Source organism: Oncorhynchus mykiss, chromosome 8, assembly GCF_013265735.2.
Source record: "Oncorhynchus mykiss isolate Arlee chromosome 8, USDA_OmykA_1.1, whole genome shotgun sequence".
In the NCBI taxonomy this organism is placed as follows: Eukaryota; Metazoa; Chordata; class Actinopteri; order Salmoniformes; family Salmonidae; genus Oncorhynchus; species Oncorhynchus mykiss.
The window spans coordinates 62486452-62616337 of NC_048572.1; the positions used below are offsets into that span (position 1 = coordinate 62486452).

The window sequence follows — 129886 nt, forward strand, 5'->3', positions numbered from 1 at the left end:
GTAATCAAGCCCACTATTGTTGTGTCATCTGCAAACTTCATGATTGAGTTGGAGGCAGGCATGGCCACGTAGTCATGGGTGAACAGGGATTACAGGAGGGAGCTGAGCACGCATCCTCCCCAGTGTTGAGGATCAGCAAAGTGGATGTGTTGCTTCCTACCTTCACTACTAGGGACGGCCCGTCAGGAAGTCCAGCACCCAATTGCACAGGGTGGGGTTGAGATGGTTACATCATCTGTGGACCTATTGGGAAGGTAAACAAATTTAAGTGGGTCTAGGGTGACAGGTAAAGTGGAGGTTATAAAGGTTATAAAGTACTTTGACTAGTCTCTCAAAGTACTCATGATGAGAATTTAGGCAGCCTTGTTCTCAAATTTGCTTTGTTAAAATCCCCAGCTACAATAAATGCAGCCTCAGGATATATGGTTTCCAGTTTGCTTAAAGTCCAGTGAAGTTTCTTGAGGGCCGTCGTGGTATCGGCTTGAGGGGGGATATACACGGCTGTGATAATAACCGAGGAGAATCCCATTGGGAGATGATTCAGTCTGCATTTGATTATGAGGTCAGGTGAGCAAAAAGACTTGAGTTCCTGTATGTTGTTACAATTACACCATGAGACGTTAATCATGAAAGATATATCCCTGCCCTTATTCCTGTTGGTGTGACTCACAAAGAATCCAGGTGGCTGTACCGACTCTGACAGCATATCCCGAAAGAGGTATTTAGAGTTATTTTAATTATTCAATTACATTCTATACTTCTCAGTAGTTATCATATCAGTGGCCAATACGTAATGCATTTCACCATATCCGATATGAAATCACAAACATTTAACAAATAAAGATATTAGGAAAACACCCCTCACCATAGAAGATTTTAATTAGTGAGCATGTGCACCTGCTGCATAACTATTTGGACGTGATCGGCGCTCACTGTCCTAATAAGTCCGAAAACCAGCTGAGTTGGTGAATAGCCAACAGGTAAGCAATAAAATGACAGATATTAATAATGATACAAGTTCTTCTCTTGTTCTTGCGTTTGATCTTTGACATCCAAATGTGGGATGTGTCTAGCAATAGGAATGTGCTTGAAATCGCTACCAACATGAACAAACATTAGCAAACATTTGAAAAGTGTGTTTGGCGCCAAATTTGTGGATTTGAATGCAGTGGAATGATCATCCTAGTACGTGACGAGTAGCCTATTCTGCTGAGTGATTGCTATCCGGGGTCCTTGAGAAGTCCTTACCTTAACTTTAACCCAACTTCAATGGGGTGATGTCAGAGTTGGGATTCAAATGATATCATACCAATTGCAAAATTCATTACATATCACACAAATGAATGACGTAGTAAACAAAACAAAAAACAGGGACCTGTATTGGTTGGTGAGCACCAATTTCAAAACTACGGTCTGAAATTATACAAAAGTTTGAGAGTGCATCTTTATTGCAAAGTGTGTCCCAAATGAATAGCAGCCTACCTAAAGAATGGATCATATTGTCATTAAATCACAAACATAATCTGGCAAACGCTTGTATTTTGTCCATGAAAATATCAAGATGAAAATTCACTCAATCAATTAGAGAGAGAGAGGCTAGTTCAATTGCAATGGTGTGAGTTCTGGTAACTGGGGTTAGATTAATACCAAGGCTTTGCTGGGGCTTATCGCAAGGCAAGCTAGCAGTGTCCAAATAATGAGACTTGTAGTCTGAGCCAGTAATAGGCTTACATCAAAGGGGGTGAATGTCGACTGGATGAGGCTAAGAGAGTCTAGGGGTGGGTGGTAGGTTTGGGAGGGGTTGGAGTGGGGGTTAGGCAGTGGTATTGGTTGGCGCTCTCCCTTGCCCTTTTCATCCTTTCAGCAGCTATCATTTCCCCCATGGGGCTTGTCAAATTCTCCTAAGACTCATAATTGCTTTCCTCGATAGTGTATAATGGAATCATGCTGTCTTACTTTATTGATTTCCATGTCTTTTTTACCTTTTCCACCACCTCTGATTCCCTGGTCAGTTAGCAAACCAAGTGGATCTGCACTTATCCAGTATAATTGTCTTCGGGTTGTGCTGTTGAGAGATGCCATGTAGTATACTCTGCTATTTTAATCAAATCAAATCTAAGGTGGACTAACTCAATATGATACTCATACATTTTTTGACATGAAGTGAACCATGTTTTTTTGAATCTGAAACCACAAAAGGCATCAATGTAGGTGGTTGAAAGGCTAGATATGAAAATGCATTAGAAACACATCACACAGATCATGTATCCATTTCATTTTTCTGGAATAGCCTTTGTATATGTATATGCATTATATATTGCTGAAGAGAGAAATGGCTACTTGATATTCACCAGGGTGAGTGTGATCATTACAGAATAGAGGATCATTGACATAGACCATGTCAACACTGTGTGGCTCATGGGTGTATTGGCCACTTCTGCTTTTTAGAGAGATCCTGGATGCTACAGTTAGCACAGCCATCTTACTATGAACTGAACTATGTACTATAGAAAGCAAATGCTCACTTCAACCTAGTTCTATAGGAGATTGAAATATGCACCATGCAGAAATTGCTTATGTTTGTGACAAAACAAGCATCTTTGTACAATCTGAACCGGTGTAAAATATATTCTCCATAACCAAAAATATTGTATGTTCAGCTGTTTGAAGCTGTTGTACAAAACTGAAGTAAAAGACACAAAATCAAAACTTAGACTTCCTTTCAATGAGGTACAGATCTATAACACCCAAAACGTTAAATATTGCAGATTTAAGGTAATGTGCTTCGTTTGTCACAGATTATCTATCCTTCTGTACATGGAGGTCGCCTTCCAAATTATGGTGTAATACAATACTTTACATCATTGTTACTGTATTCCAACAGACAGTTTTTAGATGAATTAATTACTAAAATGCATCACATTCAAAATGGTCTCAAGCAGGATACAAAACATTCACCAGAAGACAAGGAACAGGCAGTTTACTAGCATCTCTATCATTTAGAATGTTTTGGTGCAATTGTTGGTGTCGGTAGAATTGTTTCCCTCCCATTCTCTCGCTCCCAAGTTCTGTTACCTTGACAGCCACAACGATGGGCCTGCAAAAGACTGAGCTATTTGAGTGTGATCCAATTAAGGTATATGTCTTCACCCGTTGCACTTCAGCTATCTCACGGGCCAGTGGTAATTACCCTGGGGGTCTGCAATTCCAATAACCCCCTTCAATCCTCACTAGGCAGGCAGCGGCTTCCCCTCAGCTACTTTCTGTCAATTTGAGTCTCGGGGGGTCAAAGAGCAGTTGTCTCAGCTGAAAGCATGCTGGGGGAAAGCTTATTGATGAAACTGGGAGATATGCAGCGGGAGTTGGATTGTTTTGGGTTGTTGTACAATATTTGTATGTAGTACAGGATTTTTCAAATAAAGTGTATGTTGTACTTTTTTTTTTTAGAAGGCATAGAAGGCAGCCAATGTTTCGAAAGAGAGAAAGACTGAAAAAAATTGTCCAATCGTTTTTTTTCTCAATTGGCAGTGTTTTGTGTATCTTCCATTCAGGTCCTGCTGTGTGTGCTTGTGTTTTCAGGGAACCGTAAAGCAATGATACAGTTGAAGTTGGAAATTTACATACACTAGGTTGGAGTCCATTAAACTTGTTTCTCAACCACTCCACAAATTTCTTGTTAGTCAGTTAGGACATCTACTCATTTTTCCAACAATTGTTACAGGCAGATTATTTCACTTATAATTAATTGTTTCACAATTCCAGTAGGTCAGAAGTTTACATACACTAAGTTGACTGTGCCTTTAAACAGCTTGGAAAATTCCATAAAATGATGTCATGGCTTTAGAAAATTCTGATAGGCTAATTGACATAATTTGAGTCAATTGGAGGTGTACCTGTAGATGCATTTCAAGGCCTATCTTCAAACTCAGTGCCTCTTTACTTGACATCATGGGAAAATCAAAATAACTCAGCCAAGACCTCAGATATTTTTTTTTTGACCTCCAAATGTCTGGTTCATCCTTGTGAGCAATTTCCAAACACCTGAAAGTACCACATTCATCTGTACAAACAATAATCCGCAAGTATAAACACCATGGGATCACGCAGTCTTCATACCGCTCAGGAAGGAGATGCGTTCTGTCTACTAGAGATGAACGTATTTTGGTGCAAAAAGTGCAAATCAATCCCAGAACAACAGCAAAGGACCTTGTGAAGATGGAGGAAACAGGTACAAAGTATCTATATCCACAGTAAAATTAGTTCTATTTCGACATAACCTGAAAGGCTACTCAGCAAGGAAGAAGCCACTGTTCCAAAACCTCCATTAAAAAAGCCAGACTACGGTTTGCAACTGCACATGAGGACAAATATCGTACTTTTTGGAGAAATGTCCTCTGGTCTGATGAAACACAAATAGAACTGTTTGGCCATAATGACCATCATTATGTTTGGAGGAAAAAGGGGGGGGGGGGGGGGGGGGGGGGGGGGGGGGTGCAAGCCGAAGAACACCATCCCAACCATGAAGCAGGGGTAGCAGCATCATGTTGTGGGGTTTTTTTTCTGCAGGAGGGACTGGCGCATTTCACAAAATAGTTGGCATCATGAGGATGGAAATTATGTGGATATATTGAAGCAACATCTCAAGACATCAGTCGGGAAGTTAAAGCTTGGTTGCAAATGGGTCTTCCAAATGGACAATGACCCCAAGCATACTTCCAAAGGTGTTGCAAAAAGGCTTAAGGACAACAACTTCAAGGTATTGGAGTGGCCATCACAAAGCCCTGAGCTCAATCCCATAGAAAATGTGTGGGCAGAACTGAAAAAGCGTGTGAGAGCAAGGAGGCCTACAAACCTGATGTCACGGTTTTCCTCCTCTTCTGATGTGGACTATGAAGGATCGGACCAATGCGCAGCGTGGTAAGTGTTCATGTTATATTTATTAAACTGAACACAAAAATAACAAAGGAGACAACACGACAAAAACAAAAACAGTCCTATTAGGTCACAAAACAGGAAACAACTACCCACCACCGATAGTGGGAAAACAGGCAGCCTAAGAACGGTCCTCAATCAGAGACAACAATTGACAGCGGCCTCGGATTGGGAACCATACCAGGCCAAAACCAGAAATACAAAACATAGAACAAAAACATAGAATGCCCACCCCAACTCATGCCCTGACCAAACTAAAATAGAGACATAAAAAATGAAATAAGGTCAGGATGTGACACCTGACTCAGTTACACCAGCTCTGTCAGGAGGAATGGGCCAAAATTCACCCAACTTATTGTGGGAAGCTTGTGGAAGGCTACCCGAAACGTTTGACCCAAGTTAAACAATTTAAAGGCAATGCTACCAAATACTAATTGAGTGAATGTAAACTTCTGACCCACTGGGAATGTGATTAAATTAATAAAAGCTGAAATAAATAATTCTCTCTATTATTCTGACATTTCACATTCTTAAATTTAAGTGGTGATCCTAACTGACCTAAGACAGGGAATTTTTACTAGGAATTAATTGTCAGGAATTGTGAAAAACTGAGTTTAAATGTATTTGGCTAAGGTGTATGTAAACTTCCGACTTCAACTGTAGCTCAATAATAGTCATGTGGAATTGCCAGAAAAAAAAACAGAAGGGCATTAGTTTGCTTTTTCCCATCAACTAAGAGAAAGAGTGTTCACAAGGGTTCTTTCTGGTGTTCAATGCTGAATATCCAATATATATACAGGGCTGAATGTACAGTACATGTATTACCTTTTTATTTTATATATAACCTTTATTTTTTTTAACTAGGCAAGTCAGTTAAGAGCAAATTCTTATTTACAATGACGGCAAAAAGCAAAAGGCTCAAGACCTCCTGCGGGGACAGGGGCTGTGATTAAAAATATAAATATATTCAATATTGGGGGCTCCCGAGTGGCACAGCGGTCTAAGGCACTGCATCTCAGTGCTTGAGGTGTCACTACTGACACCCTGACGCCCAGCGTAGTCCGGGTTTGGCCGGTGTAGGCCATCATTGTAAATAAGAATGTGTTTTTAACTGACTTGCTTAGTTATATAAAGGTTAAATAAATAAAACATGTATTAATTAAAATATACGACAAAACACACATCACGACAAGAGAGACAACACTACATAAATAGAGACCTAAGAAAACAACAGCATGGCAGCAACATGTGACAACAGCATGGTAGGAGCACAAAACATTGTACAAACATTATTGGGCACAGACAACAGCACAAAGGGCAAGAAGGTAGAGACAACAATACATCATGCAAAGCAACCACAACTGTCAGTAAGAGTGTCCATGATTGAGTCTTTGAATGAAGAGATTGAGATAAAACTGTCCAGTTTGAGTGTTTGTTGCAGCTCATTCCAGTCGCTAGCTGCAGCGAACGGAAATGACGAGAGACCCAGGGATGTGTGTTCTTTGGGGACCTTTAACAGAATGTGACTGGCAGAACGGGTGTTGTATATGGATGATGATGGCTGCAGTAGATATCTCAGATAGGGGGGAGTGAGGCCTAAGAGGGTTTAAATAAACATCACCCAGTGGGTCTTGCAAAGGGCATACATAGATAACCTACATAGAGTATAGAGTGCAGTGATGTGTCCTGTAAGGAGCATTGGTGGCAAATCTGATGGCCGAATGGTAAAGAACTTTTGGCCGCTCGAGAGCACCTTTACCTGCCGATCTATGAATTACATCTCCGTAATCTAGCATGAGAAGGATGGTCATCTGAATCCGGGTTGGTTTGGCAGCTGGGGTGAAAGAGGAGCGATTACGATAGAGGAAACCAAGTCTAGATTTAACTTTAGTCTGCGGCTTTGATATGTGCTGAGAGATGGACAATGTACCGTCTAGCCATATACAGTGCCTTGCGAAAGTATTCGGCCCCCTTGAACTTTGCGACCTTTTGCCACATTTCAGGCTTCAAACATAAAGATATAAAACTGTATTTTTTTGTGAAGAATCAACAACAAGTGGGACACAATCATGAAGTGCAACGACATTTATTGGATATTTCAAACTTTTTTAACAAATCAAAAACTGAAAAATTGGGCGTGCAAAATTATTCAGCCCCTTTACTTTCAGTGCAGCAAACTCTCTCCAGAAGTTCAGTGAGGATCTCTGAATGATCCAATGTTGACCTAAATGACTGATGATAAATACAATCCACCTGTGTGTAATCAACTCTCCGTATAAATGCACCTGCACTGTGATAGTCTCAGAGGTCCGTTAAAAGCGCAGAGAGCATCATGAAGAACAAGGAACACACCAGGCAGGTCCGAGATACTGTTGTGAAGAAGTTTAAAGCCGGATTTGGATACAAAAATATTTCCCAAGCTTTAAACATCCCAAGGAGCACTGTGCAAGCGATAATATTGAAATGGAAGGAGTATCAGACCACTGCAAATCTACCAAGACCTGGCCGTCCCTCTAAACTTTCAGCTCATACAAGGAGAAGACTGATCAGAGATGCAGCCAAGAGGCCCATGATCACTCTGGATGAACTGCAGAGATCTACAGCTGAGGTGGGAGACTCTGTCCATAGGACAACAATCAGTCGTATATTGCACAAATCTGGCCTTTATGGAAGAGTGGCAAGAAGAAAGCCATTTCTTAAAGATATCCATAAAAAGTGTTGTTTAAAGTTTGCCACAAGCCACCTGGGAGACACACCAAACATGTGGAAGAAGGTGCTCTGGTCAGATGAAACCAAAATTGAACTTTTTGGCAACAATGCAAAACGTTATGTTTGGCGTAAAAGCAACACAGCTGAACACACCATCCCCACTGTCAAACATGGTGGTGGCAGCATCATGGTTTGGACCTGCTTTTCTTCAGCAGGGACAGGGAAGATGGTTAAAATTGATGGGAAGATGGATGGAGCCAAATATAGGACCATTCTGGAAGAAAACCTGATGGAGTCTGCAAAAGACCTGAGACTGGGACGGAGATTTGTCTTCCAACAAGACAATGATCCAAAACATAAAGCAAAATCTACAATGGAATGGTTCAAAAATAAGCATATCCAGGTGTTAGAATGGCCAAGTCAAAGTCCAGACCTGAATCCAATCGAGAATCTGTGGAAAGAACTGAAAACTGCTGTTCACAAATGCTCTCCATCCAACCTCACTGAGCTCGAGCTGTTTTGCAAGGAGGAATGGGAAAAAAATTCAGTCTCTCGATGTGCAAAACTGATAGAGACATACCCCAAGCGACTTACAGCTGTAATCGCAGCAAAGGGTGGCGCTACAAAGTATTAACTTAAGGGGGCTGAATAATTTTGCACGCCCAATATTTCAGTTTTTGATTTGTTAAAAAAGTTTGAAATATCCAATAAATGTCGTTCCACTTCATGATTGTGTTCCACTTGTTGTTGATTCTTCACAAAAAAATACAGTTTTATATCTTTATGTTTGAAGCCTGAAATGTGGCAAAAGGTCGCAAAGTTCAAGGGGGCCCAATACTTTCGCAAGGCACTGTACCCAAGTACTTGTATGAGGTGACTACCTCATGCTCTAAACCCTCAGAGGTAGTAATTACACTTGTGGGCATAGGGGCATTCTTCTTACCAAACCACATGACCTTTGTTTTGGAGGTGTTCAGAACAAGGTTAAGGGCAGAGAAAACTTGTTGGACACCAGGAAAGCTTTGTTGTAGAGCGTTTAATACAACATCCGGGGAGGGACCAGCTGAGTATAAGACTCTATCATCTGGATATAAATGGATGAGAGAGCTTCCTATTGCCTGAGGACAATACACTTTAATGCAGGGATTATGCGGGCCAATGTTTTTCTTGAGCGGATGGTCAGGGGGCCGGAACATAAGTAAAAATTATTTGTACAGACTGGTTGAATCAACATTGTTTACATGTCATTTGAATTAAATTATATTGAACCAACGTGGCATAGTCTATGCCCGGCAGGTAAACTGCAAATTGACCACAAGATGCCCAAACAGATATAATATTTGACTAAAACATTCAAACATTGCTTACATTTTTGTACGATCACCTGTACTTTAGCTCTCTATTATGCGTGGGAATACTTTGGAACAGATATCCAAAATTAAATTCACTTAGAGCTGATTTGCTGGTGGGCAAATAACAACACTCAGGGACCAGATTTGGCCCTCGGGCAGCCAGTTTGGAAACCCAGCTTTAATGGATTCCTTTACATTTTTGATTTAGTTAGGTGGCCTGATAACCACTCCACAGTCATTGCAGTTGTCTAAAGGTGTATATAGAACACCAGCCACCCCAGCCACCTGTTCAAAAACCAACTAACCAGCCTAGGATTAAAGGATGTGGTTGTGTCGTGCACTGTCTTGCTATGGTCTCAGCACTAACTACCTCCAACATCCCCCAGACATAGATAGATATCATTCCCAGTAACATGTCGTGTGTTTATATCACAGCACCTTAGATCCTCAGTCTTGGTTTATCTCCTGCCCCTACATCCCCCCTTTGAACTGTACTGAGAATGACAGCTCCGTTATCACAATAGTACAACAGCAGATGTCAGCACCTCTTGTTGTTGTCTGTCCTGCTCGTACTAACGTACAGGGAATACCAAGCCCTTTCTGAGTGAATGATACTCTACAATGATAGACTGAGAGTAATCCGTTTATGTCCTAAAATGTTTTGGGTTTACTCAGTCTATCTAAAATACATATTGAAATCCCAAAGTTGAACGTTGTGGCTTGTGATCTCTTGAGCGTGCAGATTGCTTGATGTCCATCTACTTATCAAAGAGATGTAAAAGATTAACAATGCTGATGTGAAGCCATACTAGGGTAGGAAAGAAAACGTTTGCCATTGTCTCAGAAATTATTGGATGTATAAGACAATCACAATGTGTCCTACCAGCTCACATTTTAACAAGACAGCCTTTGGGATTGTGCTATTCTCCACTGGAGAGGTGATAGTGTGTAGGTTGACAGGAAGGACAGTTTGTGTGAGTGATAATTGCCCAAACACCCACATGAAAGTATCTGTTTATCTGAACATTGCTGTGTCATCGCCTATGCGGTACTTGTTTTCCGTCTTTTTGTTGGAATAGGTGACCTTTGCTCTCTTTCGCTTGTTAATGTTGTCTGATGGATAATAAAATAAACTAGGTGAGTGTTAAGTTTAGTTGACAAGTATATCTCCCAAAAACTATATACAGTGCATTAAGAAAGTTTTCAGACCCCTTCCCTTTTTCCACATTTTGTTACATTACAGCCTTATTCTAAAATTGATTAAATAAATTTTTGTCCTCATCAATCTAGACACAATACCCCATAATGACGAAGTTAAAATAGATTTGAAAAATTCTCTATCTTATCTTATGTATTCGGACCCTTTGTAATGATACTCGAAATTGAGCTTGGGTGCATCCTGTTTAAAACTGATCATCCTTGAGATGTTTCCTCAACTTGATTGGAGTCCACCTTTGGTAAATTCAATTGATTGGACATGATTTGGAAAGGCACACAGCTGTCTATATAAGGTCAAACACTTGACAGTGGAAGGAATTGTCCATAGAGCTCCGAGACAGGATTGTGTCAAGTCACAGATCTGGGGAAGGGTAACAAAACATTTCTGGAGCATTGGAGGTCCCCAAGAACTCAATGGCCTCCATCATTCTTAAATAAAATAAGTTTGTAACCACCAAGACTTCCTAGAGCTGGCCACCTGGCCAAACTGAGCAATCGAGGGAGAAGGGCCTTGGTCAGGGAGGTGACCAAGAACTCGATGTTCATTCTGACAAAGCTCCAGAGTTACGCTGTGGAGATGGGAGAACCTTCCAGAAAGACAACCATCTCTGCAGCACTCCACCAATCAGGCCTGTATGGTAGAGTGGCCAGACAGAAGCCAATCCTCAGTAAAAGGCACATGACAGCCCTCTTGGAGTTTGTCAAAAGGCACCTAAAAGACTCTCAGACCATGAGAAACAAGATTCTCTGGTCTGATGAAAAACGTCACGTCTAGAGGAAACCTGGCACCATCCCTACGGTGAAGCATGGTGGTGGCAGCATCATGCTGTGGGGATGTTTTTCAGCATCAGGGAATGGGAGACTAGTCAAGATCGAGACAAAGATGAACAGAGCAAAGTACAGAGAGATCCTTGATGAAAATGCAGAATGCTCAGGACCTCAGACTGGGGCGAAGGTTCACCTTTCAACAGGACAACGACCCTAAGCACACAACCCAATCGAACATCTCTGGAGAGACCTGAAAATAGCTGTGCAGCGACATTCCCATCCAACCTGACAGAGCTTGAGAGGATCTACAGAGAAGAATGGGAGAAACTCCCCAAATACGAGCTTGGCACACCTGTAGTGTCATACCCAAGAAGACTTGAGGCTGTAATCGCTGCCAAAGGTGCTTCAACAAAGTACTGAGTAAAGGGTCTGAATACTAATGTAAATGTGAAATCTTCGTTTTTTCTTTGTCATTATCGTTATTGTGTGTAGATTGGTGATTTGTAATTTAATTTGTGTAAAATGTGGAAAAAGTGAAGGGGTCTGACTACTTCCCGAATGCACTGTACAAGGATGATGTATGGTGTATTTTCATAGTAGAGGTTTAAAAACTTCTTAAGCTTAGGCGTGCCACTAGCGAGACAACTTCCAGTGAAACTGGAGGGCACGTAATTCAAATAAATAATCATAAAAATTATGGATATTACACATGTAGGTACATACAAGAGTCTTATATCGGTCGAAAGCTTAAATTCTTGTTAATCTAACTGCACTGTCCAATTTACAGTAGCTATTACAGTGAAAACATGCCATGCGATTATTTGAGGACGGCGGGCGCCCCACATCAAAATATTTTTCCACAGGCACAGGTTTCATAAATTCACAATTAGCGATTAAAAATGAACTTTTTGAAAATCTTCCTCTGATTTGTCATCCAAAGAGTCCCAGCTATAACATGTAGTGTTGTTTTGTTAGATAAAATTCTTTATATCCCAAAAAGTCAGTTTAGTTGGCACCATCGATTTGAGTAATCCACTCGTTCAACATGCAAAGAAAGGAGTCCGAAAATCTACCCCTAAACTTTGTTTCAACAAGTCAAAATACATTTCTATATACTCCTCAGATACCCTAAAATGTAATCAAACTATAATATTTCTTACAGAAAGAAGTATGTTTTTAGCAGGTGTGTCTTGTCTTTTTGTCACGCACAAACCCGGATTTACAAGCCAGTGTCCTCGTACTAAAACTGTTATTTCTTATTCGTTATTCAAGTTACAAGCCTGACAACTTGAACATAGACTTCTGACACCCAATGGAAGCCATGGGAATTGCATCATGGGAGGTAGAATTGTGTATGCCCTTATACTGGCCATTGGAAGAGCATGGTCTCTCAAAATAAAATAATTCTGGTAGGTTTTTATTTGGATTTTCTCCTACCATATCTATTGTTTTACTCTCGTACATTATTTTAAAATTTCTACAAACGTCAAAGTGTTTTCTTTCCAATGGTACCAATTATATGCATATCCTGGCTTCAGGGCCTTAGTAACAGGCAGTTTACTTTGGGCACGTCATTCAGACAGGAAGTGGAGAAAAAATGGGCCTAGTCTGATTAAGCAACACAAAAGGTACTGTACCTATTTTACAAATGAGCTAAGAATATTGGTTGTGGGCAATTTATAATTACCGTAACAAGTACCATATGATGCTATGAATATATTTGTGGACAGTAAAATAGTAATTGAATGTTATTGGGAAAACTCACGCAGGTGAGTGAATTAGCTAGTATGCTAAACAGAACGTTTTTATTTGCATTAAAAGTGATATGAGCCACCAAGCCGATACCACGTTATTGTAGGAGACATTGTATGTATTTGTTTATTAATTTCCCCTACCTACCTCCCTTTAAAATTATATACTGTCTGTCACTGTCTGCCATACAGTCAGGGATAGCTGTGAAGAGACAGTTGGGTACCTTATGAGACATTTGTGACATACTCATCCCAGGCCCCCCATTATGCTACCAAGCAGCCACAATGCACTGCAAGTTTGGCTCCGAGCTAACTTTATCTGATCTATCTATCTATCTAGCTATCTGATCTCCAGGGGAAAAATTGCACACAGGCACTGATGTGCTGCCATTCCAACCATCTCTTGTTCACAAAGAGAAAGCTTGCTTTCATATCAATTCAATGGAGCATTCCGTGTAATATTCACTCTAGCAGAGCACCCCCACCACATTAATTAAGTATTTATTACTAATATACTAGAAAAAGATTATTGAAGCATATAGGATATCACAAAATATGTATTGAACAAAAATATAAATGCAACATGTAAAGTGTCGGTCCCATGTTTCATGAGCTGAAATAAAAGATCCCAGAAATGTTCCATACGGACAAAACTTTAATTTCTCTCAAATTATGTGCACAAATTTGTTTACACACCTGATAGTGAGCATTTCTCATTTGCAAAGATAATCCATCCACCTGAAAGTTGTGGCATATGAATAAGTTTATTAAGAAACATTATCATTACACAGGTGCACCTTATGCTGGGGACAATAAAAGGCCACTCTAGAATGTGCAGTTTTGTCACACAACACAATGTCACAGATGTCTCAAGTTTTGAGGGAGCGTGCAATTGGCATGCTGACTGCAGGAATGTTCACTAGAGCTGTTGCCAGAGTATTGAATGTTCATGTTAATTTATCTATCATAAGCCGAATCCAACACTGTTTAAGGGAATTTGTCAGTATGTCCAACCGAGAACACAACCGCATACCATGTGTAACCATGCCAACCCAGGACCTCCACATCCGGCTTCTTCACCTGCGGGATCATTTAAGACATGTCTGTTTGCACAATCCACTTTAGACTTTCTCTGTTGTATTATTGACTGTGTGTTTGTTTATTCCATGTGCAACTCTGTGTTGTTGTTTGTGTTGTACTTTGCTTTATCTTCCCCAGGTTGCAGTTGTAAATGAGAACTTGTTCTCAACTTGCCTAACTGGTTAAATAAAGGTGAAATAAAACAAAACATATTTTTTTTTATTTCCGCAAACTGTCAGAAGCCGTCTAAGAGAAGCTCAGACGGTGACAACGTAGACAATAAGACTTCGTTTGGGTTTTGGTTGTAAAAAGAATGGAGATTAAATTATTTGGACAGCGAGTTCGTGTTCAACTACCATTCTTGGGCCAGCCATCGATTCATCCCTCACAACTGAGTGAGTAGTGTGTGTCCTGATGCCATTTTAAAAGAAAAAAAAAAGAAAGTACAATTATATAGTTTACTTTCTGGGGACTGAATGCTGGTTTGCTAGGACAGACCAGATACAACTTCAATTAGCACTGATGTGTGAAGTGAAATGTGTCGAGACCTTTGGACCCAACAAATGGCAGGAGTCTTTGAAGCCCCCTCCTGCTGATCAAAGACCATCCACTGGAATTTTCTACAAGAAACCTGCCTCCAGAAATAAAGCTTCTCCCAAGTGGGTGTGACACCTACGCCCGTTGCCTGCTGCACTGCTGCTTGGATTCCACCTGGCGATACTCTTGCTTGCCCCAATTCTGACTTGTGCTCTGATATTTGCTTCACCGATTTCTGCTCTTGTAAAAGCCTTGGTTTTCTGCACGTTAACACTAGAAGCTTATTACCTACAACGGATCAATTGTAAGTGTGGGGTCACAGCTCCAATCCAGATGTGTTGATCGTTACTGAGACGTGGTTAAGGAAGAGTGTTTGAATACTTATGTTAACCTTTCTGGTTATAAAGTTTTTCGGCTAGACAGATCTTCCAAAGGTGGGGGAGTGGCAGTCTTTGCCAAGGATCTCCTTCAGTGCTCAGTTGTCTCCACCAAGTCTGTCCCCAAGCAATTTGATTTGCTGGTTTTAAGCATTAAACTTTGAAATAGCTCTTTGTTGACTGTTTCTGGGTGCTATCATCCTCCAACAGCACCGGCCTGTACCCTACCTGCCCTAAGCTCTCTCCTGGCCCCTTACACTAAGTCTGAATTTGTCGTGCTAGGTGACCTAAACTGGGACATGCTTAAACCACCTGACCAAGTCCTAAAGCAATGGAACTCCCTAAATCTTTCTCAGATTATTACCAATCGCACAAGGTATGACTCCAAACACCCAGAAAAGGCTACTCGCCTCTGTTATCCTCACAAATAATCCTGATAGGTTTACAGCCTGTGTTCATAAAGGCTGCTCAGTGAAACGACCTGTCCTGATTTGTCATAGACGCTTGCTAAAAAACTTTAATGAGCAAGCCTTCCTTCACGAACTGGCCTTTGATATTTTCAGTGGTATTGTTTACAAACACACCCCCATAAAGACAATGATAATTAAAAACAGGTTCAGCCCCTGGATCGACCGTGATCTTGCGGAGTTACTCCACCTCAAGAATTGCATTTGGCGAAAGGCTCGGCACATGCATACTCAGGCTGACTGACTCTTGTTTATGCAAATTAGAAATAGGTGCACTCAGGCTATCCGGAAGGTCAACATTAGTTACTTTAAGGAGCATTTTTCTCTCTGTGGGTCTAACCCCAAGAAGTTCAGAAAACGGTTTAAGACCTGGAGAATAAACCCTCCTCCTCACAGCTGCCCATGTCCCTTAATGTTGATGATGTGGTTGTTACTGACAAGAAGCACATGGCTGAGCTCTTTAATCACCACTTCATTAAGTCAGGATTCCTATTTGACTCAGCCATGCCTCCATGCCCGTCCAACATTTCCTAATTTCCCATCCCTTTTAATGTGACTATCCCCAATGCTTCTCCCTCTTTTTCTCCTGCCCCGCTACGAACTTTCTCCCTGCAGGGAGTCACTGAGTCTGAGGTGCTAAATGAGCTCCTGAAACTTGATCTCCAAAAAACATCTGGGTCAGATGGTTTAGACCCTTTCTTCTTTAGGGTTGCTGCCCCTATCATCACCAAGCCTATCTCCAACCTTTTCAACCTGTTTCTCCTTTCGGGGGAGGTTCCCATTGCTTGGAAGGCAGCCATGGTTCATCCTTTATTTAAAGGGGAGATCAAGCTGATCCTAACTGGTATAGGCCTATTTCTATTTTGCCCTGTTTATCAAAAGTGTTGGAAAAACTTGTCAATAATCAACTGACTGGCTTTCTTGATGTCTATAGTATTCTCTCTGGTATGCAATCTGGTTTCTGCTCAGGTTATGGATGTGTCACTGCAACCTTAAAGGTCCTCAATGATGTCAGAATTGCCCATGATTCTAAACAATGTTGTGCTGCTATTGTTATTGACTTGGCCAAAGCTTTTGATACGGTAGACCATTCCATTCTTCTGGACCATTCCATTCTAAGGAGTATTGGTGTGTCTGAGGGGTCTTTGGCCTGGTTTGCTAACTAAATCTGCTGTCCCAGCCACTGCCTGTTACCAAGAGCGTACCGCAAGGCTTAATCCTAGGCCCCACCCTCTTCTGAATTTACATCAACAAAATATCTCGGTTAGTAGGAAGTTCTCTCATCCATTTATATGCAGATGATACAGTCTTATACTCAGCTGGCCCCTCCTCGGATTTTGTGTTAAATGCTCTACAACAAAGCTTTCTTAGTGTCCAACAAGCTTTCTCTGCCTGATAAATGCCCCTCTCCCCACAGGTGTGATTAATACCTCTGAGGGTTTAGAGTTTGAGGTAGTCACCTCATACAAGTACTTGGGAATATTGCTAGACGGTACACTGTCCTTCTCTCAGCACATATCAAAGCTGCAGGCTAAAGTTAAATCTAGACTTGGTTTCCTCTATCGTAATCGCTCCTCTTTCACCCCAGCTGCCAAACTAACCCTGATTCAGATGACCATCCTACCCATGCTAGATTACGGATATGTAATTTATAGATTGACAGGTAAGGGTGCTCTCGAGCGGCTAGATGTTCGTTACCATTTGGCCATCAGATTTGCCACCAATGTTCCTTATAGGACACATCACTGCACTCTATACTCCTCTGTAAACTGGTCATCTCTGTATACCCGTCGCAAGACCCACTGGTTGATGCTTATTTATAAAACCCTCTTAGGTCTCACTCCCCCCTATCTGAGATATCTACTCTTCCCTCATCCTCCAACTGACAGTTGTGGTTGTTTGCATGATTGTTGTCTCTACCTTCTTGCCATTTGTGCTGTTGTCTGTGCCCAATAATGTTTGTACTATGTTTTGTGCTGCTACCATGTTGTGTTGCTGCCATGTTATTGTCATGTTGTGTTGCTACCATGCTGTGTTGTCATGTGTTGCTGTCTTGCTATGTTGTCGTCTTAGGTCTCTCTTTTGTAGTGTTGTCTCTCTTGTCATGATGTGCGTTTTGTCCTATATTTTTTTTATTTATTTTTAATCCCCATCCCCGCAGGAGACCTTTTGACTTTTGGTAGGCCGTCATTGTAAATAAGATATTTTTCTTTACTGACTTGCCTAGTTAAATAAAGGTTCAATAAAAATAAAATAAAAACACAGTGCCCCATAAAGACAAAGAAAACAATTGCATTTTATCGATGGCAATTTGACTGCACAGGCATACTGTGACAAGAACCTGAGGCCCATTGTCGTGCTATTCATTCACCGCCATCACCATGTTTCTGCCTGATAATGCACAGCCCCATGTCACAAAGATTTGTACACAATTCCTGGAAGCTGAAAATGTCCCAGTTCTTCCATGGCCTGCATACTCATCAGACATGTCACCCATTGAGCATGTTTGGGATGCTCTGGATTTACATGTACGACAGCGTGTTCCAGTTCCTGCCAATATCCATCAGATTTGCTTAGCCATTAAAGAGGGGTGGGACAACATTCCACAGGCTACAATCAACAGCATGCGAAGGAGATGTGCCACCCTGTGTGAGGCAAATGGTGGTCACATCAGATCCGGACTGTTTTTCTAATACACACTCCTACTTTTTTTTTAGGTATCTGTGACCAACAGATGCATATCTGCATTCCGAGTCATGTGAAATCCATAAATCAGGGCCTAATTTATTTATTTTGTAGACTGATTTCCTTGACTGATTAAGTATTAGCAATGCATTGCATCACCTTATCATACACAGAACAGTTTTAACTGTGCGATCAAGGGAGATAATAAACAATAGAGATCATTCTTATCTGAGCATATAAGCTATAGCCACACTAATTGCAGTGTAAATGTTTTTATTTAATTTTTTACATCAAGTATATATTCTGCCTGTGCTTTTGGCTTTCAAAATATTATTTCTTTACACTTGGAAGGCTATGAAAGCTTGAGAGTGTTGGAGACTGATAAGACAGTAGAAAATAGGAAGGAAGATGTGGCAAACACACTATTTAAACACAGGGTTGGTGTGGAGGAGAACTATACAAACCCATCAGTCACACACAGCTAAATGTCAAGCAAATACCATGCATCTACCATAATTATAAGTAAATGAAACTTTTAGAGTTTTTCAGGATTCACCAATATGCCCATTGTGCTGCAAAACATTTTAAAGGAATATAATACAAAATGTTATAGATCAAACTGAAAACTTCTAACAATCAACACGTGGCAATACAATTCTCCTCGTTCTCTTGGTACCTGTTCTTTCTTTTCGGGAAGTCTAGTCCCATAATCTGTCATATAGCTCAACTCTAACTCACTCCTTATCCAACTTTCTCTTCAACTTTCTGTCGCTGGAAACATGTTTTATGATGTGTGGATGGTCCACAACTTTGAACAAGGCTGTCTGACTTCCTTCCTAGGTTTGTCCCTCATTTCGTCCTAGATTCCCCTGTGTTCAAGGAGACAACAATGGTTCCTTCTGTCCCTGTGGGATTGTTATTTGCATTTTCCCTGTCTTGCTCTTCTGGTGTCTCTCTCTGAACATAGTGCTGGCATATATATCTGCTGATATTTTCTAGAGTGTCCAGGTCCCCTGGGCGACTTCTTGGATTAAATGGACCTCTTGTCACCACTTGAAGAGAATAACCCTTTGATGGCATCACAGACTCTTCAAACATCCATATAGGACGTCTGACCTTGATAACTCCTCAAAGCTTCTCCCTTTCAAAACCACTGACTCACAAACCCCCGGACCCCACAAGTGGCATATGCTTTCACACATCACTGATCTCCCTCAAACTCATCTTTCACTCCCCCTGATGATTCAGATAACTTCTTTGTCCCCTCCCCTCTCTGCCCCCTCTCCCTCCTGGCTGGTTTCCAATGTTTACCCAAGAGGACCTGGTGGATGTTTTGCATATTCAAGGATATTAGATTTCTTTACAAGATACAGTGTCTGCATTTTTTCTGCACTTGTTTTTCTGCCCCCATATTGCTGTAGACTTGAGTAAGACGAGAGGTCCCACGATCTCATTCTCATTCACATTAGACATTGTTATAACATCATATCAGTCCAAAATACACGTATCAAATGGTGGTACACGAGAGCTGTATCATTGAATTAATTAATTAGATAAATAAAACTAAACTAAATAAATGAAACCATTTATTTCCGCTCAGATCAAACATGAATGTCTACCTACCTAAACCTTTTATTGAAGATTAAAAGCTAAGTATATGTGACAACTTAATGTACTGGCCATTGTAGATTGTTAAAGAAAAAACAATCTTGTAGCAAACAGCCCCTTTGAAGTACATCCCACTTGAGAAAGACTGAAGACTCTCCCCTCCCCTCTACACTCTTCAAGGTATTCATTGAGCCTTTAGTATTGCTATTGATTGTTTGCCAAGTTCAATACCATTATACTACAGTAGTTGGCCACTCACACTCCATCAATGGGGCTGCAGCAACATGATTTTACAAGCAGTCATGTAGCAGCCTTATATTGTATCTAACCCCTTGCTACGACTTAATGAAGTGGTTGTATCCCTCATCATCTTCAAATGTGGTGAACCCCCCAAAAATTGACTTTTTTAAGGCCAAAGACATAGAGAGGTTTTCTGAACTTCTTTTCCTTGCCAACCATCAACCAGCCAGTTCAGCTTCAGATGAGTCACAGCCATTAAGAAGCCCTCTTCTGTCCTCTTATTGTTTCATCGCCTAGAGCATCAAGAGGAGATCAAGAAAGCCAGTCCTTTTTTATTTATTTATATTTGGACAGCTTTCACAATCCCGCTCACAGTGTCTCTGCCCTGAGGACACAGTGAGTTAATTCTAACTTTCCATAATAGTCTGGGTCTCAAAATGAAACTTCACTTGTAGGTCTTGAAGATTGAGCGCACTGAGTGGTGAGAAAACTCGTGTCATTTATAAATCATTAAAAATAAATGATTTATTGTGAAGTACTTTGTTGTTGTGTCTCATCATGAAGTTAATTTGCAGTCAGACATCATTAATTGTCACCTAATTTACTATTTTTCTTCCTAATTTTCACCCCATTTCACTTCATCATGTGACCTCAGCATTAAGTGGATGAAATAATCTCTTCTCCTCACACAGTTCACCCTTACTACCTGGACATGATGCGGAATAACTTTAAGCTATTGAGAACTTCTCATTATAAATGCCTTTCTTCAAAACCTGTTCACACAAAAGGCAATAGAGTTTCGGCATCGGCATCATGCCATGATTCGATGTAGGGCAGCAAGTAGTACATCTACATTGTATACAATCACAGCCTCTAACAGTCATGACATATAGGAAGATGTGAAACAGATGTGTTGACTGCTTAGTGTGTTTTTCCACCCAATGCTGCACAGACACACTTCTACTTGGGAAATAATTACTATTCATTAAAGCTAGCTGCTAGATTCTCTGTATCCCTCTTCCTCCCCGGATGTCCTTCAGCAATCCTAGCACCTGTCATTCTGTCAGCCCTCAGTCAGCCTATCGATTCACAGATCTTTACCCGAGCATAGAATGCTTGCATGCCAATTTCTCTCTCCCTCTTTTTCTGGGCTGACCTTTATTTCTCTAAGAGGTTTTGGCAGGGATAAATAAACCACCATGAACTTTATTCAATTTGAATATTAGTCTTCGTCCAGATCATACATTTGTCAGCTACTAATACATACATATTGATTTGTGGTTGTATCCACGACAACAGTCCAAGGTAAAGTTTGTCCCTCCCTGCAGAGTAACATTGCAATAGCAACACATCAATACTACTCTGATTTTAATATAATTATCAGAACACTTAAGCAACTGCCAAAAGGTTAACACCCCCACCCCCCTGAATGCATATTTGAAATACTGTGCATTCAAGTTTTTGTTTTTATATCGACAGAATACAAATCAATGCAAACTTAGTGGGTCTTCTTTTTACTATTTAATATAAGAACATTTACATCCTGTTAAACATTGAGAGAAACAAATCTTTTTGATCAAACAATAAGAATAAAAAGTTACAGTGCCTTCAAAAAGTATTCACATCCCTTGACTTTTTCAACACTGTGTTCTGTTACAGAATTTAAAATAGATTACATTTAGATTTTGTGTCACAATATTCCATAACGTCAAAGTGGAATTATGATTTTAGATTTTTTTTTACAAATTATTAAAAAATGAAAAGCTGAAATGTATTGAGTCAATAAGTATTCAACCCCTTTGTTATGGCAAGCCTAAATCATTTCAGGAGTACAAGTATATTTAACAAGTCACATAATACGTTGTATGGACTCACTGTGTGTAATAATAGTGTTTAACATGATTTTTTAATTAGCTCAAGTATCTGTAAGGTCCCTCAGTCGAGTAGTGTATTTCAAATACAGAGTCAACCACAAAGATCAGGGAGGTTTTCCAATACCTCACAAAGAAGGGCACCTATTGGTAGATGGGTAAATATCCATTTGAGCATGGTGAAGTTATTAATTACACTTTGCATATTGTATCAATACACCCAATTACTACATAGATACAGGTGTCCTTCCTAGCTCAGTTGCTGGAGAGGAAGAAAACCGCTCAGGGATTTCACCATGAGGTCAATGGTGACTTTAAAACAGTTACATGGCTGGAAAAAACTGAGGATGCATCAAAAACATTGTAGTTACTCCACAATACTAACCTAGATGACAGAGTGAAAAGAAGGAAACCAGTACAGAATATGCATCCTAAGGCACTAAACTGCAAAAAATCTGGCAAAGAAATGAACTTTATATCCTGAATACAAAGAGTTATGTTTGGGGGAAATCCTACTCAACACATCACTGAGTACCCCTCTTCATGTTTTCAAGCATGGTGATGGCTGCATCGTGGTATGGGTATGCTTGTCATCGACAAGGACCAGGGTAAAAACAAATGGAATAGAGCTAAGAACAGGAACAATTCTGGAGGAAAACCTGGTTGTCTACACTGGAGTTGCTTACCAAGATGACATTGAATGGTCCTGAGTGGCATAGTTATAGTTTTACTTAAATTGGCTTGAACATCTATTGCAAGACATGAACGTGGCAGTCTTGATCAACAACCAACTTGACAGAGCTTGAATAATTTAAAAAATAAAAATGTGCAAATATTGTACAATCCAGGAGTGCAAAGCTCTTAGAGACTTACCCAGAAAGACTCACAGCTCCTAGAGACTTACCCAGAAAGACTCACAGCTGTAATCAATGCCAAAAGTGATTCTAACATGTATTGACTCAGGGGTATGAATACTTATGTAAATGAGCTATTTCTATATTTCATTTTCAATACATTTTTTCAATACATTTGATTAAAATGTCTAAAAACACGTCTTCAATTTGTCATAACGGGGTATCGTGTGTAGATGGGTCAGAAATCAGGCTGTAACAGAACATAAAGTGGAATAACTCGAGGTGTGAATGAAAGGACTGTAAACGGTTCTTAACAGAGCCAACCAGTAGACATATCAGTATGTTTGTGTATGTAACATGTCATATGTACAGATACAAATACATAAAACATTGTCATATCATCAAATATAATTATTTCATCCAGATACTGATTAGATATTTAATATTCTTGATTGAGCTGTGTGAAGTAGTGTGATAAAAGTGGATGTAGTCAACCCAAGAATATTTACATTCAGCACTTTGGTTCTGGACATTTGTAGCTTTTAGGGGCAAAACCACATCTCATTCTATAAATGTACAGAAGTTGAAGGCATTTAGGAGATATTTGTTCATTTTCCCAAAGACAATTACTTTTCATACTGTACAGAAAAACTGCTTGAGTTAATTCTGTCTGAAACAGTAAGCTCTTAATTTAGTTTTGACATACAGAGAGTTTGTTGCTTATTTCTTGAATGGCTCTCGGAAAGCTTTTGGCATCAACCCCATAAGTAATGTACTTTACAGCACAATAGAAAGGAGTAGGTAGTAGTAACATGGTAGAATATAGGAACAAGTTATAACTCAAGTTGTATCAGAGATACAGTATATCTTTGATAATTGTAAGTAAATGTACAACTTGTTCAAATATTTTAACCATGTAACTATTACCTTTTAATCTGTGTGTATGTCTTCTGAAAGGTATTTTAGTTTGATTTTGATAAAACCAATACGGACAACATACAAAATTGAATTAAATAAATTCAGCTAAAGATATTAAAATCAAACTGTAATGATTACACTTCTTATAGTGGTGCCATTCTCTCATATCATTACCCATTGAAAAGCTAAGGTCGGTCTATATGTAGATAGAAAGATGTCCCCCACATATCAAATAACCAGAGTAATAAACTATAATAGTGAGGTCATGCCTCTCTGAGGCCTAAGGACGTTGGCACCAGTCCCAAGACTTGCACACCAGGCAAACAGGCCACTGCTAAGTGATAGTGTTGGCACTACAGAAGGCCATTTATTTCCACAGGGATATTTACATACCAGGCATCCTATCACCAATGAAAACTAGATAGAGCACACATGAAAAGGGCTTTCCAGCCAGGTACATGGTGGCCATAAAAAGCTCAAGGACGACCGCCACTAACAATGAAGTGCAGCAAATGTAAAAATAAGTGCAATTTGGCCGAATGGGAAGAAATTGAAGAAATGCACACCACTGATTGACATTAAATAATACAAAGTCAGGAAGAAGAACATCTGGGTAGTATGATAAGTGCCGCGTGCTGCCAGCCATGCTTAACTGTCAGTTACTGTCTTACGGACTGAGGCAGTCAGAGGCAACAAACAGGAATAAACAAAATAGCAAATAAATGCTCTTTGAAATCCTCTGCTGTACTCAGTGAATACTATTTATAATGTAATGAGAGGCTAGCCAATCAAGTCAAGGAGAGTTTATGCATTCCTTTGCATGCTTAGATTTCAGACTGATATGCAAGTGGATGTGCAGTGGAGTGGAAAGTTGAATGTCTCCATTATATGATAATGTCCATAGTAATGAAATTGCGATAGTACATTTATTTGTTGTTGATAATGTTCCTAGTCTCTCTCTCTTTCCCTGCTATCAATAATCTATTCTCCAGACAATTTGTATTTCTAACAATTCCCCAAACTCATCATTCAAATGGTAATTGATGACTTTACTACATGACCTACACATGTACAGGCAAAAAATAATCCAAGCACAACACCTCATTTTATTTCAGCAATTCCACAACATTAATGCAGTTATTGGACTCTCAAAACATCATAAATCATTGGAGAAAAATAGCCAACTCCCTTTCTTGTGGGAATGTTTGAATAGTTTACAAAGCATAATAGACCCTCCTTGATTGATTGGGTTTCCTCCACTGTCCTGGCGATTAGCTGAAGGGCGAGTGCTGATTTCTTGATGACACCAAGATAAATCACTTTTATTTATAAACTCTGTGTTTGTGACTCCCATCTTATTAAAATAGTCTGAGGTTTTTCCCAGGTTGTTCAGAGGCACAGTGAGCTTTATCTGATGTGACAATGTGTGTTTGGTTCCCGTGCTCTGTGACAACCTTGTAAATGTTTGTTTTTTTACCTTGCAAATGCTGCACTTTATATATTAGCGACACAGAGGATTCGTACTGTGAAGAGGGACATTTAAATATGTCTTCTTTGTCAAGACCAAAGGTTCCTTGCTCACTCTTGTCAAATGGCACAATTGATAATCCAAGAAACACAGCTATTCCAGTAGTAGATTTATGACAGTAAGTTTTCACTCAAGGTGTAGGTTTTGTAGATAATGAAAGACCAAATAGTACTTTAACATATGAAATGGAGATACCATAGCAGTACGGCAAATTGTTGAACCATCACAATCAGTGTAAAATATTTCAAACATATCCAGATGTAATATTATACCAACAAAAATGTATGTCCTCCAGCACATATTCATTTGAATTTCAACGTGTAGGCCTATCGTGAAAAAAATGAATAAAGGTTTGAGCTAAAAAAAACACCTTTGAACTGGAATTGTGACTGACATTTACAGGTAAGATCTAAAAATACGGTGTACTCATTAGAATGCAAATACAGTTGGCCAATTCCAAAAATGTGGTGTTATGGTTGCAAAATACAGTTGAATTCAGAAGTTTACATACACCTTAGTCAACTACATTTAAACTCAGTTTTCACAATACCTGTAAAAATTCCCTGTCTTAGGTCAGTTAGGATCACCACTTTATTTTAAGAATGTGAAATGTCAGAATAATAGAGAGAATGATTTTTTTCAGCTTTTATTTATTTCATCACATTCCCAGTGGGTCAGAAGTTTACATACACTCAATTAGTATTTGGTAACATTGCCTTTAAATTGTTTAACTTGGGTCAAACATTTTGGGTAGCCTTCCACAAGCTTCCCACAATAAGTTGGATGAATTTTGGCCCAGTCCTCCTGACAGAGCTGGTGTAACTGAGTCAGATTCGTAGGCCTCCTTGCTCACACACGCTTTTTCAGTTCTGCCACAACTTTTCTATAGGATTGAGGTCAGTGCTTTGTGATGGCCGCTCCAATACCTTGACTTTGTTGTCATTAAGCCATTTTGCCACAACTTTGGAAGCATGCTTGGGGTCATTATCCATTTGGAAGACCCATTTGCGACCAAGATATTACTTCCTGACTGATGTCTTGATGTTGCTTCAATCTATCCACTTAATTTCCATCCTCATGATGCCATCTATTTTGTGAAGTGCACCAGTCCCTCCGGCAGCAAAGCACCCCCACAACATGATGCTGCCACCCCCGTGCTTCACAGTTGGGATGATGTTCTTCAGCTTGCAAGCCTACCCCTTTTCCCTCCAAACATAACGATGGTCATTATGGCCAAACAGTTCTATTTTTGTTTCATCAGACCAGAGGACATTTCTCCAAAAAGTCTGACCTTTGTCACCATGTGAGTTGCAAACCGTCTGGCTTTTTTATGGCGGTTTTGGAACAGTGGCTTCTTCCTTGCTGAGCAGCCTTTCAGGTTATGTCGATATAGGACTTGTTTTACTGTGGATATAGACACTTTTGTGCCTGTTTCCTCCAGCATCTTCATAGGGTCAATTGCTGTTGTTCTGGGATTGATTCGCACTTTTCACACCAAAGTATGTTCATTTCTAGGAGACAGAATTTGTCTCCTTCCTGAGTGGTATGACGACTGCGTGGTCCCATGGTGTTTATACTTGCGTACTATTGTTTGTACAGATGAACGTGGTACCTTCAGGCATTTGGAAATTGCTCACAAGGATGAACCAGACTTGTGGAGGTCTACAATTGTTTTTCTGACATCTTGGCTGAGTTATTTTGATTTTCTGATGATGTCAAGCAAAGAGGCACTGAGTTTGAAGGTAGGCCTTGAAATAGATATACACAGGTATACCTCCAATTGACTCAAATTATGTCAATTAGCCTGTCAGAAGCCTCTAAAGCCATGACATAATTTTCTGGAATTTCCAAGCTGTTTAAAGGCACAGCCAACTTAGTGTATGTTAACTTCTGACCCACTGGAATTGTGATACAGTGAATTATGTACTTGTGTCATGCACAAAGTAGATGTCCTATAGTTTGTTAACAATAAATTTGTGGAGTGGTTAAAAAATGAGTTTTAATTGCTCCAACCTAAGTGTATGTAAACTTCTGACTTCAATTGTATATTCAAAAGGTCTAGCCTGAAAATGAAACATTCAGCTGAATGTGCTTTTTATCTGAACATTGATTCTCCATCATAAGGCATGATTTTATTTTGTTACAAATATTTTTTTGGTCTTTGCACTTCGTTATCTAAAAAGCAATGTGTACTTTCCACATCTAGATTTAGATGGAGCAATATGTACACAGCTGTATCCACAGACCTTTTGAAATCCTCTCAAAAGGATATTTCAACATTTAAAACATTTTAACCATTCATTTTGCCACTATGTTCAGCTTCTTTTGGTAAAGTAATGTTGCTGAATAAATAAATAGAAATATTTACTATTGGGCTTCCCAACCAAATTTTAAGCACAAATACATATTTTACAGGATTTTGAATGCCAGATAAAATGGAAAGGCAAGGATAAAATTTTTGGGGATGATTATCATAATAAACCGTTGAAGGGATAGTTCACCCAAATTACAAAATGACACATTGGTTTCCTTACACTGTAAGCAGTCTATGGACAAGGTATGACAGCAATCCATGTTTTGGTTTAGTTTCCCTGGCACAGTTTCCACATGCTAATGTTTTAGCATTTGTGGCACAAAGTCATGAACGATATTAGAATTTTCTGGGCATCATGTTAAACTCATAAGTGACTTTGTTGGGCTTTACATTCAACTTTAGATACTTTAAGAAATGTGGACATGATTTGGATGTGAAAAATGCTAATATCGGTCCCATGACTTGAATGGGATTTCTGCCACAAATTCCAAAACATTAGCATGTGGAAACAGTGCCAGGGAAACTAAACCAAAACATGGATTGCTGTCAAACCTTGTCCATAGACTGCTTACAGGGTAAGGAAACCAATGTGTCATTTTGTAAGCATAATCAACTCATTCAGCCCATCAGACTCTTTTAAATGAAATCATTCTGTAACCAAAGAAAAAAGCGTTAGAAAGGGAAATCCTCTTCTGTTTCCTCAACTTACTGCCAACAGATGAACAATCCAGAGCAATTATTTTCCAAACTCAGTTCCTTGCTCTTTATATTAAAAACTCTATCTGTGGAAAGCAAAATCTGTTGTCATGACATCACTCCACATCCAACAGAGCCAACACACTCTGAGCTCTGTCAACCAGTGTATAGGAATGCTCTAGACATCTCAGAGAAATGTATGTGCATGTTTTCCAAACCAGATGGATAAATTGGCAACTGACTGAAGAGTAACCAGCAGCGCAGCACAGCACTCTCTGGACTCTAATTTAGACTGAGCTAGCTGCACAATTGGCCCAGCTCTGCCTCCGAGGAATTCGGCAGCTTGGAGTTGAAAATCTGGAGGGAGTCTCGGATGCGCACCACCTCACTAGTGGAGAGCTTGAGCCTGTGGCGGAGCAGACATGAAAAGAGGTCCAATGCCTGCAATCCAGGCGGGGAGAGCCGGTTGATGCGGTCTCTCATCTCCAGCAGCATATGAAAGGCTGCGTCCTGGGTGCCTTGCGTGTAAGGGTAGTCCAGCTGCAGAATCAGGTCTTTGATGCCCTCGGGGTCAAAGTGCATGCTGTAGCCGAACACCTTGAGATTGTTGATCTTCATGTAGCCCAGGTTGGACGTGTGGTCATCTAGGTCCAGGGGTTCGTAGAAAAGGGTCTCGTTGACGGTGGGGTCATCGGTCAGGATGCGGCTGCGCAGGTAAATGTGCACCGTCTCGAAGAAGGACTTCCACTTGGTGCCCAGCATCAGTGTCCAGTTGTAGCACTGCAGAGAGGCATCCACCTTAGTTCTTTCCCAGTCTGGGAAGTCCTGCTGGTTGACAGGCATGAACCAACTCTCTGAGTGGCTACCCCCAAATGGGTTGACATAGATGGCAGGCACAGGCTCCAGGGTACTGTTTTTAGTAGAGCAGATCTGGAATGAGATACCCATTAGCATATGAATGAGGTTGGATTTGTTTTTGTTGCTCTTTAGAGTGAGGAGCATGCGTTTCCTCCAGGCTGGGTTGAACCAGCTGCCTAGACGCACGTCATTGCTGATGTAGATGGCATGGACTTCCATGCGACTGTCCAGCCGCTGGAGCAGGTACTTGAACTCTGCATCCGGCATGTCAAAGTCAATGTTCAGGTAGTGGTCCAGAGAGTTTGCTATGTTGGGCCGACATGAGCCCAGGTGCAGGATGTTGCCAAGGTGGCAGGAGCCACAGCGTGTGATGTTGTCTGGGGCACATGAGAGGCAGGATGACCCTTCTCCGACCTCACAGGGCACTGTCCCCTGGCAGGCACTACTGTGCTCTGCAGTGCAGGTGCAGCTCTGCACCTCCTCTGAAAACGTGCCCAGGACTCCATGCTCATTGCAGTACAGGAGTGACTGGGCCCTGTTCAGCCAAAATCCTGGTGTCCTAAAGAGAAAAGAGCACAATATTAGGTAAATAAAATAAGCTAATTCGTGAAACAAGAAGAGAGACATTTGTGTAATGTGTTCTCCGCAAACATCAGTAGTCACATTCGTTATTAAGATTAACATAATTATTTTCAATAACATAATTTGACTTTGGAATCATCTTTACTTAAAATGCTTTATAAGTGCTCTTCATCAATAAATGTATTCATTCATTAATCCAATTACTTTCTTTTGATTAACACTATTGTAGCCTTTAGAAAGGACAGAGGAAGAGTGCATAAAAGACATAAGTGAAGACGATGTTTTAACTTTCACTTAACATCATCCCATTTAGTGAGTGCCAAATAATGATTGATGTGGGCATCCGTCTTAGGGATTCAGAAGAATACCAAGAACCCTACGCAGAAGATCCTTCTTCCACCTGTTCAGTTTACTCTGGAGGATAGGTGTCTTCCAGAGTTATGCATAGCATGTTCCAGAACTGGCACAACATACTTATGAAGGATTGTTCTTTGAAGTACTAATATGTCATAGCTAATGTGTTCTTTGATTTTATTAGATTTTACGTGCTATACTTAATGTTCACTGTAAAGTGAATTTGAGCTTAAGTCTGTGTTCATGAATTATGTACAAGCATTGTTAGGATGAGATATTTTTGGTGCAACCACATTTGAGGGAAAAAAACTCAAATATTGTAAATAAATTAACAATTGAGTACTTTGCTGTAACTTTCTACAAAGCTCTATGCTGGAGTTGCTTCTGCAAAGACGAATTTTCTTCAACCGGTTCTGTATTGGGAATTGCACTACGTAAAGCTGAAATATGCAACTTATTCCTTTCCGCATTCCAAAATGGGGGATTATATAGCACAGGATGATGATGATGATGATGTAGAAATCTTCTGGCTCAGCTGAGCTGAATAGATTGTTGTTATTTGTTTGAACAGAGTTTAATGAGTGAATGACAGCCAGAGGTAGTGCTTGTCACAGAAATGTGGGTGTTCAGTGAGCAAGTGGTTCACACCAACCTGTTGTCTCTAAGAGCACTTGATTACAGACATGCCACCGCAGACCTCACATCACCCAGACCCCTTCAATCAGGGTGGAGACACTAAACAGCTCTGTCTCTATTTCATTTCAGATGCTTGGCCTGGTTTTCACACAGCATCAGATACCAAATTGCCTCTAAATTGACAGACAACTCAGCCATGTATATGTGATTAAGGGTGTACTGTTTTAACTATAGGGAATAGTATTAAGACCTGACCCAAATAAAATAACTTTGCTTGGTCAAATGACTTGATATAAAAGAGGACACAAAGTGGTGATAAAATGCCATGAAGTGGTTGTAAGTGGTTCTATGTAATAATTCACGTAATTTAAAGTAGGTGTAAGATGTTCAAAAGCCAATATAAAGACGTTTTCATCTCTGATGTGGCAGATATTGTAATCTATTTGTGGAATGATTTGAGAGCATGCAATGTTCCCATTATTATACCTTTCTCTTGGGAGGCTGATCCTTGGCAGTTTGGGACATCGCTTGCTCAGAGAGAAGAGTTTCCTCACAATCTTCTGGGCTTTCCCAAGAATGAAATTGGTGCTGCTCTCCAATTGGATGTAGCGCCTCTGGAGAGCTGCATCTGCTGCCCAAAACTTGAATACCGAGGATGTGTTTAAAAAATGGTCTGTTGGTAGTTTTTTCATGAAGGCCTTGAATTCGTCTAAGAAATTGAGAAACAATCACAAGAAAATAAGATTAGCGTTTTATTTAACACAAAGTCAATCATTTCACATATCCATCAATACACTACGTAATCTTTTTAAATACAAGGTATTTTAATCATGGCTGGTACCTTTTATTGTGCAATTATGGTCCATATCCCTAAATCTACCATGGACAGCTCCTGGTATTTATATTCTTGGGACACTGTGCTAATTTAAACTATGCAGAGACTTCCTACTTATGCTGTAGGAAAGTTGTCTACCCATGCAGCTGACATGAGGTATCCTATCAAATCACTGCAATGAAGACACTTTTTTTTACAAAGCCCAACTGGGTGAGACCTGCAATTGTTATGGGGGCTGGAGCTTCTATTATCACATGTGCTACTTTTGGCATAATGCAAGTGAGTAAATTGCAGTGCACTGGCGGGCTCAGGACATTACAGTGCTCAATGATCCTGAGTGAACTACCTTGGGCTCCCAGAGCCAACACCAAATTAGTTTGATAACATTAGCTTTGGCATTACAGTGTTAGTTTAGCACATTCAACGGCTCAATTGTTTTACACACCAGGCTCACGGTGTCACATCTATTCATACTATCAATTTGAAATGCATGTGATGTAGCAATAGGTATTTGGATTGATGGATCCCTTAGTGTGTTCAGTGTTAAATGCTTTGTTTGTTAATGGTAGTAGTCAATTATTTAATTGCTTTCTATCTCGATAGATATCCTGCGTAATTATTTATTGACATGGGCATTACACCAGAGGAACTGCTAGTGAAAAAACCTTACCAGATGACTCGGTTGTCGGCATATTATCACATGCAGTTATGGTGCACTTTGGTGCTCTGACAAACACTACGTCCCTTTTTTTGGAAAACAGAATAAGCAGTGATCAGTATATAACTGCCTTACTTACATATCAGGTACAAGGCAATCAGAGATGTTATGCCCTTATGGTTACCTACTTTCATCTGACACAAGGAGGCACTGTACTTGCTGATTTCATATGTGGTTAGACACTACATTATACCCACATCAAATAACACATCTTCTTAGCATGTACTTATGCATTCTAACCAACCACCGGACAAGCCAAGGCTATCCAGTGGTAATATCATAGAATAAAAACCGCATCTTTCACTTTGCTACCCTATAGCCTGCTGCTTGTCAGGCTCACCCACATACAGAAGTGAAACATTGGATGCATCCCAAATGGCACCCTATTCCCTTTATACAGTAGTGTACTACTTTTTAACAGGGAGCATGAGGATGGGAATAGGTTGCCATGTGGGATGCAGCCATTGAGTCTCTGCCTGACCAATAACTGGAGTGATCAATTCCTCTGCTTCCCTCCACATGCACTGTATAACCCAGGCCGTTTGAATGATCATTAGGATTCACAGCACACAAAATGAATTTGTCAGTCTATTCCCCTTTTTCTGGCATTTATGACTTTATGTTCAAATTGATGGACAATATCGGCCTTTCGAAATGTGTCAGATAAAGGGATGAGGTTATATTCCATAATGGACACTGCCCATTCTCATTCTGTTGGGCGTATTAGTGATTCATATGACCATAAAGAGAATGGACAGGAAACTGATGGCTGCCTCAGCTTGTTCATTTAGCTCAAAAACAAGTATTTTGAATCATGGTTTTGCATGGCAGTGCTGCAACTATCATTTTATATTAGGGAGGGTGAAGCCATTATTTTAATAGAGGACATTGCTCTGCCATAAAGCTTGTGTCTTTGAGTTGTATGTTGCAATACATGTCAGAATTACAGAGCAGATGTCGTCTGCCTGGAGTACAGTGAGATATCTTCCCATTTCTCAATGGATTAAGCTTAGTAAATAAAACAAATAACGTTGTTTCTGAATACTGCACCTGTCAGGGTTGAATCTTTAAGGAATCCCCCTTGGCTTCCCCACAACTCTTCAATTTCTTTGATTGAAGAAGTTATAAACATATTGCTAAAGAGATCTAAGTTTACCATCCTTCCTTCAAACACATGTCTTCTTTTTTCTTTCCATGTGTATTCTACTCCTACTGGAATACTTCAAGTGGAAAACACAGTGAGACATGGCTGTCAAGCCATCATCGCAAAGACATCAAATGGTTGCTTGTGGCACTTTGACGGCAACTACTATACAGTGCTTCCACCATATTTGACATTATAGTTAGAATGCACTCACTATATGGTACAATGACATAAAGTCTGCACTTGTCACAAGGTAAAACTTGTCGGGAATGGTAAACTATCTGTAGGAACTACTGCAATTGATGTTAGCTCTTTATGAACAAGGTTCCAATTCTTCTATGGCATTTTTCAACACTTTATATTCCAGAGATAGGACTAAGAAAAACCTTTTCCCTTTCCCCCCGAATCAGATTCTGAAATATCAGATTCTGAAATATTACATATTTAGGGGGATCTTGTTGCGCTCAGACTGAGCATGGAAAATGCAATCTGTATCGGATTGGAAAGACATCATCATGTGCATAGTTGATGGACACTTGGCTTTCTAGTGGCATATAATGTGATATGCAACTGGACTAATTAACGTTAAGTTAATATCTTAATAGATGCTTTTGTTTAGAGATTACTCTAATCCCTTAAAGACTCCAATTTTCTAAACATTAATTAAGAAATCCCTTCAGAATGAGATCGTACCACTTGAGATAAACTGTAAAATGTGTAAGCTAAGACACTATACTGTCACACACTGATCTGTTTCACCTGTCTTGTGCTTGTCTCCACCCCACTCCAGGTGTCGCCCATCTTCCCCCTGTGTATTTATACCTGTGTTCTCTGTTTGTCTGTTGCCATTTCGTTGTGTTCGTAAAACCTACAAGCGTTTGTTTCCCTGCTCCTGCCTGTTTCTTGCTCCTGTTTTCTAGTCCTTCCTGTTTTGACTGTTCTGCCTGCCCTGACCCTGTGACTGCCTGACGTTTTTGTATCTTACCCCACTATTCTGGATTATTGACCCCTGCCTGCCCTGATAGATCAAAAATGTATTACTCCCAGGCCACAGCCAAATAATGATGAGCAGAAGCACTGTGTTTGATTTGACAGTCGGAGAAAGCAACACATACTGTATAGTCTTACCCAATGACAGGTTCTGGTATGCATTGATAGTTGAGCTCTATTGCCTTGTAAATGGCTTATAATTCTCTCTCTGTTGGGTAACTCACAACGTAACATAATGCTGTCTAAACAGCCATTCACTTTCTTAATGTGAGGCTTGCAGCTTTTCCATCAGATAAACAAGTATTTCACCTAGGCTCAAGGAATACTGTGGTTTAACTATATTTTCAAGAGCCTTTCTTCAAGAAATCAATATTTTGTCTTGAACATATGTATGAACATTGTTCATATGAGAAATGCACCTCACTTTCTGTCAGTGCTGATAAAGCCTGAACAATAAATATATTTGGCCTTTGCACACACAGTTGGGAAAGCAATGCTATCAGATTTCTGCTTATTGAACTCTGGTGGGTGATTTTAGTATGGACAAACACCACTGCCGTGCTCTAAGGTTTCACAAACTCTTAAAGAAGATCAATCTCCACTACTACAACGATTCCTCTTTCCAAGGTTGGTGTTTGTGACGATCGTCCTATGATATTAGTCACAGAATCTAAAGATGTGCTTTTATCAATAATCCAAAATTGCAAACGGTTAATGGTTCATGATAAACACATGCATTTATGAATTGTTTGTGTTTAATGTGGGGCTAGCGATGTCCTTTTGGTAAATGGTTACCTTGTTGTTCGTAGAGGGTTATCTGTTCATTCCCAGAGAATTGACAGGCGATGGGGTGCGTTCAAGTGTGCATGGTTTATTCAGTGTATGGGTATAGCGGAAATGTCTTATCCCGGGTGGACGTACATGTTCTTATCCCAGATTGTATTCATGCTAAAAGAATGGTTGCACTGTAATTGATATGTGTGCTCAAGGTTATTCGTGAGTGTATCATCTGAAGACGTTTAGATGTTATTTTATGCTGCTGAATGTTAATTGATCATAATGTTAATTGGCTTGTTCTCATTGGTTGCATCATAGGTATTGGTATTTAAACCCTGTCATTCCTTCATTTGCGGGACAGGGAACAGGTTGGCATGCTGCTGAGGTTTCAGGTGTTATTGTAGCCTGGGTTTGGTTTGAAAAGCTCTATTTGAGACAGTTTATTATGTTTGTAAATAGTTGTACATTTTGCTGACTATATCCTCACTTTTGCTAATAAAAGCCTCACGGTGGAAAAGAAAAATCAGTTCTGCTTTGTTGCCTCCTCACAGTAAACTCCGAACGCTGGGTCTTTCTCACAGTGCTGAAACATAAAAACCTGACACCAACACCAGCTCTTGATCTAAAAAGCTCAGATAATTCAGTATTTAAGGTGGGGAGTGTCACGCATCAAGGTAAAAAAGAAGTGCAGTACATATGCTGCTGTGTTTGTTGTTTACGGAAACATCTTTGTTGTGATACGGCAAAAAGATGTGGCAGTTTCACCATTTAAGAATTCCAGCTTAAAAGCTACCGTGTGTAGCAAGATGGAATGTCACATCCTCTAGATGGCCTTATGATTTCTAAGGAAATATCTACAGATGATTGATAACTGTTTCCTTTGATATTGATATACTGTACACGTGAGTTTAGAAACCTATACATTTGGCCATGTTCGGAAACTGTCTTTTTGTTGTTGCCAAGAAAAATATCAAACTCCTTTTGTGTATTATGCATAGGCATGAAAAGGTATTAAATTACTCTTGCCAGGTCAAATTTGACAACAGAGAAGGTAACACTAGAAGCTTTAGTAAGCCCACCAGTTATTTAGCATGGCTGTTTGAAGATGTAATATTTTCCCCAGTCATGAGGTGAGATCAGACCTGAATAATAGATTGAGTGAACATGAGGGGTTCAATCATTCAGGGTTTGCCAAGCAGCTGCAGTGAGCTCCAAAAGCACAAATATCATACCCCCCAAAATGCTAACCTCCCCTGTTAATGTAATGGTGAGAGATTTGCATGTCCTGGGGATATGATATTTGTGTGTGTAACTTTCTCACTCATTATTATTCACGCTTAATTCAGGATTATCCAGAACCATGGTAGCATCCACATTAATGTAGAAGTCTTTAGAAGCATATTCCATTCTTATTTACAATCAAATTGACTCCAAAATGACACAATACATGATTTCCCATTTGTTTCCACTGGGCACAAAATTATCTGAAACGCAACAAAAACAAACAGCAAATGCATTCAACAAATGTGTAGATTAACAAGCTTGATGTAGTAGTTGCGTGCTATGAATATGGGACCAAATAGTTCAATACACACTCATGTGAATTTGTCCCAATACTTTTGGTCCCCTAAATTGGAGGGAATATGTACAAAAAGTGATGTAATTTCAAAACGGTTCACCTGATATGGATGAAAATATCCTCAAATTAAAGCTGACAGTCTGCGCTTTAACCTCATAGTCATTGTATTATTTCAAATCCAAAGTGCTGGAGCACATACCTAAAACAATAAAACATGTGTCCCAATACTTTTGGAACTCACTGTATTTCTCAGAATACTTGCCTGAAAATAATGATTTTTATACTTTGTGAGCAATACATTGTGAGAGAGATAATTCCCACAAAATATGTACTTTAAGTGCCATAGATATTGCCTGCTGTCCATCTACCAAAGCCGATGCTTTGGGTACATTTCTGAGGAGATTTTGTTGAGCTGAGTCATATATTGGATCTACAGTAGCCCAGTTCTTGTAGCTGGGCACCAGTTTCTCTAACCTGACCAAGGGAGCGTATCAAGAATATACTGTTTCATTGCTCCTACAGCATGAAAGCAGTACGCTCCGGTATGTTACACCAACAGGACGCAGTTGGAATGAAACAGTGTACAGTCAATCTGGTCTCAGAGTAGCTTGTACTATTCTGTATGTACATCTGTGACCCTCCATTTAGTGTGTTATGTTATGGTATGTATTCATTGGAATTCTCATACATTACAAAAAAAATGTTTTGTATTTGATGGTTCTGGATAATAAAACGTATTAACCTTGGGCATTATCAAGGTTGTTTGTATAAAGGAACTCAGATGGCCTAGTTAGATGAAGACAGATTGGATTTAACTATGCTCCCAATTACAGTTAGTGCATCATTTAAACGGATCTATTTTATATACCAAACATTACCCTTAAATTCCCTTTATGGCAGAAGGATTATTTGTAAGGCGGACATGCAATATTGTCAATAATTTCAATAGTCTTAGAGTTGTGAATGACAAAGCTAGCCTACATGTGACTCAGCATCTCCCTATTTGTCACGTTCTGTTCTGACCTTAGTTCCTTTTTTGTCTTTGTGTTAGGTTGGTCAGGGTGTGAGTTGGGATGGGTAGTCTATGTTCTTTTTTCTATGTTGTTCTATTTCTATGTGTTTGGCATAGTATGGTTCTCAATCAGAGGCAGGTGTCGTTCGTTGTCTCTGATTGAGAATCATACTTAGGTAGCCTGTTTTCCCCATTTTGGTTGTGGGTGTTTAATTTCTGTTTAGTGTCTGTTCACCTGGCAGAACTGTTTCGGTTGCTCTTCGTTGTTATTTTGTGTAGTGTTCAGTTCTTCAATTAAAATATGACGAACACTTACCACGCTTGCATTTTGGTCCTCCTCTCCTTCTACCAACGAGAATCGTTACACTATTTTAATCATTGTTCATTGATTCCACTGCTTTCCTTCCGTGGGAGACCAGAGGAAACTCACAGCATGTTATTTCCCTCTTCTCCATCAAACATCTTTTAGGTGTGCACTTGCTTTGTTTCTTTCCACAGAACGTTCACCTTGTATTACTTTACAAGTTGATTTTCTGGTGCTTTTAAATTGCTGCCATAGAAGGCGGCTGACCCCCCCATGACCCACATCTTATCTTGTGATTTGTATTAAGTTGTATCTGGGTTTTGATTTATGTTTCAAAAATAGTATTACTTCTTAATTTATGCTGTACCACTGAGTTTGAACTACATTGAACTCACACTTTTAAACTAGATTGTGATAAGACTTACTGGGCAGGTTGAAAGGCCTATGAAAATTAACAGTGGAGACTAGGCCTGCATCCCAAATGGCACCCTATTCCCTTTTTAGTGCAACACTTTTGATCAGTGCACATAGAGCTCTGGTTAGAAGTAGTGTACTATACAGGGAATAGGGTGTAATTTGGGATGCAGTTAGAAAATCCAAGTCACTGCTCTAATCTGGAGACTGCCTCTGACTGACATGCCGTTCACGATTCATTTTCTAATAGTAAATCTTTATTTTTTCTTCATACAGGAATAAGAGGAAGCAGTGACCTTGCTCCTCAGTCCTCACATATGAACCATACGTGGTCCACAAATGCACATTTTTGTCTTTATAAATCGATCACAGTACATTTACTTGTATTTCAGCAGTGCAGGAATATGAGAGTACCTTGCTCCGAGACAGTGTCCTATGGCGATGTAGTAGCAATTATAGGTAAAACTTCACTGACAATGAAGAGCTTGTGGCAAGCTATAAATCGTTGCTCTCACGGTAGGGAATTTAAGGAAGTTTCGTCTCTCCTCACACTATAATATTTTTTGGCCTTGGGCAAAGTAAAGATAGAAATGTTTGCAAGGCTTATGTCGCACATTACATTTAGCAATGGGCTTAGGGCTTAGTAGCTCAAGAGGGAAGAACCAACCTGGGAGAGACTTGCTGTACCGTGGCTGGCACTGTGAACATTTGAGCCATTGGGAAAGGTTTCCAAAGTGCTATATGTACTGAGTTGACTTTTTATTTTTGCTTAACCTTTAAAACATAGAAAAATAATGAAAAGCTTAGTGTCGTTAATAGGGTATTGTGAATATATGAATACCACATTTTGTTTCAATTAAATTCAGAGTAATGAAGGACTCTTAATACCTCTTCAACTTCAGTGTATGAAGGGCATTTTCTATTGTCCTGATGGGTAGCTGTCCCACTGAACTTACACAACTCTACTACACTTACATTCACATTCAACGTTATCTTCTGATAGACATGCACAGACAGCTGTCTTGCTATTTACTTGCAATAAAAATATAAATTACATAGATTTTTTCTTAATTACATATTTGGACTAATAAGTAACATTTTGCCATTGTAATCTTGTGGTGGACCAGCCCACATATTACTCACACACAATAGCTAGTGTTTATAAAACTGCCTTTATAAAGACCTGAAAATGAACTGCTTAATACTGTTAATGAGATCCTCACTTTAGTACTATGACATTTGATGAGCTGGACTCGACAGTGTGAGTCCGAATCTAATTGAGCCAGTGGAGACTACCCTTGGCATCACAAACTGTCCATGTTGAATACATATGGTCGCAAACAGACAGAAGGAAGTTCATTGTTATTCGCTACTGAGCTGATCTGTACTCACAATTTTTCCCTGACATCAGTTTAATGTTTTTCAATTACATTGTTTCGGTAAAAACATTTAAGTTTACAACTAGCTCAATTTGCTACAACAAACCACCAATATAGTCCAAAAAAGTATAAGTTATACACGTAAGTGAAACCCGTAAGTGTTTGGCAGAAAACATTATAAACTTATTTTCCCAGAGAGGTAGTTGTATGTAAGCTATACCTTCACCTAGGCAGTGATTCTATCTCTTAAGGCAGAAAGGAAGGATTAATACTATCCCCATAACTACATTCTCAGAAAAGGTCCCTTGGGAGAGCAAAGATTCTAGGAAACGAGAAAGTAAGAAGGGAGAGTATACATTACATTAGCCACCCCCCAGAGACATGTAATGCACCTCCAGCTGCCTTTGTACAGTGGGCATGTGGTCCTTTCCCCTGAACAATTTATGTGTGCGTCCCAAATCGCATCATTTTTCCTATAGTGCACTACTGTTGACAATGGTCCATAAGGCTCTGGTGAAAAGTAGTGCACTATATAGGGAAAACGGTGCCATTTGTTACAAAGGATCTCTGCAGGCGATCCTGGTGAGAAATGGAGTCTGAGCTGAAGGATCCCAAAACCACACTAGATTACCCCATGTGGATTTGACGCACCTATATGAACAGGCACACAGAGTGAACAATAGTAGAAGATGAACTGCCATGGTCTCTCCTATCTTTCAGCAGAAGAGAGAGGAGAGGCCTCGGTCTGCTATTCTATTTATACCTCAATGTCTTTGTGGCAAGAAGTCAGATATTGAACAGAGTTGATTAAGTTTTTCTCCCCCCAAAAAACCCTGTTAATTTCAGCATACAACACCTCCTCACACATCTGTTCTACTTTGCTGAGCTTACCGGTCAAGTTTGACGATGGATTAATTTCATGCCAAAAATAGAGACGGGGAAAGTTTAACTCACAATGTTTATGTATTCAATTGAACAAGAAAGTATGGTGCCTGACATAAAGTTGTTCAAGAGAGTAGCAACGTTCAACTGGTGTTTGAAATAGGCTTAGAGAGCAGGTGTCTGCTGCTGTTTTAAAACCGTCCTGCAATTTTAAACCCGTCCTGAGACTCCTGCCATGTCTCCAGACATCCCCAAAATAAACAAAAACTGGCTCTCGGAGAATGAGTGCACAACTGGTAAATAGTCGCTTATAAATACAGTAGATCAATCAGTCAGGGGGCTAGCTGCCGGCAGAGACTTACAGTTGAAGTCGGAAGTTTACATACACTTAGGTTGGAATCCTTAAAACTTGTTTTTCCAACCACTCCACAAATGTCTTGTTAACAAACTATAGTGTTGGCAAGTCGGTTAGGACATCTACTTTGTGCATGACACAAGTAATTTTTCCAACAATTGTTTACAGATAGATTATTTCATTTAAAACTCACTGTATCACAATTACAGTGGGTCAGACATTTACATACAGTGGGGCAAAAAAGTATTTAGTTAGCCACCAAATGTGCAAGTTCTCCCACTTAAAAAGATGAGAGAGGCCTGGAATGGGTCAAAATACCAGCAACAGTGTGTGAAAACCTTGTGAAGACTTACAGAAAACGTTTGACCTCTGTCATTGCCAACAAAGGGTATATAACAAAGTATTGAGATCAACTTTTGTTATTGACCAAATTATTATTTTCCACCATAATTTGCAAATAAATTCATAAAAAATCCTACAATGTGATTTTCTGTAGTTTTTTTTCTCATTTTGTCTGTCATTTTGTCTGTCATAGTTGAAGTGTACCTATGATGAAAATTACAGGCCTCTCTCATCTTTTTAAGTGGGAGAACTTGCACAATTGGTGGCTGACTAAATACTTTTTTTGCCCCACTGTACACTAAGTTGACTGTGCCTTTAAACAGCTTGGAAAATTCCAGAAAATTATGTCATGGCATTAGAAGCTTCTGATAGGCTAATTGACATCGTTTGAGTCAATTGGAGGTGTACCTGTGGATGTATTTCAAGACCTACCTTCAAACTCATTGCCCCTTTGCTTGACATCATGGGGAAATCAAAAGAAATTAGCCAAGACCTTAGAAAAATAATTGTAAACCTAGGACCATGCAGCCACCGTACCACTCAGGAAGGAGACGCGTTCTGTCTCTTAGAGATGAATGTATTTTTGTGTGAAAAGTGCATATCAATCCCAGAACAACAGCAAAGGACCCTGTGAAGATGCTGGAGGAAACAGGTACAAAAGTATCTATAGCCACAGTAAAAGGATTCCTATATCGACATAACCTGAAAGGCTGCTCAGCAAGGAAGAAGCCACTCCTCCAAAACCGCCATAAAAAAAGCCAGACTACGGTTTGCAATTGCACATGGGACAAAGATCAGACTTTTTGGAGAAATGTCCTCTGGTCTGATGAAACAAAAATAGAACTGTTTGGCCATAATTATATGTTTGGGGAAAAGGGGGAGGCTTGCAAGTCGAAGAACACCATCCCAACCGTGAAGTACAGGGGTGGCAGCATCATGTTGTGGGGGTGCTTTGCTGCAGGAGGGACTGGTGCACTTCACAAAATAGATGGCATCATGAGGTAAGAAAATGATGTGGATATATTGACTCAACATCTCAAGACATCAGTCAGGAAGCTTGGTCGCAAATGGGTCTTCCAAATGGACAATGACCCCAAGCATACTTCCAAAGTACCTTTTGTGAGGGGGCATTATTTTCATTTTGGGAAAAATAACGTTCCCGTAGTTAACGGGATATTTTGTCAGGACAGGATGCTAGAATATGCATATAATTGACAGTTTAGGATAGAAAACACTCTAAAGTTTCCAAAACTGTAAAAATATTGTCTGTGAGTATAACAGAACTGATATTGCAGGCGAAAGCCTGAGAAAAATCCAATCCGGAAGTGCCTCATGTTTTGAAAGCGCTGGGTTCCAATGCGTCCCTATTGAGCAGTGAATGGGCTATCAACCAGATTACTTTTTCTCCGTATTCCCCAAGGTGTCTAGAGCATTGTGACGTAGTTTTACGCATTTATGTTGAAGAATACCCGTAAGCGGCTACATTGTGCAACTGCTCACCTGATGGCTCCCAGAGTGATTCTCGCGTAAAATACAGAGGTAGCCATTATTCCAATCGGTCCTACTGAAAAACCAATTGTCCCGGTGGATATATTATCGAATAGATATTTGAAAAACACCTTGAGGATTGATTATAAACGTTTGCCATTTTTCTGTCGATATTATGGAGCTAATATTGGAATATTTTTCAGCGTTTTCGTGACTGCAATTTCCGGACGATTTCTCAGCCAAACGTGAAGTATAAACGGAGCTATTTCGCCTACAAAAATAATATTTTTTGAAAAAAGGAACATTGGCTATCTAACTGGGAGTCTCGTGAGTGAAAACATCCAAAGCTCATCAAAGGTAAACAATTTAATTTGATTGCTTTTCTTATTTCCGTGACCAAGTTACCTGCTGCTAGCTGGACAAAATGCTACGCTAGGCTATCGATAAACTTACACAAATGCTTGTCTAGCTTTGGCTGTAAAGCATATTTTGAAAATCTGAGATGACAGGGTGATTAACAAAAGGCTAAGCTGTGTCTCAATATATGTTACTTGTGATTTTCATGAATATGAATATTTTCTAGGAATATTAATGTCTGTTGCGTTATGCTAATTAGTGTCAGTCGATGATTACGCTCCCTCATGTGGGATGGGGAGTCATTAGAGGTTAAGGACAACAAAGTCAAGGTATTGGAGTGGCCATCATAAAGACCTGAACTGAAAATTTGAGGCCTAACTGAAAAAGTGTGTGTGAGCAAGGAGGCCTACAAACCTGACTCAGTTACACCATCTCTGTCAGGAGGAATGGACCAAAATTCACCCAACTTATTGTGGGAAGCTTGTGGAATGCTACCCAAAACATTTGACCCAAGTTAAACAATTGAAAGGCAATGCTACCAAATACTAATTGCGTGTATGTAAACTTCTGACCCACTGGGAATGTGATGAAAGAAATAAAAGCTGAAACATATTATTCTCTCTCCCATTATTCTGACATTTCACATTCTGAAAATAAAGTGGCGATCCTAACTGACCTAAGACAGGGCATTGTTACTTGCATTAAATGTCAGGAATTGTGAAAAACTGAGTTTAAATGTATTTGGCTAAGGTGTATGTAAACTTCTGACTTCAACTGTATATTGCAGTAATGTTGAACGTGTCTGGCTAGTATTATTTAGCCAGCTAGAAGGATGAAGTAAGAAGCTAACGTTAAACGCAGCCTACCTTAGAAGGAGCAAAAAATATTCTACTAAATTCTCATAATAACTTCACAGAGACTAGGCTACGGAGACAGACAGTGATGTGGCGCTCAGTGGTAAGGCTGAGGCAGGCTGCAGTGCTTGCAGAAGGAAGCAGAGGAGACAGAGAGAGAGAGAGGAAGCAAGCAGAGAGAGAGGTTAGTACCGTGTGGGGTCACCTGAGAAAATCTGTACTAATCTTATCAAACAATTTAGGAACTTAAATAAAATAAGACACATGGCTTATCTTCCTTATAGGCCTATATTAAAATTATATATCATATCATTTCTCATATTTCCTCCCTTTCAGGGGTATAACATTACAATTGTATAGCTAATAGGCTATGTGTTTGTAGATCGACTGAGGTGAATGAACCTACAGCAGCCAAGGTGATAATGGCAAGGGTAATTTTAGCTTGTTTTTGCTGTTGTCTAAATAGCATTTAAAAGCTTGTATAGAATTTCAGTAGCCTAAATGATCTTCAACTTAATTCTGGACTCGTTTGAAATATAGCAAAACTGGTTTGCTGCCACTGCTGCATGATTTAAGGTAGACGTGTGCTGCATGGTCTCCGATCATGTAAGCGAACTCACGTGCCTCCGGCATCAACATGTGAAGTCTGCACAGAATACAAAATCACAGAGATCGTAGCATCCCAAAGGGAACTATTCCCAAAGCCCTGCTTTATTCAACTCACGATTCCTCAATGTATCGAGAAAACTATTAATACAATGGGTGCATATTTCCAAATCTTTGTGGCACACTCAGAACTTCAACCTTTGGCAAACATCATCTTTGACCTGAAGATTTATTCAATCCAGTGCCTTGTGTGTAGTGCTTGTGTGAAGCTTGACCCAATTTCTTAGTCTGTATACTAACGATTACAAAGTGTTTATCCGTGTGGCACTGCATCAGCATACGTTCATGGTAGAATTATAGCTCCAATCATATTACTGGCATGTGCAACATGCAACGTCTACCAGTACATAGGCTAAGTATCTTGCGAATTAATATTTTTTACATGGCAGATTATAGCCAAATTCTGTGGCTATATGCATTCCATTAGTTTGGCTGCTGGTCAAGCACTATTGAGCTATGGATGAAGTATCTACCTGCATGTGTCAACATAATGCTTGATCCTTGTTATGACAGTGTTATCATCCAATCAGTGTGTGTGATACGCATATCACATTCTAATCCAATTCAGTCGAAATGTAGGGATAAAAAAGCAATACAAATCAGTCAAACAGTAAGACATGTACAAAATGCTAAATATTGAAGATGCATGGATGTCCTTGGTGATATATAGTGATGTTTTGTTCACCCGACAAATGTAATCCCCTGAAATAATCCCCTGAATAAATACCACGATGTTAGGAAATGTTGCCAGCTATTGAACCAAAGAAATCAATTTCTGGAGAAGTATTTTTGTTGTTATTACAAATCTGTCACATTCAAAATGTGTATGTGACACATCTAACTGCTTCCAGTGCATGCTTTATTTAGGTAATAAAAGCAGAAATGGGCAAGCCATCAGTGAAATTTCAATTGGCAGGTCTTGATGGGGAAGCAGTGCCAAGACTATTTGTAGGTGGTACCATGTATCAAATAACTCTCTGTTACTTGAAGGCATGTTTTTAATTAACATAATGGAACCATTGTGGTAATTAAGCGATTTGCACTGTATCATGAAGGGATAGTGAATCTAACACTAAGATAATTTTTGACTTTTACAGGCTGAATTTACAGCTCTGCACATCATCTTTCACAGTAGTTAAAAGGAGGTGTTGACAGGTCGTTTTTGTCGGATAAAAAAATAGATCCAAGAAGGTAAATTTGTTAAGATTTACATAATGCTTGTATGTTGCAGATTTACATACAGTCAAGTGTAACTCATTTGACTATATAACTATACAACTAATATTAGATTAGCCTGGGTGCTAGCGTGAGAGACTGATTTTGCTTTGTCAGTCATAGAAATCTGTGTAGAAATTGCTTTACTAATGAGAGCCGTTATGAAACATTGGGCGGAGCCTTTCAATTATTTAATTCCTTTTGCCCAAGGAGGTCATGAGCTGCGTCCCAAATGGCACCCTATTCCCATAGGACTATGATCAAAAGTAGTGCACTGCATAGGGAATAGAGTACCGTTTGGGATATACTCATTAACCCTTCTTGCAAAGGCCTTCAGTACAATAAACTGTTTTTTTAGGGGTTCAAGCAGCAAAGCTGGGTGAAACCCTATTGTATTTGTTGCCATTGGTTGTTCTTCTTCTTTTTCCAAAATGGCACATTCCCATGCAAATTCCTGTGAGATGGTAAGGCTTAGGATGTTTAACCTTGAAGGATAGTAAAGTGTGCACACATTCATGCAATGCCATGTCATTTGGCCACATGGTGGCACTATAACAATCAGTTTAAAATGCAACATTTAAAAAGGTCACACCCCTCACCCTGTCGGACCTAGAGTCATGACATTCAGTACATAGGTCCCTCTCCTCTCAAGGAACAAATTTGCCTCAAGGACACATAAGGTTCACCATGATGGATTTTCCACAATTTAGAATTTTCGGAAAAACACTAGGGGAAAACGAGTGGCGAGACAGCATTTGCCGCAGTACTTTCAAAGCAGCAGCACCGAATGCGTTTACCAGACATATTCATTAGTTCCCGTCATAGAAAAACTTTTCGCTACGGAAACGAACCTCTGGTGGGCTAGATGGAGACCAGGACAGCAACAGAAGGTTAGTGTTTTTTTTTTATACATACACATAAAACATTTCTTTGTTACAAAGTCTACTGTGTATAGTGTTAAATATAACCCTGCCTTACATGAACCTTACAGAATTAATAATTGCAGAAGATCACTGCAACCAGATGAACAAATCTGATACTTTTTTACATTGAAACCTACCTGTCTTTTTTATTTTTCAAAGTCCACTGCTTAACATTGTGTGTGTGTGTGTGTGTGTATGGAGTGAAATTAATATTTAAATATATTGTAACCATTCTTTGCATAACGCTTAACCCCAGTGCACTATACTACAGAGTATGTTGTCCATCGAAGTTGTTCTCTGGCTCTTTTGATATCAGATTCCAGGAGTGTTTCCAAATCACATGACCAGACAAGAAAAACAAAAGGCCTTATAGTCATTGCACAGAGGAAAAGGGAAGCTCTCTATAATACTAATCTTTTGTCATAGCCCACAAATAGGACCCAGATTTTTACCTGACCAAGTCCTGAGATCAGGAAAAACTCCAGGCCCAAGAAAAGACACAAACATTTTGCCACACCATTTTTCATCCTGTGGTGCCACCTCTGGATCTCACAATATGATATTATCACGATACTTAAGTACCAACACGATATGTATTGCAAATAACACGATTCCCACGATTCTATATGTATTGCAATTCGATATTGCGATTTGATGTTCCAAACATATTCCTCTCTATATGTTTGATGCAGAGAGACAAGAGAGAGCTTGAGGAAATGAGTTTTGATCCGTCATGTAAATAAGTGGTATAAACCAACTATTTAAAAAGTCGACGAATAACAAGCTATAGGATGAGTTTTGGCGCAGGGACTTCCGACTAGCGCTAGTTAACGCTAAATAGCAATAACAACAACAAATATTGTCCACTGTATCGATTTTTACCCCATCACTACTTAAAACACTACTCCTCTGGCACCGAATGACGGATCTGCACGAAATTTGACATGTGGCATCTATGGAACAAGGTCTCTCAATACAATATTTTTCAATCTAGGATCTCAAGCAACAGAGCAATATTTTCCTGGTTAGCATCTCTTGGGTGTGGTCTGGCACATAAATGCATATTATTCAGACATGGATATTTGTATTGTAACAGAACTGGACTCAACATATGCATGCACTTTCAGATTGACCACACGTTGACGCAATAGCGGACACATATGTATATCTTTGATCTGTGTGACTCAGAGTCATGGAATTTTGCATGCATGCTCAGGGAGGTGAGTTTAGTTAACGTGTAGGGTATGGCTCTGTTTTGCCGCATGGGCAGGAAAAACAATCCATACAAGCTTATTGGCTTATAGTGGACATTAGTGGAGGCGCCTCAGAGGAGGAAGGAGAGGACCCTCCTCAGTGAATTTCATAAAAGTAACAATTGTGAAACATTTAAAAAAGTATACATTTTCAGTTAAAACTGTACCAAATATATTCACATCACCAAATAAAACACACTGTTTTGCAATGATAGCAGCACGTCAGTACTGTCCGAGTGGAACTGAAAGCAGAGAGATAAGAGATATCAAGTTGGCGCCGACAGAGAGGGCTACCTCGCTTCCAGTGTTTAGTTTTTTTATGTATTATTTCTTACATTGTTAGCCCAGAAAATCTTAAGTCTTATTACATACAACAGGGAAGAACTATTGGATATCAGAGCTATGTCAACTTACCAGCACTACAACCAGGAATATGACTTTCCCAAAGCGGATCCTTTGTGCGAACGACCAGGGCATTTGAACTGATTCCAGAGGCTGACCCAAAACAACGCCTCCGGAGGAGAGGTTCTTTGAGAGGCTAGTCAATGATCATAACACATGCACCTTGCCTGTCACCCTAGACCCACTTCAATTTGCTTACCGCACCAATAGGTCCACAGACGATGCAATAGCCATCATACTGCACACTGCCCTATCCCATCTGGACAAGAGGAATACCTATGTAAGAATGCTGTTCATTGACTACAGCTCAGCATTCAACACCATAGTACCCTCCAAGCTCATCCTTAAGCTTGAGGCCCTGGGTCTCAGCCCCTCACTGTGAAATTGGGTTCGGGACTTCCTGACGGGCCGCCCCAAGGTGGTGAAGGTAGGAAATAACATTTACACTTCGTTGATCCTCAACACTGGTGCCCACAAGGGTGTGTGCTCAGCCCCCTCCTGTACTCCTTGTTCACCCATGACTGCGTGGTCATGCACACCTCCCACTCAATCATCAAGTTTGCAGACGACACAACAGTAGTAGGCTTTATTACCAACAATGACAAGACAGCCTACAGGGAGGAGATGAGGGCACTCAGAGTGTGGTGTCAGGAAAGCAACCTCTCACTCAACATCAACAAAACTAAGGAGATGATCGTGGACTTCAGGAAACAGCAGAGGGGGCACCCCCCTATCCACATCTACGGGACAGTAGTGGAGAAGGTGGAAAGTTTTAAGTTCCTCGGCGTACATATCACGGACAAACTGAAATGGTCCACATTACAACATTGCCTCTTCAACCTAAAAAGGCTAAAGAAATTTGACTTGTCACCTAAAACCCTCACAAACTTTTACAGTTGCACAATTGATGGCATACTGTCGGACTGTATCACCGACCGGTGGTGTGGTCTGCACAACGCATTACCGGGGGCAAACTACCTGCCCTCCAGGACACATTCAGCACCCGAAATCACAGGAAGGCAAAAAAGATCATCAAGTACAGCATCCAACCGAGGCACTGCTACCATCCAGAAGGTGAGATCAGTACAACAAAACAAAGGAGATCGAGAGACTGTAAAACAGCTTCTTTCTCCAGGCTTCTTTCTCCAGGCCATCAGACTGTAAAAAAGCCATCACTAACACAGAGAGGCTGCTGCCTACATACAGACTTGAAATCATTGGCCACTTTAATAAATCAATCACTAGTCACTTTAATAATGCCACATTTAATAATGTTTATATATCTTGCATTACTCATCTCACATGTACAGTGTATACTGTATTTTATACCATCAATTGCATCTTGCCTATGCCACTCTGTTATTGCTCATCCATATATATGTACATTCCTTTCCTTTAGATGTGTGTGTATTAAGTAGTTGTTGTGGAATTGTTAGATTACATGTTAGATATTGCTGCACTGTTGGAACTATTTCGCTACACTCGCAATAACATCTGCTAACCATGTGTATGTGACTAATAAAATTTGATGTTCTACTAAAGCCTCAGCAGTACTCTGTAGGTTAGCACCATGGTGTAGCCAGAGGACAGATAGCTTCTGTCCTCCTCTGGGAACACTGACTTCAAAACTAAACCTAGGAGGCTCATGGTTCTCACCCCCTTCCGTAGACATACACATTAATTATGACAACTTCCGGAGGACATCCTCCAACCTATCAGTGCTCTTGCAGCATGAACTGACATGTTGTCCACCCAATAACAATATCAGAGATTGAATCTAGTACTGAATGCATAAGCTACAGCTAGCTAGCACTGCAGTGCATAAAATGTGATGATTAGTTGACTCAAAGAGAGAGAAAGACAATAGTTGAACAGTTCAGAACTAATTAATTTATTTCAAGGTTTGGCTTGTAAAGTTTTTTTCCTGGTCACAGACAGCTGATGTGTAGTGCACTGAAGTCCACAAGCGAAGGGAAAAGTTGAGAGGAGGAGAGCGCATAGATAGTTGCGAGAAGGAATTATATATACAACAAGCAAAGTGATGAAGCTGTTTTTATGTGGCTGCTATGAAAGTGAATTGAAAAATGTTTCTTAAACGGAAGCAAACATAACAAAACAGGGATAAAAATACCTGTATTTGGCCAATAGAAATTTACATTAGCAAATGTTGGACTAATGATTACTCCCTAGATCAGCTAGATACAGGCAAGAATGTGCAAGGCGGTATTGAATGTGTCACTGTCTCACCTTGATTACTCAAAATTCTCTCTATGTTGTAAACTTTAATTCATAGGTTGTAGCAACCTCATGATGGGTAAAGTGGAAATTCAAGTATCATGTAGTAGCCTAAACCTATCGATGTTACATTGAGCTGGGTGAATGGAATATGAATGACAGTCATCCAATATTCTGTAATAGAAATAAGGCCATGTTCATATAAAAAAAATCGTCCTCCCTAATTTTAAACGGCACCAACCACCACTGGTAGACATATTGTTTGTGCTCTAGTCTTGGAAAATATTGCGTTTCAAGATGTCCACCCATAGAGGTTATATATCATATTTCATTCCAGTCTGTTTAGCAATTCTGGAGAAGATGTTTAAAGTAGTCAAAATCATTTAAAAAAATCTAAATATTTCAAAAGCATATTGCATGATTTTGAGTTCTGATATTTGACAAGCGTGGTAAGGAGTACAGAAGTAGCTCATCCTAGGGCGGTGTCCAATTTCTCCTGGCAATACAAAGGAAACAAATACAATAGGGTTTTCCGGCCTCGCTGCTGAACCACTAATCAAAGTCCTCTTATTAATATTGCCAGACTCCCAACCCATCTAGCCTTCTGACAATGAGAACAAATTAATGACTGGAGTAAATATACATCTAGCCAGGCTTTGCCTTGGCTGGACTAGTCCTCTCGAGCCAGCCACTTCACCTGCTGAAAGCAGATATGCATTTTGATGAGTGAAGTGCTACAGTTAAAGGGATTTGGGGGGGATTTCATTGAAGCACCAACGTGGGGCAGGAGAGGCTTTGGAGACGGAGGCAGGATTTATCTCTCTGATTGGATCATTCCTTGGCTGGGGGAAATACTTGGTCCAAGGGTGCATGATGTGCCAGCACTCTCCACCAATTTCTAGTTTTCCCCCGCTACAATATTTATCAACTAATCTCAGCAGAACTGCAGCTCAACCTCACATTCAGACTGTAAGCATACTCTTGCCAGCAGCACTGAGTCTTGGATGCTTTGCTCAGTGGCAAGTGAAGAGACATAATAAGACAAACTCTGCCCCATTAAAAATGCTTAGTGCTTAGGTCACTCCCTTCTTCTGTATTGTACATAATGCATTTTCAGGCTTGCTTTTAGGTGTGTGTGTGTGTGTGTGTGTGTGTGTGCGTGTGTGCGTGTGTGCGTGCGTGCGTGCGTCCGTGTGTGTGTACCTTTTAAGATATGTCTTGCATATTGCTTGCTTTGACACTCAACCATCCCCCCAAAAATTAAGAGGTAATTTGCTCATTATCATGACAAATTGCTCAAGTTAGGCTTCAGACAAAAACAACATCAGCAGTAAAAGAATATGTTGTAATTATGAGGAAACATATTTCTCCTTTTCTGTAGCTTGTCAACAACGCAGCATTTTACAAAGATTTAATGTGAGAGCTGCTCTGCTATTGCTGTCAAAATGATGTTTAGTGAATTCAAGGAGCATGTCTATGCCTTCAAAACGTCACTCAGAATGCACTTTCCATATTATACAGAATCCAACAGATGGATAGAAGCCCTCTCTTGCAGATAGATGGTAGAGAAACAAAAGCAATGGAGAAAACGACCTGCCTCCGATCTCAAACCACGTATTCAGGGCATGAGCTAGATGTTTGTTGATTTTGAGCTAAATAGTTCTAGCCATTTTGGGATTTAAAAAATATTTTTTCCTTGCCCATTTTATCGTACACCTGTGTCCTGCTCCTCCCAATAGCTTTCAAATGCAGCTTGACAGAAATGAATAACAAACAACTGAAACAAATAGCCCACCTGATTCCATGAATTCGGTGTTGAAGTTGGTCCAGGATTCCTTGCTTTTGTGCAGATTTTCCTCTATGACTTTAATATCAGCAAAGGGGCAGTTACAATCTGGGAACTTGGCAGAGCAGCGGCACCAGCAGTCATTGTTACGACACAAAAGCTCCCCCTCAGAGTTGCATGCCACGTAGCTGAGAGCAGCCTCCACGAAACGGTTCCGGAGGAATTCTGGAAGGACATCCTGTAAACCTGAATACAGAGGAGAATATTATAGCATCTTGTCATTGATGAAATATTATATTTTAGTGCCTTCAAGTTACATGAAGTTCATGTTCAAAACAAAGCAATATGTCCCCTTTATCCCTCCATAGTGAGAGCAAAAGTCTAAAAATGAGATGGGAATTACTATAATTGGGTTGTTTATTGTAGCCACTGCAAGACAAAGGAACTTAGTTGCTAGTAATTGAGAATTAGGTATAAAGACCACACATCTCAGAGATATGGCAGAGAATGCCAAACAAAATCCAGAGTGTAGATGGTCAAGGTTATGAAATGATGCGCCTACGATGTTAGAATAAGGGGAGGCATGGGCCCTGGTCAAAAGATGTGCAATACATAGGTAATCGGATGCTATTTGAGACTAATGTTCTGATGGAACACTTCTATTAAACAATGCCACCCCTCAGAACATGCTCTGTATATATGCCTGGACAAATGTCCTTTACTGCATGAGACAGGCTTACACTTGATATACAGTGCATTCGGAAAGAATTCAGACCCCTTGACTCATTCCAAATTTTGTTTAGTTGCAGCCTTATTCTAAAATTAATTCAATTAAATGTTTTCCTCATCGATCTACACACAATACCCCATAATGACAAGTGAAAACAAGTTTTTAGAAATGTTTACAAATGTATTAAAAATGTCAAACTTAAATACCTTATTTACATAAGTATCAGACCCTTTGCTATGAGACTCGAAATTGAGATCAGGTGCATCCTGTTTCCATTGATCATCCTTGAGATGTTTATACAACTTGATTGGAGTCCGCGTGGTAAATTCAATTGATTGGACATGATTTGGAAAAGCACACACCTGTCAATATAACGTCCCATAGTTGACAGTGCATTTCAGAGTAAAAACCAAGCCATCATGTCAAAGGACTTGTTCATAGAGCTCCAAGACAGTTGTGTCAAGGCACAGATCTGGTGAACGGTACTGAAAATTGTCTGCAGCATTGAAGGTCCCCAAGAACCCAGTGGCCTCAATTATTCTTAAATGGAAGAAGTTTGGAACCACCAAGACTCTTCCCAGTGGTGTAAAATACTTAAGTCTTTTTTTGGGGTATCTGTAGTTTACTTTACTATTTATATTTTTGACAACTTTTACTTCACTACATTCCTAAATAATATGACGTACTTTTTACTCCATACATTCTCCCTGACACCCAAAAGTACTCTTACATTTTGAATGCTTAGCAGGACAGAAAAATGGTCCAATTCATGCACTTATCAAGTCAACATCCCTGGTCATCCCTTCTGCGACTGATCTGGTAGACTCACTAAACATGCTTAATGCTTTGTTTGTAAATTATGTCTGAGTTTTGGAGAGTGCCCTTGGATATCAAGAACATTATGCCATCTGGTTTGCTTAATATAAGGAATTTTAAATTATTTATACTTTTACTTTGATACTTATGTATATTTTTGCAATTACATTTATTTTTGATACTTAATATATTTTAAACCAAATACTATTAGACTTTTACTCAAGTATTAGACTTTTACTCAAGTAGTATTTTACTGGATGACTTTTACTTTTACTTGAGTCATTTTCTACTTTTACTCAAGTATGACAATTGGGTACTTTTTCCACCATTGCCTCTTCCAAGATCTGGCCGCCCGGCCAAACTGAGAAATTGGGGGAGAAGGGCCTTGGTCAGGGAGGTGACCAAGAACCCATTGGTCACTCTCTGTGGTGATGGGATAATCTTCCAGAAGGACAACTATCTCTGCAGCACTCCACCAATCAGGCCTTTATTGTAGAGTGGCCAGACAGAAGCCATTTCTCAGTAAAAGGCACATGAAAGCCAGCATGGAGTTAGCCAAATGGCACCTAAAGGACTCTCAGACCATGAGAAACAAGATGCTCTGGTCTGATGAAACCAAGATTAAACTCTTTGGCCTGAATGCCAAGCATCACATCTGGAGGAAACCTGGCACCATCCCTCCGGTGAAGCATGGTGGTGGCAGCATCATGCTGTGGGGATGTTTTTCAGCGTCAGGGACTGATAGAGTAGTTAGGATCGAGGGAAAGATGAACAGCGGAAAGTACAGAGATCCTTGATGAAAATCTGCTCCAGTGTGCTCAGGACCTCAGACTGGGAGCGAAGGTTTACCGTCCAAAAGGACAACGACCCTAAGCACACAGTAAAGACAATTTAGGAGTGGCTTTGTATGTCTCTGAATGTGCTTGAGTGGCCCTGCCAGAGCCCGGACTTGAACCCGATCGAACATCTCTGACAGAGCTTGAGAGGATCTACAGATCTGTATCCGATACCCAAGGATACTCAAGACTGTTTTCGGTGCTGAAGGTGCTTCAACAAAGGGTCTGAATACTTATGTAAATGTGATATTTCAGTTTTACATTTTTTATACATTTGCAAAAATGTCATTATGGGGTATTTTGTGTAGATTGAGGTGGGAAAAAACAATTTAATCAATTTTAGTATAAGACTACCATAACAAAATGTGGAAAAAGTAAACGGGTCTGAATACTTTCCCGAATGCACTGTACATGCACCTAAAATAGGTGACATTCAATGTTGATAAAGATACCGTCCAATTTTAAATCACACGTCATTTGAAAACCCATAATCTGTTTTAAATGGTAACATCTTTTTCTGATCAATACATATCAATAACCTTGCAGAGAGTTCAATAATATGTATTAAATTGTCTGCTTTTCTCAATTTCCCTAATGGTTTTGTTTAGTCAGAAGCTCAGCTGTGGGTGTTTGGAATCTAATGATCATGTTAGCTGGCTGTGACAAAGGCTTCCTCTCAGTTTTCAACACTTTGGAAATGTTTCAAGAGTGGAGTCAATCCGTGTGCCTTATTATGAATATTTATGTGTGTTCCTTGGTATTTACTTTTTGAATAGTGGAGAGCAGACACAATTAGTCACAGTCTTCCTGCCTTGGCGGCTGACAGGTTCTGTGAGCCAATGGGAGAGCTATCTGGCAGAAATGGGCTTTAATTTGGGAGACGGCTAAATAACAGCCTCTTCACCTCAGCCCTTCCATCTCTGCCACTTTTTTTGGGGGGGGGGGGAGTGCAACGAGTACTTTTCTGTGGAATTGCAAGCTTCAGTTGTCAAGAACAATACTTTCCCATATTTCATTTCTTTTCCCTGTGCTAATGACTTGTCTTGCTGGAAGCGCAGAGATGCTTTAGCTAAGAAAGTTACAAAATTCAACACACACACACACACACACACACACACACACACACACACACACACACACACACACACACACACACACACACACACACACACACACACACACACACACACACACACACACACACACACACACACTCAATCTGAAAAAATACTGTCACACAGATTTTCAACCATCTCTCAGTAGTTACAGGGTATCTGTCAGCAGTGGGCTTCCTTCAGGAGACGGCGGTATTAAGTGGGTTGGCAATTTAAATGTCAAACCTGAGGAAGGCGCTGGAAATTGGCACAAGCTGCGTTTATAATTAGCGATGGCTGAAGGAAGAGAATGCTCTGAGCTCATTCCTATCCTCACACTACTTTGTGCTTGTTTGACTTGTGGTGACATTTCTGTCGTGGGTGTTCGAAGCAAATTAGTGTTCGCTGAAATGCTTGTCTGCAGACGACCCTACAGCCTACTTTTAAAGAATTGGAAAATATTAAATTTATTAGACTGGCATTAACCTCTGGGATTTCATATTATTATTGAACCACATGGGCTTTTCCATTGCAATGAATAATAGGAGTCTGAAATGGGATTAGCTGTGATTGTTTGTTTTCTAGTAACCTTATAATGGTAATCTACTTCAATTTAATATGAATTTGAAAAAGGTAGATTATCGTTAAATATTTCTACAGTGCCGTAAAATACTTTTTGGGTGTCGGCTTCCTCTAATGAAGATTAAGAATTGAATGATCACATTTTCCTTGGTTAAACAAGACAAGATAATATAAACACAATTTTTGTTCCTGGCATCCTTATAGACTCTAAACCATTTGCTTAATATAGTGACCAATATGCACTGTTTGATGGTTTAATTAGATGCAAATACAGTGAGATTGATAAATAACCCTATCATTTAAATATGTGGATTGATTTATGCATTTTGTCATGGTTGTGGCTTACAGTGCCTTGCGAAAGTATTCAGCCCCCTTGAACTTTGCGACCTTTTGCCACATTTCAGGCTTCAAACATAAAGATATAAAACTGTATTTTGTTGTGAAGAATCAACAACAAGTGGGACACAATCATGAAGTGGAACGACATTTATTGGATATTTCAAACTTTTTTAACAAATCAAAAACTGAAAAATTGGGCATGCAAAATTATTCAGCCCTCTTAAGTTAATACTTTGTAGCGCCACCTTTTGCTGCGATTACAGCTGTAAGTCGCTTGGGGTATGTCTCTATCAGTTTTGCACATCGAGAGACTGACATTTTTTCCCATTCCTCCTTGCAAAACAGCTCGAGCTCAGTGAGGTTGGATGGAGAGCATTTGTGAACAGCAGTTTTCAGTTCTTTCCACAGATTCTCGATTGGATTCAGGTCTGGACTTTGACTTGGCCATTCTAACACCTGGATATGTTTATTTTTGAACCATTCCATTATAGATTTTGCTTTATGTTTTGGATCATTGTCTTGTTGGAAGACAAATCTCCGTCCCAGTCTCAGGTCTTTTGCAGACTCCATCAGGTTTTCTTCCAGAATGGTCCAGTATTTGGCTCCATCCAACTTCCCATCAATTTTAACCATCTTCCCTGTCCCTGCTGAAGAAAAGCAGGCCCAAACCATGATGCTGCCACCACCATGTTTGACAGTGGGGATGGTGTGTTCAGGGTGATGAGCTGTGTTGCTTTTAAGCCAAACATAACGTTTTGCATTGTTGCCAAAAAGTTCCATTTTGGTTTCATCTGACCAGAGCACCTTCTTCCACATGTTTGGTGTGTCTCCCAGGTGGTTTGTGGCAAACTTTAAACAACACTTTTTATGGATATCTTTAAGAAATGGCTTTCTTCTTGCCACTCTTCCATAAAGGCCAGATTTGTGCAATATACGACTGATTGTTGTCCTATGGACAGAGTCTCCCACCTCAGCTGTAGATCTCTGCAGTTCATCCAGAGTGATCATGGGCTGCATCTTGGCTGCATCTTGGCTGCATCTCTGATCAGTCTTCTCCTTGTATGAGCTGAAAGTTTAGAGGGACGGCCAGGTCTTGGTAGATTTGCAGTGGTCTGATACTCCTTCCATTTCAATATTATCGCTTGCACAGTGCTCCTTGGGATGTTTAAAGCTTGGGAAATATTTTTGTATCCAAATCCGGCTTTAAACTTCTTCACAACAGTATCTCGGACCTGCCTGGTGTGTTCCTTGTTCTTCATGATGCTCTCTGCGCTTTTAACGGACCTTTGAGACTATCACAGTGCAGGTGCATTTATACGGAGACTTGATTACACACAGGTGGATTGTATTTATCATCATTTGTCATTTAGGTCAACATTGGATCATTCAGAGATCCTCACTGAACTTCTGGAGAGAGTTTGCTGCACTGAAAGTAAAGGGGCTGAATAATTTTGCACGCCCAATTTTTCAGTTTTTGATTTGTTAAAAAAGTTTGAAATATCCAATAAATGTCGTTCCACTTCATGATTGTGTCCCATTTGTTGTTGATTCTTCACAAAAAAATACAGTTTTATATCTTTATGTTTGAAGCCTGAAATGTGGCAAAAGGTCGCAAAGTTCAAGGGGGCCGAATACTTTCGCAAGGCACTGTATACATCATGGTAAGCCAATTTTCAATTTACAATTGCTCTTGGGCTAGCAGAGAGGTGAACCAAAGATTTAGGTTTCCTGCCTGTAGATAGCTTTTTTAGTGCACTTCACGTAAACAATAGCTGAAATGGCATTGTACAGTCATCAATGTATTTCATATAGGGATAAGACAAACATAAAAATATATCCCACAGTTTTAGATAAGCCCTGCACCACAAAGTAAACAAAATCCTGGATTGAACATTTAAATTTACAGTGTTACACCTTCAGAACATGAGGTGAGGAAGATCTTTGGAGGATATACCCTTGGACTTTGTTTTCATGAATTATACATTGTGCAGGGAGAGACCAGTAGATATGCACTTCCTTTCACTTCTTGATACCGACTGCTTTTTACCAGTCCTTCATCATCTTTTCTCCTGTGTTCACGATGCTTAGACTTGGCTTCACTATTGGATTAGAGAGATTGTCATCACTGTCACTTGCTTATCTATTTCTTTCCTCTTGAAATAAAGCTTAGCCAGACGTGTGATGCTCTGAAGCAGAGCCGGCTCTAGGCAGAAGCTAAATAAGCAGTCGCTTACCCGGCCGCAAGGCCCCCCCCGACGATAAAAAATTGACAACTTATCAAAAACCTTGTTCTGTTGAAGCATTCTTGGTTCTAGGTGAGCAAGTCCGCTCGGAAAGGAGAGAAGGCACGGTAAGATGGCCTAAATAACTGGCAAGCAGCGCATGAGAAGGCTATATTGTCAGATGGTAGGCCTATCTGTTAACGCCGATACACAAAATACACACTATGACTAGCCTGCTAATGTGCCTTTACTGTCGAGAAAATACCCATTACTGATCCAAATGTTTGCCTAATCAGGCCTAGGCTAGATTATTATTATTTTCGTAATGAATCATGCATTCAAAACGCAGAGCTTTTTAGCGGGTATTGAAATGGCATATTCACTGCAGTTTACAGCCTAGACTATAACTCTTTGCTCACTAGAAAAAATAAAGAAAATACATTATTGCATTGTGTTTCTCTAGCCTAGGTATGATCATTTTCTTATCCCTAAAAAGCTTAATAAATTGGGGCAGTGGCGATTTTTAGCATGTAAATCTTGGTGGGGCAAACTCAACCCATTTGTTTAGATGCATGCCAGCAAAGCCACTACACAACATTTTATTATTTTATTAGGCCTATGGTCTAAAAAGGAAGGAAAGAACAATCACAAGGATCTATAATAATAGACCATATACCGGCGCACAGACAGCACATTGCGTAAACAAAACAACCCTTGCAATATCAACTGAAATAACATGGGTCTATTACTGAACTTTTTGTTGAAAAAAAAATGTTGAATGGGTAGAGACTTTCACTGGCAAACATGGTTACAGACCCAACAACATATAGAATCCCCTCCTCATGAAGAAAAGTACATGAGCTAATTATAATACACAAATAAGCAAAACTATGAAATCATTCATGAATAAGATAGACCTACTGTATATAAGCAATATAACAATTGAGATGTACAAACTATGGCATAAGGGAATGATGAGTGGATAAGAGGCAAGCCGTAATTTCGATTAAGACATTAATGAGCGAGTAGTCCACATACTTTGGTCATGTAATGTAAATGGCTTATAAAATTAACAGGATTAAATCTCCGCAATAGTCCTTAGCCACTTGCCATCAATGCTTTTCTTCTGTTAGAGTATTTAAGCCGCATCTGTTCTTACTGTCTACAGTAAGACCCTAGGTCTTCCATCTAACCCTAGCTTTACCATAGTTTACGTTTTGGCCCATAAGCTGGTCTTTAAACTATTCCTTGTTGTTAGCCATCCCTGTGGTGTTTATGGGAATGAAGGCTTAGCGTATGGAGATTTTGTTCCTCCATCCTTGGACTGTGTCCTGGCCATCTGGGCCTCATTATGTCTGATATTTGCCCAATTCCCTATTGTCTAGCCTCTGTTGTTTGACCAGTGCAGCCATGTTGGACCTGCTGGTTGGACCTGCTAGGAGCCAGGTTATGGAAGCAGCACTCAAAGCCTGTGTCCAAAATGTCACCCTATTCCCTTTACAGTGCGCTACTTTTGACCTGGTCAAAAGTAGTGCACTATGTAGGGAATAGGTACCATTTTGGGACGTCACCAAAGCTTATTTTATACACCGTTTAAGCGCCAGTCCCCAGCAGATGGATGAATCCATCCCAAAATAATCCCACACAACAGGATTTTCAAAACCTTGCTTCACAGATATGATCTATGATTTGAGATCCAATACTGCATGATTTCACAAGTCAAAGAGCCTGAATGAATAGCCTTGAGGAATGACGAATGAGAGCCCACTGCTAAGCTTAGAAGCACTGATATACACTTATCAAAATCATATGGCATTGGTTGTATAGATCAGAGCTCGCAAGAACAGTGAAGCACTCAAGGGGAATCCAAAGCTTTTGCCTGGAGAGTTTATTGTACGCAAGAAAGTTTCTCCACCAAAATACTCCCTTACATCAAGTTGGAGAGTTATGATCATTTGAAACTAAATAAGTAATTTTTTCTTCTTGGCAGCAAAACTATTTTTTGTGGATTCCAAGTCATTTGTCTTGCAGCATAGAACAAAGAACATAATGAGTATATTATACACACACAATAGAACACAGAGCAACTGTTTAGAAAATGGAGTACAGTAGCTTACCTTTTAGCTGTATTTTATTTTCAGGACTGTGTACCAAGACAGAGCTAACAGAATCAAGGCTGTCATAGTTACTGCATCCGAGGGGCCCGGTCCTAGTTTCTGTTACCTAGGAAACAAGGAGATACTTTAATGCCTTATTATGCCTACTGGTGAATCATGTACCTGGTTGTTAGTTGTCTAACCTTTAGAAATAGAATGAATAGAAAGGGTTTCCCCATTCAAGTCAATGAGGGCATAATGGGTGGACTGGCAGCCATTTTGAGTGTACCCATGCCAGGAAATAAAAGCTAGGTTGAAGATGACCTGAGTAAAAGCTACAATAAATTGAAGATGGGAAGATTAAGACAAAGGAATAATTCTGTGAGGAAGCATTAAAAATTAATATTCATGGGACCAGCGGTCAGGAATTCCAGTAAAAATGTGGCTGGATAGGAATGACAGTAAAACTGTTGAGTAGTTAGCTGATATTCACTACGAATGTGTTTACTTTTCACTTTGATGGCAAACTTTCTGTGCTACTACCATTCACTCCCAGTCATTCCCGAATGTAATAGCTTGTCCCTTGTTGAATAGTGGTGCAAAGAGTTATGGGATATTAGAATCCTCTTGTCTTTACCTGAATATATCAAAGACAGTATTGTATGTGATGGTTTGTATAAACCTTGCTGTCTGCCTGTCCGACCTCGGAAACGTTTCATGTTTCATTGAAAAAATGCGATCTCGCATACAGAGAATGCTGTGTCTGCCTTGTCCCGCTTCATCGTCCATTATTTCCAAGGTAATGATGAGCGTCTGTGTTCATCCCTTACATTGAAAAGTTATTAAAACAGATGAATATGGAGCATTTGCTGCCCTCCCAGCTGTAGAGTTTTTGGAGCAGTTGGCTAGCTAAGGGAGAAGACATTAGCCAGCCTGCATAGCAACCGTTTTTGTTAGCCATAGCTAACACACAGATTGTTTTTTTGTTTTTTTTCAAGTCTTTGTTCTCAAATGAAGGGATAAAATGCAGCTTTTCTGATTGGAAAGTTAAAATTCTATGCGTTGTTCTTGACCCCGTTTCACACGGGCTATTTTGGCAGTGTGTTTATGTTTCTGTGGCTAAAAGTTGGTGCTAACCCTGCTCTGTAACAGGGCCAGCAAGACCTGGGCTAAGGTTGGTGCGAGCCCACATTAGAATGTGCAAGTGTGAACATTCACAAAATACTTTAATCCATGTCAATCTTCTCCTCCAAACCGATGAAATATGAATAATATACTGTAGTACGGAGCTCAAAAAAGGCAACAGTGAAAAGGCAATATTATGTAAATCGATCTCTTTATCGCATCTATCAATATAAACCTCCCTTGCAAATCTCCTTCCAAATCTTCCTCGCAGTTATGTAAGAGAGTAAGACTGTATTTCTTGACAAACAATGCTGCCAGTAAGCTACAATACTGAATAAATAAGGTGTTTTACAGATGATTCATTGTAAAATATTGTTTTTCTATCGACCCTTGTCAAACAATATCAAGTCAGTGCAGCACTACATGCTATGTATTGGGGACTATACTTAATTCTTCTTACTGTGATATATACCAAATAAGTTGAAGTACTTTATGGTCCCCCTGCATTATATAAGATAATATATTTCATTCCTCCTCCAGAAGTTTCATTACAACCACAAAGCCTAAAGCCATGTACACAGGCAGGTCAAGCACATCCCACTCTCTCATGGATGATTAGCTCAGTTGGCAGAGCATTGAGGAGCAGGTGGCTCGCATACTAGAGATGATAATTTTGCTAAAATGTAACCAGCAGCTTCTCATCTTGAAACACTGCAGAGCTGAAGCCAGGTATTTGCAGAGTGCTTCATGTGATTTTTTTAATCAATCTGTCCTATAACATACACAGAGTGTACAAAATATTAGGAACACCTTCCTAATATTGAGTTGAACCACCTTTTGCCATCAGAACAGCCTCAATTCGTCGGGGCATGGACAAGCATTTCACAGGGACGTTGGCCCATGTTGCCTCCATTGCTTCCCACGGTTGTGTCATGTTGGCTGGATGTCCTACGGGTGATGGTGGGGGACCATTCTTGATGCACACAGAAAACTGTTGAACGTGAAAAACCCGGCAACGTTGCAGTTCTTGGCACACTCAAACCGGTGCGGCTGTCACCTACGACCATACCCCGTTCAAAGGCACTTCAATATTTTTTCTTGCCCGTTCAACCCCATGACTAGTTAGGTTTACATCCAATTGGTGGCAGATTTTCATGCAAATATAAAAAAATCTGCATGAAGAAAATAAGCGCATTTTCCAACTAGTGGTGTGTTTCCACCAAACTAAAAAAAAAATCACTGCATGATGATGTAATGTACAAAATATATACTTTTTCACTTATGTGTTCCTTATGTTTTTTTACAAAAACTGTTGCGTTAAATAGCAAATGTGCTGACTCAGTCTTTGCATGTGCCCTCTGGCCAACAGCTCGCAGATATAGTGCGGGTGGCTCTGCAGGTGGGCTAGTCTACATGATGATATAATTGATAAGAGTGAGAATGTTTTATATTTGTCAAAATGGCAGTCAAGCATCGAACATCCTTTCACCTGAATAAGACCCTCGACATTTATTGGAAAGGAGCATCAAGCTCATACCATACACTTTCACCACCTTGTGAAGTCCATCATAACTTATTTTATCTGAAAGCTAATTTAAATTGCATAGCTTCCCAAGATTTGGTGTGTCCTCCCACTACGACATGTCATCGCGTGATAACAAGTTTACTTTGATATTATGGTTATTATATCAATATTTGCTCATTAAAAAAAAAACACCACCATTTCTTGCATAATTAGTTTTACAGACAAAAAAGATCCCAACATGTCGAACAAACAAATTATCTGTCAGAATTTATAAAATTGCATAGAAACCGTCACAGTTGCCGTCACAGTTGTCATGATTTTTTTTGTACGGTATGACTTTACACTGACAAACTGGGGATGGAAACGTGGTTAATAGCACACATACACAATCCATGTCTCAGTTGTGTCAAGGCTTAAAAATCCTTCTTTAATTAACCTGTCTCCTCCCCTTCATCTACACTGATTGAAGTGGATTTAACAGGTGACATCAATAAGAGATCATAGCGTTCACCTGGATTCACCATGTTGGTGTTCCTAATGTTTTGTATACTCAGTGTTGTTCAAAGCACTGATTCCTGGTGCTTAATCGGACCTGGCAGCTTATGTTTTTTAGACAGTCCTGCTGTCTGCCAGTTAGCTAAGATGCATAGAGCTAGTACATACCATTGTGAAACTTTCTGACAAATATTAAGGTACCGGTCCTCTGAAATGCTAATGGTAACTTTATAGACCTTGACAAATAATCGTACAGTCCAAAAAGCACTATTTAAGTAGATTAAATTAAATGTAGTTCAATCAATTAACAACCAAGCTGTAAATATACAGTATAGTACTGCTACTGGGATCATGTCACATTGCTATCATTATCTTTATATTTTGCTCTCAGTGTAGTCTATGGCCAAACCTACTCACAATACATCAAGGACAATTGTCATAACAAATAAAGGTATTGTACTGTATGTAGTCATGACAGTCAAGTGTACCATTGGTCAAATGGGACATTTGTCCTCTAGACGCAACTAGACGGTTGGGGAACACAAGACACAATTTGGTAAGAGAGAATAACTTACACCACACGGTATGTAGCATCACAGGTAAATATTCAGAAAATAAAGGAATCTAAAATAAACTGTAACACATTTGTCTATTTAAAGAACAATATGAATGACTAGCTGACCAGGATGTTGTCTAAATCATTTAAAGTCTGATCATTAAAAAGTCTAAAATACCCCACCACTATAGTACTAGAGCTATGGCTCTTTCTGCTTGGTTTAATAAAAAACATCTGAGGCCTCCCGAGTGGCACAGCGGTCTAAGGCACTGCATCGCAGTGCTAGAGGCATCACTACAGACCCCAGTTCAATCCCAGGCTGTATCACAACTGGTCATGATCGGAAGTCCCATTGGGCGCCGCACAATTGGCCCAACGTCATCTGGGTTAAGGGAGGGTTTGGCCGGGGGGGCTTTACTTGGCTCATTGTGCTCTAGCAACTCATTGTGGCAGACCGGGCGCCTGCAGGCTGACCTCGTTGTCAGTTGAGTGGTGTTTTCTCCGAAACATTGGTGCGACTGGCTTCCGGGTTGGGCGGGTGTTAAGAAGCAAGGTTTGTTGGGTCATGTTTTGGAGGACGCATGACTCGACCTTCACATCCCGAGCCCGTTGGGGAGTTGCAGTGACGTGACAAGATTGAAAAAAGGGGTCAAAAAAATCTGAAAGGCTTTCTATGAGTCGCAGCACAACATGCTGACTCTCTCCTCTGTTCTCATCCTCCTAGATATACTATATATATACAGAAGTATGTGGACAATAACTGTTTGTCGGGAGCTTCATGAAATGTGTTTCCAGGGCCGAGCAGCCACATACAAGCCTAAGGTCACCATGCACAATGCCAAGCGTTGGCTGTAGTTGTGTAAAGCTTGCTGCCATTCAACTCTGGAGCAGTGGAAACGCGTTCTCTGGAGTGATGAATCACGCTTCACAATCTGGCAGTCCGATGGACAAATCTGTGTTTGGCGGGTGCCAGGAGAATGCTACATACCCCAATGCATAGTGCCAACTGTAAAGTTTGCTGGAGGAGAAATAATGGTCTGGGGCTGTTTTTCATGGTTCGGGCTAGGCCCCTTAATTCCAGTGAAGGGAAATGCACAAAGCGAGGTCCATACAGAAATGGTTTGTCAAGATTGGTGTGGAAGAACTTGACTGGCCTGCACAGGGCTCTGACCTCAACCCCATCGAACACCTTTGGGAGGAATTGGCTGAATGGAAGCAAGTCCCCGCAACAATGTTCCAACATTTATTCAAAAGCCTTCCCAGAAGAGTGGAGGCTGTTATAGCAGCAAAGGTGGGACCAACTCCATATTAATTATCATGGTTTTGGAATGAATGTTCAACCAACGAGCAGGTGTCCACATACTTCTGATAATGTAATGTATATCTGCTGCCTTCGACACCCTGAACCATCAGATCACTGGCCCTCTTAAGGATCTGCCCCTTTTTTTCAATTTTTGCCTAAAATGACATACCCAAATATAACTGCCTTTAGCTCAGGACCTGAAGAAATGACATACATATTATTGATACCATTTAAAAGGAAACACTTTGAAGTTTGTGGAAATGTGAAATAAATGTAGGAGAATATAACACATTCGATCTGGTAAAAGATAATACAAAGAAAAATAACAGTTTTTTGTATTTGTTTTTGTACCATCCTCTTTGAAATGCAAGAGAGAGGCCATAATGTATTATTTCAGCCCAGGCACAATTTAACATTTGGCCACCAGATGGCAGCTGTGTATGGGCAAAGTTTTAGACTGATCCAATGAACCATTGTATTTCTCTTCAAAATGTTGTATCAAGACTGCCCAAATGTGCTTAATTGGTTTATGAATAACTTTTCAAGTTAATAACTGTGCACTCTCCTCAAACAATAGCATGGTATTATTTCACTGTAATAGCTACTGTAAATTGGACAGTGCAGTTAGATTAACAAGAATTTAAGCTTTCTGCCAATATCAGATATGTCTATGCCCTGGGAATTTTTCTTGTTACTTGGGACACCGATCTGTATAGATCCTTAAGAGGGCTTGTAAGTAGGAATTTCACTGTAAGCTCTACACCTGTTGTATTCAGCGCATGTGACAAATACAATTTGATTTGATTTGGTTGTATCCTCCTCTCCACCCTCGCAGGGCTGCGTGGAATGTGCATTCTTTGCACACTTCTGGATTGCATCCTACACAGCAGGTCACTCCTACCAGGTGGTGCGAAGAGGATCTGTGTCTGCACCACATGTTATTACTACTAATGCCCACCAAGGCTCAGTTCTAGGCCCTCTCCTCCTTTCTTTTGACTCACTCCTGAAAGGTTCTTGCTCTAGAACATCTGTAGGAAGTGTTCTAGTTCTAGGTTCTAGTCATCTCCCATTCAGAGTACTGCAACCCTGTTTTGGCTGCAACTTATCCAGAACGTCACAGCACACCTGGTGTTCAATCTTCCCAAGTTCTCTCTTGTCACCCCGCTCCTCCGCACACTCCACTGGCTTCCTTTAAGCTTGCATAATTTTCAAGTCCCTGGTGCTTACCTACAGAGCAGCAAAGGGAACTGCCTCTCCCTACCCTGCACATCTGATGTCTTGGCACTGGGCAGTTCCTGTTCAAACTGTCAATGCTCGACTTTCTCTGTCTTGGCACCCCAAAGGTGGAACAAGCTCCTCCCTAACGTCAGGACAAAGGAGTCCCTGCCCATCTTCTGACAACGTCTAAAACCCCACCTCTCTTTAAAGAGTATTTTAAATAAATCCCACGTCTGCGTAAATGTACTTCCTACGATGGGGATATGTTGTTGTCTCACCTAGCTATCTTAAGATGAATGCACTAATATCGCTCTGGATAAGACCGTCTGCTAAATTACTAAAATGTCAAATATAAGCATATATCCAAAATCATGGCCAAGTCCCAAATGTTCAGAATACGTTTTTTTTATCAAGGTGAAAAGTTGAGAAATCTTACACTCCTGTGTTAAATTAATTTTGTTATTTCAATGAGTTTAAAGCAAGCCCTGTCCACCCACTCACCTCCTGTCATCATGATACAGTAGTACTGAATACATGCAGATGATAATCCTGCCTTTTAGAGTGTATGTTTGGAACTCAAATGTATGCTAAGTAGTTAGCTGCTAAGCAACAAAACATTAACCATGCGACCTTAAGCATTGTATTAGAGACAGACAGAACAAATTCTCAATGCCAAAGGTCTCAGTAGCCTACCTTCATTTTGTTTCACATAAAAAATAAACCTGCTAAATACAAGTTCCATGTATAATCAGTTGAAAAATGGAATATACTCTGTCAAACTAAACAAACATATTCAGAAAAGAAACTGGATGCTTCAATGACTGAGTGTCCTTGAGAGTAGCAGTAGATCTACCTTTATGGCGGAGGTGGCTATCTGTAGGTGGTGAAGTCGTCTCAAGGTGCTCTCGCGGTCTGTGAAATAAGAGGCAGCCAACTGATGCAATACTTCCAGGGAGACCACAGAGCTGTTTCCTTGTCCCACCGATTTCTTACTGAGCTTCTGCTTATCCAGGAAGATTGTCAACGATTCTTCTCCTGTAGAAAGATAGAATAGAAGACAATAGAATAGAAGACAATAGAAGACAATAGAATAGAAGAGAAAAAAAATCCCAGAGGGATATTCAATCAAAGTTACACATGGTCCTTAAAAAAAGAAGAACAACTACAAAAACTGGGTCACTTTAATCATAATGACACCGAAAGTTTTAATACTTGTTGAGAGTAATGGGTGCCATTATCCTCCATGAAAGGAATTAACTGAGGCATTCAGACAAAAGCTCATAGACCTTCATAATCTGTCTGCAGTCTATCTCTGTCTTGTATGAAAACCCAGACTTTTCAAAAGAACACTATAGTATTCACATGATTCTGCTAGACCAGACAGCGTGCTTAGCTCTCTTCTACCTTGGGGCTATGAGATACCATCAGCACCCAGCATAAGAATGTGTGCATTGCTATTTGCAATTATCTCATTAGCATGCAGTGTATAGTCCCATCCCTTTTGTTTGAGCCGGTAATTACAAGAGCTCAGTATGGCTTTTCCACTGCATTCATCTTTCTTGTCACTTCGACTCTGTAACTTCAGTTCATATATCCACCATTAAGTGGCATCATAATTAGTGCCTACATATCATCAGACGTAGTAGTATTCTGGTTGATGTCATAGCAAATGTTTAGAGACCACAACCAGGACTATTTGTCCAATAGTTTTTTTAGGTGCTAGAGGGAGAAGAGGATTCAATATCTCAAACTATGTGCATAACTGTTGGAATTTCCTCATGTATTCAGCATTACTTCAATCATGGATTTAAAAAATAAGTTTTGTTCGACGTAAATTACTGGTATGGGGATACCTAGTCAGTTGCACAAGTGAATGCATTCAAACAAAATGGGACTTCCGCCTTAATCAATGTCATCGGCGCCCGGGCAGCAGTCGATATTGGGGGTTAACTGCCTTGCTTTAGGGCAAAACAGCAGATTTTTCCATCTTGCCTGCTCAGGGATTCAAACCAGCGACCTTTTTGTTACTGCCCCAATGCTCTTAACCACTATGCTACCTGTCGCCCTGTCAACAGTGATATCATGAGCAGACTAAATATATACAGTATGAGTAACTTTTGGTTTGTTTTAAAGCAGTCAACATGATCAATATCTGAGGAGATGAAATTACACCGAAGCAATTTTGAGAACAGACTAAGATGAGTAACTAACAACATCCCTTAGCCACAAAGCCTAAAGCTAAGTGCCACTGAGTATGTGTATTTGAAGCTGCTTACCTCCTAGCGTAGCAGACACCAAAAAGTGAGTTCCATATTTCTTGATCAAGTTCTCGTGGATCTGCTGCAGACTTGGTCTTCGACCCAGCAACCTCAGGTTGCGTAGAAACTCTGGCGCCAGCGGCAAGGGTGCCTTAAAAACGTCCCTCTTCTCTGTAGCCAAGCTGTTCACTTTCCAATGGCTGAATTCCCTGCAACAACAAACTGATCTCAATTCAAGTGAACCATGGGAAAATGTTTAAATCCATCTGATTCATGGTGTTTGGGTCATTTCATTGGCTGATACTTATGTGAGGAATGCAAATATCAGCAGAAAATCTAGCTTGATGTTACAGGAGATGTAAATGAATGGTATAGACATCAAATATATTTAAAGTTATTTGACAACATACAGTACACACCATGGAAAATGTTTGATGATCATTATTCAATGAAAGAAAGTATAGAAAACATATTTAGTCCAACCTTACAATATATAGGCATTTTGCCACAGGAATAACATTGGTAGTACCATACCATGTAAGTATAATAATTAAAGTGTAATTGCATACTGTTATTTAGTACTAAGTATGGCTTGCACAATTTCAAAGACTTTAAGAACAAACTCTACAGTTCAATTTCTGTAAAAATGTGCAGTAGTGTACACAAACATTTCTTTCAAAACCATGTTAAAAACACCGGTCTTTGGAATAATTTTGAGGGATACGAAGCAATAGCAAGCCAATGTTGATGGGGATAATCCAAGCGTCCAAAGTAAACCTCAAATCTTACATCACATTGTCATACAAGTCTTTGCCTATAATGTGCAAAGACCATGAGATGCTGCCTATTAGCTTTGGATGATGTTGTCTTGACTGAAAAATTTGTGATGACAGAGGTTGTGAACAGAACATTACTTTTCTTCCATGGGGATTTCGAGGAGTTAATTGTAAAAAGCATTGGCTGACCGTACCAGTGCTAATGATGATAGATGCTCTTAATTAAAGGGCTTTAGAACAAGCTGATTGCACCTGCAGCTCTGCAGGATTGTAGGGAATTATTTAAGCCAAAACTCTCTACCTCTACTCCATTCCCCATTCGATAACAACAGAGCACCTGGATATTACCACTGTTTTAACATTCCACTATGTTACTCAATGAAACATAATTTTTTCCAAGGCTTCTACTTGTACGTGTTTGTGAAACATAGCACCATATAATTAGAGTGATTCATTCTATTTCTATGAGTGTTACCTCTAAGTTAGTTTCAGTTACAACATAGAAGATAATGTTTAATAAGTTAATAACATCGTCTGGATCTCTGTATGTATCAGATCTTGCAGATGAGAATGTATTCCACACCTGCGTTGAGGGCGTGATTTAGAAAATGTATTCATAAAGCATGCTTGCATGAGGAAGCCTAAATCCATACAAAATGTAACCAACTGTACAGTATGTATGGATTTAACCTGGATCACAACAGCTGCTTTCAGTATATATTAGCCTTTATTTAAACTTTATTTTAACAGGGAGTCCACACTGCGACCGAGAGTCTCTGCACAGCTATTTTCAGGTCTCTCCAGAGATGTTCGATCGGGTTCAAATCTGGCCTCTGGCTGGGCCACTCAAGGACATTCAGAGACTTGTCCCGAAGCCACTCCTGCGTTTTCTTGGATGTGTGCTTAGGGTCGTTGTTCTGTAGGAAGGTGAACCTTTGCTCCTGAGATCCTGAGCACTCTGGAACAGGTTTTCATCAAGGATCTCTCTTCACTTTGTTCTGTTCATATCTTTCCCTCGATTCTGACTAGTCTCCCAGTCCCTGCCGCTGAAAGACATCCCCACAGCATGATGCTACCACCACCATGCTTCACCGTAGGAATGGTGCCAGGTTTACTCCAGACATGATGCTTGGCATTCAGGCCAAAGAGTTCCATCTTGGTTTCATCATACAAGATAATCTTGTTTCTCAAAGTCTGAGAGTACTTTAGGTGCCTTTTGGCAAACTCCAAGCAGGCTTTCATGTGCCTTTTATTGAGGAGTGGCTTCCATCTGGCCACTCTACCATAAAGGCCTGATTGTTGTCCTTCTGGAAGGTTCACCCATCTCCACAAAGGAACTCTGGAGCTCTGTCATAGTGAGCATCAGGTTCTTGGTCACCTCCCTGACCAAGGCTCTTCTTCCCCGATTGCACAGTTTGGCCAACCGATCAGCTCTAGGAAGAGTCTTGGTGGTTCCAAACTTCTTCCATTTAAGAATGATGAAGGGCACTGTGTTCTTGGGATCTTCAATTCTGTAGAATTTTATTGGTACCCTGCCTCAGATCTGTGCATCGACACAATCCTGTCTCGGAGCTCTACGGACAATTCCTTCGACCTCCTGACATGGTTTTTGCTCTGTCAACTGTGGGACATTATAAATACAGGTGTGTGCCTTTCCAAATCATGCCCAATTAATTGAATTTACCAGTTGTACTCCAATCAAGTTGTAGAAACATCTCAAGGATGATCAATGGATACAGGATTTACCTTAGCTCAATTTTGAGGCTCATAGCAAAGGGTCTGAATTCTCATGTAAGTAAGGTATTAAAAAAAAAACGTATACATTTGCACCAAAAAAATAAACTGTTTTTGCTTTTTGCTTTTCATTATGGGTTATTGTGTGTAGATTGATGAGGATTTCTTTTTAAATCCATTTTGGAATAAGGCTGTAACGTAAAACAAAATGTGGAAAAAGTTAAGGGGTCTGAATACTTCCCGAATGCAATGTAAACATATGTTATACTGAAAGTGTTGGTCACATTTTTCATGACCTGAAATATTTTTCAATTTTATATTATTTTTCAATATTTTTCAATTCAACATTTTTTTACATCCCTGTTAGTGAGCATTTCTCCTTTGCCAAGATAATCCATCCACCTGACAGGTGTGGCATACCAGGAAGCTGATTAAACAGCATGATTATTACACAGGTGCACCTTGGGGACAATAAAAGGGCACTGTAAAATGTGCAGTTTTGCCACACAACACAATGCCAATTGCACACAGTTTTGAAGTAGTGTGAAATTGGCATGCTGACTGCAGGAATGTCCAACTGATCTGTTGCCAGATAATTGAATGTTCATTTCCCGACCATGTCATTTTAGAGAATTTGGCAGTACATCCACCCAGCGTCACAACCTCAGACCACATGTTGCTTAAGACCTCCACATCCGGCTTCTTCACCTGTGGGAACGTCTGAGGGGAGTATTTTAAGGAGGTTTTTTTTTATGTCCCTAATTATACGCATATAAGGCCCTCCCCCGCCCTCCTTTCGGAAAAGCTGACCATGACTCCATTTTCTTGCTTCCAGCTTATAGACAGAGACTAAAACAGGAAGCTCAGGTCTGTTCAACGCTGGTCCGACCAATCTGATTTCACGCTTCAAGATTGCTTCGATCACATGGACTGGGATATGTTCCACATTGCGTCAAACAACAACATTGACGAATACGCTGATTCGGTGAGCGAGTTTATTTACAAGTGCATCAGGGATGTCGTACCCACAGCTACTATTAATACATTCCAAACCAGAAAACGTGGATTGATGGCAGCATTCACACAGCGAGAACCACTGCTTTTAATCAGGGCAAGGTGTAACGCTCGTTGTCGTAAGGAAGAGTGGACCAAAGCGCAGCGTGGAAAGGGTTCATGATCTTTATTGTCAAGAATCACTCAAACAAAAATAACAAATACAAAAAACGAAAGCGAACAGTTCCGTCAGGCACAGATACTAAACGGGAAAACAACACCCCACAAAACCCAAACAGAAAATGACAACTTATATATGATCCCCAATCAGAGACAACGATAGACAGCTGCCTCTGATTGAGAACCACACTAGGCAAAAACAACAAAGAAATAGAAAACAGATTCTCCCACCTGAGTCACACCCTGACCTAACCAAACATAGAGAAGAAATAAGGATCTCTAAGGTCAGGGCGTGACAGTACCCCCCCCCCCCAAAAGGTGCGGACATATTCAATCAATTCTTATCCCCGTCTGCTGTTCCCACATGCTTCAAGAGGGCCACCATTGTTCCTGTTCCCAAGAAAGCTAAGGTAATTGAGCTAAACGACTACCGCCCCATAGCATTCACTTCCGTCATCATGAAGTGCTTTGAGACACTCGTAGGGGACCATAACACCTCCACCCTACCAGACACCCTAGACCCACTCCAATTTGCTTACCACCCCAATAGGTCCATAGACGACGCAATCGCAACCACACTGCACACTGCCCTAACCCATCTGGACAATGTGAGAATGCTGTTCAACGACTACAGCTCAGCATTTAACACCATAGTACACTCCAAACTTGTCATCAAGCTCGAGACCCTGAGTCTCGACCCCGCCCTGTGCAACTGGGTACTGGACTTCCTGACGGGCCGCCCCCAGGTGGTGAGGGTAGGTAACATCTCAACCCTGCTGATCCTCAACACTGGGGCCCCACAAGGGTGCGTTCTGAGCCCTCTCCTGTACTCAATGTTCACCCACGAATGCGTGGCCATGCACGCCTCCAACTCAATCATCAAGTTTGCAGACGACACTACAGTGGTAGGCTTGATTACCAACAATGACGAGACGGCCTACAGGGAGGGGGTGAGGGCCCTCGGAGTGTGGTGTCAGGAAAATAACCTCACACTCAACGTCAAAAAACAAAGGAGATGATCATGGACTTCAGAAAACAGCAGAGGGAGCACCCCCCTATCCACATCGACGGGACAGTAGTGGAGAGGGTAGTAAGTTTTAAGTTCCTCGGTGTACACATCATGGACAAACTGAATTGGTCCACCCACACAGACAGCGTGGTGAAGAAGGCGCATAAGCGCCTCTTCAACCTTAGGAGGCTGAAGAAATTCGGCTTGTCACCAAAAGCACTCACAAACTTTTACAGATGCACAATCAAGAGCATCCTGTCAGGCTGTATCACCGCCTGGTACAGCAACTACTCCGCCCACAACCGTAAGCCTCTCCAGAGGGTAGTGAGTCTGCACAACGCATCACCGGGGGCAAACTACCTGCCCTCCAGGACACCTACACCACCCGATGTCACAGGAAGGCCATAAAGATCATCAAGGACAACAACCACCTGAGCCACTGCCTGTTCACCCCGCTATCATCCAGAAGGCGAGGTCAGTACAGGTGCATCAAAGCAGGGACCGAGAGACTGAAAAACAGGCCATCAGACTGTTAAACAGCCACCACTTACATTGAGTGGCTGTTGCCAACATACTGACTCAACTCCAGCCACTTTAATAATGTAAAAATTGATGAAAAATGTATCACTAGCCACTTCATATAATGTTTACATACCCTACATTACTCATCTCATATGTATGTACTGTACTCTATGCCATCTACTGCATCTTGCCATCTTTATGTAAAACATGTATCACTAGCCACTTTAAATAATGCCACTTTTATGTTTACATACCCTACATTACTCGTCTCATATGTACTTACTGTACCCAATACCATCTACTGCATCTTGCCTGTGCCCTTCTGTACCATCACTCATTCATACATTTTTATGTACATATTCTTCATTCCTTTACACTTGTAAAGTGTAAAAAAAAAGGTAGCTGTTGTGAAATTATTAGGTTAGATTACTCATTGGTTATTACTGCATTGTCGGAACTAGAAGCACAAGCATTTCGCCACACTCGCATTAACATCTGCTAACTATGTGTATGTGACAAATAAAATTTGATTTGATTTATGCCCTTTTGTGGGGGAAAAAATAATTCTGATTGGCCGGGCTCGGCTCCACAGTGGGTGGACCTAGCTCCCAAGTGGGTGGGTCTATGCTCTCTAGTCATGTGAAATCCATAGATTAGGGCCTAAATAATTTATTTCAATTGACTGTAGCTCAGTAAAATCTTTGAAATTGTTGCATGTTGCGTTTATATTTTTGCTCAGTATAACATACGCAAAAAACTAAAACAATCATAAACAACAGTTACCTTTCTCAGCTACTAGGTCCCAACATCCAATTTTAATGAGATCTGCAAATTGTTACAGCAGTGGGACGCATAAAAATTTAAGCGGATTTTCCTTAATTCTGTGGAGACCCAAATAACCTCAAGAGTTAACCAACCCTTTGAATGTTGAATGTTTTAAACTTCAACAACAAAGTTACACTAGGTAGGTCATAAGCTTGTGTAGTAGAACTTAGTAAACAAAGAGTGAGTAATGCAGTGACCCAATGGACATTAATGAGGACCAGCCAACCTTCTGATATGGGATGCTGTGATTTGTGTTAAAACTGTCACCTGTGATAAAGCAAAGGGCACTATGGTAGACGGCATCCAAAGGGTTAAGAGTAGTGGCTAATGCATTCTGATACATTTTGTCCCCATAGTCAAGAACTGACAGGAAAGTTCACTGTACAATCGGAATCCTGCTGTTTACGGAGAGGCATGATCTATTTCTATAAAAGAAGCCTACCTTAAATCTTAGCTTTAACTTGCTCATACGTATGTTTTTAAATGTCAATTTATTGTCAAATACACAGGTATTCATATGCAGGAACCAGCTCGATTAAAGAACCATCCAATGAATAAATACGTAAGCCATCTGAAATATTTCTAAGAAAATTAGAAAACAAAATACATTTAGTTTTTTCCGCATTAAGTACCAATTTTAAATCAACAAGGACTTCTGCAAGGCAACAAAATCAGATTGCAGGTCCTACCTAGCCTGGTCAGCTGTAGTGGCAATAGCGTACATAATAGTGTCATATGCATACAGATGAATGTTCCATTTTTGCAGATTAATTATATAAATAATAAAGAGGACAGGTCCCAAAATTGACCCCCTGCGAGACACCTTTAGTAATATTGAGGTAATTTGACTTAAAACCATCAGAAAGCACATATTGTGTCCTGTCTGACAGACGCAAGATGCCTGGTCGATGCCCATTACAGACAACCTTTGAATGAGTAGGGGATGCAAAGCCTTGGACAGATCGATAAATATGACAGCAATTTATTTTTTAATTTAAGACAAGTGTAGCTATGTCCAGGTCTAAAACCAGAGTGGTACACATTAAGAATATCATTTGAAGTTAAAAAGTTCTTAGCTGAGAGTTTGCCAGTGATTCTAATATTTTTGCAAGGCAAGATAGTTTAGAGATTGGGCGGTAGTTATTGCGCCGCCTTACAGATTTTAGGAATAGCACCAGAAGCAATTGTTAAAAACAAAATGTGGGTCAACAGTTCTACAATGACGGGGGCAGAAAGCTGCAGTAGAAAGGAATGAAGCGACAGTTTTTTTGCAAGGCACTTCATTCTTTAAAAAAAGTGAGTGCCTGAAAGTGCATCATTCTCTGCTATTTGTTTAGAAGTGAATAAAAGACTAGTGGAGCTTGAGGTATTTTCAGAAACTATTTATTTCAAATAGATGGTCAGCTGAGGCAAAATTGTTATTAAAAGCACCACACATGTCATTGTTGTCTGTTATAGGACAAGAGGCTGTTTGTTATAACATGCTGGGGCAAGGGGTGGTGTTAAAAAAATTTCCACATTTTAGCTGGTTTCCACAACTCTCAGATACACAATTCATTACGCATGTTGACTTTGCTTTTCTAACCAGAGAAAGACATGTATTCTTAAAATGTCTGAAGGACTGAACTGTGAGTTAGATCTGTCCTTAATCTCTTATATTATAAGGCATAGAAGTCAGAAGTTTACATACGCCTTAGCCAAATACATTTAAACTCAGTTTTTCACAATTCCTGACATTTAATCTTAGTAAAAATTCCCTGTTTTAGGTCAGTTAGGATCACCACTTTATTTTAAGAAGGTGAAATGTCAGAATAATAGTAGAGAGAATGATTTATTTCAGCTTTTCATCACATTCCCAGTGGGTCAGAAGTTGACATACACTCAATTAGTATTTGGTAGCATTGCCTTTAAATTGTTTAACTTGAGTCAAAAGTTTTGGGTAGCCTTCTAACAAGCTTCACACAATAAGTTGGGTGAATGTTGGCCCATTCCTCCTGACAGAGCTGGTGTAACTGAGTCAGGTTTGTAGGCCTCCTTGCTCTCAGATGCTTTTTCAGTTCTGCCCACACATTTTCTATAGGAGTGAGGTCAGGGCTTTGTGATTGCCACTCCAATACCTTGACTTTGTTGTCCTTAAGCCATTTTGCCACAACTTTGGAAGTATGTTTGTGGTCATGGTCCATTTGGAAGACCCATTTGTGACCACGCTTTAACTTCCTGACTGATGTCTTGAGATGTTGCTTCAATATATCCACATAATTTTTCTACCTCATGATGCCATCTATTTTGTGAAGTGCACCAGTCCCTCCTGCAGCAAAGCACTCCTTCAACATGATGCTTTTACTGTGGATATTGATACTTTTGTCCTCCTGCATCTTCACAAGGTCCTTTGCTATTGTTCTGTGAATAATTTGCATTTTAGGCACCAAAGTACGTTCATCTCTAGGAGACAACGAGTCTCCTTCCTGAGCGGTATGATGGCTGCGTTGTCCCACGGTGTTTATATTTGCATACTATTGTTTGTTCAGATAAACGTGGTACCTTCAGGCTTTTGGAAATTGCTCACAAGGATGAACCAGACTTGTGGAGGTCAAATTTTTAAAAATCTGAAGTCTTGGCTGATTTCTTTTGATTTTCCCATGATGTCAAGCAAAGAGGCACTGAGTTTGAAGGTAGGCCTTGAAATACATCCACAGGTACACCTCCAATTGACTCAAATGATGTCAAATAGCCTATCAGAAGTTTCTAAAGCCATGACATCACTTTCTGGAATTTTCCAAGCTGTTTAAAGGCACAGTCAATTTAATATATGTAAACTTTTGACCCACTGGAATTTTGATACAGTGAATTATAAGTGAAATAATGTGTCTGTAAACAATTGTTGGAAAATTACTTGTGTCATGCACAAAGTAGACCGACATGCCAAAACTATAGTTTGTTATCAAGAAAGTTTGTTATCAAGAAATTTGTGGAGTGGTTGAATAATTAGTTTTAATGACTCCAACCTAAATGTATGTAAACTTCCAACTTCAACTGTATCTACAGAGTTAAACAGAGAGGTAAAACATTTAAGGGCCTGATCCTAATCAGAGATAGAGGACAGACCCTCCTAACCATTCAACCCCAGGTCATACAGAAAATGTTGCTCATTGAAAGTTCTAAAATGTATCTTTGTAATAATGCGTGGACACAATTTAGGTAGTTTAGTATCTCTAATACAGGCAATGGGACTGAGCTTGTTAGCAAAGATTCCATTGGATGTATTCTTATGAGGGGCATTTGTCAGAATGATATCCTGAAGAGATGGTTTTTCAGGGGGTTTTAAGTTGTGGCAGGTTGATTTAGTTATCAGTTGAGAAATGTAGCTTAGTACAAAAACCCTTCAGTCTAACTGATACTGGCATTCAACCAATCCAGGTTAAGATGACCCAATATTAATCATTCAGAATTATTATAGTTAAACAGCAAGTCAGACAATTTGCTAAGAGAAATTGGGAGGCCCAGGGAGGGTTGATAAACTCTAGTTGGGCATTATTACCAAGGCCTGCATTTAGTACAAGACATTCAAATTGCTTGGGGACAAGAGTGGTATTACACACAGTAACATTTATGTTGTTCTTTATCAATATGGTGACTCTGCCAGCTCTGTCAGATCTATAAACATTATATAAATTGAGAGACACATCGGAGTCTGGCACAGAATTTTTAACCAAGTCTCAGTAAGTATCCAAATGTTACATTATATAAAAAACAACATTTTTAGGGGGTTGGTCAGCTTTAATATTGCAGATAGACCGTGGCTTTCATCAATGTTATTGTCATCATAATTTCCAATCACTCATTTATATTTTTTGTAAATATTTTGTAAATAACTTATATTGTATATATTCTTTTAAATAGACATTACAAGTCCAACATTTTGACACACCTACTCATTCAAGGGTTTTTCTTTATTTCTAATATTTTCTACATTGTAGAATAATAGTGAAGACATCAAAACTATGAAATAACTGCCTTGATGACCGCTTTGCAAACTCTTGTCATTCTCTCAACCAGCTTCACCTGGAATGCATTTCCTACAGTCTTGGAGGAGTTCCCACATATGCTGAGCACTTGTTGGCTGCTTTTCCTTCACTCTGCGGTCCAACTCATCACAAACCATCTCAATTGGGTTGAGCTCGGGTGATTGGGGAGAACAGGACATCTGATGCAGCACTCTCCTTCTAGGTCAAATAGCCCTTACACAGCCTGGAGGTGTGTTGGGTCATTATCCTGTTGAAAAACAAATGATAGTCCCACTAAGCGCAAACCAGATGGGATGGGTTATAGCTGCAGAATGCAGTGGTAGCCATGCTGTTAAGTGTGTCTTGAATTCAAAATACATGACAGACTGTCACCAGCAAAGCACCATCACACCCACAGCTCCATGCTTCACGGTGGGAACCACGCATGCAGAGGTCATCCGTTAACCTACTCTGTATCTCACAAAGCCATACCGGTTGGAACCAATAAATCTCAAATTTGTACTCATCAGACTAAAGGACAGATTCCCAATGGTCAAATGTCCATTGCTTGTGTTTCTTGGCCCAAGCAAGTTTCTTCTTATTATTGGTGTCCTTTGCAGCAATTCGACCATGAAAGCCTGATTCCCGCAGTCTCCTCTGAACAGTTGATGTTGAGATGTGTCTGTTACTTGAACTCTGTGAAGCATTTATTTGGGCAGAAATTTCTGATGCTGGTAACTTTAATGAATCATTCCTCTGCAGCAGAGGTAACTCTGGGCCTTCCTTTCCTGTGGTGGACCTCATGAGAGCCAGTTTCATCATAGCGCTTGATGGTTTTTGCTACTGCATTTGAAACTTGAAACTTTCAAAGTTCTTGACATTTTCCGGATTGACTAAACCTCATGTCTTAAAGTCATGATGGACTGTCATTTCTCTTTGCTTATTTGAGCTGTTCTTGCCATAATACCACCCCTACCTTGTCACAACACAACTGATCTATCTCTGAAGACCATCCAGTTTTGATTTCTATTTGCCATATATTTTTCAACTGTGCTGTGATGTTTCACAAAAGTTCTGAACCAATTTACATTTTACAGACACAGTATATTTTGCAATTTCTTATCTTGTTTTCTTGTTAATTTTAGTCCCACCCTTCAGCTCCCCTCAACCCCTCCTGTCTATCTCTGAACACCATCCAGTTTAAATTTATATTTGCCTTATATATTTCAACTGTGCTGTGATGTTTCACAAACGTTTTAAACCTTTCTATTCTCATACCTTCTACAGATTAAAGAGAAACAATTTTGGCAAGTATATTATATTATTGATTATTATCGATTGACCATAACTTTTCAAATCATCCACCACTGCTTTTTGCAGAGGTAGCTCCAGGTAAATGTTGCAATTACTCAGCCATTCCTGAACCTGCAACCAAAAACAAGCTACATATGGACAGTATCAAAACAATGATCTAATTTAACATGGAATGCAATGCAATGTGCTTTACAGGAAAAAAACGAGGAAAAACGATTAAAATAAAAGCTGAAATATTTACTAAACAACAAAAAATAAGATACAAAACAAAAGAATGACAAAAACGGAAGAACTAAGAAGCACCCTAAAGAAAAGAAAAGCTAGAATGTGTTCTAGATCTCTTTTAAAAGGTCTACAGTTTCAGCCCCCCTCAGGTTCTCTGTTATGCTATTACAGAGGCTGGCAGCCTAATTTCTAAAGGCTGCCTCTCCATAGTTAAAAGGCCAGTGACAGAGGACCTGAGGGACCTACTGGGTACATATTTTAAAAGCATGTCTGACGTGTATTGGGGTGCCCAATGGTGGATTGATTTCTAAACCAATAGAAGTATATTTAAATGAATTCTAAATCTCACAGGCAGCCAGTGCAGAGACCTATAAACCAGTGTAATGTGTGCTCTCCATCTGGTCTTGGTCAGTACCTGTGCTGCAGCATTCCGTATGTTTTGCAGTTGAGCAATGGCTTTCTTGGGTAGACCAGACAGGAGAGCATTACAGTAGTCAAGACTGCTTGTAATAAAATCATGGATGAGTCTCTGTATCAGCCTGAGAGCGAAATGGCCGCACCTTGGCAATGTTCCTCAGGTGGTAAAAAGTTATTTTGGTCACATTCCTAATGTATAACACCTAGTTTTTTTAATGATTCTGTCTCTTGGCAGCAAAATCTGCAGAGTTGAGATGGATTTATCCCTCATATATTGGTTGCAAGAATTTTGAATCCGGTGTCGTTTTGTGTCTTAGTTCATAAACCATGTGCCATGGAATCGATAAATCCAAAATCTCTTCCCAACTATTTTGCAATCTGTATGGCAATTTTTGGTCCTTAAATGAAACTGATATACTTGTTTATTTATCACAATTGTTTTGTATCCAATTGTTGTTTTTAATGCAGTGCCGACAGACAAGTTTCTTACTTTCTCCCCCTTCCACTTGCCTTTTCCATTTGTGCAGTAATGCTGCAATTATTTGGTTGTAATTTTGGATAGAGCAGACCTTTCAATATATTTGATATAACTCCACCAGTCCTATTCATGATATAATTTTCAAAGATTATACGTTTTTTAAACATTCTTTCCAAAAGTAATGTTTTTTATCATTAGTATATTTGAGTTTAACCATAATACTTGTTGTAATATTTGTTCTGTCTTTTCTGGTTGATTAAATTGAAATTGCAAGCAACCTTCTATGGTTTGTTTTAAGAATAGCGATATTTTGAAGATTATTTCATTTTCAAATAACCGACAAGGAGAGGTTGTATTCTGAATAAAGGGAAAAGGGCCATTCTTGAACACGGGGTGAGACATTCTTACTACTCTGTTAGAGAACCAGTTCAGATTTAAGTATAGCTTTTGTATGACCGAAGCCGTTAGTGAAATGTCTAATGCTTTAATAATTAATCATTTCTGCCCTTCTAATTCATATTCATTATATGATAAGGCCATAAACATTTTTTTGGCTTGCCGTTCCAAATAAAATTGAATAATTTATAATCATACAATTTTTTAAAAACAAGTTGTTAGGTGTAGGCATGGCCATAAGCAAATAGGTAAACTGGAATAGGCCTGGTTTCCCAGATTTTTCATAGTGGTCTATTGTTTCCAGTACTTGTCATTTATATTATCTCCAATGTATCGTCCATGTTAAAAAAAGCCTGTCTGATTAGGATAATATCCGACAATGCACTTCTAATTCTATCCACTATGCATTTTGCCCCACAACACTGAAGTGCAACTAAACATAGAATATAGGCAACTAAACATACAATATAACCCACAAAACCAAAATGGAAAATGGCAACCTAAATAGGATCCCCAATCGGAGACAACGATAAACAGCTGTCTCTGATTGGGAACCCAAATTAAGTTGCCATTTTCCATTTTGGTTTTGTGGGTTACAGTATATTCTATGTTTAGTTGCCTGTCTGCACTAGCAATATTAGCTTCACGGTTCATTTTTTTGTTTTGTATAGTTTGTTCAGTGTTCTCTCTTTAATTAAAGAGTTATGTATTCATATCACGCTGCACCTTGGTCTACTCGTTATGACGAAAGTGACAGAATAACCCACCAAATAAGGACCAAGCAGCGTGTGAATGAGGAGCGGGCATCCTGGGCCCTGGAGAAAGATGAGTGGAGGACATCCTGGACCTGGGAGGAGGTAATGGCAGGGGACAAGACCCTGCCATGGAAGCAGGTGGAGATAGCACAGAATGAAAGGCGACGATACGAGGAGTCAAGGCAACCACAGAAACTCCAATAAATTTTTTGGGGGTGGCACATGGAGCAGTCGGCGGAGCCGAGGAGTAAACCAGAGCCAGTCTGGGAGAAGAAGGAGGATTCGGAGGAGAGAGAAATAGGGGAGTTGTTGACGCACGGATTTGGAATAAAATAATGTGTTGTCGGTTTGGTGCCACCTGAGTCAGCTCGCCATACTCGTCCTGAAACGTGTGTTAAAGTTCCGGATCAATTGATGCCGGCTATACACACCAGGTCTCCAGTGTACCTTCAAGACCCAGTGCGCCCTGTGCCAACTCCTCGCACTCTCCCTCAAGTGTGCTTTCCCAGTCAGGTGTGTCCTGTTCCTGCTCCTCGAACTCTCTCTAAAGGGCGCCTCCACATTCAAGTATGCCCTGTTCCTGCTCTTCGCACTCGCCCTGAGGTGCATGTCCCCAGCCCGGTACCACAAGTGCAGGCACCACGCACCAGGCCTACAGTGTGCCTCGGCAGTCCAGAGCGTCCGGTGACAGTACCCAGTCCAGAGCTTCCGGCGACAGTTCACAGACCGGAACCTCCAACGACGGCCACAGTCCGGGGTCTCCAGCGACGGTCCCCAGTCCGGGGTGTCCAGCGACGGTCCCCAGTCCAGAACATCCAGCAATGATCCACGCAGCGAGGGTCCGCAGCCCAGGGCCTATGACGAGGATCCGCAGTCCAGAGCCTCCGACGATGATCCACGGGTCAGTGACACAAGAGCGGACTCAGGGTAAAGAAGGGGGGCAGCGTCCAGAACCAGAGCCGCCACCCAGGTTAGATGCCCACCCAGACCCTCCCATATAGGTTTAGGTTTGCAGCCGGGAGTCCGCACCTTTGGGGGGGTTTATCTTAGTTATCTTAGTTTTCTTTATTATTTTGGTTAGGTCAGGGTGTGACGAAGGTGGTATGTGTGTTTTTGTCTTGTCTAGGGTTTTTTGTAATTCTATGGTGTTTTGGTATGTCTAGGTATATGTAGGTCTATGGTGGTCTGAATTGGTTCCCAATCAGAAACAGATGTTTATCGTTGTCTCTGATTGGGGATCCTATTTAGGTTGCCATTTTTCCATTTTGGTTTTGTGGGTTATTGTCTGTGTGTAGTTGCCTGTCAGCACTCGTATTATATAGCTTCACGTTCGTTTTGTTTCTTTGTTAGTTTGTTTAGTGTTTTTCCTTCATTAAAAGGAAGAATGTATGCTTATCACGCTGCGCCTTGGTCTCAACAATATGACGAACGTGACAGGACCCATCCTTTAAAAAGAGCACACAGTGCCACCTACAGAACAGCCGCAGATTAACAGCCAAAAGCATTTACAATGCCCTCACCTCAATTGTATTGTATACAGTTATTTAAAGATTTTATTTTATATATATATATATATATATATATATATATATATATATATATATATATATAATATACATTTATTTATACAATTAACTAATAATATGCATAATGATGTAAGCTCTTCATATTTGATCGTTACCTATTGTTACCTATAACCAGGACTGGTAATACAAACATTTAATTTCTTGGCAAGCAATTAATATTTTAGGAAACAATTATTGTGATTCATCCTATACTGTCCCTAACATCATTACCCCATAGCAACAGATGTGGGATACATACACATACTCTCCCCACCCTTCCCCCACAAACAACCACAAGCTCAGATGTTCAACAGTTGTTCCATCGGGGAGCCCAACTCAAGTGAAGACTTGATGTGCGAATGCATATACAGTTGTAGCTGTTTGAGAAGGCATGCAAAATTGAGCAAGAATGGGGAGATTTGATTAACCAATTACACAAAATGTCTGAGTTAGTTTGAGAAGCCAAAATTAAAATATGATACTTTTTCGAAATCAAACTTCTGACATTTACATGAATCAGTCCAAGACCAGAGCTGCAGGATTTCAGATCAGATGGCGTCTCTAACACAAACATGCCATGATCAGTAGGTCAACCTCTATATGAACCCTTGATATGATCAAGGTGTCGAATGGCTCTCTTACTGTGTTAGATTTCTGTGTGCTATTTTGAGAGGCAAAAGGGGAATGGCTGATCTGCCCCATTTCCTCAGAAAACTGAAAACTAGGTTTCCATCTTATTCATATTTGGCCCTCATCCACTGAGGAGGCAGTCTTTCAAGTCAATGTGTTTTTGTGAAGTATTGTAGCAATTTCTTGGAAAACTTTTCAAGTTAATTTTTTATATTGATTCTCGCAATTTTTCAGGGCCAGACAGGGCTGGTCTGCTGAACAAAAGTACTATTGTGTTGCGATAGAAATATTTGTAATGCAGAGAGAGACTTTTTTAAAGTACTTTTCTAAAATAGCAGTAGGAGTATACTTTATTGCACAAATCTCTTCTGAGATTTTAGAGCTAAAAGGGCAAAAGGAAATTGGCGTCTCTTCCCTTTCTCCTGTTGTGCTGGTATAACGCATTCTCTTAGAATGTTTATGCTTAGCAGAATATGTATGCTTGCAACGCTTTCCCTCAAATTGAAATCAGTTCAACATTTCCTCTCAGAGAATTTAAATTGTCCAGCTGAATGAGGAATAATTCTGTTAAAGGACAAAGTAGAACTCAAATAAATGTCAGTTACTGGAACATTTATACTAAATGGGATAACGTATTGTGCAAGTGCACCAAAGGCTCAGAGCAGCTCTATTCCCAACAAGTTGAATAGCACATTCTGATTCTCCATTAGAATTAAATTAATCTTGTTAATTGTACATGGGGAGTCACAGCCTTCAACTAAGTAATTCGATTGCTCAACTGTGTTAACCGTTGAGAAATAGACTGAAATAGAATAAAAAGCTAGAAAATCAAAACAGCAAATAATGATTTCCCTCTGAAAAAGTAATCATATATCATGGACACACTTCAGATTTAGAATCCGTTTTAGCCACACTTGATATACAGAGGGAGAAGTAATTCTGTCAATAATTAACTTTCTGGAAAATTAAATGAGAATGGCTGATAAATGTTCCTCCCGTCTCATAGCATTATGTCTGACCTGATGAGAGACATGCAGCTTGTCTCTTTAATTTCTAGTTAATGTTTTTATATTGACCCTGAAACTAACAGTCCCTTTATTGAACCTGAATTAAACAACTGATTTTCAGAAAGTGTCTTTCTTTAAATAAGCTGAGGTAGTCTTCATACTGAAGGCCTTTGTTTGTATTTTGAAAGCTTTACCCATGATTTTTAAAAGAACGATTACAACAACAGTCACTATGCCAACACAAAATGACAATCACACGTTCAATACCAAAAAGAAACACAGGTCAACAAAACCCATACACTTGAAGACAAAACATCAGTTCAATGCAGAATGTGAAATGTTATTGTGGGTAGTTGGGAGCGAGGTGGTCAATTACATCAAGTCATCTACACAAAGCCGGTGCGCCTCAGAACCCTACACCAATATCTTACAATTCACATTTCAGGGCCTGGGTTGCCAGACAAATCCAAGGTTGCCAGACAAGGTTCACTTATTAATAATCTTCCATTATTTTGAAAATGTTCAACCTCATTGTAAAGTCTCCAGATTTCTGCATCAGCATTGTACATCCTCACGTACTAATTTGCGATTGACCATGTTTCATTACTTGATTTATTGTCTTGGCAGTTCTTGCTGCCTCCAGGATGAGCTGTTACCATGTTACGGGAGCCGTTGAGCCCTGGATGTGCTCAGTGGAGTCCCTATAGGCTGTCAGTGCTGCCACCTCACATGGCTCAAAAGCACAATGAGCCAGCAGTAATGTATCTTAAGGGAACGCATCTATCATCCCATAACACCTCCTGGGAGAGCCAGCTTTATATAAGTATCTTCCTGTCTGGATAATGTAACATCCTTCCCGTTCTTTCCTATTTCCTCTCACCAAATGAAGGCCTATGAAAGAAGAAATTCCCCAATCTGCAAGACGTGCTGCTTCGCTATCTTGTTTTAAAGTTGTACAGTTTTTTCAAATCACATTAAATTGCGGTTTATCTATTCATGTAACGATTATTTCAATAGGATATCTATTAGGTTGCAAACCTCGTCCATGAGAGAACTGGCAAGACCATAGCCAGCAGCGGCAGCAGCTCTTTCTTTGACAAACACCATTGCTAGATTCTGCAGGGAATTTAAGCATCCTTGGCCCTGTGACCCTCACATTCAATTTATTTATAGGCATGGGGGCTCTTCGAAAGTAAAATCACATATCTTTACATATTTCACAGGCATAGTAAATACATGCTGTGTAGTTATCATGTCAATGGCACTTACAGAATCGGATTCTCCCTGCACAACACTTGAACTCAGGAAACATTAAAAAAATTACAGAACATATCAGGCTTGCTATTCAAATAGGACAAAGCCCCTTCACTCCAGAAAGTAACAGCAAGGATGACTGAGTTTGCTTTAGCTGGAATTTTTCAGTGCACCACCCGTAGGGCAGCTGTGACCAGGCAGAGAGGGGGAACATCAGCCTTCCTCTATATAACCCAGTTGGTGTTCCCTATTCGTAATGTGCAGACTTGCACACCTACTTTCTCCCTGGGTGTCCTTTAAAGAGATCAGTGAACACATCAAAAGGCCTTGGCAGCACATTTGGGGGAAACCTCATTTATGTCCATTGACGGCTGAGGTGTTGGCCGGACAATATTGCACACGCACATGCACACACCCGCAATTTGCCTGCTAGGCAACCTTTCAAACAGTGCTGGCTGTGCTCTTTGCCTGATTCCATCACAGATCTGCAGGCCCTTTTCTGCCCAGCTGCTCTTCCCATGCTGACATTGGAGTTGGCCAATGTCAGCTACATGTGGGGCAGAGGAGGCAGAGAAAGAGGCCAAACTTGACCGACAGAGTAGATACACTCATAATGCAGCACTGAGGCTTGCTAAAAGCCTAAGCATGGTTAATGGCCCCTATACACAGACTGAGTAATATTTATTACACAGCCTGAGATAGAATAGAACAACTAGCAGGGATTCATTCAAACACAAATTTCAGGGGGAAAATAAAAGGTATAACAGATACATTTAGAAAACTTAAGAAATATTGCAATTGCATAAATGGATGACTCATGTCTCCCCTGTAAGAATCTGCATTCAAGTTCCTTGTCTTAGTCATTTTTGACACTGTCCCAGGGCACGTTGTGATGTGTCCCACTTCTGTCCGAAAGCTACACCTTTCCTGTCTAGCCATGCTCTGTGCATCTGCAATGAAACCTGTCATTTCAAGTTGGACAAGAAGAAAACTCAAGCAGATTTCTGAATTCATTGTTTTCCAAGAGATGAAAGTCAGTTCTGTCGGTAAAGAAATCCACCTTGCATGGCGACACATCTTTCAACATGCCCACAGTCAAGTAGCATTAGCAGCACAGCAGGGAAAAAATGCCCCCACTAATCTGGAGCTATAATTTGACTGAGGTGAATGTACAATAGCACCATGGAGAGCGCATGGAGCAATACAATGAAATAGGCCTGGATGTGTGATGGAGGAATGGGAAGGACAGGAAAGGGTCAGAGTACAAATATATTCCAAGCTGAGGAAATTACCATTTTAAATGCAGGCATATCAGATCGAGCACATCACATTTGATATTACATTTAGAATAATTATAATGCTTTAGAAAAGATAGAGACGTTGAAAAATACATGGATGGGATGTGGAAGTGCTTTTTGTCTCTTGCTTGGTATGGTATGGTTCATCAGAGTGCAGTGCAGCATGGACATAACACTGCAGTACAGTACAGTATCATTCAAAGAAAGCTGTGGCACAGGGCACATATTCCTTTCTCTCAACAGCTACTATTGTAGCTGCATGCAGAAGAACTTTGAAAAAATATAGTTCGTAAGATGAATCTCTTTTAAAAAATAACACACACATACAGTGCCTTGCGAAAGTATTCGGCCCCCTTGAACTTTGCGACCTTTTGCCACATTTCAGGCTTCAAACATAAAGATATAAAACTGTATTTTTTTGTGAAGAATCAACAACAAGTGGGACACAATCATGAAGTGGAACGACATTTATTGGATATTTCAAACTTTTCAAAACAAATCAAAAACTGAAAAATTGGGCGTGCAAAATTATTCAGCCCCCTTAAGTTAATACTTTGTAGCGCCACCTTTTGCAGCGATTACAGCTGTAAGTCGCTTGGGGTATGTCTCTATCAGTTTTGCACATCGAGAGACTGAAATTCTTTCCCATTCCTACTACAGTGGTAGCCTTGATTAACAACAACGACGAGACGGCCTACAGGGAGGAGGTGAGGGCCCTCGGAGTGTGGTGTCAGGAAAACAACCTCACACTCAATGTCAACAAAACAAAGGAGATGATTGTGGACTTCTGGAAACAGCAGAGGGAGCACCCCCCTATCCACATCGATGGAACAGTAGTGGAGAGGGTAGTAAGTTTTAAGTTCCTCGGCGTACACATCACAGACAAACTCAATTGGTCCACCCACACAGACAGCGTCGTGAAGAAGGCGGCTGAAGAAATTCGGCTTGTCACCAAAAGCACTCACAAACTTCTACAGATGCACAATCGAGAACATCCTGTCGGGCTGTATCACCGCCTGGTACAGCAACTGCTCCGCCCACAACCATAAGGCTCTCCAGAGGGTAGTGAGGTCTGCACAACGCATCACCAGGGGAAAACTACCTGCCCTCCAGGATACCTACACCACCCGATGTCACAGGAAGGCTATAAAGATCATCAAGGACAACAACCACCCGAGCCACTGCCTGTTCACCCCGCTTTCATCCAGAAGGCGAGGTCAGTACAGGTGCATCAAAGCAGGGACCGAGAGACTGAAAAACAGCTTCTATCTCAAGGCCATCAGACTGTTAAACAGCCACCGCTAACATTGAGTGGCTGCTGCCAACATACTGACTCAACTCCAGCCACTTTAATAATGTAAAAATGGATGTAAAAATCTATCACTAGCCACTTTAAACAATGCCACGTTTATGTTTACATACCCTACATTACTCATCTCATATGTATATACTGTACTCTATACCATCTACTGCATATTGCCTATGCCATTCTGTACCATCACTCATTAACATATATTTATGTACATATTCTTCATCCCTTTACACTTGTGTGTATCAGGTAGTTTTTGTGGAATTGTTAGGTTAGATTACTCTTTGGTTATTACTGCATTGTTGGAACTAGAAGCACAAGCATTTCGCTACACTAGCATTAACATCTGCTAACCATGTGTATGTGACAAATAAAATTTGATTTGATTTTTGATTTGATATGAACTACTAAATTTCCTTCAAGTTGGATGGGTTCTGCTGGTGTACAGAATTCTTTAAGTCATACCACAGATTCTCAATTGGATTGAGGACTGGGCTTTGACTAGGCCATTCCAAGACATTTAAATGTTTTCGCTTAAACCCCTCGAGTGTTGCTTTAGCAGTATGCTTAGGGTCATTGTCCTGCTGGAAGGTGAACCTCTGTCCCAGTCTCAAATCTCTGGAAGACTGAAACAGGTTTCCCTCAAGAATTTCCCTGTATTTAGCGCCATCCATCATTCCTTCAATTCTGACCAGTTTCCCAGTCCCTGCCGATGAAAAACATCCCCACAGCATGATGCTGCCACCACCATGATGGTGTTGAGAGGAGAGGTGTTGGGTTTGCACCAGACATAGCGTTTTCCTTGATGGCCAAAAAGCTCCATTTTAGTCTCATCTGACCAGAGTACCTTCTTCCATATGTTTGGGGAGTCACCCGCATGCCTTTTGGCGAACACCAAATGTGTTTGCTCACTTTGTTCTTTAAGCAACTCTGGCCACTCTTCCATAAAGCCCAGCTCTGTGGAGTGTACAGCTTAAAGTAGTCCAATGGACAGATACTCCAATCTCCACTGTGGAGCTTTGCAGCTCCTTCAGGGTTTTCTTTGGTCTCTTTGATGCCTCTCTGATTAATGCCCTCCATGCCTTGTCTGTGAGTTTTGGTGGGCAGCACTCTCTTGGCAGGTTTGTTGTGGTGCCATATTATTTCAATTTTTTAATAATGGATTTAATGGTGCTCCGTTGGATGTTCAAAGGTTCAGGTATTTTTTTATAACCCAACCCTGATATGCACTTCTCCACAACTTTGTCCCTGACCTGTTTGGAAAGCTCCTTGGTCTTCTTAGTGCCTCTTGCTTGGTTGTGCCGCTTGCTTGGTGGTGCCACTTGCTTAGTGGTATGGTAGACTCTGGGGCCTTTCAGAACAGGTGTATATATACTGAGATCATGTGACAGATCATGTGACTTCTGAAGGTAATTGGTTGCACCAGATCTTATTTAGGGGCTTCATAGCAAAGGGGGTGAATACATATGCACACACCACTTTTAATTTGTTTTTAAATTTTTTGAAATCTTTTCATTTCACTACACTAATTTGGATTATTTTGTGTATGTCCATTACATGAAATCCAAATAAAAATACATTTAAATTACAGGCTGTAATAAAACAAAATGGGTAAAAGGCCAAGGGTGGTGAATACTTTTTCAAGGCACCGTACACACACACACGCATACACACCTCGCCTCTAGATTCTCACCTGTAGATCTTATAGCGTGTGGAGAAACCCTGCTGGAAGCGTTCTTTGAACTCTGTGTATTCAGGACAACGGTGGAAAGGTCCCTTCTCGGACAGTAGCCAATCCAGGTGGCCGCCACTCTGGCGTCCAGTGCTGGCAGCAGTGAGTGAGGGGTTCTTACTCTGCTGTCCCTCAGCCAGGGCCAGAACCCAGCCGAGGTGGCCCAGCACTGTCCACTGCCATAGGAGCATCAACAGCAACCATTTAACAGCTGCAGCACTCGGCCAACGCATCACCATCTTCCTGTTTGGCACCCGGGACCAGCATTCTTCTACTAATCCCTCCTGACCTATAAAGGGAAAGAGAGACAACATGTTTTTGGGCTCAATTCAGAGGTCAACTTGAAAGAAAATTAAAACTTGGACACCTTTCTTGACAGTATCACTTGTGTTTATTTAGCTGATGTATCAGCCTCACAGCCTTCGTCAAAGCTTCTCTTAGGGATCAACTTAATCAAACACACATGCAGTAACTTTCTTTTTCAGAGCCAAAAACCTAATAATACAACTGGCTAGACTTCCCTCCCAGGTCGATGCATTCAATCTTGGCCTGTACTAACTACACTGTAAGAGCCTTTCTTCAGCTAGATTTGGAGAGCTATACTCCAAGTATTGGTCTAGATCTGTGAAGGAAGGGAATAAAAAAACCTGCTTTAGGCCTCAGTTCAATCAAATACACAATGTGGTATTTTATGTGGTAGCACTCCCTGGGCCAGATTAAGAAATCATAGGCCCCAGGGATTTGTTGAAGCGGATCTGCAACACCCTTTTAAGACCATTTATGTTTCATTCATTTTGGGAGATACTGTACCTGTATGTGCTTGTGATCAAACTTAATCCACAGTTTTATAAACTACTGATCCTCTGAGGCTTAATTATGCTCTCTGGTGTGTTTTGAACATTGAGAGCGGGCTCCTGTGGTTGGATCCAAAATTATAGTAATAAAAAAATAATGTTATTTTTATTTATGTATTTTGCCTCATGGACCAAGCCCCTGATTTACACAATTGACCAGTCACATGAATGTATTATTCCATTTTTTAAAATGAATCAGTTACCCAATCAAGGCAGGGCATGCCAGTTACCCACATGGGCCCCCCATCCCCCTCATCAATCTACACACAATAACCCATAATGACAAAGAAAAAATATTTTTTATTAGATTTTTTCAAATGTGTAAAAAAGAAAAACTGAAATATCAATTTACATAAGTATTTTGACCCTTAACTAAGTACTTTGTTGAAGCACCTTTGGCAGTGATTACAGCCTCAAGTATTCTTGGCTATGACGCTACAAGCTTTGCACACCTGTATTTGGGGAGTTTCTCCCATTCTTCTCTGCAGATCCTCTTAAGCTCTGTCAGGTTGGATGAGGAGAATCGCTACACAGCTATTTTCAGGTCTTTCCAGAGATGTTCGATTGGGTTCAAGAGTGTGCTCTGGCTGGGCCACTCAAGGACATTCAGACACACAGCCACTGCTGCAGTGTCTTGGCTGTGTGCATAGGATCATTGTCTTGTTGGAAGGTGAACAAAAAAACATGGCATGATGCTGCCACACCATGCTTCACCGTAGGGATGCTGGCAGGTTTCCTCCAGACATGACGCTTGGCATTCAGGCCAAAGAATTAAATCTTGATTTCATCAGACCAGATAATCTTGTTTCTCATGGTCTGAGAGTCCTTTAGGTGCCTTTTGGCAAACTCCAATCGGGCTGTCATGTGCCTTTTACTGAGGAGTGGCTTCTGTCTGGCCACTCTACAATAAAGACCTGAATGGTGGAGTGCTACAGAGATGGTTGTCCTTCTGGAAGGTTGTCCCATCTCCACAGAGGAACTCTGGACCCCTGTCAGAGTGACCATCGGGTTCTTGGTTACCTACCTTACCAAGGCCCTTCTCCCCCGATTGCTCAGTTTAGCCGGGAAGCCAGCTCTGGGAAGAGTCTTGGTAGTTCCAAACTTCTTCCATTGAAGAATGATGGAGGCCACTGGGTTCTTTGGGACCAGAATTATTTTGGTACCCTTCCCCAGATCTGTGCCTCGACACAATCCTGTCTCGGAGCTCTACGGACAATTCCTTTAACCTCATGGCTTGGTTTTTATTCTGACATGCACTGTCAACTGTGGGACCTTATATAGACATGTGTGTGCCTTTCCAAATCATGTCCAATCAATTGAATTTACCAGTTGAACTCCAATCAAGTTGCAGAAACATCTCCAGGTTGATCAATGGAAACAGGATGCACCTGAGCTCAGTTTCGGGTCTCATGGCAAAGGGTCTGAATACTTATGTAAATAAGGTATCTGTTTGTTATTTCTAATATATTTGCAAAAATTTCTAAAAACCTCTTTCGCTTTGTCATTATGGGGCATTGTGTGTAGATTGATGAGGGGGGGGGATTATTTCATCCAATTTAGGCTGTAACGTAACAAAATGTGGAAAAAGTTAAGGGGTCTGAGTATTTTCTGAATGCACTGTATATAACATATACTGTACATATAATTTATACAGTATATATTTCCTTCAGACATCATGCCTGAAGAGCGGGGTAAATTGCGTTTTTTTTATATTAATGAGTTACTGTAGCGTTGAATATGCACTGCACAATCAAACATTTAGGGCCAAGAATAGAACAAGCTTGAACAAACTGTACAAGTGATATGGGACTAATAGTATTCCCAACACAATGCGTGCAGATGTCTCAAGTTTTGAGGGATGTTGGCATGTTGACTGCAGGAATGTCCACCAGAGCTGTTGCCAGATACTTTTATGTTAATTTCTCTACCATAAGCCGCCTCCAACATTGTTTTAGAGAATTTGGCAGTACGTCCAATTGACCTCACAATAGCAGGCCATGTGTACGGCACCATGGGATGAGCAGTTTGCTAATGTCAATGTTGTGAACAGAGTGCCCCATGGTTGCGGTAGGGTTATGGTATGGGCAGGCATAAGCTACGGACAACGAACACAATTGCATTTTATCGATGTAAATTTGAATGCACAGAAATACCATGATGAGATCCTGATGCCCATTGTGAGGCCATGCAGTATATCCATATATTAGGGCCCAATGAGTTTATTTAAATTGAATGATTTCCTCATTTGAACAGTAATTCAGTCAAATATTTGACATTGTTGCATGTTGTGTTTATATTTTTGTTCAATATAATATATGCATTATGTTCCTTTTGCCCTTTGTTTCCCTCCCCTTTCTGCTCAACTGTCCCACTTTAAAATTTATCTGCTTAAAGCTTTCCTCACATAAAATAGATGACAGTTCGGTAGCACTTTAAAATAAGTTGCTCTCTAGAATGGTCTACCTGTGTATTAACTTTGTAATTTCTTAAATCACATTCATGCATTAACAATGATAGCTTAACAATTAGTTTGTGCAGTAATTGCATATGGTAGCAATGGTCATCCTCCAATACTGTTAAGGAATAATAATAGACTTTTTAAATCTCAAGGAAACTTAACCATAGAACACCCACCACCGTTCATTCTGCTGTGAAGTGAACACCTTACATCTCACATGTTTCTCACTGTCTTGCAATGTGAAAGATAAATCTGTCTGTAGGATTTTAAAAAGCATGTAGTGTGAACCTATACTTGAAGCACCTGCATTCCAACTGATTAGAATTCCATCCATTATTTCAAAAACTAAGAGGATACAACATAATATACCTTAGGTTGAGAATGAATCACTGTGAAATAATAATGAGAACTTTATTTCACCTTTGTGCATCACATGAATTAATAATTAAAACCTAATTTTACCTATCATCTGCCTGCCCAGTCATCAAGACAAGGCCCGTCTTAAACAGTATCCCTCACATTTACATTTTAGTCATTTAGTAGACGCTCTTATCCAAAGCGGTTTACGGTTAGTGTATGAGGGGTGCTGTGGGGTAATTTAAGATACTCTTTGAAGAGGTAGGGTTATTGCACACTGCACAGTGCACACTCCACTGGGGAGGAAGACCCATCTGCATCCCAAATGGCACCCTATTCCCTAAATAGTGCACTACTTCTGACCAGAGCCCTGTGAGTCTCTTCAAAAGTAGTGCATTATATAGGGAATAGAATGCCACTTGGGGTGGATCCACCATAAAGATGAGAAGCTGCAGGAAACAGCTCTGGTATCTACTGCTGCTTCTCCTTTCATTCTGTATCATCCCTCCATTCCTCCCTTTCTTGCCTGTTTCCCTGTATTGCCCATACCCTTTACAGCCAAAACTCCATGTTTCTATTTCGACAGTTGAACTTTGCAGTTGTAAGCAGGATATTAGATTTAAATGACATTTCATATGCTGAATCCAAGTGTAAATTCAACTTTGGCATAAATAAAATATGACTTGCTGTGTCATTTTTCTCACACGATACGGTTACAAATGAAATCATCTCCTGTATGATGGTAGTCATCTCATGAAGCTACAGTAGAGGGGAAAACGAGCCACAACTGATTCATACAAATTATAGTGCTGACTTTCCAACCTTGCTTGAAATGTGCCTTTCAAATGAGTCTAAGTTCTGAAAGCACCACCTCTTACTGAGATGTCCATACCAGGCTTGCCATATTGCTCCACTGTTGAAATTCTTCCTAATTATAAAAAGAATACAACATCCTAAAAAAAAGCCAGTGAGATAATGGAGGAAATACTGAATTTAGCCTTGACATTTAATGTTCTTCTTGCATAAATCAAGTACTTTCCTATTTACCCTTTCTACCCAAGAGGAAAACCAAGGAGAAGACACGAATGTCTTGAATTCAGTATGAAGGTACGAGGGCACACGGGTGGAATAGAAAACCATTTTACCGTCTCGCACTTAGAAATAAAATTTCAGACAAGTATGGTCTGGGGAACTGGGTTACTTTTGTGCCATTCACATTTGTAGCATTCACCACGTTTTGCAGGTGGGTAATGTTCACAGTTGCTAACACCCCTGAATAGAACACGCGCACCCACTCACGCACGCATGCACACACACTCAAAAACACACATGGGCCCACATAAGCACACAGGCATACACTGCTCTTCAAATTGGCAAGGACCACACATTAAGAGAAAGGCTACAGATAGTGCGCTTCTTCATTGCTTCATAATAAATAGCATAAGGCACAATATCAGGCTGACCATCCACAAAGTATAAGTATGCTATACCTGTAAGTTATACCCAGTAATGTGTGCATGGCAATGAGTGCAGCTGTGAGTCCTTATTGAATCTGACTTAATAAGGGTTTGTGAGCGTGGGCCAACACCTGCCTCCTGGCAAGGCCCAGCAAAGCAGGTGTAGTCCCATTACCAGAAGGCCAGATGTTCTCTTGAACTAAGCTACTCATACTCAGTGTTTTAACTACTCAGCAACCCTGCCAGCTGTCCCACAATATTTCTCTATCACTTCTTGCTGAGGGTGGATTTCTATCTGCACTAAAAGAGTATTCATAGTACCGGGTTGGTGGGTTTGTACTATGGCTCAATTATAAAAACTGGCAGCCAAGGCAGAACTTTCCATCAGTTCCAGCCTGGCAATTTGCTTAAGCGTGGTTTGATGAAAGGATGAGAGCAATTATCAGGAGTACACCTCCTACGCTATGGTAAGCCAAACAGCTGTCATAGATCTTGGTTACGCAAGATTTGGGTCCCTATGCGTCTAGCTGCATCGCACCGATAGCATCGTGATTCCAACTCAAAAGCTATACTCTATGTGTTTAACCATGCGAGACATCCCACTCATTCGAGGAGAAGCAAAGACAGACCAGGTCCCTGAGATGCACATGATATTGCTTTTTTCAAAAGAAAAATCTACCATTTCCAAATAAACATACCCTGCGTCAAGCTGTGGGATGTTTTTTAGTGAATATCAGAATCTGGTTGGGTGTCGCCAAGCAGCGAAACAGCACAGATCTTCCTGATTATAGTTCTTAAAGGTCAATCATCTTGCTCAGTAACCTCTACATATCAATATTTTATGAGCAGATTCTTTCTAACCATGAAGATTATTCAAATCTCATCCTTCCAGTGAAAGTTTGCCCCCAGGAAACTGTTTTGCAAGATGTAATATAAATAAACAAAAGCCATAATCCTGAAAATGAAAAAGCCTTAATTAAAAAGCTTAAGCATAGCAAGTTAATCAGCTAAAACAATTAGGAGGGCGTGAAAAAGCATGAATGTAAAAAATAATCGGATTCTCAGCCACACCTCATTGTTCAGGGCACTTAAAAGTGAGGTGCCACACATATTTTAACAGGAAAGCAGGTGCTTACCTCTTACCTGCACATTAATTACTGTTAGAACTTCATCAGGGTCCTCCAACGGAGCCAAAGTTAAGCAAACAACCATATGGGCAATTAGGACCCATCAATACCTGCAAAATTGATAGAGCACTTTATAATTAAGAAACACCAATCTGTCTTTCGGAGCATCATATTTTCCAGCTGTTTGATTTGAAGAAAATCCCAAAGTACCAAAGGATCAATGATGTGTTATTGCTTCACCTTTCCAGCTGCCGTCCTTTCTCCATAAAGACAACGCCATGTAGTGTTAATTGCCTATACATCACATAGCCCAGATAATTACCCAAGCTGCTTACTATTGGTAACACTGCCTCCATAAAAAGTCCATCTGCATATTGCAACAACTCTATATTAGTTTGTTGACTAATCCCCCAATAGGTCCACACTGACTTGGGAGTTTGTGGAATTTCTGCCAAGAACAATACACCCACATTTGGTAATTGAGAGCACAGCAGGGCCTAATTTCAAATTGCCTCTGTAAGCTTTAATTATATACAGTATCTATTGAAGGAAATATCCATGAAGGTGGGATACACGTTTTACTAAACAACCCATGAAAACATAATTAATCAAAAGCTAAATGAAATCGTAATCCATTTCACAATGTGAAACATTTTCAGTGATGCAACTGTCAACCTTATCTCGTTACTATGCCGAAAACATGTAACGAACCGTACTCAATGCTGTGCATTGTCATGGTAATTGCTTTCAGTGGTAAAAGTTAATCAAGGCCAATTGCAAGGCCACAATTGAAGTAGGTGTCACTAGTGTTTATGTAGAATCCATTTCAGAACAGCCATGGCTTGATGGCTAGCTTTAAAGGGTTGATGAGATCTTATTTTTAAGAAAAGCCACAAGGAGCTCTTGTGCTTCTCTGTTGATATTTGCATTACATATTCAGATTAATTATATAAAGCTATTTGAATATCTAAGCCTATCATTTGAAAATCACTGAACAACAACTCATTACCTTTTAGGGGACATCAATTCTATTTGATTCAAGAAAGAGCATTGAGAGAGATGGCACGGTTCAAGTCCCTTGTTCTCCAAAGGAAAAACCGAACAGAACAGTTTGATTGATATTTCTCATCTCCTCTAAAACACAGCTGTGGTGCATTAACACACTACATTCAGCTGATTGAATAGAGATGTAAGAACTTCTCTCAGCCATAGCAGACGCACTGCCATCTCTGGGGCCTCAAAAATGTCTCACTGTCGGTAGATTCAAAATCATCTTAATGATCTATCTTTTTCACCTTGGAGATTTCGATAACACCATTTGTTAGCATTTTCATGTAGCCATAGCAACTGAAACTGTAATTATATTACAGAGGCATTCATTATAATACATAGTGTGGCCGAGGAATACAAAAAAGTTAATGCCCGTATTAATGCATAATGTTTAGCAATTATATTTCCGATAGAAATGGAGACAACAGAGGTACAGTAGTACACTAGCTAGATATACAGTACTTTGTCTATAATTATTATTTGGTGACATTCAACTGTAAGGAGAACATTATCTTGGCTGTTTAACTCACCGTGCCATCTCTCTCAATGCTGTTACTTGAATCAAATAGAATTCTCAAATGTACTTCTGCACTTTTTCTGCCCAATAGTTTTTTATACCTTCTATATATACTTTTTATATAAATGTCCATAAAGCACAGCACCAAGCACCATAACAGTTGGATTGTCAACTCAGAAAACTTCAGAGAAGAAAGCAAACCACTTGTTCCACAAAACCGGAATTCATTGCCTTACATTTCTTGAAAACCCCTTTTGAACCTTTGTAAAATTCTCCACACAACTTTGCACTCCAGTCTTGTTGAGTCTGAATGGGAACATAGGGGAGGTTTTAAAGGTTAACAGAAGACCAATAATAAAATGTAACACAAAAGCAGAAAGTGTTTCCTGGCTGGCTCTTCTTTGTGTGTGCGCGTGTTTGTGTGTGTCGCGTGTGCGTTAGAGATAGTGAATGCAGAAATAATTTAAGGCGTTCCTTTTTTCAATAAATCCATAACCATGAATCAGTTCAACAATACCAGATGATTTTACTGATTTGTAAAGTCTGAAGTAATCTAAAGCCAGAGGTAACTGTTGATTAGAGCTACTGTACTGTATCATATAAATTATTTTGGCTAATATTTTCGCTGTGAGGGATAGATACAGTATATAGTCATATACATCGTTTTGCTTTTCAAGCTGATGTCATGTAAGTACAGAGTTTATGTATTTTTGATTTTGCTCTGTTACCAAGGTTGTTTATCATGCTTCAAAACTGTTGAGTTGAGAGTGAGGTGTTTGTGAAGTTGATGTAATTCTTGCCCCCAGCTTGCATGCTCACCCACCCCTGCTGCTGTAGACTGTGTGAGCAGCATGCAATACATAAAATATCTCTCTGGTCTGCTATCTCATTCTCAACCTTGGAATTCATGCAAAATATGGAGCCCAGAGATCTGCTTATCATCTCTTATCATCTTCACAATTCTGCAGACAGTGTTACTGTTTATGTTCCAACAGACATGGAGCAAGGGAACTACAGCATCTGACGATGCCAATGTGTAGTTACTGATTCCATCTCTCCTGTGGACACATCCTGCTAATACTTTTATGGTCAGGTTGGTATCATGAATTTTAATCAGACATATCTCGTGATACTTCTGGAGTAAAGGAGACTCATATCCTTCCGAGCATGTTTTAGAGAGGGGAAAGTAGTGCTTTCTTTTAGGGAAGTGATCGTCAGCTAGAGACTACAGCCATAGACAGGTGGGATCAACAGTATTAGAGCAGGGCTCCCCAATAGGCAGCCCAGGGGTCATTTTATTTGGCCCCCAGGTTTTCAGAGCAAAATAAAAAAAATTGTATTAATCAATTAATTCAAATAATTTGTTGTTGGACAAGACTGCAAAATCACAAGGAAATCAGCTCAAAGTGGTTTTAACTTAGGAAATCTATTCCCAAATACTCCCATGCATAAACAAAGAGATACAGTGCCTTGCGAAAGTATTCGGCCCCCTTGAACTTTGCGACCTTTTGCCACATTTCAGGCTTCAAACATAAAGATATAAACTGTATTTTTTTGTGAAGAATCAACAACAAGTGGGACACAATCATGAAGTGGAACGACATTTATTGGATATTTCAAACTTTTTTAACAAATCAAAAACTGAAAAATTGGGCGTGCAAAATTATTCAGCCCCTTTACTTTCAGTGCAGCAAACTCTCTCCAGAAGTTCAGTGAGGATCTCTGAATGATCCAATGTTGACCTAAATGACTAATGATGATAAATACAATCCACCTGTGTGTAATCAAGTCTCCGTATAAATGCACCTGCACTGTGAAAGTCTCAGAGGTCCGTTAAAAGCGCAGAGAGCATCATGAAGAACAAGGAACACACCAGGCAGGTCCGAGATACTGTTGTGAAGAAGTTTAAAGCCGGATTTGGATACAAAAAGATTTCCCAAGCTTTAAACATCCCAAGGAAAACTGTGCAAGCGATAATATTGAAATGGAAGGAGTATCAGACCACTGCAAATCTACCAAGACCTGGCCGTCCCTCTAAACTTTCAGCTCATACAAGGAGAAGACTGATCAGAGATGCAGCCAAGAGGCCCATGATCACTCTGGATGAACTGCAGAGATCTACAGCTGAGGTGGGAGACTGTCCATAGAACAACAATCAGTCATATATTGCACAAATCTGGCCTTTATGGAAGAGTGGCAAGAAGAAAGCCATTTCTTAAAGATATCCATAAAAAGTGTCGTTTAAAGTTTGCCACAAGCCACCTGGGAGACACACCAAACATGTGGAAGAAGGTGCTCTGATCAGATGAAACCAAAATTGAACTTTTTGGCAACAATGCAAAACGTTATGTTTGGCGTAAAAGCAACACAGCTGAACACACCATCCCCACTGTCAAACATAGTGGTGGCAGCATCATGGTTTGGGCCTGCTTTTCTTCAGCAGGGACAGGGAAGATGGTTAAAATTGATGGGAAGATGGATGGAGCCAAATACAGGACCATTCTGGAAGAAAACCTGATGGAGTCTGCAAAAGACCTGAGACTGGGACGGAGATTTGTCTTCCAACAAGACAATGATCCAAAACATAAAGCAAAATCTATAATGGAATGGTTCAAAAATAAACATATCCAGGTGTTAGAATGGCCAAGTCAAAGTCCAGACCTGAATCCAATCGAGAATCTGTGGAACGAACTGAAAACTGCTGTTCACAAATGCTCTCCATCCAACCTCACTGAGCTCGAGCTGTTTTGCAAGGAGGAATGGGAAAAAATGTCAGTCTCTCGATGTGAAAAACTGATAGAGACATACCCCAAGCGACTTACAGCTGTAATCGCAGCAAAAGGTGGCGCTACAAAGTATTAACTTAAGGGGGCTGAATAATTTTGCACGCCCAATTTTTCAGTTTTTGATTTGTTAAAAAAGTTTGAAATATCCAATAAATGTCGTTCCACTTCATGATTGTGTCCCACTTGTTGTTGATTCTTCACAAAAAAATACAGTTTTATATCTTTATGTTTGAAGCCTGAAATGTGGCAAAAGGTCGCAAAGTTCAAGGGGTCCGAATACTTTCGCAAGGCACTGTATATACGATAGTATACCAATGGAATCAAGGTTTGAAATTATTTTGTGTTTGTCAAATACTATATCTGTTTGGGATTCTCGCTGTCAATTTGCAGTGTACAAGTATGCTCCGCCCCTCCGACCATCCGCTCAATGAAAGATCGGCTCACGGCTGAATGTAACTGGTGACCCCTGTATTAGAGCCTGTGTGAGGATAAAAGGCGCCAAACTCTCCATGTAAAAAGTCAAATCCCACTGGGAACAGATGCAATTTCAATGTCTAGTTTTGATTTATGTTTGGTTGCGATGTCAACAAATGTGAAATAATCATGAAATAAATAAAACATGTCACCATGTCATTGGATTTAGGTTAAAAGTTTGGTGAAACCCAATCAATTTTCCACCTTGATTCAACGTCATCAGATTTATTTATTTATTTTCCCCAGTGGGATGTTTCTGCATCTAAATAAAAAGGGAAATGAAAAATCTTCACATCAGAGAAGCAGGGTATTTCATCATAGATATTCCCAACACAGCGCTTTAGAGAAGATGAGAGTTTGTAGAAGTATGTTTTCCAGGACTGAATGCATTTTTCCTGGGGCTCATTAGAATTGCTATAGTTATTCAACAATTTTTCTTTATCTGAGTGATGTTTAAAGTGGTTGTGTGTTTTTTCACTCTTGAATTTTTTAGATAAATAACTTTTTTTTCTGCAGGATGAATCACTCTATCAATGAACATTAATGTAATATCATGCAATATAATGTTTGATGGTTCCGATATGCCAAAACAACCCTGTTAAAATGCCGTACAAAATAGAGACGATTTGTATTAACAATAATCAAAGAGAAACACATCTGTTTGCTTTTATTTCATCATATTGGCCTAAGACTTGTTTTCATAAAATGCAGAGTGTATCTTCCGTATGTGACGTCCCTCCCACTCTGTCTGCTGGGATCTCCTTTTTGGTAGTCTGTTTGGTAGTCTGCTTGTTGCCAGTGGGCAGAGCTCGGAGGATTAAAATGTATATGAACATGAAAGTTTGTTGATATTTTCCAGTTGCTTGTACTTGCAAGGAATGGTATTGTACTGTACATCAGGAAACCCTAGTCTGGATGTATATGATGAATATAAATCCCCACCTATAATTCTAAGGGAATATTTTTAAGATGTATAATGGTGAGAGATCAATACGCCAGGGCAGGACTGATCCAAGTCTCCAGCCCAGGGGAGGTCCGACCCACCGACGCGTTCAGTGCTCACCTCAGGGCCAACGGCAAGGCTACCATGCCAACTCCTCTCATGTGCCTCTCTCTACAAACCAGCCATCCCCTGGAGACTGCAGCACCTAAAAACAAACACCTCTCTCGCTCTCTCTCTCTCTCTCTCTCTCTCTCTCTCTCTCTCTCTCTCTGTCTCTGTTTCTCTCACGCTCTCTCTCGCGCTCTCTCTCTCTCTCTCTCTCTATCTCTGCCTAAAGCTCAACAAGGGGCCAAAGTTGCATAAGCGCGGCAGCAACACCTCTTAATGTGTGCACGTCAACATTCATCCAGCCATAATTGACCAAATGTTGTTCCTTCCTCAGTTTGTGTGACTGTGCTATTGAATTCGGTTTTGACAGGCCAGACTCAATAGTGTCTCAAACCCACTCTGTCTGACCAAAATAGTTCCAGACACTGGAACAGGTTAGTGTTCCATTTTCTGGTTTGCTATGGCAGCTCTGTCAACACTTTCCAGAAGATAATTGCATTGGTCTAATTTGACATTGGCAAAATTCATCACGCTCCTATTGCCGATGTACTACTGCCCCACAGGCCTACAGTGGATATTAACTTTCAGGATTGTAAAGTCGAGAATCTTTTTTTATCAAGAGATAACAAAAATGCTGCTGCCTCAGTATAAGTAAAGACCCAGTATCTACAGGCATTTTCTGACCTTTCAGCTTTGCAAGTTCAACTCAGGCCTCTATTCATTCACTTCCCTCCTCAGTGAAAGTGGCAATGTCCTACCATGTGCACTTAATATGCCTACATGCCTAATGACATCCTTTAAATGGACTCAAACGAAGGCACGCATTTGTGATCTGATGGACTGCCCAAGTTCACTGCACAATCTAACAAATGTACCCTTTTTACCTCTCCCACTTTAGAGGAAATCAAATAAAACTATGTAGATTGATAAAGATATAATAATACATTTTCACCAAAAAATATTTTGTTACCAGCTAAATTAGAGCAAATACAGTCTTCTCTGTCTGAGAAAATACATTTAGTGTATCAGATTCTATTCCAAAAATGGAAGCACGCACATCACTGTACAAAGTAGAATATATTGCCAAGAACTCGATCGTATGTGTAGTTGATATAAGTGTCGAGTCAAGATGGGCATTTGCAATATAGCAAGGCCACCAGGGAACATTTCCAGGGTGGCTTGCTGACACAGCACAATAGAAATAGTTAATGACTTGCAATTTAGTGTTGAACTATCGTTTTACAATAATGTCTCACATAGAGCTCATCTCAAAATTTGATGAATCAGTTTTTTCCTACTACATTGTAAAAAAGTGTGCAATCTGAAGTTCACGACTTCAATACAGTAGATTGACAAATTCAATTTGATTCAATTAAATGCAACAAAATGAAAATACCGGTATTCAAATCAATGCATCGCTCAGAGTGTATCTGGTGATCCCTCACTTATCTTCAGACCAAACCTGCATTGCCACGCCTTTAAGATGATTCAACCAAGGTAGGCACAGCACTGACTTTAATGGATGAGGCTTGTGCAGTACTGTATTGAGATGTCTCACCTTGTCTTTTGGATTTGAACTTATTTTTACGACACACTGTGGACATAACACAACTCGTCTGATGTCTTAGGATATAGCAGTGCACGATGGGACATGTTTTATAATATAAGGCCTTTAACCTTTATCTCTCTATGCAACGTTCAAAACACACAACCACTTTGAAGCAAGACTGTGTGGTCTGCTGAAATGGCAGCGCTACATTTATGATCATTTCTATTACCATAAGTGGATGAAAATTCAACTTCACATTATGCAAACACGTTGCAACATGTGAAAGTGGATTGTATTTCATGAGTATTATGCATTGTTTTTCCTCTCTAATCAACAAAAAACTGAGGCGACAATCTGGCATGTCTTTAATACGTTCAGTTCACACTTGGTGGACTGCCTCCCAGACTTACATTTCATCATTTTTGCCGGTCTGTCTCAGGGTAGAAAACAGCTTCTCTTAAATTACACATGCCAGGGTGGGTAGAGCTACTTTAAAGCCAAGGACAGCAGATGCTAACTAGTAGCAAAGAAAAACACACAAAAAAGCATTGCTATTCTCTTCCTCATTTAATCCACCGCCCCTCAATTCCACTTTTAAGAATTAGCCAAGTCCTTTGATTTATTAATTGAACATGATTACAACCAGCCACCATGAGAACTAGACCCCTCCCTCCCTGGCTAAATTGCTGTTGGAGTTCCTTCAGGAACACTCTTGAATTAATTGTATACGCCTTAATGGGGATTGAAGTGAGGGTCTTTAATTATGTAAAGTGAAAGAGCATGTTCAGCAGTAGTAGTAGCAAGTGAAGGAATTGACTGGGAGGGGCAATGAGGAAGATCCTCTACTGACAGTGTTCCCTGGGGCTAGGGAGAAGTCTATACTTCAATACTGGAACACTGCATCCATCTCCCTCACAGAACACGAGCCACAGCCCTGTACGACATACAGCAACTAAAGCACTATGGATGCATGACTGGCTACTGCCCCGTCCAGTTGAGGTTCTTTTGGATAAAATAAATAGGCTTATGTGTTTTCTTGGGGTGTATTCACTAGACCCCAAACAGAAGCATAGGGGCCAAAACAGGGAGCGACTTACCTGATTTTTTTCCATTGCAAAATGTTTGGCTGCAATTTGAACCAGTTTGTGCTAATGAATAAACCCCTGCTTTAGACTCTGTTACAGTTTGCAAGAGTGAGACTGCAGATATAATGTACTGTATTTGGTAATGCTCTGTAAGAATGAGTGTTGGGTCAATGCATACAGTTTATACCCATACAGCATGTGTGTAGTAAAGATGTATTGGCATTTAGTCTTGGTTTTGCTTCACCTTTCCACTTGGTTTTGCTTCACCTTTCCACTTATTATGTAGGTCACTCTGAGTCAATAGCAGGTATAGGGCAGTCATCAACTTAACATCCATCTTAATCCACAGATTATGATTACAAATAGCAGCATGTCCTTCACAGATGCTGCAGGGATTGCCCTTGCGGGATATAGGAGTTGCCAACCAGGGTTTGAACTCATTGAACTAAAGACATTACATGCATCCAATGCCTTGACGTTGACGTTGGCTCCCTGATGTTAGACAAGAACCCCTCCCTGTTTGTCGCTGCCTGTTACATAGTCCTTCAGCCTCTCACACCACTGACACCACTGTCACCCAAACAGACAGAGAGGAAGTTAATAAGGGCAGGGAAGTGACATAACTAATAGAAGAAAGGTAAACATTGGATTGATATCCTTGTTTATCATTGGACACTACAAATGTCTCTGACCCAAACTTGTTTGTCAGTGAGACTATTGTTTTGCAATCTCCTTTCATTAAACAGCGATCAAATGAACAATTTCTCATCCCACAGCTGAGACCCAGACAGACAAATCATAATTCACAACGCGTCCTCCCATTCATTAACATACTTAACCTGTCTTATACCCTCCTCTCTGGAAATGCACAAAGAGTGATTACAGAGTGTGTCTTTCCACTGGAGCAAGAACAAAAGGGCTGGCAGTCTGTATTATTACCTTCGATAATAAGAGAAACAAGAAGCCATTATGGTCCCAGCCTTATCAGAATCTAAGTATCTCAATGACCTTTCTATCCGGACTAATTGCACACAATGGTTTGACCTTTCAGCATTCATGAGTATTTAAAATCTCACAACAACGCGGTGGTTCATCTACACATTCAATTTTGGGGGTGCATTTTATGTTACAGTGCTTTTATTCTTCTGCCCAGCTCTAAATGATATTTTCTCATTCAACGCTGTGACTATGAGGCTATATGAGGGCTTGTCCTCACAGCTCATTGGATGTTAGTGCTTACAAAATGCATATACGGTTCAGAAATATGTCCGTTTGATTTAAATTCTTGATTTTTTTTTTCCGGAGACAGAATAAAAGATTATAGAAATATTACTGAACAGAACCAACTACTTAATTGACTCATCTCTGCCCTGCCCATAAGCAAGTTAGCCAGTTGTTGACTTACACGCCTTCACTTCTTTTAAATGGGAGAGCAAAATACCAAAACAGGACCAGATTTAGCCCAAACAGAGGCTAAACAGAGGCCTTGTATGGGAAGACAGTTGCCAAAGCTATTTAATCGCGCTCACATTCAGCTTAATCCTGCTGTGGCTGATTTACGCCTGTAGGTATTGCGAGAGAGGAAACATGAGTCATTTAGCAAACCACTGCACAGAAGGAATAGTAAAGATGTGAAAAAAAGGCACAAAGCCTTTTGAAGCCCTGAGATGAAAGAAACTACAGACTCCAACAGGATGAGTCAATTCTCACATAGACCACTTCCCTTTCCCGATAACGATGGAACTTAGTCTTACCAGTGTTTTAATAATGCATCTTTCCTAATATGGCATAAGATGTGTAACATGCTTTTCCCAAAACACCATGCTGGGAGAACTGTCGCTAAGTGAGTCATTGAAGCATGTGTCGATACTATTAGGATTTTCAAAAAAGTTTTCTCCGTTCAAATCTTTCCTTATCATTGTAATTATTTCACAATACTGATGACGGATCAGTTCTGACGACTGCAAATACTGAGGCGGCTTATTCAAATGCTTACCCAATAAAGATGCACAAAATCACCAATTTGCCACATTATTGCGCACATGTTAGGTTACACATCATGAAATATGTTGAGACAAATTACAGACAGTAGCCTACAAGTAGCAAAAAATAATTCAAATGATTGAACATGAAATGTATTTCAATATGATTGAAATAGGCCTATTACTTACTGTTTATATTTTAATTCAGTCATCTCGGTTTTCATTTGAAGCATATTTTTATACGTCGCTTGTTTGTATCAATTGCAAAGACATTGGCAACTTTGTATTTGTAGTCAACTTTGTTCTGAAGTTATCGTGGTCATGGAGAGAGAGAGACACCATGTTTAGCAGAGATCTTCTGTGTATAAAGTGAGGTGGGAGGGCAAAAAAATCATCTAATGAGGCACTTAGCTCGTCTGAGGCAGGCTTATGCCCCGTTTACATCGTGACGTACAGTATTTCATTATGCCGTTATTTCATTATGTTCCACTACTGGACGGAGAGCATAGGATAGGGTTTCACAATGCAAGTCAATATGGAGGAGAGCCTTGTCTCTTGTCAGAGATCGCATTTATTTTGGGAGATTGCGAAATATGACCTTATTATTCAAGACAGGAGAAACATATTGTTTCAGTTGATAACAAAACGTTTTGTTTTGTTTATTTACTTTTCCCTCAACTTGTTTTTATAACTTTCTAGCAAGTCAAGCTATCTTACAGCGCAGAACTATACTGTAGCCAGCAACCTCCACCTAATAATTGTAATCAAAAACAAACGGCATTTCAATCACAATAAACTAAAATGGGAGGCAACAATAATCTTCTTTTGTGGTTTAGTAACTTCCTGTTCTTCGACAGACTGGCTGTACCAAGGGTCATGGCTAGAAGGGATCCATCTTTTGACAAATTAACGTCAGATTTGACTTTTTGTAGCAGGTTAGGAGAGCTTAGGAAGCAGGTTAGGAATGTATATGGTTAGGATAATTAGGTTAAAGTTAGGAAAATAGTTATGGTTAGCTATAATGGTAATAAAATCTGTATAAACCGGATGCAACCCGGATATACACTGAGTGTACAAAACATTAGGAACACCTTCCTAATATTGAGTTGCACTCCCTTTAGTCCTCAGACCAGCCTCAATTCATCGGGGCATGGACTCCATCGTTTCGAACGTGTTCCACATGGATGCTGGCCCTGTGTTGACTCCAATGCTTTCCACAGTTGTGTCAAGTTGTCTGGATGTCCTTTGGGTGGTGATACACATGGGAAACTGTTCAGCGTGAAAAACACAGCAGAGTTGCAGTTCTTGACACACTCAAAACGGTGCTCCTTGCACCTACTATCATACCATGTTCAAAGGCACTTAAATATTTTGTCTTGCCCATTCAACCTCTGAATGGCACACATACACAATCCATGTCTCAAATGTCTCAATACCATTTTCCTCCCCTTCATCTACACTTGTTGAAGTGGATTTAAGAAGTTACATCAATAAGGGATCAAAGCTTTCACCTGGATTCACCTGGTCAGTCTATGTCATGGAAAGAGCAGGTCATAATGTTTTATGCACTCAGTGTAGATAGACTGTCCATGAAACGGCGTCGGCGAACATGAGTAGATTACCTTGAAAACAATGGTCGGACAACTTGGACACAGTCTCCAGTTCTTATTATACCTCATTGGGCCAGACTGAAGAATACACTGAGTTTGGAAAAATTCAAAGTATGCGGCATTCGTCTCGCAACAGAGCCATCAACCGCAAGGGGGCGTTGCGATTTCACTCTATTGTGGAGGGTCCCCATTCAATTGAATTACATCCGGCGCAATTTAATAGAGTGCTTATGGTTAATGTGGATGAAGCATTCGATTTCAAGTGTTTTCAAGTGCAATGTCAAGAACGGTGGTTTTGGGAAACAGCTCAGAGATTTAATGATGCTCTTAAGGTTCTAACGATGAACATAGCCTTAAGATACTTTTGGGAAACCGGGCCCTGGGCTGTCTGAATGAAATATGTGCAAAGACGGGGATCCTATATTTAGACATGAAATCGCTCTGTCACCTCACTGCTCCATCTCTCAGAGGGAAACTTTTCTCCCCGTGTGTCACTTGCTATCATTGGCATGTAAAAAGGCTGAATAAATCTTATGTGGACTTCTGGGAATGTCAGAAACGACGAGGGAAGCGGAACCATGAATTTGCATGATTGACAAGTAACGCAATAAGTTTGAATGGGCAGAATGAGGGCAATGGATATCCAGTATTCTGTGAGTAAATGAATGTCTGTCAAGCGAAAGTGAGTGTACACAACTTTGTGATTTTATTTATATAAGAAAGATGTAAAGTTTGAACAAATGCTTCACCATCTGGTAGCGAAAGCCTTCCAAAGGCTTGAGATAGGCAAGATTTTCTGAATGGCTAAGGAGCAGCACAGACAGCTCAGACGAAGGACTGGGTCAAGGATTTCTATAGCTGCCTACTGTTAATCTTGAGAGCAGGGCCATCTTTTTGGGGGCCCTAAGCAAAATTTGGTTGTCGGTCCCCCTCTTGACAGTGGTGAGATACATAAAAAAGTAAAGTTAATTTCCTGCCATTCTACAATGGGGGCAACAAATTTAATGGTGGACCCCTGGAAGTCAGGGTCCTTGGGAACGTGCTCTGCATGCCCAGTCTGTATTTGGCCATGATTACTACAAGTTTAGATAGCTGTCTAGGCTAACTACCAATCAAGAAATTGACATGGCTAATTGTCAGCTAATTGAGTGACTGTCATAACAAGAGAAAACTGCTGAAGCACAACCAAATTTCAAAATTGCACCTGGTGTATTCTACTATTCTTAAGGGCCATCCATACTAAGGACAATAACTATAACGATTAATGATCCTTAATAATAAACGTTGGCGAGCATCCACCAGCAGAACGTTTATTGTTTATCGTTCTGCAGTACACCTGTCAATCAACTGATCAATGCATCCAACTGCACACTGTAGGCCTATTAATGAGGTGGTAACATATACCATTCAGTGCTTCAGGGTGTGTTCATTGTAATAGTGACAACTGCAAATAATACTTGAATGTAGCCTACATGTAATGAAAAATAATATCGAAACTCATATTTTAAATGTAGCAATTTAAGAACAAATTCTGCTTAGCCTGCATATCTTTTATATATTGTCATTGCTTGACTTGTTGCTCACATAGTCTGCAAGTGATTTCCTTTTTTCGAATGACAATCAATTTGTTTGGATCTTTCTTTTTCGCTGTGCTCATCTCTCTGTCTGTCCTGTGCAACCGTTTGCAATGCATCAGTGCAACAATCTTATCATCACTGGCCAAAGTGATTACACCAACATACTCTCTCTCTTTAATTTTCCCTAACAGTTCATTTGGCATAGGCCTATTTTACATTCAGCAATTAGCAAGAGCAAACCTGCTTCTCTCCACGAAAAGGCTATTAGGCACATTAGCAGGCCAGGATGCATGGGTGTTAACAGATAGGCCAATATAGCCTGACAACATAGCCTTCTCATGCGCTGTTTGCCAGTTATTCTGGCCATCTTACAGTGAGCTCTGCCTTCTCTCCTTTCCGAGCAGCCTTGCGCACCTAGAACCAAGAATGGATCAATAGAACAAGGTTTGATTAGTTGTCAATGTTTTATCATTGGATGGACCCCTAGCAATCTGGTAAGCGACCGCTTATGCAGCCAAGCCCCCCACACCTACAGTACCAGTCAATAGTTTGGACACGCCTACTCATTCAAGGGTTTTTCTTTATTTTTACAATTTTGTAGAATAGTGAAGACATCAAAACTATGAAATAACACAAATGGAATCATGTAGTAACCAACAAAAGTGTTACACAAATCAAAATGAAACAGCTTGTTGCATTTAACAGACAGTTACATGGCCTACAGCATGGTCAAGCAAGTTAATGTTTCTAACATTTTTGGATCAGTAAACAACTATTGATTTAGAACCACAGAGAATTACCTCAGTTCGCAAGAAAACAGGAGCTACATCCAATGTTCCAGCACCATTTCAACTTCAACACTTCAACATCATCAAATCACCTCTGCTTAGTCTAATAGTCCAATCAACGTAAGCTAAATACGATGTAGCTGTCCTTGGTTCTGATTTCTGTGTGCACGTGTGTGGGCGTTCCTGAAAGAAGAAAAACACGTTGACTCACCCTACTTGTAGAGCAATGCCATCCTCCTCTCTTTCATGTTGACGAAATGAGACAGTACATGTTTATAGTTTTTGTTGTCCTAGGCTACCTGGCTAAAGTGCTTGCTCACTAGTCTAACTTCCATTCATGGGCAAGGTTAGCTAGTTAACATTAGCCTTCTACATCTAGCTACATATTGAACTTCCATCTCAGGCCAGGGGTACAACAAAGTATGAATTAACATTTGGATCAGAATCGTTGTTAGAATCATTGGCCAGTACGGAGAATTAAGTAAAACAACAAATCTAAATCTCTATCTCCATCCATGGCTAATTTAGGAAAGAGACAATTTTAGCTACACCACAAGATGCAACAATTCAATGTGTTTCTGTCAATGACGTATGCTCTCATTGCGATTTGATAGGAGTGACGCAAAAATCCAAACTGTTTTCCCTTGAAACTTTTTTTTGGTGTGCCAGACCATTCACAGTTGAGCTCGCTCTGTCTCGCTCGCTCGGATGCTTTCTTATTGTTTTCATGGTCAATTTTTTTGGTGAAGCCTGGCTTTACTTGGCATCTATGAATATACGCCACTGCGCTTATGTCGCTTATGCCTGGAGCCAGCTCTGCTTGAGAGCATCACACGTCTGGCTAAGCTTTGATTCAAGAGGGAAGAAATAGATAAGCAAGTGACAGTGATGACAATCTCTCTAATCCAATAGTGAAGCCAAGTCTAAGGACTGGAAAAAGCAGTCAGCATCAAGAAGTGAAAGGAAGAGGAAGAGCATATCTACTGGTCTCTCCCTGCACAATGTATAATTCATGAAAACAAAGTCCAAGGGTATATCCTCCAAAGATCTTCCTCACCTCATGTTCTGGAGGCGTAACACATTTCAATGTTCAATCCAAGATTTTGTTAACTTTGTGGTGCAGGGCTTATCTAAAACTGTGGGATATATTTTTATGTTTTTCTTATCCCTATGTTAAATAAATTGATGACTGTACAATTCCAATTCAGCTATTGTTAATGCAAAAATTGTCAAAGTGAACTAAAAAAGCTATCTTAAAACGTTAGTTCACCTCTCTGGCAGCCCAAGAGCAATTGTAAATTGAAAGTTGTCTCACCATGATGCATAAGCCACAACCATGACTAAATGCATAAATCAATCCACATATTTCAATTATCTTATGTCATGAAGTCAGAAAGGGAAGCAATAGGAATAATAAAATAAACAGTAATATACAGCTGGATCTGCAGACATCCAGCCTGTTGCGAGAAGTGTGTCCACAACACACATGATAGTACAGTCAGCAGTATTACCCATCCAAACATACTGTGGTCCGCTTTTCAGTAAAACAGGTCTATGCCGTATACAGGCCTTTATGGAATTAAGAGGCAGTAAATATTAATTCTTTGAGATAGGTGTAAGAAGAACGTGTGCCCAATCAAAGAGGTTTCTTGGCACGGAATAAACGGTTATAAGATAATATATACATCTAATTGTGTATAATGTGTTCTCTCACCCATTATAATTCGCTACAAACTGTGTCATCAGTGACACAGTGCCTCACGAGGTCTATAATACACAAGACGGCATCTTATTTAAACTCCCCAATTTTCCAAGAGCATGCAAATCCTAATCTAACCACAGCATGTGTAAAATATTCAAGCCTTCCCTTGGTAACAATGGATCCGGGAGATAGTGAAAACCATCCATGCTGCATCATTTTCACACCAACTGCCGCTAGAGATTAAAAAGGGAAAGTGTTGGCTAAATAACATTCCTGATGGGAGATTTCCAAAGCTGCCAAGTGCTACTGGTTGACCGACGAGAGCCACTTCTCTACTCTATCAGGGAACATTATGTATGAGTGGCATCTTTTCCCATCTGGTGTACTATCATTGGACCCAAGTGAAATGCCAGTGGCTTGGCTAACAACAGCTATCCATCTTGATGTGTGGAGACCAATGGAGCACAGAGGGTTGATGTAGTACTCTTCCAATTCCTAATACCTAGAGCAGGGCAGCCCAATTCTCTAGACTCTCACTCAGTCATATTGCATGTGAGAATGGATGACAATGGCCTGTTCCCTGCTTCAAACTGCAATGGGGAAAATGACTGCACTTATGGAAAGAAGAACACAATAACCACATTCTGGCTAGGTCAAATACTGAAGATTCATTTTTGGACCTAGCATTCAGGTCCACATACTTTCAAGCATTTACTCAGAATTACTTACACAGTTCTTCATTATTATATCATGGAAATCGTAACTAAATACATTTAATTCTGCTTGGAACAGATCCTCCTCACTGGCTTGGACAATCAATATCAAGTCATTCCTTTTTTGGGGGGGGGGGGGGGGGGGGGGGGGGGGTTGAGGCACAGAGAGCAAACATTTAATCTGTGTGTCAGCAGACCCTGCAACCAAGTGTAAAGGCTTACAGCTTGTGGTCTCTGATGGCTGTCCTCCTGTCAGCGCTCAATTAAAATGCAGTGAAAGAATCCTGCTGTTGGGACTGATTGGTGGAACTTCCACCTGTGCCCAGCTGCAGCATGAATCAACTGCATCCCGTTTGCCGCCTAAGGCTACGCCCCAAATGACATCATATTCCCTATATAGTGCACTACTTTTGACAAGGACCGGCAGGGAGCCTAGTGATTAGAGTAATGGGCCAGTAACCGAAAGGTTGCTGGATCAAATCCCAGAGCTGACAACATAGAAGTCTGTTGTTCTGCCCCTGAACAAGGCAGTTACCTAACCCACTGTTCCCTGGTAGGCTGTCATTGTAAATAAAATAAAATAAATTGCTGACTTGCCTAGTTAAATACATTTTTTTGACTCTGGTCAAATGTAGGACATTATGCAGGGAACCGGCTGTCATTTGAGGCGGCAGGTAGCCTAGTGGTTAGAGCATTGGACTTGCAACTGAAAGGTTGCAAGATTGAATCCCTGAGCTGACAAGGTAAACATATGTTGTTCTACCCCTGAACAAGGCAGTTAACCCACTGTTCCTAGGCTGCCATTGAAAATAAGAATCATGTTCTTAACTGACTTGCCTAGTTAAATAAAGGTAAAATAAATGTGGGATGCAAACATGGTTGCTGCCTGGCCGCCTTTGATCCTTGACTCCAATAAATCCCTTTTCACCAGGGATAATGTGGAGTTTCCATGTTTTGATAATGGATTTCATGGTGAACCTCACCATTGAACATTAAAGGCTGACAACAACAAAAAATATTGGTGGTAGTTGAACAGTTGTTTTCAGGAGGACACTATCTCTATCAGCAATGTTTTCTGTTTACAGTAGACAGCTTTTCTTTCCTCTAACAGCAGAGGTTCTACTAGGACCCACTAAAACTACACTGTAAACCCCAATGTGCTGTCATTATTCAAAACTTTTGAGGAAACCTGTTGCACTTAATATATCTGAGTACAGTTACTTAAATAGGTTTTGTAGTCATTACTCAAACAAATAGTCACTGTGACCCAAGGGGATCAATTTTGAGTAATGCCCCCACTAAGTGCCATGCCTCCAATATAATTTCCCAGTTTGACTTGCCTTTGAGTGAATTGTACACTTACCACCCATGACTATTTGTTAGTGACAGAGACATGGTTGCTGAATTATTTCATTCTCAGTCCTGTGGCCTTCACCAATTGAGTTCGTAGGTTTGAATGTTATCATTATAATTAAACTCTTAATCACAATACATTACATATCTCACAAGGCTTTGTTTTGAAGCCTTGCTTTATCCTAACACAGTGGCCTGAAACTCATGGTTTTACAGGCCACATCAAGCCTGCAAGTAGGGTTGCATAATTCCAGTAACTTTCCCAAAATTCCCAGATTTTCAGAAAATCATGGTTGGAGGATTTCCAGGAATCTTCCATCCAGGATTCCAGGAAGACCTGAGAAATCTACCTGAATTTTGCAACCCTACCTGCAAGAGGGCTCCCGAGTGGCTCAGCGGTCTAAGGCACTGAATCTCAGTGCAAAAGGTGTCACTACAGTCCCTGGTTTGATTCCAGGCTGTATCACATCCAGCTGTGGTTGAGAGTCTCGCAGGGCACAATTGGCCCAGTGTCGTCCAGGTTTGGCTGGGGTAGGCTATCATTGTAAATAAGAAGTTGTTCTTAACTTACTTGCCTTGTTAAATAAAGGTAAAAAAAAAAAAAAAAACACATTATGCTGGCTTGCAAAGTCATGTGTAATTCCTATTGGAATCCAGACAGAGTTAAGATATCCAACAGTTTACATTTTTATTCACCCACAACCTGAATTCATAATAACAGCCATGGTTAGGAAAAGTGTAATTTTTGTGTAGCATAAGATTAATCAATCAATCACTCAATGTATATGCAAAAACATACAAAAACACATTTTAAAAATCTACCTGCAGTAAAGCATGCTGGGAAAAATGTTATTTTGTGATCATAACTTTTGTTTAAATAGAGTTGATGTGATTTCTCATTAGTTTTGAGTCAGTACCACATATACATTTGAAGTAATAATGGCTTTCATTGTCTTTGCGTTCAACTAGAAGTATTTGAGTTAAAAATGTCTTGGGGTTTAAAGTGTAGGATCCACATCCACTGTGCTTAGATCTACACATCATACCACAACTACTGTATTTGTTTTTAAAATAAAATGGTTATGTACTGTGAAAATGTTACCGCTGGTAAGGGGTTTGACTAAAGGATGGGTGACTACCACCCTCACACGATCAAAGGTCTTCCACATCATCTCCCATAATGTACTGCTTTATTACATAATCTAGACACAAGTTCATGTCCTTTGTTATCACACTGTATCTAATTGAGCTATTATTGGTACTACCCTTTTCCACATGCATGACAATTCCTCTGGGCTGGAATTTCCCCTCTTTTAAACCAGATTGTTGACTCCTGAAGTGTGTTTAATGAGTGCACCCAGTATAAGAATATAAATATGAATTCAGAGAGGAGTTCCGTGAGTAAATGGACGAACCATACTGTAACTTGACTTCAAGGCCTTGCTCAGTGTTAGCCTTTATACAGTATAGTCACGTCGACTGGCTATTCTTATCATGGGGCTAAGGTGCTTAGTCTCTTCAGTGACCCTGAAACATGCTATGTATATATAGCATATTGTGCTATTATTCCAGCCTTCTGTCATGTCTCACTGGCTGCGTCTCAAATGGCACCTTATTCTCTACATGGCGCACTGATTTCGACCAGGGTCCATAGGGCTGTGGTCAAAAGTAGTGCACTATGTTGTAGGGAATAGGGTGCCATTTGGATGCAGTCGGGGGGCTCTATTGAGGAGCCTCACCTATGAAATGGTCAACCATTGGGTTTATGGTTGACCAAATCCAAGTTGTCGGCCCAATTACAAAGGGATCCTTTATAAGCAGCCTGTGTTATGGAGTGCTGATTCATGTCATTTTCCAATTCATCCCCCCCAAAACTGTCCTTAGTTTCAACCTTGTTTGGATTTTTTTAAATACATTTTTCAAGGACTACTGTAGATAGAATATGCAGTATCCATTGCATATTCCAGTCCTTGAAAATTTCAGCCTGGCATTTCTTTTTGTCTTGAGTGCTTTAATAATTAACCAACATTGATTGACCGAGATCAAAAGCCTGTCGACCATTTTCACCCTCAAATTATTAAAACACACACGAGTTTCTTTCTTTCACTACAAACTGTTTTTCTCTTTGGGAAAAAAATCCTATATATTCTACTCTAGAGTCCTCGGTTCTGAAGTCAGATTGACATACATGCTTTCTACACTGCATGCATGAGTAAGTTAAACAAAATAAAGAGAGCAAATAAATTAGCGTGCTTCACTGTAAATACAGCTGTGCTAGGCTACTCTGCATGTACTGTACTAAGCCTGACTACTGACTAAACGTTCATACTGTACATTTTGGAGCACTAGGATACCCTTTTAAAACCTGCAAGCTCACTCACATCCACACTAGCACTACATGTCATGTTATCCCATCTAATCACATACAGAACAGTAGTTAGATAACTTGCTTCATGGTTCACCAAAGTGCTTCAAGTAAAAAAACAAGAAACTGGGTCAAGATTTCTGCATTATAACCTGTACGGTTTAGAGGATTAAATATCCCCTGACAGTAACAGTGAAAATCAATGGATGGTTTGGATGTCAAGTCAAATTAATCTCTCCTGTGATGATGTTCAATAATGAGATCAATACTTTTACTTATAAACATTGCACACATCCTGCTCTAAAAGTCTCTAAGATAGTTCAACCACACATTAAACATGCCTCAGACTGCATATTTAAAAAATGGTGAGCTCAAGAATAGCTTACTGCTGGAGGCAGATCATCTAAAATGATGTGTTGTACTCTGCTCCCTCTGTAGGTGAGAAATAGGAGTAAAAATGTCTGGAACCTGCCTCTCCCTTCCCAACTGTTGGAAGAATGAGGGATGTGAGCAACCAAAAGTCTCTCTCTCTCCACAGGGAATTTAATAAAGAAGCTGACTAGTTGTTGCTGCTTACTGGATGGATCAAACCCCTTATATTTATGTTGATTTGATGTCCAATAAAAGAAGGATGGAAATAGAGGACAAAACAGACACAACCTCCCTCAGAGACACATTGTAGTAAATGGAATCTTATCACAGTATATTTATGTTCTCTATCTCCCACCTCTTTCTTTGTGAAAAGTAAAAGTCAAGGTAGACAGACTTATTCATCACTGTTTACAGATACTTTTAACAAACACCAGGAATCCACTCCTCAAATACGAATTGCCCAGAACCAACAGCTTAATCTTAAAAAATACACTGAAGCAGCTTACACATTTTCCTCAACGGATTAGATAAAAAGGAAGCTGCTTTATATTTGGTGGAAAATGGCATTAAATACCCCCTCCTCCAATTGAAATGTCAGCATGATTCTAGTCTGCCAAACTCACGTTGTGAAAAGAGGTTTCATGAACATATGTGAAACAAAAGACTGATTGCTCATACTAGTGACCACTTCTTCCCTGCTACTGTGGTAGTGCTGCCCGTGGCCTTTTATCGAGACACATGGCCATAACTAGGAGGAAGCACTGTCCTACACACTGCCTCATCCTTTCCTTCTACCATGCCCAGGCAGAAGTCACACACAGTGAGGAGGCAAACCCATGCAGTGAACAACAAAGGCTGTGGGGTGGTTTTGTTAAATCTCTCAAGCTTTTTAGTAAAACATTTTTTTATGACTTGCTGAAAATATTTCACTTGGCCAGGAAGTGTAAAGCACTGGCCAGCATCTCAAGTTTTAATGACACCTCCAATGATGTTGCAGTGATGTCTTCAATCCACCCCCCCCCCCCCCCCCCCTCCTCTGATCAAGCTCCAATGTACTGTACCCTAGGGCTCAGGCAGTGTGAGCTCTGGACTGAGTAAGCCTAGTTAGTGATGATTACGAACTGAATGCAAATTCACTGAGGAGCATGTATAAAACATCTTATTCACAAATCCTATTGTTGCCTATACACAAAGTCAAAGTCATCCTGTATCACAGTCTACAAGGGAAATCCCATTAAATAAGAACTGTTAAAAATGACAAACAAAAAACGGGATACAAATTAAACAAGCCAATAATTCAGCATCATAACAACACAATAATAATTTAAGAAGATAATTTAAGAGTAAACTAAGCGAACATCTAAAGTTTAAAAATGACAGGTTGATAATGAATAACCTCTTTGGATGAAAACACAATCAGACAACTAACTCAACCCAACATTATAAACAATACACAACAATATATAGAGGCACATGCCGGGTCACTGTGCAAATTGTAATGTCAATACTCAGGCACTCTAATGCACAGTACTCATTTTTATAGCAGCAAGGCAAGCAATAGCATATATCTCACCCAGAATGTGAAGTGCGATCCTGCTGTTTCTCTCGGTGTGCGTGTATCCTACCAGCTAGTGAAGGTTGTCAGGACGCTTACAGTCTTCAGCCAAACTGGTGGAATGCAGCCAGCAGCCAACCGACAGCCTCCAGTCCCTTTTTCACTTGCAGCTTCCTACTGGCAAGTTACAGAGTCACTTATTATAGGATAATCCAGGCATTGTCCTCTCACTCCTATAGCCAAGTCAGTAAACGTTGGTTGCAAGTTGGGGTCCAAAGGTGCCCCTATGATCATGTAAAGTCCACAACACTACACTAGATAATAGTCAAAAACAAACAAAACTTCATTCAAAACGAAGCATATATCTTGAAGGGATTTCAGAAAGAGAAAAAAGTCAAAGGTGCCAGTGTCCCCCATGCCTCCAGGTCATAATGATAAGATATGGTGGAGCAGTCAGCAGAACCAGAATAAAATCCACACAAAATATCACTCTTCCCTTTAAGGCAACTCTCCCTTCAATAAAGAGCCTGCACCTGCTACCAAATCAGAGACATCCAATTTGCACCTTTTTCTGTGAGCCACACAGCTAAGCCTCAGCTGCCCCTGCCACAGTCATCACTCACTGTCAAGATCAGCACATCGGTTGAGCCCTAGACTGAGGAGTGCTGCTGCTCTGAGTCGGAAAGCATCTCTTTCTTTTCAACAAGCTCTGCCAGACTGATTCTTGTTGCCACACCTCCTGGCTTTTGATTGGCTGAGCTGAGAACAGAGGAAAGGGAGGAGGAGGTGATAATGCTATGTAGAGGGAAGGAAAGGGAGATGAGAAAAGAGGAGAGCGAGATAGAGGGAGAGTGGGGAGTTGGAAGGCTGAGGGTTGGGGAAGCAGAGGAGAGGATAGAACGAGCTCTGTAAGCCTGAAGGGACAGCGTGGCTAATGAAAGAGAAATGCTTCTCCCAACGCTTTAGTCAAATTTATGTGTTACAAATTTGTTGTGACTCCCAGCAAACTGAATTCATACTGATGAAGTCCCTAGTTTCTGAAGGGAGATACTGTGCATCTCCCTCTTTAAGCAATAAATCTGAAAAGTCAAATCTTGTCATCCAAAAGCCTACTATTACTTTGACGGATCAGCGTTTGAAGAGTGCATGCAAATGTGCATGTTGAGTTTTCCAGTTTCCCAGCTCCCAGGCATTCAGTAGTGTGCTAGTGTAATCAGAGAATGAGGTGTTCTGAGGCAACTGCAGTTAAACAACAGATTAAAAACTACATCATGCCAGGAGATGGTTTGACAAAATTATTATAAGTCTTGTGTGGGCTGTACAAGGAGACCAATAAAGATGGTGTTGGATCAGTGATGCTTTGAAAATGAACACTTTTCCCATAAACAAATGTGGGATTAAAGCAGAGATGTGTAGTAGGTTTGATGGGAGGAAGTGAACTGTTGACATTGAAATCAAAGGCATATAAAGTGGCTTGCGAAAGTATTCACCCGCCTTGGCATTTTTCATATTTTGTTGCCTAACAACCTGGAATTAGAATAGATTTTTGGGGGGTTTGTATCATTTGATTTACACAACATGCCTACCACTTTTAAGATGCTAAACATTTTTGCTGTGAAACAAACAAGAAATAAGACCAAAAAAACGAACAAAACATTTAAACTTGAACTATTCACCCCCCCCATTTGCAGCAATTTTGCAGCCACCATTTGCAGCCACCATTTGCAGCAATTACAGCTGCAAGTCTCTTGGGGTATGTATTTATAAGCTTGGCACACTTAGCTATTTCCATGACATAGACTGAAAAGGTGAATCGAGGTGAAAGCTACAGTGTCTTGCGAAAGTATTCACCCGCCTTGGCATTTTTCCTATTTTGTTGCCTTACAACCTGGATTTTTTGGGGGTTTGTATCATTTGATTTACACAACATTGTTGTAGAACAATGAAGACGCAAAATATTTTTTATTGTGAAGCAAACATGAAATTAGACAAAAAAACAGAAAACTTGAGCGTGCAAAGCTACTGTATTCACCGCCCAAAGTCAATTCTTTGTAGAGCCACATTTACAGCAATTACAGCTGCAAGTCTCTTGGACAATGTCTCTATAAGCTTGGCACATCTAGCCACTGGGATTTTTGCCCATTCTTCAAGGCAAAACTGCTCCAGCTCCTTCAAGTTGAATGGGTTCTGCTGGTCTAAAGCAATCTTTAAGTCATACCACAGATTCTCAATTAGATTGAGGTCTAGCCTTTGACTAGGCAATTCCAAGACATTTAAATGTTTCCCCTTAAACCACTCGAGTGTTGCTTTAGCAGTATGCTTAGGATCATTGTTCTGCTGGAAGGTGAACCTCCGTCCCAGTCTCAAATCTCTGGGAGACTGAAACAGGTTTCCCTCAAGAATTTCCCTGTATTTAGCGCCATCCATCATTCCTCCAATTCTGACCAGTTTCCCAGTCCCTGCCGGTGAAAAACATCCCCACAGAATGATGCTACCACCACCACGCTTCACTGTGGGGATGATGTTCTGGGGGTGATGGGAGGTGTTGGGCTTGCGCCAGACAGCATTTTCCTTGATGGCCAAAAAGCTACATTTTAGTCTCATCTGTCCAGAGTACCTTCTTCCATTTGTTTGGGGAGTCTCCCACGTAACTTTTGGCGAACACCAAACATGTTTGCTTATTTTGTTCTTTAAGTAATGGCTTTTTTTTGGCCACTCTTCCATACAGCCCAGCTCTGTGGAGTGCATGACTTAAAGTGGTCCAATGGACAGATACTCCAGTCGCCGCTGTGGAGCTTTGCAGCTCCTTCAGGGTTATCTTAGGTCTCTTTGTTGCCTCTCTGATTAATGCCCTCCTTGCCTGGCCTGTGAGTTTTGGTGGGCGGCCCTCTCTTGGCAGGTTTGCTGTGGTGCCATATTCTTTCCATTTAAAAAAAATATATTTTATGGTGCTCCGTGGGATGTTCAGTTTCTGATATTTTTTTTATAACCCAACCCTGATCTGTACTTCTCCACAACTTTGTCCCTGACCTGTTTGGAGAGCTCCTTGGTGTTCATGGTGTCGCTTGCTTGGTTGTACCTATTGCTTATTGGTGTTGCGGACTCTGGGGCCTTTCAGAACAGGTGTATATATACTGAGATCATGTGACAGATCACGTGACACTTAGATTGCACACAGGTGGACTTTATTTAACTAATTATGTGAATTCTTAAAGTAATTGGTTGCACCAGATTTTATTTAGGGGCATCATGGCAAATTATTTAGGGGCTTCATCACCAATTTGGACTGTTTTGTGTATGTTCATTACATGAAATCCAAATAAAAATTACAGTTACATTTCAGATTGTAATTCATCAAAATAGGAAAAACACCAAGGGGGATGAATACTTTTGCATGGCACTGTACTTGTCTTTTGTATCCACCCACATCTTTTCCATATTCAGTGCCTTGCGAAAGTATTCGGCCCCCTTTAACTTTGCAACCTTTTGCCACATTTCAGACTGTATTAATTACCATTTTAAATGCAGGCATATCAGATCGAGCACATCACATTTAATATTACATTTAGAATAATTATAATGCTTTAGAAAAGATAGAGACGTTGAAAAATACATGGATGGGATGTGGAAGTGCTTTTTGTCTCTTGCTTGGTATGGTATGGTTCATCAGAGTGCAGTGCAGCATGGACATAACACTGCAGTACAGTACAGTATCATTCAAAGAAAGCTGTGGCACAGGGCACATATTCCTTTCTCTCAACAGCTACTATTGTAGCTGCATGCAGAAGAACTTTGAAAAAATATAGTTCGTAAGATTAATCTCTTTTAAAAAATAACACACACATACAGTATTTGTTTAGAACTGTTAAGGATATTTATGTATTGGACAGCTGGAGCCTTTCCCAAGCATAAACTACACTGAAAAAAAATGTAAACGTAATTTGTAAAGTGTTGGTCCCATGTTTCATGAGCTGAACTACAAGATCCCAGAAATGTTCCATAGGGACCAAAACGTTTGTGCACAAATTTGTTTACATCCCTGTTAGTGAGCATTTCTCCTATGCCAAGATAATCCATCCACCTGACAGGTGTGGCAAATCAAGAAACTGACTAAACAGCATGATCATTACACCTTGTGCACCTTGTGCTGGGGACAATAAAAGGCCCCTCCAAAATTCCACAGATGTCTCAAGTTTTGAGGGAGCATGCAATTGGCATGTTGACTGCAGGAATGTTCATCAGAGCTGTTGCCAGATAGTTCAATGTTAATTTCTCTACAATAAGCCACCTCCAATGTCGTTTTAAAGAATTTGGCAGTACATCCATCCGGCCACAACACTGCAGACCAAGTGTAACCACGCCAGCCCAGGACCTCCATATCCTGCTTCTTCACCTGCAGGATCGTCTGAGACCAGCCACGCGGATAGCTTTGCACAACTGAAGAATTGCTGCACAAACTGTCAGAAATTGTCTCAGGGAAGCTCATCTGTGTGCTCGTCATCCTCACCAGGGTTTTGACCTGACTGCAGTTCGGCGTTGTAACCGACATCAGTGGGCAAATGCTCACCTTCGATGTCCACTGACACACTGGAGAAGTGTGCTCTTCACGGATGAATCCCGGTTTCAAGTGTACCGGGCAGATGGCGTCGTGTGGACGAGCGGTTTGCTGATGTTAACATTGTGAACAGAGTGCTCCATGGTGGCGGTGGGGTTATGGAATGGCAGGCATAAGCTATGGATAATGAACACAATTGCATTTTATCCATGGCAATTTGAATGTAGAGATACCGTGACGAGATCCTGAGGCCCATTGTCGTGCCATTCATCCGCCACCATCACCTCATGTTTCAGCATGATAATGCACAGCCCAATGTCGCAAGGATATGTACACAATTCCTGGAAGCTGAAAATGTCCCAGTTCTTCCATGGCCTTCATACTCACCAGACATGTCACCCATTGAGCATGATTGGGATTCTGTGGATCGATGTGTACAACACCATGTTCCAGTTCCCGCCAATATACAGCAACCTCGCATAGCCATTGAAGACAGTGGCGGTCAGTGCCGTTTAAGATGAGGGAGAACGATTATTTCTATTACAGCGTATCAGATGACTAATTCATATTCCATTCACCCAGTTCAATGTAAGAGCTATGGGTTTAGGCTACTAAATGATACTCAAATTGTCCCTATACCCATCACGAGGTTGCTACAACCTAGTCTATTAATGAACTTTTACAACATAGGTGCACACAGGTTGATAGAAACATTTAAGGTGACATTCAATACCGCATTGCACACTCTTCCCTGCATCTAGCTGATACAGGGTGTGATTATTGGTCCAACAGTTGCAAACAAGAGTCCAACAGTTGCAAACAAGAGTTTCTATTGGACAAATTCAGATATGTTTTTCCCCGTTTTGTTCCGTTTGCTTCTGTTTAAGAAACATTTTGCAACAGAATCGGCAGAATGAATACAACCCTGATCATGCGATAACAGAGTTCACTCTCATAACAGCCATGTTGTATTCCTTCTCTTCCCTTTGCTTTCCCTTGTGGACTTCAATGCACAACAAATCAGCTGTATGTGAACAGGCGAAAAACCTTTCCAAGCCAAACCTCTACAAACAGCCTACATTGTTTTCACCATATTAGCTAAAGTAACATCACAGTCAGCATAGCTAATATAACTAACACGTGAGTAAACCCGCTACAATCACGCAACTACTTTAGTAAGCAGTTACACCAGCAGGCCCCTGTAGCAATAAATTAGTAATACCAAAAGCTGACCTTGACTTGGAAGAGTTCCAGTGTTGTGTTGGAAAGTCATAGCATCCCCTCTGTTTGAGCAGGGTGTTTCAGTTGACTAAACTTGTTAGCTGCATTCGCTAGCTAAGTGAAGCTGAATGTAAAAAAATTACAATCTCTCTATTCTCTCTTGCTCTTCCTTCAATTTGTTCAATCTGTTCAACTATTGTCTTTCTCTTTGAGTCAACTACACACCACATTTTATGCATTGCAGTGTTAGCGAGCTGTAGCTTATGCTTCCAGTACTAGATTCATTCTCTGATCCTTTGATTGGGTGGGCATCATGTCAATTAATCTTGTATAAGCTCTGATAGGCTGGAGGACATCCTCCGGAAGTTGTTACTGTGCAAGTCTATGGAAGGGGGTGAGAACCATGAGCCTCCTAGGTTTTGAAGTCAATGTACCCAGAGGAGGACGGAAGTGTCACGCCCTGACCTTAGAGGGCCTTTTTATTTCTCTATTTGGTAAGGTCTGGGTGTGATTAGGGTGGGCATTCTAGTTTTCCTATTTGTCTCCCACGTATGTCGCTTCCGGCCACAGTCCGGAACCTCCAACGACGGTCCACAGTCCAGAACCTTCTGAGACGGTCCACAGTCCGGAACTGTCCGGATGATCCATGGCACGAAGCCTCCAATGATGATCCATGGCCCGAAGCCTGCAGTAATGATCCATGGCCCGAAGCCTCCAGTGATGATCCATGGCCCGAAGCCTCCAGTGATGATCCATGGCCCAGAGCCTCCAGTGATGATCCATGGCCCAGAGCCTCCAGTGATGATCCAAGGTCCGGTGTCTCCAGAAACGGTCTGCAGTCCAGAGCCTCCAGCAACAATCTGCAGTCCAGAGTCTCCAGCGATGATCCACGGTCCGGAGCCCCCGGCGACGATCCACAGTCCAGTTCCAGAGAAGCGGAGGGATCAGCGAGCGGAGCAGGGTCTACATCCCGAACCGGAGCCGCCACCGAGGCTAGATGCCCTCCCCCATGGAGTCAGGTTTTGCGGACCTTTGGGGGGGGGTTACTGTCACGCCCTGACCTTAGAGAGCCTTTTATTTCTCTATTTGGTTATGTCGGGGTGTGATTTGGGTGGGCATTCTAGTTTTCCTATTTCTTTGTTTGGCCTTGTATGGTTCCCCATCAGAGGCAGCTGTGTATTGTTGTCTCTGATTGGGGATCATACTTAGGCAGCCTTTTTTCCACCTTTAGTTTGTGGGATCTGGATTTGGTATAAGTGCTGTGTAGCCTGCAGAACTTAACGTTTGTTTTGTATTTTTATTTTTTTCTGTGTTTATTTTAAATAAAGTAAGATGTTCGCCTACCACGTTGGACCTTGGTCTAATTAATCGAACGAACGTAACAGGAAGCTAGCTGTCCTTCGGCTACACCATGGTGCTACCCAACAGAGTGCTGTTGAGGCTACTGTAGATCTTTGCAAATAGTATGTTTTAATCAGTTATTTGGTGACGTGATTACATTTAGTATAGTTTTATCTGAAAATGATGAACTTTTTAAGTGTTTACAGTTAAACATTTTATGAAATTCACTGAGGAGAATGGTCCTCCCCTTCCTCTGAGGAGGAGCCTCCACTGATTCAAGAGGAGTGGGACAACATTCTACAGGCCACAATCAACAGCCTGATCAACTCTATGTGAACGAGATGTGTCGCACTCCATAAGGGAAATGGTGGTCACATCAGATACTGACTGGTTATTTGATCCATGCCCCTACTTTTTTTAAGGTATCTGTAACCAACAGATGCATATCTGCATTCCCAGTCATGTGAAATCCATAGATTAGGGCCTAATTTATTTATTTTAATTGACTGATTTCCTTATATGAACTGTAACTCAGTAAAATCTTTGAAATTGTTCCATGTTGTGTTTATATTTTTGTTCAGTGTAGTCATGATAGCTGGATAATATTAATGTATTACATATATATAATATATTTTTTCAGAATATTTTTAGAATGTCAATTGTGTTACCTTCTTGGTCTTAATAAAATAAGTTCAATCTCAGTTTGGGCTTGGAGCATTTCTGTGGTATTTTTGTTACATACAGTGGGGCAAAAAGTATTTAGTCAGCCACCAATTGTGCAAGTTCTCCCAATTAAAAAGATGAGAGAGGCCTGTAATTTTCATCATAGGTACACTTCAACTATGACAGACAAAATGAGAAAAGAAATCCAGAAAATCACACTGTAGGATTTTTAATGAATTTATTTGCAAATTACTTTGGAAAATAAGTATTTTGTCAATAACAAAAGTTTATCTCAATGCTTTGTTATATACCCTTTGTTGGCATTGACATAGGTCAAATATTTTCTGTAAGTCTTCACAAGGTTTTCACACACTGTTGCACTGGTATTTTGGCCCATTCCTCCATGCAGATCACCTCTAGAGCAGTGATATTTTGGAGCTGTTGCTGGGCAACACGGACTTTCAACTCCCTCCAAAGATTTTCTATGGGGTTGAGATCTGGAGACTGGCTAGGCCACTCCAGGACCTTGAAATGCTTCTTACGAAGCCACTCCTTCGTTGCCCGGGCGGTGTGTTTGGGATCTTTGTCATGCTGAAAGACCCAGCCACGTTTCATCTTCAATGCCCTTGCTGATGGAAGGAGGTTTTCACTCAAAATCTCACGATACATGGCCCCATTCATTCTTTCCTTTACACGGATTAGTCGTCCTGGTCCCTTTGCAGAAAAACAGCCCCAAAGGATGATGTTTTCACCCCCATGCTTCACAGTAGGTATGGTGTTCTTTGGGTGCAACTCAGCATTCTTTGTCCTCCAAACACGACGAGTTGAGTTTTTACCAAAAAGTTATGTTTTGGTTTCATCTGACCATATGACATTGTCCCAATCTTCTTCTGGATCATCCAAATGCTCTCTAGCAAACTTCAGACGGGCCTGGACATGTACTGGCTTAAGCAGGGGGACACGTCTGGCATAGCAGGATTTGAGTCCCTGGCGGCGTAGTGTGTTACTGATGGTAGGCTTTGTTACTTTGGTCCCAGCTGTCTGCAGGTCATTCACTAGGTCCCCCCGTGTGGTTCTGCGATTTTTGCTCACCGTTCTTGTGATCATTTTGACCCTATGCGGTGAGATCCACGCAAGCCCCACGCAAGATCTCATTTTGTCTGTCATAGTTGAAGTGTACCTATGATGAAAATTACAGGCCTCTCTCATCTTTTTAAGTGGGAGAACTTGCACAATTGGTGGCTAAGTAAATACTTTTTTGCCCCACTGTACGTACAGTATGTCTCCTCCTTGCATAGCAATATCTTTTTTAAACTGTAATGTTGCCCTGAACTGTGCTAGTTTTCTAAATGTGTGGAATTTCACATTAAGGTGTTAAAGTCAAGCCACAGTCATTTCAATTAACATAAATTGAGGTATTTTTTTATTTAACTTATGAATTTACTTGATAAACACAACAAT

At 40.4% G+C, this 129886-nt stretch overlaps 1 protein-coding gene across 1 annotated transcript; it reads right to left on the bottom strand.

Moving 5' to 3' along the window:
• Positions 1–26852: 26852 nt before the first annotated feature.
• On the bottom strand, positions 26853–121315 carry LOC110530307 (BMP/retinoic acid-inducible neural-specific protein 3). Its single transcript, XM_021613236.2, has 8 exons — positions 120664–121315; positions 91825–92152; positions 69459–69649; positions 68036–68217; positions 60982–61087; positions 52255–52491; positions 30822–31044; positions 26853–29322 (listed from the first exon to the last, which is right to left on the bottom strand). Exons 2-8 carry the CDS (start codon positions 92100–92102, stop codon positions 28203–28205), a joined length of 2337 nt encoding a protein of 778 aa, XP_021468911.2. The 5' UTR covers positions 92103–92152; positions 120664–121315; the 3' UTR covers positions 26853–28202.
• Positions 121316–129886: the final 8571 nt, after the last annotated feature.

Coding starts and splice junctions, on each gene's coding strand:
- LOC110530307 (XM_021613236.2), bottom strand. CDS start 92,102: ATGGTGATGCGTTGGCCGAGTGCTGCAGCTGTTAAATGGTTGCTGTTG. Junction 61,088..68,035: donor TAGCCACCTCCGCCATAAAG/GTAGATCTACTG, acceptor CTTGTTTCCTAG/GTAACAGAAACTAGGACCGG. Junction 52,492..60,981: donor AAATAAAATACAGCTAAAAG/GTAAGCTACTGT, acceptor CTCTGTATTCAG/GTTTACAGGATGTCCTTCCA.